Source organism: Limanda limanda, chromosome 10 (assembly GCF_963576545.1).
Source record: "Limanda limanda chromosome 10, fLimLim1.1, whole genome shotgun sequence".
Lineage (NCBI taxonomy): Eukaryota > Metazoa > Chordata > Actinopteri > Pleuronectiformes > Pleuronectidae > Limanda > Limanda limanda.
Window position 1 is genome coordinate 17890541 of NC_083645.1, and position 140680 is coordinate 18031220.

The 140680-nt window shown below is 42.4% G+C and overlaps 13 protein-coding genes and 1 non-coding gene across 16 annotated transcripts in view; 7 read left to right on the top strand and 7 right to left on the bottom strand.

The window, feature by feature from the left end:
- The first annotated feature begins 5240 nt into the window (after positions 1-5240).
- Positions 5241-9043, top strand: prss23 (serine protease 23). The gene is made up of 2 exons (XM_061079665.1): positions 5241-5474; positions 7239-9043. Exon 2 carries the CDS (start codon positions 7256-7258, stop codon positions 8408-8410), a length of 1155 nt encoding a protein of 384 aa, XP_060935648.1. The 5' UTR covers positions 5241-5474; positions 7239-7255; the 3' UTR covers positions 8411-9043.
- Positions 9044-9652: 609 nt separating this feature from the next.
- cfl1 (cofilin 1) lies at positions 9653-15258 on the bottom strand. The gene is made up of 4 exons (XM_061079613.1): positions 15171-15258; positions 11731-12041; positions 11565-11641; positions 9653-10639 (listed from the first exon to the last, which is right to left on the bottom strand). The coding sequence occupies exons 1-4, from the start codon at positions 15171-15173 to the stop codon at positions 10527-10529; spliced, it is 504 nt and encodes a 167-aa protein (XP_060935596.1). The 5' UTR covers positions 15174-15258; the 3' UTR covers positions 9653-10526.
- A 3687-nt stretch (positions 15259-18945) lies between these two features.
- atl3 (atlastin 3) lies at positions 18946-28059 on the bottom strand. Its single transcript, XM_061079110.1, has 14 exons — positions 27903-28059; positions 26268-26491; positions 25404-25538; positions 24810-24914; positions 24675-24725; positions 24459-24515; positions 24254-24346; positions 24011-24149; positions 23778-23905; positions 23629-23685; positions 23455-23526; positions 22628-22819; positions 22203-22442; positions 18946-21447 (listed from the first exon to the last, which is right to left on the bottom strand). The coding sequence occupies exons 2-14, from the start codon at positions 26469-26471 to the stop codon at positions 21385-21387; spliced, it is 1536 nt and encodes a 511-aa protein (XP_060935093.1). The 5' UTR covers positions 26472-26491; positions 27903-28059; the 3' UTR covers positions 18946-21384.
- A 2285-nt stretch (positions 28060-30344) lies between these two features.
- Positions 30345-33387, bottom strand: si:ch211-145o7.3 (forkhead box protein N2). The gene is made up of 4 exons (XM_061079183.1): positions 32752-33387; positions 32332-32453; positions 31640-31695; positions 30345-30697 (listed from the first exon to the last, which is right to left on the bottom strand). The coding sequence occupies exons 1-4, from the start codon at positions 33385-33387 to the stop codon at positions 30345-30347; spliced, it is 1167 nt and encodes a 388-aa protein (XP_060935166.1).
- Positions 33388-35449: 2062 nt separating this feature from the next.
- Positions 35450-42633, bottom strand: yif1a (Yip1 interacting factor homolog A (S. cerevisiae)). Of its 3 annotated transcripts, none has more exons than XM_061079938.1 (9): positions 42547-42633; positions 42087-42138; positions 40500-40720; positions 39378-39482; positions 37908-37986; positions 37746-37803; positions 37491-37646; positions 37215-37308; positions 35450-36163 (listed from the first exon to the last, which is right to left on the bottom strand). In XM_061079938.1, exons 2-9 carry the CDS (start codon positions 42115-42117, stop codon positions 36005-36007), a joined length of 903 nt encoding a protein of 300 aa, XP_060935921.1. In that variant the 5' UTR covers positions 42118-42138; positions 42547-42633; the 3' UTR covers positions 35450-36004. The 3 variants fall into 3 exon arrangements, with proteins under 3 accessions (XP_060935921.1, XP_060935922.1, XP_060935923.1); XM_061079939.1 differs by having other exon boundaries at positions 42525-42621; XM_061079940.1 differs by lacking the exon at positions 42547-42633 and adding an exon at positions 42320-42341.
- A 3572-nt stretch (positions 42634-46205) lies between these two features.
- Positions 46206-49807, top strand: fosl1a (FOS like 1, AP-1 transcription factor subunit a). Its single transcript, XM_061079534.1, has 4 exons — positions 46206-46626; positions 46949-47206; positions 48242-48349; positions 48470-49807. The coding sequence occupies exons 1-4, from the start codon at positions 46522-46524 to the stop codon at positions 49019-49021; spliced, it is 1023 nt and encodes a 340-aa protein (XP_060935517.1). The 5' UTR covers positions 46206-46521; the 3' UTR covers positions 49022-49807.
- An 806-nt stretch (positions 49808-50613) lies between these two features.
- ccdc85b (coiled-coil domain containing 85B) lies at positions 50614-53113 on the bottom strand. Its single transcript, XM_061079870.1, has one exon. The coding sequence runs from the start codon at positions 52410-52412 to the stop codon at positions 51810-51812; it is 603 nt and encodes a 200-aa protein (XP_060935853.1). The 5' UTR covers positions 52413-53113; the 3' UTR covers positions 50614-51809.
- Positions 53114-56230: 3117 nt separating this feature from the next.
- fibpa (fibroblast growth factor (acidic) intracellular binding protein a) lies at positions 56231-61850 on the top strand. Its single transcript, XM_061079816.1, has 11 exons — positions 56231-56567; positions 56684-56768; positions 58336-58534; positions 58656-58782; positions 58950-59050; positions 59685-59818; positions 60342-60450; positions 60542-60605; positions 60691-60777; positions 60940-61037; positions 61566-61850. Exons 2-11 carry the CDS (start codon positions 56684-56686, stop codon positions 61633-61635), a joined length of 1074 nt encoding a protein of 357 aa, XP_060935799.1. The 5' UTR covers positions 56231-56567; the 3' UTR covers positions 61636-61850.
- Positions 61851-63365: 1515 nt separating this feature from the next.
- Positions 63366-72756, top strand: efemp2a (EGF containing fibulin extracellular matrix protein 2a). Its single transcript, XM_061079815.1, has 11 exons — positions 63366-63493; positions 67033-67275; positions 67855-67903; positions 67993-68181; positions 68695-68817; positions 68931-69047; positions 69608-69727; positions 69830-69949; positions 70087-70213; positions 71215-71410; positions 71845-72756. The coding sequence occupies exons 2-11, from the start codon at positions 67174-67176 to the stop codon at positions 72004-72006; spliced, it is 1305 nt and encodes a 434-aa protein (XP_060935798.1). The 5' UTR covers positions 63366-63493; positions 67033-67173; the 3' UTR covers positions 72007-72756.
- trnav-uac (transfer RNA valine (anticodon UAC)) lies at positions 70753-70825 on the top strand. Its single transcript has one exon. It is a non-coding gene; the product is annotated as a tRNA-Val (tRNA).
- A 16274-nt stretch (positions 72757-89030) lies between the features above and the next one.
- npas4a (neuronal PAS domain protein 4a) lies at positions 89031-92956 on the top strand. The gene is made up of 8 exons (XM_061080279.1): positions 89031-89205; positions 89614-89777; positions 89874-89976; positions 90098-90407; positions 90535-90644; positions 90791-90926; positions 91048-92810; positions 92928-92956. Exons 1-8 carry the CDS (start codon positions 89031-89033, stop codon positions 92954-92956), a joined length of 2790 nt encoding a protein of 929 aa, XP_060936262.1.
- Positions 92957-97316: 4360 nt separating this feature from the next.
- mrpl11 (mitochondrial ribosomal protein L11) lies at positions 97317-135160 on the bottom strand. The gene is made up of 6 exons (XM_061079943.1): positions 135091-135160; positions 122188-122348; positions 104116-104211; positions 100310-100403; positions 99749-99908; positions 97317-97564 (listed from the first exon to the last, which is right to left on the bottom strand). The coding sequence occupies exons 2-6, from the start codon at positions 122308-122310 to the stop codon at positions 97453-97455; spliced, it is 585 nt and encodes a 194-aa protein (XP_060935926.1). The 5' UTR covers positions 122311-122348; positions 135091-135160; the 3' UTR covers positions 97317-97452.
- Positions 113457-114527, top strand: tmem265 (transmembrane protein 265). The gene has a single exon (XM_061080261.1). The coding sequence runs from the start codon at positions 113463-113465 to the stop codon at positions 114525-114527; it is 1065 nt and encodes a 354-aa protein (XP_060936244.1). The 5' UTR covers positions 113457-113462.
- A 1703-nt stretch (positions 135161-136863) lies between the features above and the next one.
- si:rp71-46j2.7 (uncharacterized) overlaps positions 136864-140680 on the bottom strand; it is a 13676-nt gene continuing 9859 nt past the window's right edge. The window contains exons 12-16 of the mRNA XM_061079877.1: positions 139293-139935; positions 137931-137994; positions 137654-137835; positions 137480-137568; positions 136864-137385 (exon numbers count right to left, since the gene is read on the bottom strand). Coding sequence (XP_060935860.1) covers positions 137287-137385; positions 137480-137568; positions 137654-137835; positions 137931-137994; positions 139293-139935 — 1077 coding nt within the window. The 3' untranslated portion in view covers positions 136864-137286. The remainder of the gene's footprint in view (positions 137386-137479; positions 137569-137653; positions 137836-137930; positions 137995-139292; positions 139936-140680) is intronic.

Here is a 140680-nt window from a genome sequence, read left to right on the forward strand (position 1 = left end):
AGGAGAAAGGCGACATTCTTTGTGTCCACAGACTCACTCTTTAAAGAACTTCACTCTGAAAAGGCTCCAGCTTCTGCGGTTCCTAAGTGACGAGAGGGTCAAGAGCTACAGGATGGTTCAGAAAGGTTCATTCTACTATTTCAAGGCTCAGAATAAAAGAGTTTGGAGAAAAGCTTGGGATCCAAATAATAGATCCCTGACTTGTCAGCTCAAGTCTCGGTCCATCGGCCCCCCATATTGGGCAGACTCGACAACGTTCTCGCTCACCACCTTCAAATAAAAATGCATTTAACTCAATCTAATATGCACATGAAGAACATTATATAAGGTATGGATTCTGTTTGTACAATATGGGACTTTTACAGGCTTTGACTTGTGCACAGTGGCATAATTTCCATGGAAATTTAAGGTATGTCTGCTCACACATACCCAGCGTGAACTCACTCATCTGGAATCCTCCATACTGCTTTCCTCCAGGCTGCACAGCTCAGACAGCTACCAGTAATGACATAGATTATATAAGGAGTCCTGCTCAAACGCCGCATTAAAAAGTCAAACACAAGTGACACAGATGGCCAATAACCTGATGGTTTTCATTTTCAGCTTCCTTCATCTGTTTTCTTTTCTCGTCCTTCACAGTGACAGACTAATACTTCACTTCCCTGAAAAGTAGTCAGATGTTAATGAACAGGACAGCAGCAGGGGGGAAAGAGGGACTGCGTGGCACTTTTCTAGTTTTCTTAAATGAATCATCTTGGAAAGAATGATGGTGTGAGGATTGGGGGGTTGGGGTCTGAGCAGGAGGGTTACTGACCTTCAGGACCTGAGCGTTCAAGAAACAGAAGCAGGAAAAATACACGTCACTGCCAAACTCCTCCGAGCCGTTCGGTGGATTCCCAAGGTTATCATGTGATTTGGTATTTACTGCTTTTTCCCACCGTTCTTCTTTCCCTAAAATGATTTTTGACATGTGTGCACAACAGTCTTGAGTAGTTCAACTTGAAGAGTTATTTTTTGCTCCTTCGATTATCTTATTTGACCTGTTTCTAGAGGCCTGAAGAGGTCAAAGGTTCCAGTCTATCACAAGAAAAATGCAATTAGTAAATGTTGTGTAAAGAACACTGTTGTTTGTGTTTCATTGGATCCATTGTAGGTTATTCATTGTTGGTTAGTTGGTTGGTTAGTTGGTTGCTCTGTTGGTTAGGTGATTGGTTAATTGGTTGGTCAATACACCCCTTTGATCCAGGCCTGAGTACTGAGTGGATTTGCTATTAAATTTTGTACAGATATTCCTGTTTCCCAGAGGATGACCCGTATTAACTTTAATGATCCTTAAAATTGACTCTAGCACCACAGCAAGTTGATTTTTCCATTAATTTGTTTTATGATTAAATACCTGCAAAATGTACACTGAGATTAGCCTCATCTGACTGTTAGCATTCTTACACACTAAACTGAGATGGCAATATGAAATGACACTCGCTTGGCACTGTCATTGTGAGGATGCTGCCATGCTGGCGGGATCAGAGCACCATTAAAGAATCAATGGCCAAATACACCTTTCGTGCAAAATATTGTATGAATAAATCAGTTCGCAGGGCAAAAACAACTGTTTTTAAAAGCAGTAGCTGTTTCTTTACAGCCTTGACATATTCATGTAATCTAAGTCTTTGTATGCTTTCTAGTTGGCTGATAAATACGTCACTAATAAATCACTGCTGCTGTGCACATGTCCACATCTGGCCTGTTCAACGAGCAGGAGGCCTTCTCCACTGACCAGATGCTAAACAGCCAAAGGGTGGCCAATAAAACCACTGTCCCACCTGGTGTCCGTGTATAAATGAGCACAGTTGGTGACGTGGACCTCAGTTGGCAGTGGAAAAAAAATTACACCATCAAACAGAGGGAGCAATGTAACAGTGTCATGGGGTCAATTTGTGGTACAGGAATTTTGTTTCATCTCGAGTTGACATGTTCTCCCTGCGGTCACTTGCGTGCCCTCTTAAATGCCAAAGACATTCGAGTAAAGTGAATTTAAAGTCGTAAATGTGGACTACCCTGTGATGGACTAGAAAACTGTCTGTGTCTAAGTGTTCATTTACTCTTTTCCACCATGAGAAGCGTGCTGGGAGCTTGTTCCTAGGCTCCAGCACCGTGTGACCCTGGACCTGAACAACTGGACAACATGAAAATGAATGATATACTACCAGCAACTGTTCACAGTTTGAGGGCAGATTAATTTTCTTTTAAAGTGTAACGTTGAAGGGAGCTCTTTTGAAAATACAGCCACAAATAAACCATGAAAGTTTTTTCTTGTTATGACAACTGTTTGCCAAATACAGCCTTTAAGTTAATATTTATGAAACACATTTATAAAATTATACACACACCAATAAAATAGAGGAAGAAATAAACCACAAATGGGGTGTTAAAAAATAATTGATTGATAAGACTTATCTCTTTTGCACCAAGGTAAAACATTTCCTCACATATCTTTGAATAGTTTGTTTATTTGAGATTTTAAGATTTGTGTCTCCCAGGATACACTGCCACGTTAAGGTTTAATCAAAACCTTATTTAACTGTTTTGTGTGTATTGTTGTATTTGGAAAGTGAAGTGATACATTCTTGTTTTCCCCGAGTCATTTACATAACACATACTAGTTTTAAATTAAAGTACAGACCTAACACAACCTTCAGTTTTACCAATCTAGCTTTACCAGGTGAAAAACATCCACATTTAAGTCCACGTAAAATGTTATTATATAATATCTTACATAATATATACACATTTCCCCCTGTTCCAGTTTGCTGGGTCTTGGTCAGTTTACTCTGCAGTAATCCAACTTCATCCAACTCTCGTCAAGAAAGCAAACAAATAAATTTCCCAAAATCTTGAACTAATCCTATCAATTTATTCTGTCCGGCTGGAAAATAACCCGAGCAGACCTTTCTGTGAGGAAGAACAAAAAGAGAACGGAAAGAGATGAGTCCAAAGAGAAACGGGATCCAAGCTGCTGAGTGCCAAACATAAACACAAAGACAGTCTTGTGCTCACTCTCAAAGAGACAGACAGTGATACCATCATCACACACAGCATGTTCACAGACTTATACATTTACACCTCTCTGGCTTTCTGCCTGCTACCTTCATTCCCCTCCACATTTCCTACTATGTTCTGAGAGCATATTCCACACTCAATCCGTCAACACTGCGCAGACAAATCAGCAGGAACAGTAGCAGTGAGTATTCCATGACAGGGATGAGGGGCAGGTAGGGGATAGGTATTTCCTTTGGGGTGACATTTGAGGACATCAGCAGTCACACCGTGCTGACAGCCTGACCTGTGTCCTTGTCGGGAGATTCCTCAGCATTCCTGAAAGCACCGTCGCTGTGACTGGGAGCTCTGTTTCGCCACCCCTGCAACGGCCACAAACCCCATGGGAGCGTCCGAGCACAGCTTCCCAAATTCCACAGGTTCCCAGAGAGATGAAAGACCTCTTGGAGATCAAGGTCAGACAGCAGCAGAGGAGATGAATGCTGCAGCCAACAAGCCCCAACAGTCCTCTGCCTGCCTGCCAGTAGTTGGTCTTTACTTGTATCTTTTATAACTCTTGGCACGCATGATAATTGGCGTGTTTTAATACCAGAGACTAGACTTTTCTTGTCTGGATTATCTTAGGCATCATTGCACACGGGTGCCAAATGCCCAATATGAAATCCTTACGATTTGTAAGTGGGTCAAGAATGGAAAATCTATCATCTATGTTGATTTACTGTACTGGATGTTAAATCTTTATTCCATCACATGGCTTCACTTTGCACAGTAGGACAGTATAATGCCTTAAACATGCATCTGTACCATACATTTCTTTTCAAAACATAATTTTCCCTACAGCCTGGAATTTACAGGTTGAATGAAGCCCAAATTTCTCTGGTGTAATCAAACTCAGTGAAAATATATATATCTAAGAAGATTGTTGGTTAGATTGTTAGACAGAGTTTGATCAATGCAGTGTTTAGGTTTTCAGCCACACTAGTGTCATGGCTCTATGGACGCTGATGTCTTGTCAGTTGCTGAGTTAACCACTCTGGTCCAGACTCAAATATATCAACAAAGTCTGCCATTCAATTTTGTACAGACATTCAGGTTCACCGTAGATTTACCATTGTGGTTTGACTGAAATATCTATTAGCTAATGCAGTGAAATTTGGCTCCAACATTTAAGTTTCACTTGCGATTGAACTGAAATAACTTTGGGAATTGATTTAGATTTTTGACCAAGTAATAATTGACATTTGATGTGTTTAGAACTATTTTAACATTCTAACATGCTAAACTAAGTTTTCTAGTGAACACACAACAGGTAAACATCGATGTGGGAAGAAGTGTTTAAGTCATGACAATAGCAGCAGGTATGTAATGTAAATGAAGTGAAAAGATCTAACATTTATCAATATCTTCCTCAGACACATTTAAGATTCTTGTAAAAAACATGCAGCAAGAATTCTATATATCTACTTACCATCAAGTACAGAGAGGAACTTCTATAGAAAATGTGAGCAGTCACCTCTCAACTCTGGACATTCTCTACAGATGATCAGAGGTGTAGAGTTGTGAACACCACAGGGGACATTCACATGACTTCTTCTCCAGAACACAGAGAACACAACGCTGTTTGAGGGCAGCAGTTGTGTTTAATGCTAACTAGCAAACACTAGCATCCTAACATGCTAACTTGATGTTAGCGTGATAGCATTGGTTGTACAGTGCTTAGTGCTAATTGGCAAATTTTAGCGTACCAACATAAATATATAATGTGAAAATGCTAAGTGTTGCTAAAGATGTTCATTGATGATTCTGACCTAACGATGAAACTAATAACATCCTCGAGAGCCACATCTTTACTTTTTATGTTTCGTTGTAGGCTAATTAGCAAATGTTAGCTTAATTAATGCTATATTTGCTCAGCTTGTTTTTACAGAGGTGTGACTTTCAGAAATAAATCTCAACGTGTTACCACATTAATCTGATTTAGTTTGTTCATTATTAAATGTTATGCAGGTGGAATGCATGTGGAGGAAGCTGTACCTGGGGGTCTGGCTCTGTGGAGCTGGTGGCCGGGCAGGGTAGCCCCTCGGCGGGCAGGGAGGGGCGGAGGCGGGGCCCGGGACGTGGGACCGGGAGGAAACTCTTCTCTGGAGCCGGAGACTTTTATTTGTTGCTCTGTGTCTGAGCTGAGCGGGTCACACGGGACGCGTCCGGACATTCTCCTTCATCTTTGGCTTTTATAAAAGAGCGAGAGAGATTTTTAGTTTCCGGACAAGGAGACGGAGCCGGAGAGAAGGGACAGAGAACCTGCCTGCCACCGGAGAGGATGAGGGAAACCCGGGAAGAGATCCCGACCGAGGCGTCTGATGGGGAGCAGAACCTGATGGGGATGTAAACACGGATCATCAACCTCTGACCAGGAGGTAATGTGCTCGATTCAGTGGTTTAATGGTGAAGTTTAGAGACATGGCTATTGATCCTTGTTACCCTGGTCTGTTTTACTGGGATCTCCCAAATCATGTCTGAGACACACCACCACTGTGACATTAATAACTCTTATACTGACATACAGACAATTATTTCTATAGCCAGATGTACTCTGATCATTCAGTCCAGATGTGTGGATGAAATGATGGACGAGGATTAAATGTTGCATGTCTCTATATGAGGTTTTTCATCTCTGTCTGATTCCCTACAGACTTTAACATCCCCTCAGGCATCTTGTATGATCTGTGACATTATGTCAGAAGGAGCTGACCTTTATTTGACTCGGCTGCATTCATGAGATGATTAAATCACATTAACATGCAGAACAGAGTCCTTTACGTCAGCTGATAACCTGCTTGTATCAGTTCTGCACTAATATAGTTGTCATTTTGTCGCTTCCCTCTTACCTGCTTTAATCATTTTTAAAAAAAGGAAGTTTCCCCTTATATTTCTTTTTCTCAAAGTTGCATCCCAGTGCCGCAAGCCAAAACTCATTGCCCTTCCTCTATCCCTTCTACACGGGGACGTCTCCTGGACCGTTTTCCTGTGGTTTTCATCAGAAGGAGCCTCTTTACCCCTGAGGGAGAGCTGCGGTTTATGATTTAGAGCCTGAAATTTTGATCTAAAAAGTCCAATAATGAGTTTCACTGCTGGAACAGGATCTGAAAACAGTGGTTTCATGGCCCAACATCCTATAATCACTTAGATTACATCTGTCTTGCAATTTTGTCCATAAACACGTCACTTGTATTGTTTTAAATAAGTTGTGCTGCAGGTTGATGTCCCAGTTTGCCACTTCTGCACCAGACAATTTTCCACTTGAGATCCTCTGTAGCTGGAGTTAACTGTGTCAGAGCTGTCATGTGTCTCACACGTCAACACTGAAGGAAGTTTGTTCTTTCCCTTCTCACATGAGATCCTCCTTGTTGCTGACTCCTTTGTACTGTTATATGGAAACATAGGTGTGTGGACAGGCCCCACCTTGTCTTTTGTCAGCAATAATGCTCTGAAGCTCTGTTTTTGCGGCCGTGCCTCAACTTGTTTTCCTTTTTTTCCTCCCCACTTTTTACACACCTGCTCTCTTCGCGCCATGAGTGCCTCCAGGTCCGCAGCATTTAGAAGGGGATCGAGTGTCTCTTTGTTCGGGTGATCTGCCCTGAAAGCCTCACACACACTGTGAAGTAGTTAATGTTTGATGTAAATCAACGTTTTACATCTGAGCTGCGACAAATATTTGATAGGCTTTTGTTGTAACCACTTGTTTACATATTTGGCTTGTTGTGCTGCAGAATTTCTGTCCTGACTTCATTTGTTTTCATTCCAGATTTTCAGCTTTGCCTGTGGCCACGTTGCTTCGTCTTTGATTGGAACTTTCCTGGGACTTTTTGTACCAAACCAACATTAAAATGCTTGTTTGTTTCCGTCTGACTGAAATCCTACTTTCCTGGTAATCTATATTATCGGAACAATAGGTTCATTGTTGCCTCAACGGACCACATGAAACTCAGCGCTGCGTTTCAACATTTTTAGATTTTCAAGCTGACCTCACTTGCATAGTGAGTTCAGCTTCGAGAGAGATTTTGAGTTTGTGTGTTTTATTTGATTTCGTGGGAAAACATACAAGAACCCTTGTAAACTCTTTTATTCATTCATTCATCAGCTGCCCCTCTCATGTGTGTGATTATTTTCTGTCGTTGCAGTGTTTCCCATCGCCGTGATGACGCCACGTGAGAGCTCCCGCCTCACTCCTTTGCTCCTGCTCCTCCATCTCCTCCTCCCTCTCGCCCTGTCCCTCCTGCACCCTCCTCACCCCCCGCCGGTCCACGTCCCCACGCTGGTCCCTCACAGGCCGACGCCGCTCACCCGTTCTCGCTTCAGCTCTCAGGCTCAGCTGGACTTCATCACTCACTGCAACTCCAGCTGCCTCCACAGAGGAGAGCAGGACGAGCAGCTGTCTGACAAGCTGGCGTTTGAGACCCTTTACGCGGACGGCTCCCGCACGCTCACCACTGTGGATGTGGAGGGCGAGGATGATCTTGAGGGGGATGCTCAACTCGTTGCCCACCTCTCACCCAGCAGAGGATCCAGGCTGAAGCCCAGGCACAAGCGTGTGAGGCGGCAGATCTATGGGGCCGATGGTCGCTTTAACATTCAGGGCGACAACTTCCTGTTGGATTACCCTTTCTCCACAGCCGTGCGGATCTCCACAGGCTGCACCGGCGTTCTTGTGTCTCAGCAGCACATACTCACAGCGGCCCACTGTGTGCATGATGGGAAGGATTATGTGAAAGGGGCGAGGAAGCTGAGGGTGGGCTTCCTGATCCCACCGTTTATCAATGGCACAAAAGCCGACCTCACTTCTGGCAAGAAGCCTCTGGTCCGCTGGGTGAGGGTGAAACGCACCCGTGTGCCAAAGGGCTGGATCCAGGGCCCTCAGGAGGTCAGCATGGACTTTGATTACGCCCTGCTGGAGCTGCGCTGGCCACACAGACGTCCCTTCATGCGCCTCTCTGTGGCCCCCTCCTCTGATGACCTGGCAGGGAATCGCATCCACTTCTCTGGCTTCGACAGCGACAGACCCGGGGAGCTGGTGTACAGATTCTGTCCAGTGGAAGAAGAGTCCAGTGACCTGATATACCAGCACTGTGACGCCCGACCTGGAGCCAGCGGCTCCGGAGTGTATGGAAGAGTTTGGGACAACGGCCTAGAGCGCTGGGAAAGGAAGGTGATCGGCATTTTCTCTGGACACCAGTGGCTCGAGATAGACGGGGAGAACCGGGATTACAATGTGGCCGTGCGCATCACTCCTCTGAAGTTTGCTCAAATCTGTTACTGGGTACACGGGAACCGACTAGACTGCGTCCAGGACTAAGAAGTTGGAGGTTTTGAAGGCAAACCATGAAAAACACGAGAAAGCACAAAGTGATTTTAACCTACAAGGTGAACTGTCTTATTTCACAGAAAGAGAACAGGATTAAATCCGTACATCATCCTCCAGTGATCCACTAATGCAGCAGATCGACTGTGACTTCTGAATCTTCTTTCCCTTCATTGAAGTTGTTCTCTCCTGTATTTAATTTACTCCCTGTAATTTCTGGGCCTATTAAACAAATCTGCCTATGAGATCATCCCAGCGGCATCTTTTAACATGTCTTTGCCCAGAGTCAGTGTTTCCACAGTATTGACATAAGTCACTTTTCATAAGAAGGGGGAAAAAACACAACGTGTGCAGTGTGTTTTAGTAAGAGCATGTTATTTTCCAACTGTGGATGGTGAAAATCTACTGAGGACATTTCTTTGTCCTCATCCTTGCTGTACTTTATTGGGGGAATGGTGTAACTTCAGCTTCCATGATCTGCATTCAGCTATAGAACTGACAAGTTTATTAAAACCACTGATGCCTAATATTTCAGCCATTTGCTCTTCTCCATGTGGACCGGAGAGACAGTTAATTTTATTTTTAAGAAAATGCTTGATATATTTTAATAAACAGAGATCTATAGTTGTCTGTGTCTTTGTGTCTTGTTTCATGAGTGGTGTTGGTTTGACCTCTAGTGGTAATAAAAGGTACTGCAGCATCATTAGACCTGGACACCAGCAACATGCTTTTGCTTGGTTTAAATTTATAATATAGAGTTGGATTTGTTTTAAATCAATAGGAAATTATTCTGCAACGGTTTAACTTAAAAAGTTCCAAAAAAGAACCTGGTTAAAAACTTATAATGGGAATAATAACTTGTGAGAGCACTCACGCACCATCTGTGGGTATCAGGTTGGTAGGTGGATAAATGAAATGCACGTTTCAGCTTTGGAAAGTTATTTAGATTTAAAGACGAAACAACTAGTTGATAATGAAATAAACTAATATATAATGTAGCAAAGTAATGCATTGGATGAGCAGCTTCTTTGACATTTAATCTTTTATGCTGTGGGATCTGAGCATAGTTTTTAAATGTAAGACTAAACAATGGAAGTACTGTCCACAGTGGCTATGATGCTACTGTTGGTGAAACTAATATCATGTGTAACAGAGGACAAAAGCCTTGAAACATCACAAGTTTGAGGAAGAACGGTTTTGATAAAAGGTATAAAAAAACAAGAGCAGAACAATTCCGTAGTTTAGTGCTTTTTATTAGAGATAAGGAGACGATACAAAACATCCACCATTCAATAGCCAAGTTAAACTCTGACTGCTGGTCCTTCATATACACATCGCTCCCCATCAAACCTTCATAACACCAAAGTTTTTAAATCAAGGAGATCCTGGTTTGAACACGAACAAGGAATGTTGTATGTTTACTACATCAAATGCCATGGATTTCTGACCCAGAACTGGAAAATAAAAAGGAATTACTCACGTTTTGGAATTTGCATGTTCAAAACAAAACAAAAACAATGGAGTGACGAAAGTAAATAAAACACACACAAGAGAAAATATAATTAACCGTGTTTCCCCCAGAGAAGGTTTTGATACAACTTGTGCAATCAAGGGTGAATTAGTTTATACTATACCTAGTCTCAACTACTCACACTTAACTAGAAGTTTGGCAAAAGAAAATGTAGTTGAATGAATATTTGTCAGGATTCAATGTTTGGAAAACTTAAGTTTGACGCGTGCCCCTTTCTCTGCGATTTTGCTAATGGAACCCAGGAAGAATGAAACCCTGTCCTGAAGCATGAATAATGTGTATTTATCATCAACATCCTTCCTCAGTTGTATCTTAATGTTTTTTCCTTTGTGTGTGTTTTGTTCATATCATTTTGTTTCTTGAACTGGAATGACAGTCTCTTTACTTTTTATTTATTTAACTTTATTTAAACTGTCACTTGACCCCAGACCCACCCTCATTATCCCTCCCGAGAACAGTCCAACAAATGGTGCCAATTCTGCATTTGCCCTTTTCCTAACCCTACTGGAATGAACAGCTAAACTCAACAGATGTCTGAAAGGCCTCGATTGAAGCCAGCAAGGAGGAGGGGTGGTAATATTACATAGGTAATCCTTCCAGACTGACTACTGACGAACCGCCAAGCCTTTCTGCCAGGGTGCGCCGGTCTTTGAGGTCGTCCAAGCCATTCACCTGCCACTCGTGCTTAATACCTGGAGGGGGAGACAGAAGACAGAATTACACATCAATTTTAAAAGGAGACAAATAATGTTTTTTTCCTTTACTCTACTGTGTTATAGGTTGTTTGTGTATGTAAAGGTTCCACAAAGTTAAAAAGTCTAGTCTGGTAAATTTAGCTCCTCTCCCCACGGAAAACAATGCTCCTGAAGCTCCGAGTAGGTTCGGACGAGATATTTCTGCATCATCATGGTGCCATGTGACATCATGATCCCTACATTTGCATAATACAGGCCGAGAGGGAAGCCCGCCTAACAAAGCCAGGTAAAGCGAGAGAGGAGATGCAAATTTCCTACACGAGTGTTTGACTGGGCCAACCATCCCAGACTGGAATTTGTCAGGAGAGCATCTTAAAGAGGAGGAGCTAAAACTAAGCATTTCAGAGGGAGACAAAGACGTCTTTTCTTATCAGAGCATATAAATCTTTAAGTAAGAACCCAATTTATAATTGTGAACCAGAATTATCAGAACTTGTCCTCTTAAGCATAATATCATAATCGTTGATAAAAGTGCCTGTTTGCACATCCAGCAAACACAAAGCAACTGCGATATATTCATAAGTAATCATTTCTCTGACCTGATGGAAAACACAAGTCAAACAATCACTCGGAATTTGGGGGAGAAAATCTCATAATTCCTGAGGGAGAATGAGACTTTTTTTAGCTAGATCTTAACCCGTTTAAACAGAACATGTACACTAGGTTAGCCATAGCTTTTCCTTCCCTATGAGAGCGAATGAGTGTGACTGAACCACTCACTCAGTCACTAAGAGCAATTCCACATTTTACACAGTCCCGAGTGAATTAATGGTAAGTGCAGCTTCAAGTTCAGGTGAAGGTTGGGTGTGTTGTATCTTTCTAACAAATCCCTGTTAATATTACAGTTCATATTGTGACTCACCTTCAAATTTCCTTTTGATAGCATCTTTTGAGCTGGCATAGATCATCTTGCTCTTCAAGGGGGCACTGTCTGGAGCCCTGTGAAAGAGGAGGAATTATTTAAACAACTTATTGTCTTAATGAAGGTCACAAATCCGTGATATCTGCCAATGGTCCCCCTCCCTTACCAGAAGATAAAGACCAGGTCCTCCTTCTTTGTTTCTTTGGTCTCAAAGGACGCATCATACAGGGCGTAGCGGCAGTCGTTTGTGGGCAGCATGTTCACAAAGTGCGAATACGGGTCCTGGATTTTTGTTCCCACGTCCCCCTGCAGGATTTCTTGTTCTTCGTCAATAACAATGCTCTTGAGGTCCTTGCTCAGGCAGAACAAAATGGCCTTCTTCCTCTTCCTCTTCTCCTCCTCATTCGCCTGAGCCTTGCGCACCTTCATATCATTGAAGACTGCAATAACATCATCCGTGACTTTTACACCAGAGGCCTGCGAAGAGAACAAGCGGTTGACTCAGTCTGTGTTTACAGTTTAATGTGGCAGCTTCATTAGTGCAAATAGTACAAGTGTATTAAACCAACTAAACCCCCAAAAAGTAAATGAATATATTTGCAGGGCATAACATATTTAATAAAGTAGAAAATGCATTGCTACGACTTTGAACAGTGTCTTAACTCCTGGTCAATTTATTTATTTAAAGATAGATATCAATACTTGCTGGTCAATTTTCATCCACTTTGACAAGTTGTGGTTATTCTTGGTCATCTATGATAATAAACTAAATATGCAGGTTTAAATTGACCAAATAAGCACTATAAATATATGGCCACTGACTGGCTGCAGGAAGTTACAATGACGATTTACTGGTTATTCTCCGTTTATGGACACACGCATCTAAAAAAAGAAAAGTGAATTAATTATATTTGATGAAGAAAACAACAGTTAGTTGCAGTTCTACTCCACAGTGGTGGTTTTGTGTAAACAAGACAGCAGCTGTCATCGTGTGTAACATGTCAAAGGTGAGGACCCCGGTTCACTGAATACAGATATCATGAAACTGAAAGAAATGTCTGAGAGGACGACATGTGACTGTCACGCATCAGGAACCCATCTTACGAGGATGACCGATAAGGGGGAGTGAAACGCAAAGGTGTGGCCATGACAGGCTGTTAGACAGGGTGGTGGAAGAGCTAAAGTGTTGCAATCTAAACTGCCACCACTATGAATCAGAGACTGGGGCAGGACCAGCAGGTATAAAACATTACATAAGCTCTCTCTGCAAGTCAAGGGAGAGTCCATGAATCACCACCAGCTATATGACCATGTGGGTGAGGGTGTAGCCAGGAACTAAGTGTTTCAGTGCAGTTTTCAGTCACAGACAATGGGGCTTCTGTTGAAATAGAGTCACATCACTGAGTCACAGCTGCTCCATGAACTCTGCCCGATCTTCTGACTCTGTTTAAGGGCCTCTGTCGCACGGAAATGCATGTCTCGGGAAAAGCTGGACGAAAACAACCACGTACCAGGGGATGTGTCAGTGTGATGGAAAGAAAAAGGAAACAATGGGACAGGAAAGATGGCAAAGGATCCTAACTGCAGAGCAGCGTTGGCTGGCACTGCATGTTTGCTCAGGGCGTGAGAAGCCAGAATGAGATAACAGCGAATAATAATTAACCTGAAAACGACCTTACTCACTTCCTTAATCCCTCCATCGATAAGTCAGCGAGATACGTTTCGAAAGCTCTTACAGATAAAGAATTTACCAAAATATTCACGAGTTTAATATCTATACTCTTAGCATACAAGTCATCACATGACACCCTTGTCTCACTACAGTCCTCCACTCTGAAATGAAAAAAACCTTGTTCTCATTTTTATGCAAACATGGTTTACATTTGTTCAATCCATCAAGTGTTTTTTCTTTCCACCTCCTCCTCCTTCCTTCTGCTCGACTTGGCCCGGTTGTTTAGATTTCTGTTTATTTCTTGTTGTAGCACCCGGCTGATATTACCATGGTGACTAACATCTCACTTTATCTAATCTGGGATACTTTTCTTTACACGAGTCAAGGTTCAAGTGACTCAGTACAAATCGTGTGTTGAATTTATTTACACACAGAGGAATATTTAAGATTTTAGGCCTTGAAGGTTATTATATCATGATCTAGTTTCTCTCGCAGACACTGACGTTGAGGCCTCTCTACAGGAAAGAGGAAGCGGCGCAGCAGGAACATTTAGTTGATGTCAGATTATTTAAATAGTGCAGACTCAGCAGAGACGGGACAGACAGTTGGCCCCAAGAAAATCTAATAGAAAATTAATGAATGTGTTTTTTATTGTGTGCGTAGTAACGGTGCCAAACAATACCGCATATTTGATATTTCTCATTTCCGGCATGCATGCGTGTGAATGAATGGCAGCATCCGGTAATTGTTCCATCTTTGTACAGAGTGGTCGTATAATGGCCTGACGGACATGCGGTGTTTATAAACTGCTCAGCGAATTAAATGCGCAATTAATAAAATATTTTTTTTTTTAAATGCGCAGCACGGATCAGGAAGCTCCACAGACAGCGGGCCCGGTAGCTTCAGCTAACAGATCCAACACCGGGAACCCGAGCTCACATAACGGGGACGATTCTGTCAAATATCCCCTCCATCCGAGTGGATCCGAGGGGAAATGATCCCCTCGCCATCGGCAGTGAATGGAAACTCGAGTCCGGATCCGTTAGAATCCGACACCAGACAAAATGGTCTTTGCACCAAATTCAGGGTGGGGCCACGGAGGCAGCTCACGCACATGTGAGCGCTAGCTTTGCTATATAAGGCGAAACTCGGACCATTCGTCATTTCACACTTTAAACTGTCAATACAAAAAACTCGGCTATAAACGCACAAACTGAGGGATACGTCAGAACGTGGGGGGGTGGAGGTGACTCAGCTTGGGGCAGAAAGTCCACCAGGCGCCGGGGGACTGTTAGCAAAGAAGCCGAATACAGACAAAGAACGAGAGAGTCTGAGCTAGCGGCCACAATGGGGAACTCGCTCTGCCTATTCTAACGGAGCTAGCCGAGCTAACAGCAGTGGAGGCTAGGTGTTAGATAGCCCCGAGGCGCCGCTGCACCTGTCGGGGCTGCGCGGCTCTGCGGGAGGAATACCGACGAGCTGAGGGGAGATAACGGGATAGAGCAGTGGATCACCGGGGACGAGGGGCAGTTAACACCGTGTGGATGTCCACGCAGGAAGGCCCTTTGGCAAATCGGCGTTATGAGACACCGGGAAATAAAAAGAAATGGCGCCAGTTGTTTGTTAGCCTCATTAAGTTCAGACTGTCTATTTCCTGAATGGGATGGATGTCATAGGCGGATCTGTCGCGTTCTCTCCGGGCAGAGAGAGTCTCCAGCCTCCCGCACAGCGGAGCTCACAACAACCACCTAGCCCCGGTGCTAACACCCCATTAGCCCCGGTGCTACCCGGAGCCGCGGCGGCACACAGAGACGACCTGCTCGGCTTGACGCCACAGCCGGTCCCGGGACCCCCGGGGTGTCCGGGTGGAGCGAGCCGGACACAGAGACATCAACGAGCGGACATGAATCGGGTGAGAAAGCAGAGGAACCTACCATGGCTGCGGAGAGGCTGGTCAGCTGGACAGAACTGAATGGACTGTGATGCTCGACTGGGGCTCGCGTTTACAAGACGGGACGTGAACGCGCCTTTATGCGCGTGCCTGTCTCCTCCTACGTGCACGAGCGGGAGCGCCCGTCTGCTGAGCATGAGCACGCGACTGATTTCATTTCCTGCTTTATGTTTATTGTTTATTGTTTATCACCGTGAATCTGATCTGATCAACAGTAAGCTGCAGATCCATAAGCACACGTTCAATCAGAATATATCATTAACACTATTAAACATCACCGACTTCCGTGTGAGGGAGATGTTGTGTATCATTTCATTTCTATATTCACTATTCTATTCACTACGTCATTTTATCACATTTAAGTTAAACACTCTTACACACAAGCTGTGAGAGTATTGTGGGAATATGTGTTTGTTTACGATGGAAAAACAAATACTAAATAATATTACGTTTGGGATTTGTTATAATTTACTTGTATCTTTCTTTGTTACACATTTTGAACACAAAGTGTGTGTGTGTGTGTATACATGTTATTTGTGTTGAATACGTGCCATTAATTACTGCACCAATGGCGTGATGGTCGATTAATAAGTAAAGCAGAGCGGGTTTCAATGGGGGGAGGAGAAGCTCCGCCATGTCTCCTCTCTTTCTCCCTCCTCCCTCCCCCCCTCCCTCCTTTCTGCCTCCCTCTCCCTCCCTCCCCTGCGGTTTTTGTTGAACTCACTTCCAAATATGGAAGTGAACGGAGAGCGGCGGCGGCCAGTGAACGCGCCTCGCTCCCAGCGAGAGGAGGGGTCGGGCCGCGACGCGCATCACCATATAAGGAAACAAGGGACACGAAATTCACTATAGCGGATTTTTAGAGAGACTGCGTGTGTGTGTGTGTGTGTGTGAGAGAGCGAGAGAGAGAGAGAGCGAGAGAGAGAGGAAGAGAGTTAGAGAGAGACAAAGAGAGAGAGTGTGTATGTGTGTGTGTGAGAGAGAGAGAGAGACACACACAAAGACAGTGTGTGTTTGAGAGAGAGAGAGAGAGAGAGAGAGAGAGAGAGAGAGAGACAAAGAGAGAGTGTGTGTGGGAGAAAGAGAGAGAGAGAGAGAGACTTCAGGGAGAAGAGGAGGAGGAAGAAGAGGAGAGGAGCTGAATCCACACATTTCTACGCTGGATGCCATGATGCTGGTGGAGCACACGCACACGCACACGCACACGCACACACCCAGCTGATTCACACCGAGGCGGAGCAGAATCTCTGAGGGGGCGGGACATGTGACTGCATCACAGCCATAAAGGTTGTAAACACAAAGCATGAGATCTATGACCTACATTCTTTATGAGCTGGGTTAAGTCACTTCGTATCAAACCAAAATTCTATGCAGTCTAATTCTTAGAATCCCCCCCTCTCTCTCTCTAAACGTGCCTGTCATTCCTCGTCCTTTGTAGTCAGCCCCTCCTCAAACAGGCCCATGTAGCGTCACTCTCCTCACCTGCCTCACACAACACAGACCACATAGATAACAACTCAAATTTTAGAAAGGATTTAGGCCCGTTCTGGACTTGCACCTGAGCACATTTACCAGATTACATTTCAGATCTTTTGACACCACATATGCTCGGTTGCAAAGGCCCTGTACTCACCATCCCAGTCCCCAAGGACCAAAGGTGACGAGGCCTTTTCTCTCAGGGCTCCTCCTCTTTGTCCTCTTTTAAATCTACACATTTTTATAGATGTGCTTTCTCTTAGTTCTGATCTTACTGATTATTTTTTGATCCTTTTATTTATGTTTTTATTTTGTATTGTTTTAACTCTCTTCTCATCTGACTTTTTTTTATTCCTTTATCTGTGCTCCATTGCTGGGATCTTTTATAAGGTGCTGTATAAATGAAGTGTTATTACTTTTTATTGTTCATGTGCAACACTTTGTGTGCAGAGCTTTTTATAAACAGCCTACGGGCCAGAGTGAAGTTAGAAAACTCCTCCTACCTGGTTTATTTGCAGATTATAGTCAATATTTTTCATAAAATCAACCTGAATTGTTTTATTACTGTTCACGTGTGTGGCTCATTTATAGATTTGAATGATTAACCCTTACTGTCGTCATATTTTCATACACTGCATGTTGGCTATAGTTTTGTTGGGCAATCGACACACTGGTCGCCTGTTTATTCAAAGTTTATTAGTATTGAATGTGTCATGTGTCCAAATCGCACCACATTTGGACACTGCACTCACATCTATCTACACTTATTCTTTCTGATCTGATGAACTTCCTATTTCCTGTAGTCAACCATTTTTTTTGTCTGATGGTGCAGATTGAAACAGGAACTATAACATCCACTGTCACAACGAAACCCACTTTAAGTGTGTGGGTGTAAAACGTGTCGTCACATGTCTTTGCCACACAGGAAGTGTTTCTAGTAGTGAACCAGCCGATGGGTCTGGCGGTCTCAGACCTAAAAAGAAGCCCATATCCTCTTTTCACTTTTCCTCAACACAAGAAGTGAAGCTAACAGAGGGTAGAGCCTTATGTGATTGTTTGTGAATTTTACGATAGAACATCAGTCCTCTACACATGCATCCATTTTCCATCAAGAACATTAACTATTCTCTGAGAAATCTACAAAAATTATCCGGAAAATGAAAAAAAAAATGAAAAAGCTCTTCCTTGCCTCCCACAAAGTCTCATGGTAATTTGTCCAGTAGTCCTGCATATTAATAGACAAATCCAGACGAAACATTATCTCCTTGGTGGAGGTAATAAATAGAATTACTGCCTCTCAGTGGCCAGTAAAGTTTATATCCATATCTTTGCTCATGCGGTTTCTTTCATTTTGACCGTTAATGGGAGCCGTCTCTCGTCTGAGCTGAGGCTCTAAGGACGGAGGAATTTTGTTTGCTGTGATTGTGGAACCCCTTGAGGCAAATTTTTCACTTGTGATATAGGGATATATAAATAAAACAGATTTGCCTTGATTCTGTTAAGCTTTGCTGACAGACTCTGTTCTGTCTATTGTATTAGCGTGTAAGTTCATCGAGTGAAAGAAAAACAGTCAAATTCCTAGTACGTGTTCACATGCTTGGCCAATGAAGCTGTTTTCTGACATAACACCAAGTTGAAGCCAGGACAGTAAAATACGCTTCAAACAAGGGTGTTGCTGCAAAGAAGCTAGACATTTTAGTTTAAAGGTCAGCATCAAAGATTATTGTCACCAATTCAGTATCAGACCAAATGTGAAATATGGTCACAATCTATTCTTCGGTTTCTCAGTTACAGCACTGAATTATGACCAGAGAAGGGTTTTACAGAACATTATGATGTCACTGTGAAGTAGATTTTTGGCATTTTTGGAAATAAGATGTCATAATTTCATATTTTTAGATGTTTTGTGAAAATGTTGATACAATTACTGGAAAGATCTCCAAAAATACTTGGTGGAAGGATGGGGAATTGTTCAGGGAAAGACCCATTGGATTTTTGGTGTGGATCCAGACCAAGTGCCATTCTAGTACGTGAATGAACTGTTTAATTACTGCTTTGTGACCTTTGACCACCCAAATCTAATCGTTTAAACATTAGTAGAAATTTGAAGAGATTTCTTCCAGGTGTTCCTGACATGAGCATGAGATCCCGAACCTGTCATTATAATCCCTCCGGTCAAAGCTGCAGTACAATTAATGTTTTTTAAAGATGCATTAACACAACAGCGTTTCTCTCATCAAGGACACAATACTCCTGCAAGAAATGATAACAATAGCAGTTGCTACAATATAGCACGCATTTATTTATTTTGGAAAGAGCAGTGTGCAAAAAGCACCAAAGAGAAAGGTAAGTGCAATAGTATGAGCTTGCAAAACATTGTGAAGTTCCCTCCTCTTGTGGAAAGGGAACAGCCGTGGAATGTGCAAAATGATGGAGGAAAAATTAAGTACTGAGAATTTCAACATTTCTCATCCTCCATGTTTGTAACGGTCACGTTGGCCCTGAACGCTTATGACGTATATCTACAGTAACACGGAATAACAGAGTGTTTGATAAACACCAATCGGCTTTTTGTGCCTCCATACAGGTAGTCTAGGATCACCAAAAAAAAATAATTACAGGATTCTTTCTTTGCACTCAGTTGACACAATATTTAGCATTTAAAATGCCGTTTTACAATACTAAGAGACTTCAATTCCACTTTCCAATCCTGAAATATTCCTCATCCCCTACATTTTAACCTATTTAGAGATGTTGGGCATAATTACAAAGAATCAGTCCTTTAATCAGATGCCTGACTCATTCAGAGTTGGCCTGAGACGCTGTTTGGCCTCATAATGGAAACTAATAAATCCACTGAGAAGTCCACCTTCTTAATTCTCTGCATGACTGCGTTTTGACTGAATAGTTATAAGGCTGCATGTAAACAACTAACTCAGAAACAAAGTCATCCCATACTCATTATTTTTCCTCTCCAGTATGTTTTGAATAGAGGTTGTGTAACATTTCATGTCAGGCATTTGAAGCAGGATTTGACCTGAGCGCGCGATTGCTTCTGCCTGGACTGATCACCTTTTTATATTGCAGTGTTTTTTTTTTCACGCTAGAGCTGACAGCACAGGCCGCCAAGGAGAGATCTTTGAAAAGCAAACATACAAACAGGACTGTGTGTTGAGGCGTTTGGAAAACATATTTGATCATTATCCATCAAAGTGCTGATATTTATTGAAAACTGAGGTGCATGTACAAAAAGCCAAACAGTCCCATTTACTGGAATGTTCCACTGCTTGTTTAGATCTATTTTAATATTCTGCTTGTTATTTTCTTCCATGAATGTTCAACACTTGTAATGTTCGACAAAACGTCACTTGTCACTAAGTGTTTTTTTGAAGTGGGTTCTTGAAATCAGTGCAATTTGTACATGTTTGATCTAATGCAAGTCCCCAGTTCACACCTTAAAGTATTTTTAAGGTCATAAATCCTGATATTTGAGGCCCAAGTATTTTTTATCTAAACATTTAAAGCTCTCCTTTCTTTGGCTGACTGGTTGAATTGGGCGATCAACACCTTTTAGTATTAATGTCCTATTTATTTTGTTTTGCAGAATATAAGCTCCTATAAAGTATCTTACAGTCTAGAATATAGTATCAAAATCAACAAAGTGCATCATGTTTCCGAGGGAACAGCAAACCACTTAACTCAAACTGAATTCCCCAAAACATGCAGCTCTCAAAATCAGCGGTGCTAAATACAAAGTGCGTATCCTCTTTCCTCTCTAAGTAGTGACAGTTCACCACGTCTCTAAACGCTAATTTATATCAAACAAGCTGCAACTCTACAAACTGAATGGAATGTCTTAAGGCGAATAAGAGAAAAAATATATAGCGACCAAAAAAATATATGTATAAATGTAGAAGCTTCAAAGCCAGCATTTTTAAAGATTCTTATTTAAAGATAAACTGCAAAAGCTTTGTTTGAGAAGCACCCTGACGACTACGGTGGCTGAGAGGTCTCACGCTAGCGCTTTAACAGGAAACTAGAATACAAGTGCCACCTGACGGAAACACTAACGACATGTTGACGATGAAACAGAGTAACTTTCTGCATTAAATCTTTATTCTTGTTGTGGTCATTTAAGCTTTCGTGTGTGAAAACCCGGTCAAGCCAGTTACTGCTTAAAATGTGACGCTTCTTATTTGAGTTGTAATTAAGCATCACGTTGTAAGTGGCAACTGACTTGTCTGTGTTTTCACAAACGACAGCTCGCTTGACTCGTACATCCATGACTTGACCAAACTAACTCTGCTTCGTTCACTTTTGTTGTGATTGTGTTTCCATTGTGTGGCTTTTGTAGTTGTGTTGTCACTTTTTCATTCGTGTTTTCTGTTAATGTGCATGTGTGAGACGTCTCGGCCGCTCTGAACAACATATCAGATGTGTTCAGCTGAAATAAGTGTTTTTCTTTAGTTTTTTAAGTAAACATTGACTCGTCTGTTAGGAAACTGGAACAATTGACCCCTCAGTGAATCCAGTCATCTTTCTATGAGCAATTCTGCATAATAGAGATGATTGTGTATTGGCATCATATTTGAAACCTGTGCCAATGTACTTTAGCTGCATGTTTGTTACAGTTGGTGGCGTGATAAGGCTTTACTGCTGAATGTGTGCTTGTGTTGTGTGCTGGTGGCACTGCATCGAGATTATGAGGGTTCAGAGTTCTTCTAACTGGATTTCTTCACGTCGACAGGAATCGCCCCCCTCGACTTGTTCAACACCACGGTCGCCTGAAAACAGAGGGGAAAGAAGGTGAGGACACTTTTTTCAGGCCTCACAGCTCCATTGCACCAATTTTTAACCCCGTAAGCAAGACAGTGGTCGATCCATCCAAACCACTTCTGGTTTGGTGGAAGCTTTGAACCAGCCACTGATAATTGTTGGGATTTTACACTGTTTTTAGGCAAAACAAACAAACAAATGCATCCTTTTTAAGCAGATTAATAATGATTCCAGTAAGACAATCTCCATCACTGGCACAGGTCTGTGGAGATGGTCTGGCTATGTGAGACTGAGCTTTATGTAAATAACACAAATTAATTGAACCTCGTTCCTGGTGATAACCAAACTCCCTCATACTCTCAGCCAATCAAATAAAACCAAAAAAAATCAGTCTTTTAACTGACTTCCTGTGTCACTAATGTGTTTGAACTGGAGTCTGAATATTTAAAAATGTAAATCTACATCTGCTCATATCATATTTTTGAATGTCATTGCGAGATGCTGATAAAACTAGCACCAAAATGGATATTTAATAAACTTGTTTTATTTTATGTGTGGCTTTTCTTTGATTGAGGTGGTTTTTTTTATTCTATAACTGCTGAATGCTGTTTTGTGGTTCTATCAAGCATTAATAGCTCCCTCTAGTGGCATTAATGGGTGCATGCATTGAAACACATTTTCCTACATTGACATGACCTGAAAGCTGTGACACCCGTACAGACAGATGCAAACAGACACTTTACTCCACCCTTATTCTTCTCACCTGCTCCAGAACGACACCTGCAGCCTGGTCGATGGCTCCGCCCACATGCCCGTACCGACCAGAGTAGCGGATGAAGGCCCACGTCAGCATGGACATCATGACCACACCCAGAATACAGTCACACACCAAAGCGAAGGTAGACAGGCCAACAAAGAGAAGCACACCCGACACTATGTAGAGGAGGCACACCAGGACAAACAGCACTGCAGGCGTCCGGAAGGCACTAAAGAGATTTTTGGACTTTTAAAACAAAGAGAAACACAGACGATTAGAAACAAATCTGTCATATCAATGCAAAAAATAACAATGTGTATCAAGTACTTGTGTAAAATTCAGATGTTTGGGTCTAAACTTTTTATAATTCAATAAAAAAAAATTCCAAATAAACCAATGTTAAATGTTATTGTTTTGACCTAGTCCTCTACCTGATTGTGTTTGCCGTAAGACTGCCACATCTCCTCCAGCTCATTTTCCAGCTGTGTCTGGTATTTATCGCAGAACTCCTGTCCGCCCATTTTCTTAGTGGATGAGAAGGAATGAAGAGCCTCTCTGGAGTTAAACACATGCTTTTCCTCCAGAGAATCAGGAGCCACATAGGGCAGGTCTCCCCCACACACCTGGGAAATGACAAACAAAGAGGAAAGGGACTTCATCATGGTTTTTGAGCTCATTATGAATATGATCAGACTCACACGCATAAAACCATTGATGCACTGGTCCTACCTGGAATTAATGAGTCTTAGGTGATTAGAGTGGACAGCTCTGAGTACATCAGTTCACATCTGACATTAGAATGAGTCTCGACATGCATCTCATGTGAGTAACTACATCATTTGTTGGCAAAGAACAAATATGCTGTCATATGAAGCTGAAATCTGAATGATCGGGTCTCGAATGTGCCCTTGACACGTCTGAGGTGCGTTCACACCTGAACTTAGATCACCTGAGACTCATGTTAATGACAGGTCCGAACAGGTGTTTAGATCAGGCTGATGTTAGTGTTGTTCTCATAAAGCAATTTTTAAAACATGTTTCAGTTAGTTGTTGTGGCGCCGGAGAGAGATAAAATGATGAATTAACAAAAGAAGAGGTAGAATGGTGGCCAAATGGACGATCTCACCCAAACTCTGTTTTCTTCGTCTGTTCAGCACAAATCTCATTGAATATAAATAATATAAACATCTGGTTGCATCAATTGTTTTCGTACACTTTAGTGTTTGATGTATTGTTTTTAAAGTCTTAGTGAACTCACCTTCTCCATGCTCTTGTAATACTGCTCTTTGGCTGTGGCTACAGCTGCCAGGTTGTTGGCCTCTGCTGTAGCCTGGTGAGACAAACAGAGAAATGTTTAACAAATTAAGTGGTAAAACAAAACACAGGTAAAAAATCACCCAAGTGCTGGTGAGTATGTTAATCCTGAACATACCATGAGCATCGTCTTTGGCTGTGGTAAATCTTCACCCTGGTAAATCTTGATGTAAGCCTGGTAAGACAAAAAAAAATACATTAAATAAAGTAAATCTGAGGAAAATTGATTAAGGTTGAGCAGGAACACTCGGATGAAGATCATGTCACCTTGAAGAACTCGAGCAGGCCCATGCAGGTGACCTTGTTTCCGTTTATCTCTTTCTCAGCCAGATGATCTGGATTCAGCAGTTTAGGAATCAGACTCTTCAGCTGATCTCGGAACTCTGGCGCCACATCTGACAAAGTATAATCAACAACAGTTGGGACAACACTCAGTATGTCAGGTGGTCTGCTAAACACCAAGTTTAAACAAAGAAGAATCCAAAATAACAGGATCTTACCGCGAAGTTGTCCCTCAAATGAGGGGCTGGTGGCGACCTTCAACCCAGGGTGAGGCAACAGGAAGCAGGAAATTTTGGTGAAGCATGAATGTATGTGATCCCTCACGGTTTGCAGCTCCTCGTGTTGGGCCTCCTTAACCTTTAAAAATCAATGAAAGTGTTAAATCACAAAGGCTGATCCCAATGTAATTAAGATACGCAGCTGTATGTAGATCAAGTCCAAATAAAACAAATCACAGGTACCTGCAAACGTTTATCTAGGAACTCGTTGCCTCCTTTAAACCCGTAGGTGTACTCATAGGGAAAACTCCAGTCCCTGATAAGAAACATCAGTGACTGTGGGAGGAAGGGAAAGATATATATTTTTTTAATGTATGAAATACGATCAAACAAAGCAACAAAAATCATCAGATAAAGCATCAGCAACAATGCATTGTAGGTTTAGCACCTGAAAGGGTTTCTGGAAGATTTCATCCAAAGCAAGACGACCATACTCTGTGAACAGCTGTGAGGAGGGTTAATAAAAATTAATACAGATGCAAAAACATTTAAGATCTTATCCTTTGTTTTCAAAAATGTACACATAATAAACGTTCTTCACTAACAGGTGTTCTGAATCAAAATAGTTCTTGACACCATCAGGTGGACTCCAGTGTAAACAGACCTGTAGCTGCTGCAGGTCGTCCTCTTGAATGTTCTGTGACAGGTTGTAGATCTACAGAATAGAAACAATGTAAGTGTCTGTTACAAGAATACTGAGAAATTATCTGATCAATGGTAATTGGAGTAGATCACTCACCTGTACTGAGCTGGTCATGGTGCTCAGGGCAAAGATGGTGGCACAGTCCTTCACCGTGGACTGATCATCGAATGCTCCCTGAGTGTCCATCAACAGCACAGCCACCTACGGCAGAGACAACGCATTCAACGTGGTGGTTATGAGAGGGAATACTAATACTTCGATTTGTGTCTTAGACCTTTTAATAGGAAACATCCTTTAAATTACATTTATCAAAGCAACATTATATCAGAAAAATACAGTATAAATTACGGTTCATGTTCATGCCCGGCAGTTATACTACATGCTAAGGAAGAAGTGTCAACCTTTAACTTCAGCGTTATGGGTTATTCAAGTTAATTGATTAATTATTGAGAGTGGGAAAGGTCAGAAAAGTAATGAAAAACACGTTCATTCGAAATTCCTGGACCCAAAGGTAAAGTCTGAAGATTATTGGTGTTCATGAGATGTCATACTCCCAAGAATGGGACGGACAGACAACCCCAAAAACATAATGCCTCTTGGCATTTTGTTTGTTGACACGCACAAACACACACGCACACACATATATACACACACACAGTACATAAATAAATAGATGAAATGTCTGTGTACCTCTGTTCCGTCGCTCTTTGGGACGAGGAACACTTCACTCCACAGCTGGATGCCTGTCGTCTCTGGTTCTGATCCGCCTCTCCAGGAGAATCCAGTCAGCGGCTCATCATCCTCACCCAGCCAGTTCTCGTCCCCCTGAACAAAACAAAGTACTTTTTAAAGACATGTCAGGGGCTCGTGCCAAGTCTTTCCACAGAACTCCAGATTCAAACTTTTAAACATGTCTTGTCGTGTAGTTCAAAAAATATGTAAGTAGCATCAGCAGGCATTTTACCCTGAAGTGTAAATAGGAATTTTTCTGTTCTTCATAATTTAAAACCCGATGAAACACACTTAATGCAGCACAGACCTTGGTTTATAGAGCTGGTAAATTTTAATTGCACTGGTTAGATGAGAGAAAGATTCAAACTAATCCAACATTAAGTCTGGTGGTGAATCTACAGGAAATTCCATTTTTTTTCAATATGAATCAGATTTATCAATGAGCACAGATTCCTACACAATTAAAGAAAAACATAGAGAGGCGTCCACTCCCTAAAAAAAGACAATACCTTAAGTCTCAGCTCAACCTGTTCAGTGAACTAGTTAGTTCACATATTCAACCTGGTATTGATGTTCTATGGGCATGTACATTTTGACTTCAACCAGAGACTATTAATAGTTTTCCAGTTTATCACACTTTCAACACAAGAATGGGAAGTTTGTTGGTTTAATCATATAATGTTAGAATTGTATTCTTTAAAAAAACATTTCAGACATTTCATCATTAACATAGTGTATTTTCGGTGAGTGATTTTGACCTCAGTAGACAGATGTGATGTGTGGAGAAGTGAGATGCAGAGATCATGAAACAGCTTCACCCACCTTCCTGTGCATGTAACGGATCATGAAGTCCAGCAGGAAGCTCTTTCCTTTCCTGAAGGCTCCGGCCACCGACAGCACCACCACATGTTTGTCTCGCACCTCTGGAGCCAACAGAATCTCAGCCAGAGCCTTCGTTTCCAACCCAAACGAGTGGTCGTCTTTAGACACTGTGACGATCTGAATGGGACGTGGTTCACCCTTCATCCTTCTGGAGGTAATAGTCCCTGTGGAAAGACAAGACCAGTGTTGGTTTTGGAATGTTTCTGCCTCTGTGTATTTGTATCTGATCCCAGAACATGTTTATGCAATACGGTGATAAAGTGGCCAATCAGCCGAGGGACCAACTAGTTTGACATAATACACAATAAAAGAGAGTGAAGAAAAATCCTGGATCCACTTCAACATTAAATGGGTTCTTCTCAGGCCTGGGCTCCGTGCCACCAACAAATGGTGGGTGAAGTGTTTGAGTCCTCTGGAACTCCAAAAGTGTTTTGTGGACTCACCCACTTCACCCAGCACTCTATCAGACACAGTGGTGAGTAGAGAATGTTCATTTTGGGGAGAACTATATAAACTTTAATACAGGCTCAGGGCCCACAGAGAAAAACAACAACAATACATACAATCAATACATTACATAAAAATATACAGGGAAAGAAAGGCACTCATGCCAGTGTTCCCAGATCTTGGATGTGTATTTGACCGAGCTGCGTCCAGGCTCTGTCATAAGATCAATTATTAGATTTGTCGAGCGGTCCAGCCGACTCATAAACTTAAACGCTAGGTTCCTCAGCAAGGCCATGAAGGTGGTTAGACCCATATTACAAAACAACTCACTGGCTCTAGTACTCCTGGGAACTATCCCTTTAAGTAGATTTAGCACAATCCTGCTGCCAAATAAACCAAAAACAAACACACAAACTTCTCCAGTATTTGTTTGTGTCGGTTTCTACTGAACAATCAGGCATGCAAAAGATCTTTTCCCTGGGACACAGTGCTCAGCTCTGTGTGCAGCTGACTTTGGGATGTCATGCTGCTTTGCCTACAGCTATTTCCACTCCTCACCACACTGCTTCACCATCAGAGCAGCTTCAGTCGACTCTGTTGTGGCTCTGCGGTGTGTGATGAGGACGTCCTCTCCCATGGTGAGTAACACAGGGCGGTGCTTTCACAACAGAACCTCGCTCTCTCTCTCTCTTCTGCCTCTACCGACACTACGCCTCAAAGGTGTGGCTCTCATACCGGGCATTGCTCTGCAGTGAGTGGCACAGACCTGAGCAGCCAACACACACCTAACTCTATATTTGTAACGTGCACTTTCCTAATAAGCACATGAGGTAAAATAATCAGTATAAATCAGATGCACAGCAGGAATCCACACTGTGTGGTTTCCAGTCGGAGGCACTGACTTGGGACCAGCTAAGCTAAACACGTCGCATGTTGTATTCGTGTATTTTAAAATAAGTTCCATAGCAAACTTTGACAACTTAAGCTCATAACCATTAACGGTGCAGCTAGCTAGCTAACTAGCTAACGACTGCGTGTTTTTTTTTTAAACTTACAACAAACGTATTTGTTGTGAGCTGCTAAACAGATTAACTCTAAAGTTGCTGACAGTGAGTTGTGTTTAGATACCTTCTCGTAGCGGTGGAGGCTGTTTCCGTGACGTGTGACGTGTTCTCTGCAGCTTCCTCAAACACAACCTCACGAAAGTCGACTCACAACTGACACACAAGTTTTCTTTTCGAAACTGGCATGAAAACAAGCATGAGAACTTTTTTCCAACGCGAAACTAACAGACTTCCGGTTTCAGACTGCGCAGGGCCTCCCGGGAAATGTAGTCTCTTTGGGCTTTCCTGTTCCTACTTTAATGTATTTAAGAAATACGTTACCCAGGGTGCAAATCAAAGTCCCGTACCTGAGGGAAATGTAGTTTTTTGTGGTCATGTTACGAATGCGGAACTGTGGCAAAGGTAAAACCATCATGACTGAGGTGTTTTCTTAGTGGAAATAAATATGTGAAATATTTCTGTTGGTGAAAAAAGACATGTAAGCTTGGCAACAGGTTTTAGTTTGAGGATATGAAAATATTAAACACACTTTATTTGTTCCTTCGACCTGTGTTATTACGCCCTCTAATGGTGAAACATTTATAAAACAACAATATGCAATGGAGTTTGAAAATTCACAATCTTATCCTGCAACATTTTTTGTGGTGGACCTAAAAGCAAGAAGACCAGTTTGTATCTTTTTCTTTTTCTGATCAAGGTATCTTTATCTACAATGCAAAAATAGAGCAACCCCAAAAGGTAATAGGATAAAGTAATCATGAAGAACAAACAAGAGAAAACAAACAAAATATAGCCAGACTAGTTCATAAGAAACGAAAATGCATTTAATGAAAGTTATAAATAGTTATTTATTTAGTTAACCAGGCAGTCACATTGAGATCAGTTTTTTCCAAGAGAGGCCTGAGAACAAGAAACATGCACAATCAGCCACAAACCATCAAACACACGCAACAACAAAACAACCCAGTTATTAATTAATAAAAACGGTCACAAGATTCATGAAAAAAAATCCAAAAGTCAAGACAGTCCACCCAAAAATGAAAATTCACTCATCTACTCACCACAATGCCGATGAAGGGTTGGTCAAGTTTTTGAGTCCACAAACTACTACTGGAGTCTCAGGTGGAAAACAGCGTTGCAGCCAAATCCAATACAATTAAAGTAACTGGAACACCTTCTGCACAAACACTCTCGCCTCAGTGGAAGGGTTAGAATACGCTGTATCATCGTTACTTCCTGTAGTGGACATTTCGGCATCTCTCTGTGGTTATTTCGTAAATCTTTGTAGTCACTTCTTTTTGTGAGTATTTAAAACACAAAATATAGAAAAACACAGGCTCTGGCCCAAAACCCTCCTCACCTGTGCTTCACCTGAGCCGTTCAGTAATCCATCCATGGTGGTATTCTACTGTTGTGTTACCAAATAGACACTTGTGTTGACTGAACACAGAAACAGGCTGATTTCTTCCACAAGAACAGCATGGCAGTATTTATTTGTTAGATTACAAAATCCTGATCTTTTCAAAAAAATACATAAACAAACAGAAATGCAGTGTATCTTGAAATGTAACGTTGTTCACATGGCAGTGAGTTCATCTTGCATTTTAATTAAAAGGTCCAATCAACTTCCTGATTGAAGACAGGGTAGCTTAGCTTACAAATTAATTTCCAGGTTTTTAAGTTCACATTCACCTAAAAGACATTCTGGGAGTGGGAATTAGTAAAATAACATATTGTACATAAAATCAACATTAGAGAACATGATCGGAGGAAAGACAATGGGTGTAAAGGAATTAATTAGGATCACAATTAAAAGGTAAAGCAGTGTATCTGAATAATGCTTAAAACATTCTTATAAAGAAATGAAGGTTCCCACTTGGAAGAAACTGAGAAGCACCAGTTGGGAAGACATTAAGTGAGTTTGTGTGCTGGTCAGTTTTACATCAAAAGAGCTACTTTAGTACTTTTCTTCTGTATACATCATTTTTGGGACATACCTGAATCAAGATACCCAACTTGTACACTAGTTGGAACTAAAAACTACTTCCACCCCTGAGAATGAACTTTATTTGTTAAAAAATCACAGTGGAAACCGTAAAAAGACATGTTGAAGACCATTCACTATTAATACTTTCCTTTCAGTTTAAAATCTAGTATCATTTTGTCCATACTGTATATTTCATTTAAACATTGAGCTCTCAAGTCTTTAGTTGAGAGTAGTCAATGTATGGCATGTATGATAGTAAAGTCAGCTTCTGCATTGAAAGTGTCTGGATACAAGTGCCATCCACAGTTTTGTTAGTCCATCATTAAAGTTGATCTATGGTGTTATTTAACTACACAAAAATACACATAGGGCAGTGTTGGTGTCTCAGGTAGAAGCAGCCAATTCACAAAACATCATATCTGAACAAACATAAATCCCATTTATGTTGCTCTGCTGGAGTATTTGCTTACAGAGGATTGAAGCATTGCATTGGTTGTGACTGTGACTTGGGATATATAATTAATATACACCACCAGCCAGGTCCAGCAGTGAGCCAGCGGCCTCCTGGGCCTCTGCATCCAGCTGAAGGATCTCCACTGTCTCCAGGTCCAGCTCGGTGTCCCCAGGCAGCACCAGGTACTGGAACTGTTGAGACTGGTAGTAGTGTAACTCGATGTAGCCACTGTCGGACAGGGGGTCCTTTTCCATCTCCTCGCAGATCTCCTCATGCTGGTATTCCATCGACTCCAACATGACAAGCTCCTCGTGATCTGGTGTCAAAGGGCACGATGGGTTTTCACCAAAATTTGGATCATCAGTGGTCAGGGTTGGGGGAGAGGGCATGGAGAGGAGGAGCGTGTGACAAAGAGGATCTGGATTTAAAAAAAAAATTAAAAATGTACAAGAAACATTAGTAATGTCAGATAACTGTTCAGTAATTTGGTCGAACATTCTCAGACATATCCCTGTCCACATCAAACAAGGGGATCATTCTGTCTTAGCACATAAGAAACAGGCTGAGCTACTCATTAGTGTGCTTTATAAGAAATATCATGATGACTAATAAACACTTTATACAAACGACAGACATCATTCATTTACACTGGGTTCTGTTACTTCCGGAGCGTTTAAGGAGTTTAATAAAGAGAAAAGTCAGATATTAAGCGATGGCATGGAAAGAATCACCAATTTTTCAGATATTTCCATCAAACATGTTTTGATAAAAACTAAGATTGTTTTTTGTTTTCAGAGCATTTCTGCTTAATATCTGGTTATGAATCTCTTTAAGATGTGATATGGATATACAGTTATCTGTCGCATAATATGTAGAATTAGCTAAGTATCCAACCAAAGTACACATTGTGTTGTAAATATATTCTCGTGAAGGAGTAAAGCCTGATACGATACAGGAGCTACACAAACAAACAAGCAGAAAATGAATCACAGGATCAGACATTAATATTAATGATGTGTTGAACAACCACTTGTCACATTCTGTCAGCGGCCATGTGATACAATATGGCTCCTATGCTTGGAGATAAAATGAGGGGACCTAAAGGACGGTGAGCTAGGCTATTGCCGGGTTGCCATGGTAATAGAAGGGTGTTTCCATGACAACTGAACACAAACACAGGAACAATGTTGCATGCTGAGAAAGCTGCAGAGACGGAGAAAAGCAGCAGGTAATGAAAGTGTCCCGGAGAGCTGTCACTCTATTGATGAAATATAGAGTGGTCGAAAAGAAACTAATAAAGGGGCAAATATGAATGTTCCTGTGTTGATTAAGTGACATGAGCCAAATGTGAGTCACTAACCTGAGATTTCAATATTGTCACAGACTGCAGGCACCACATAGTCAGCTCCTTCCAACCTACACCCAACACGGCAAGAGGGTTAGACAACTACATCAATATCATTTAATTTTGTATTTAAAATACACCTCAGCAACAAAGCATCATTGAAATGTAAACACATCAAGGAAAGACGTATCTGATCTGAGGTATCTGATCAGAAAAGGCTTTGATTACAAAGTAATGCTATTTGAACACAACATATTAGTAGATGCCTTAGGGAAAGTCTTTGGAATTTAAACTTCGTCTGACCAATATCCCTAAACTTAATATTTTCATTCATTTTAATGTATTTAAAACAATGAAAAGCAGCAAATTGTCAAATTCTAGAAGCTGGTGCCAAATGTGTTAAGCATTTTTCTTTGAATAGTTGATGGATTATCAAACCGTTTTTTGACAAGTAATCAACTGATGTCCCTCACCTTCAGTAATCACTTATTTAAGATATTATGTAAATACAGTAAACCCAGAATTTGCTGGTTCCAACTCACACATTCACTATTGCATGATGCTGCTTGCTTTTATTTATTTATAATGAATGCTGTAAAATTATCATTTGTACACTTGGGAGTTGGAGGCAGCTGCTCAGAATAAATCACCAACACTCAGACAATAGTTTTTGGTTTCACATACATGAACCACGTGACAATACTCACAGTGCAGGCTTGTTTAGCAGATTGCTGTTAGTGCTGTGATAACTGTGGGTCTTCCTAAGCACCTCGAGGAGCGCCGGCCGATACTCTGGACAAACACACCACAGCGATCCCTTTCCCACGGACTGAAACAATAACACAAAGCTACTTAAAATCCCCAAACCAGCTACAACACACACAGAACACTGAAACATAAAAACCCCAACACATGTGTATACAGTATAATAACTTCCCTGCAGTGCAGTTGAGAGACTGACTTTACTAAAGAGCAGCCAATCTGGATTCAGTGTATTGCTAAAGGACATTTTAGCGAGTTTGCTGCTTTCAGATATTTATTCTCGAACATCTTCTGTATCATCATATTCAATCTCTTTTCTCTTGCTACATGACATTGTAACTCTTAATGTGTAAGTGTGTCCCCACCTGGTTCTTGTCCCTCTGAATGCGACAGAAGCTCTTGCTCAGCGACAGGTTGTGTCTAACGGAGTTCCTCCAGCCTCCAGTGGCTGTCCTGTAGTAGGGGAAATTGTTTACAATCCATTCGTAGATGTCCTTTACTGGAAGTCTCTTGTCTGGCGAGTCTTCTATTGCCATGAAAATCAGACTACTGAAGGAGTATGGTGGCTTGGATGAGGCAGGAGGAGGGTGGGTAGGTGTGGAGGCTTCTAGCTGAGGCAGTGGTGTCATTTTGGGAAGAGGCTGCAGTGGCAGCAGGTTGCCTCTCTGATGCAGCCAGTTCAGGCAGGTCAGGTCATCCTGGTCACATATGTTTGTAGGGCTGAGGCCCTCTGTGTTTTGTAGTTCAAGGCACTGAGAGGCTGTGCACTGTGAGAAAGGGGAGGAGGAGAAGATGGACTCCGCTGTCGCTGGAGAAAGTGAGATGGGGGACGGGGGGAAAGAAATGGGTGAAAGTGGGAGCGAAATACGGTCGCTGCAGGTGGTCTGCAGCGGCGAGGAGGAGAAAGTCAGGGACTCTCCAAAGGTGGTGGGACACAGGGACCCTCCAAAGGTGGTGGGACACAGGGATGAGGGTGAAAGGGTTTGAAAGCTATTCTCCATCTCTCTCCCAGGAGGAAACGTCCAGGGTCATTCAGCTGAACCAACCCTAAAACATGAAAAAAATGAATTCAAGTTTCTGTTCCAAGGACTACATGCAGTCAGATATGTATTTACAAAGTCTAAAACCCCTTTAATCAAGAATCTGCCTCAGAGGGATTAACATTATGAACAGAACAATCACAAATAGATTACAAAACATAAACTGAATTGATCCTGTGCCAGGGACATTTACTTTTTTAAAACAGTCAGATATCAGAATGATATAGTCAAGGGAAAGTATTTCTACAGACAGAAATATATTTTTAGAGAAATGTACTTTAGAAAAGTGAAGTGGCACAAGGTGAAAGCATGAGGATCTTTATCCTGTATTTGTGCATTATGTATAAGGAGATATCAATATAGATATACCCACCTACACACGCATATGCATTTATATCTATACATACATGTATAGATATATACTGTTAGCAGGTATGGTATACATATGCATATAAAAATGATATGTGCTATATATAAATGGGTATCATTTCACTGTAGTTTACTGAATAGCAGTATATGATTTATAGTATAACTATTTGAAGGTATATGTGTATATATAGGCAGATTCACAATAGCAAACAATATGATCTGAATATAAAAATGGTATGTCCATATATGTGTGAATTTCACAATAAGAGGCAGACATATGGAAGAATATAATTTGTATTTGTATTGTTTAACATTAATCTAAACTTTACAAACTGCAATTCACAACAAACAAACAATAACTCGACACTCCAGATTAATGGAAATTTGTTAGGCCACAATATTACAGAGGTGGAGAGAAGAGACTTTAGTTAAATGTTATCCATCGGTTCCCCTCAGGTGAGCATCCTCTACAAAAGGTTCAGAGTCCAGTAGCAGTTCACTTTCCCAGGCGCTAAACATGCTCGGGTCACTTATATCTCTGCTATCGAGTAAAGGCTTTAAAACCCTACAACGACAGGCTCGTTAAAAGTTACATTAAGTTTATCCAACGTTCAGAGGGTTTGTTCGTGACACCACATGGCTCCACAGGGCGGTTCAGGAGGCAAATGGCGGAACAATATAAAGTTTCATTTAGTGGAGAAAGCCGCCCTTTCTCTCCTCACAGGTGAGGGACACGGGGAGTCTGCTGGTGAGAAAAAGGGCAAATACCAACGACTTACTCACCGGGTTATCAGGAGGAGGATCCAGGGTTTGTGAGAGGTCCAGAAACGCGTCTTTTTGGGAGTGAAAGGACAGATGGACGAGTTAAAACTGGAGTCCAGGTCAAACAGCGCTGTCTCCGTGCTCTGTTGCCGTCTGGGGTTCCCATGGAAACGAAAAGGACGCTTTGCGGGGTGCGCGCTCCCAGGCAGGCAGGCGCGCTCCCGCTCCTGGTGCACAGGGGATTCACAGCCCCCTGGGTGGTGGTGAAATACGGTCAGTGTAAAGAAGTAATCAGAGTACTAAGAGGATGAGTAGTACCAGAGAATAGAGTATTTTACTAATAAAGAATTTTGGCTGGTTTGAGGTATATTGTGTTTCACATAAAACTCCTGCAGTTAAAAAGGAAACATTCCTGAGCAGTGATGCAGAGTAAATCAATATACTTACTCATATGCTGTACTTTGTTTTTTTTACTAAACTTATGGTATTATAGTAGTTCCAGGCGCAAATAATTTACTTTTTATTGCACTACATACAGTATATTTGACAGCTATGGTAACTAGTGATTCAGATTATTGATATAAAATATGACATTTAAATGATATTGACACAAATGTATCAATAATTATAATCCAAAATGTAGTATATATATTATATTTGCAAAGTGTGTAATGCTTTTATTCTTGGTATTTGACAGTGTAACTAAGCAACATATATCCGTTTCAGATTCAAGGTAATTTACTGATCTCTTGCAACATCTTTAGAATTTAATCTTATTCTTTGAACCACATCCATATTTATCAGAAAGGAAATAAATCAGATACAACAAACACAGGATTACATTCCCTGCAGATGTAGCCACGGAAAATAAGTCTCAAACGATTCAAACTGATTAAGCAACGCTAAATATATTTATTTTTTTCCTACAAAAAATCCAAACATTGTCATGCTTTGTCAAATGTAGATAAATAAAATCCAGGATTCACAAGAGTGGAGTTATGGCAGCAACATTACCGTACCAGAAAAACTGTACTGGAATCACACAACGCATGTCTGTGTCTTTGGTGGGGGGTGTAAATACTGGAAAGTTTGTCCAAAGACATTGTATAAAATCAAGCCTAATTGATTCCATGTTATGATCAAAGAAATGTCAGTGAAAGCCCTTGTGTTTAAAGTTAAGTGGCCAAAAAAAAGCATTTGTGGGTGTTACTATGTAATCACAAAAGAAAACAACTGTCTTCCATTGAAACATTTTGTCGAACTTCCCTACTGAATCAATGAAAGGATTTATGGGCATGTCCATCTGACGAGCTGTTCACACGCCGCAGCTCAACACTGTACATACATGTTTTGACAAAAAGAGTGTATAAATGCTGACGTACAAACACTCAACAACCAATTTCTGGGTCCAGTACACATGGACTTCAGGTTATTAAATACCTCATGGTCACCTGACCAAGTGAGAGGTTAACCAGTAAATAATGATTGGCTGAAAGACTGCGGTGGCCACAGTGATATAAAGGCGGAACTGGGGTTTGGTGCTTGATCCAGTTCCCATGGTGTCGTGGGAGATAGAGGGAAGTATCTTCATTTTCAGAGATCGAACCTGCGGAGATAGTAGAGGAAGATCAGAGAATCAGACTAATATAAATAACACAGAAGTCAGAAAGCTAACTGGTTTACTGTAAAGTCTTCAATTCACTTATATTTCAGGAATTACATGAAAAGACTGATAACACTCTCATGTCCCATGCTTAGCTCAGCATTAAGACTGAAAGCAAGGGTGAACATCTAAAACTGGTTCTGCCTAAAGGAAACAAAGTCTGTCTACCATCCTCTCTGAAGTTCCATTTCTCACATAAGACACCTCCAATGTAATCTGTGCAACAACTAGTAAATGCTCATAAAGCCCCTCACCTGGCACCATTACCTTTAGGATTCATAGAACTTGTTTTCAACAGTCTTTGTGCTAAGCTAAGCAGCAGCTGCCTGCAGCTTCATGTTTACTATGAAATGAGTGGTGCTTGAAGAAAATGCAATAACTAATCCAATAATACATATTATCAATTATCAGTGTAACAAAAATAGCTAATAACCACAAGGATTAATTTATATAAAACATTATGACCAGAACAGGTCAAAAAGTTAAAAAATATTTTTTGTCCTTTCCTTGGCATTAGATTTGATTTCTTACTGAGTCTGTTTTATCAGCTTGAAATTGTGGCATTTATGAAGTTGTTCACTGCTGCAGTGTTTTTAGCAACTGATCAAATTTGGTGTAATAATAAAAATCATAACACTAGAGACTAATGGTGAAAGCTGATGTATTTTGGTGTTGAAGTGTTTATATCTCACTTAGTTTACACTTGACACAAATATATTGATTTAAGTTTTGTGTGTCTTTTCTTAGTGTGTATTAAATGGAAAAGAAAATAAGTAAATATATGACCTACATAATATTTCATGCAATTCTGTTTATGTAGACAACGAGCACATTTTCTAAACCTTGACATCCAACAGAACATTCAGAACATAATATGGGGACAATTTAAGGTTCATACTAATGTTCACTTCAAAGTAGCATAATAATCACATATTCTGAGTCAGTTTGGGTTGTGATGAGGATGATGACATCAATCCGAACTCATAATACTTACTATGAAGAACATAAGGGCACATGAGGACCAGGCAAGGGCCACATAATATCCATCACTCCCAAACAGTAAGCCACACAACACTGTGAAGATCATCCTGGAGGGGGGGAGGGGGGGACACAAACAACATTCACATTGTTTACATGGCTCTAGTTTGAAATGTCCATAGTTTAAAAACAAATCAAGTTGTGTAACTCTTTTCTTTCAGCCTTTATCTGTTCTTTGTCAATAAAGAGTTATATATTAATTCGAAAATATTTGCATTTGCGTTCTATTTACCCGACATATTTGTATCCACTGTAGGCGATGAGGTCGAAGGTGGACAGGTCGCTGTGCACCGTCAGCAGGTACAAACTGAGCAGCATCACCAGCACCTCGATGATGATCCACACGAGGGCAGTGCTGGCACACAGCCCAAGAACCTCTGGACTGAACCTTCACACCAGGACAACACACACGGCTTGTTTAACTTCTTTGACACAAACATACTTGTTTTGAGTCACAAAATAAATGAGATGAGGAGGAATTACTCACCTTTGCTGAATGCCGAGGGCCATTCCAGTAAGTAAAATGTAGGTAATGAAAGCCATTGCTAAAAGACAAAAAAGGGGAAAAGGGCAATTCATACAAAAATATTCAGCCAGCTAAAAATAAAATTACTGCGTGTTAAAAAATGTGTTTTTACAGAAAACTTACTTGGGATGTAAAGATCAGGAGCATTAACATCTTGTCTCGGAGTCAGTGGAGTGTCCCGATGGTATCGAACTTCCCAGTCCTACAACAACCACACAAACACAGTATGAGACAGCCAGCAGACTCAAACACAGTTACATGCTTGTTGCTTTTTTTTGTGTACGTTTTTGTGTACGTGGGATCGGCTAAAATAACTACATAGTTTTTAAAGGACCACGTTACCTGCTGTGACAATATGGCTTACGGATGTGTTTAATCATTATAAGGACAGAAGGTCATTGTCGCACAGGATTAAGATTCTGTATATCAGGGTTTGACTACACAGCTGATAATCTGTTATCAGGGTTGGGCAACGCAGTTTTTGTCCATGTTACAGATCCATGCACCAGTGCTGTTCTTGAACACAACCTGGTTATTATGTTCTGCAAATCAGCGCACAGTATTTCAGTCGAGCCATTCAACATGTGAATGGATTGAGCTGGATTTGTGATGTTTGAAAGGGAATTTTTAAGTCATTGTTAAAGCAAGGTCATTTTGATGAAACTGAAGAAGTCATGGTATCACCTCCGTCAGGATATAAAAACAAGAGGAAACCTGAAATGTATTTACACAACACAGCAATAAAGGAAATAAAACTAATACTACAGCAGATTTGTCAGGTGTTAACTCATCAGTGGACGGCACTTTGTATTATTCCACAATGGTTTAAGTAAAACAGGAGGCCACTCCGTTGGGCTACATGGGAATAATGCCAGTTAAGCGGATCTGATCTGAGATCTCACTTACAAAGAATTTATTCTGAATGACAGTGGAAATGTACCTGCGTGTCATAATTAAGCATGTTGCGCAAGTACTCAGTAATACTAGATGTTCCAAAAATGCCACTGTATGTTACATCATCAAATACCAGTTCAGTAGACATCGCCCAACCCTTATCATTAGGATCAATTGATCATTGGTTTTGGTTATTACTTAGGACTTGTTGAAAACAACAAGAATACAGAATATCACCTGACTTAATCCTTTAGGTAAACACAGCCATGACATACTCTGTGCATATAAAGTAGCAAATAAGTATTAAGTATAAGTATTAGGGTAAATACAGTTTGGAGTATTAAGGGTCAAACAGTCAAATCTATGTGACCCTGTTCTTAAGTAAGGAGTTTACACTCTGTGTGGTTTCTACATTATCAGGGCACAGAATGTTTGGAGTGTTGACTTCATTTACAATCTGAAACTGAGTGTGGGAATTAATTGTGCTTTATTCTCTCACTGGCAATCACAGCATCACTTTGTTCACACGTGAAGCTGAAACTTTGATTAAGTGGTTGGTTATCGAGTTTGATTTGTCTAAATTGTGATAAGTGGGTAAAAATATGACACACGATAAAATGATCAGTCAGTATTTAACTGTTTTAAATGTTTTGTCCCATCTTGGGACAACGTCTGACAGAAGGAGTCGTGTTAGATTACCTGGTGTGTGTACGGGAACAGGAGGATCATAAGCTTCTTCAGTACGTATCTGGTATCAACGGCAAAGAAGTATTTCAGCTTGTTCACAGACACGAATCTGCTGAACTGAAACGGAAGAGCAAACATCGACTTAACAAGTGAGGAGCCGCAGTCTGCCAAAGTTATTAAAACAATTGAGTCATAGTCATATCTGAAGAAGGCTGTGCGCTTAGGATTATGTATCACTTTGGCTTGACACCCAGTCTTTGTATCCTGAACCACCTGCATATCAAAACTGCCAAACAAGTAGAACAGCATCCCTATTGTTTTCATCTGCCACCCACGAGTGATGAATTCATTTGAAATGAAAGAGAGTCTGAATTGTGTCCTCTAAAAAGTGACAAACATTATACAGTAAAGTCTTAGCTTTCAAAGAGGCCCTGGATGTAAATAACACCAGGAACAGGATCATTAAAGACAAGCTGAACAACAAAAAGTATTACGTTTCTCCTGAGTAGAGACTAGGGACGGGAATCGGCAGGGACCTCCCGATACGATCACGATACTTAGGTGGCGATACGATATGTATTGCGATTTCTGTGGGTATTGCGATTCTGTAAGTATTGCGATTCGATATTACGATTTCCTGGGATTTATTTTTTTTTTAATTTTTTTTTTAAATACTGGACCATGGAAAAATGTTGAATCATTCCTTCAAATACAACACAGTCAAATTGCTATAGCAGAGTGCTATAGGTAAGTGCTACTAAATTTTTTGTTTAAACTTTTATTTGTTTAGTTTTTATTATTTTTAAACAAACTATGTTTAAACAAACAAAAAAAGGCATAAAAAATTACACCTGCATGCACTGCTGTATTTCAGAGGCCTAAACTCCTGTTTGGACCTAATATGTAATCACACTTTGAGGTGAAAAGACTTGAGCGGGTCTTGATCTTCACAACCGTGGTGAAAATTCCTCCGAATGCAGTTATGGGTGTATTTAAACCCGTATATACTACAATTAACTTATTAAGATAATTGGTGCAAATAATCCAATAAAAGGATCAAAAAGGTTAATTGTTTAACACCTTTCAACTGCATACAGTACAGAACATCTTATGAATATCGTGCCTGTCCCTCACCTCTTTGTTTACCATATCCTTTCCCGTGTTGGCTAAGGAGGAACCGTACATCATTGCAGCGTTGGCCATTGGGTCGGCAAACAGGTTGTTCCCTGCAGCATCTCCTTGCATCTCATTTGCAGGTCCTGCCATATTGTACCCCGGAGTTCTCATGGCTGGGGCTCCAGAGCTGGTGTCCTCAAACAGGACTGTAGGGGGAACTGCCCGACCTCTCTGTTTAGCTGCAGAAAAAATGGACACAAAAGGAGCAAAGATAAGATGAGAATTCCTTTATTTGTCCCACAATGGGGAAATTTGCAGAATTACAGCAGCAAGAGTAAAACAACATCAGCAAGTAATAAGTAACCTAGTGTAAAATATATGGAAAATGATGAATGTAATTAAACTACTGGAGGAGGATGAAGTTACTATTTTGCTATCCACAATCTCAAATACAAACATTTACTTAAATCTACCCTAACTGGTTATTAAACTAATCCTAGCAGTTAACATACATCATGTGATAGTGTGATGACTAAACTCACATACGAAGAATCCTCACTGCTGTTCAGCAACATTGTAAAGAATCAGGAATGTGATGCCGCTTCGGGTGCAATTGATCATAGGTCAGCAACAACTCAAAAAGCAAAGATTAAACTTCTGTACTTCTTGATAACATTTGAAGCTAACTTTGGTGAAAACTTCACAATTAACCTATTTAACTATTATAATCACTCATCTTGCTGTTATTTTTCATATTGAGGACAATATACTGTCTGTGTTCAAATAGAGCTGGAAAGATGATATGAAACACCCATTCTGTGACCCACATTTAGGTAGTTCCCCCAAAAAGTCCAAACTTTGTTCGACCATATCTTCCTCAACTGTGGGTTCTATGCTTTCTTGTATGATGACATCAGCATCAAAATGTGATGATTTGACACTGACTTACCCCAATGAAGCTCGTGCAGCTCACAAAGATTATACATTTTCAAATGTTGGTCAAAAGGGATATTTTGGAGGATGTAGTTTTGTAACACTTTTGGATTGCATTGCATCACACTAGACAGGTTTTTTCTCTTCTTTGGAATATCTCATCCCTCACATGTGCACTTCTGTGTAAGTGCATTAGGCATGTCAGTTGTTTTGATTCTTATCCATCACACAGGAGCCTCATGAAGGCGTGTGATTGGTCCCATTTTCAATCTGTAGCCTGACTCTGACCCAAAACATCCAACCAGTCATGGAGGACTTAAGTATCTTCAGAGACAAGGACAAGGAGTCCCCCTCAGGCATGTTGGACTGGACATACAGAGCCCTGATCTCAACATGAACCATTACTCCTGCACAGTTCTGCAGATCAGACGTGTTAAGACTCATGGGTGTAAGATTTGCTGAATCACTGGTGTATGAGTCGGTTGTATTAGTTTGTGTCTGATTAACTGGGATGTTTTGATGAAACATCACCAGTCCGATGACAGGACTGGTGCTCTGGGTGACTCCAGCTCCAGGGAGGAAATAGGAAGTCGCTACTTTCAGCGGATAGTTTGCAAAAACTTTTCAGAAACCGTAACAGATGATTCACCGGTGACTCATCTGGACACTTACGTGCTTGGTAAACATGATGTGGCAAGTCCATTGTAACCTTCGCTGACGATAGCTGAAAGCAACAACACAAAAAAAGAAGGCATTGACACGTTAGCAACAGTTCAGCTTATTATTGTTAAGCTAAGCTAACTAAATGTAGCTCCGTGCTGCTACATCCCAGCTAACACTGACTCGACCCCAGCTCACATCACCCTTATGTCAAGTCTTGGTAGCTAACAAGCTAACAAGCTAACCTGCACATAAACTTATCCGACGGGAACCACAGCTGCTGCCAGTCAACGCGAGCTAACAAGCCGATACAGCTAACTTATCAACCGGATTATTTTAGCTGAAGCTCCGCTTGTAACGACAGACGAGATCCGAGCGTCAGAGAGAAGTGTTGTAAATGTAAACACGGCTCGTTTCAAGACAAATACGTGACAATAGTGCAGAAAGTACCGAGGATAAAAGGAGCTCTTACCTACGCAGCTAACGGTGGTAGCTAGCTACGTGGCTATCAGACTGCTGGGGCTGATCCCACCCATTCGCTGCAGTGGGTTGACTCCACTGTGCCTGCGTGGCACAAAGCATGTAGGTGTTAAAACACAGAGAGAGATCAGATCCACCAAGAAACATCAGTGCTTCAGTGTGTCACTTCTCTGTTTAATAGATGTTTAATAGGGCACAACTTTAATACATCTGTGGGCAGACATTTAAAAGATCTACTGAAGTTAATATATACAATTATTGCAGTATTCAAATACAGTAGATCATACACTATGATGCATTGCTGGAGTTGAAATAAATGAACCCCTTAGTTTGTGTTTTGTCTTTCCTCAATATAATTATCTTAAATGTTACCCAGATAGGCTACAGATCTGGGCCATTTGAGGCAGGGATGAGGCACTTCTGGCCTTATTGTGCATGTGGGCCTAAGGTGGCATAGAGAGCAAAACTGGTAATGAAGAAAACACATGCAAATAGAAAAACCAGGAGCAAATTAAGAGAACAACTTCACCAATTTGACCACACATGCCCTGCAAAATTCCCCAAAAAGTGATGAGCCTGGCTGAAGTTTAATGCTTTGTCAAGGTATTGAAGTCTGCTTCTCGTCAGTGGCGATAGTTCATCACTTTTGGGTCCCCTGGAAACACTTCTGTTCTGAGTTTGCTTGTTATGTGACTTTTTGCAGCGTGTGTCTGTTTTAGTATTTGTATTCGGTGCATGTGTCGTCAAATTGATGAAGTTGTTATCTTGATTGGCACATGATTTTTCTATTTGCATCTGTTTTCTTAAGTTGCAGTGCGTTGGGCTCTCTCGGCCACCGTGGGATGCTACGTTATACTTAAACTTCAGCACAATTCTGAGAAAAATACTGTACTTTTAAATAATTAAAATTGTTTGACAGTTATAGCCTCTAGTCACTCAAATGTTGAGATTATAAAATACAATAAAAAATAACTTGATAGTGTATGTGGATTATAAATATGTTTGCTATATAATGTAATTATATTTAGCTACATTTGGTCCAGCTTCAATGCTGCAACTTTTACTTCTGTTCCTTGAAATATTGTGCTGCTAATACTTCCAAAACAATTTTACAGGACAATTTGAATCAAGATTTCTACTTTTACTAATAAATTGATATATTCACAATGTAAAGGCGATGTACAGTTCCTTAGAATGAGTTTGTATTATATTAAATTTTATTTAATTATATTTACCACACCATTTATAGTAAGAATACTGTACATGGATTATCATAGTAATTATATAAATCCAATGTTATTTACTTGTAAAAAATACATGCACCTAGTATGTCAGTATTACCTCAATAAGTCACGACTAAGACAACCAGTTCAGTCTTGGTGCGGTGATGTTGAAATTTCTCCTCAATCACACTAAGATAATTTGCCTAATGTACTTAACAGTGAATTGCCAAGGTATGAACTGCAACACCCACTCAACCAATACAATTCTATTGTGTGTGGCATCAGGATGCAGTTAGAAAAATGTGTGTGTGGGATGAGTGTGTGGGTGTTGTGGGTGTGGACGAGGATTTTTAGGGTGAGTAAACTGTAATGGAATCCAACCTATTAAGCTCAAGCTATAAAAAGTGGGGAAAATTTGTAGTAAGACATAAAATAGATGGAGTAACCAGCAAAAAAAGTGAAGTAAACACAAAAAAATAACCCACACTATAAGAAGTAAATATACATAAATTGGATAACAATTTCATTCAGCAAAATGGGAATACGTGTAGAGCAGACTTTTTCCTGATAAATGATAAAAGACAGAATAGGTGTATCATTTAGGTATCATCTGAGAGAGGAAAAAAATGGTGGTCAACATGTTGTAGCATATCACCATCAGAGACATAGCGAGAGTGTCATCATTGAATTCCTGAAGCATGAGTCATCTCAGACTCACCTTTATCCCAGATTCCTTTTAAACCATCCGGCATGTGTGTCCTGATGGTTACAGGGTGTGATATTTGAGACTCAGCACTTCAATGGCTCAATGAGCAGCAGGTATAGCCTTTGTAAAGTGACAAACTCGTGACAGTTTCGGTTTTCGTTCACTGTGTCTATTTTCATTCATAGATTACCTAGTAACCCAAAGTACAGCGTTTCAAATAGGTCATTGATCTGCAGGGGTTTTATCACGTTTAACTCCCAAATGGAGACTTTCTTTGGTTGACTTTTCAATTAACTTGGGGCTTATTGACGATCCATATTCCCCGGAGTAGCCTTCACAGTAACATGAGACATTGGTGCAACAGTCAGCAGCCAGGAGAAACCAGCCTTTGCCGGGAACTGTGTCCCCAGGGAGTGCAAGGTCAGCAGCCGTCGACGGACTAAGCTCGCCAAATCTACGGCATGCAGTTTTTTGAATCTTTACTAGGAGCTATATTGTGCTTGCAAGTAAAAAATAGTCGTTGGAACGGATAGAGAATTAAATGAGCAGCTTGTTGGAAATTGCCTGACTCATCTCCACAGGCATGCATGCACATTGATGTGGTTTGCAAAGTGAGAGTGGCTGCCAAAACCCTAAACACAATTAGGCACATGCACCCAACTTTGGCTAAACTTTATGATCCATTGGGTAACTGTAGTGTAAACTTCATACAACCTTGAAAGTGATTCATATTGAAGACATAAGAGTATTCCAGTAATATTTTTATGTCCCTTCTGTTTTTCAAATAATAATAGATTTAACTGTCATCAGACTTTACAGCTATAATGAATGAAATAGTAGTTTAATGTTAGAAGGGTATTGGAGAAAATGTTTCTTAAACATAGTCAACTTAATATAATATAATATTTAATATCACTTTCACTAATTTCACATTAATATAACTATTAGAAGTGTACTATATACAAACAGTACAATATACATGTTTTCATTATAGTAAGATAAGATCCAACAATATGAAAATGAAAAATGAGCAATTGTAAGTTGACTTAACTTAAAAGTAATAAATAGTCTTAATTTACATATATTTCATTATAAAAGATTAGTTGATTTCACTTAATTCTCCTACAATATTTTACAGTGTAAATTTAAAGTTATTTAATTCATTTTAGCAGCAGCACATGACTTAACTGAGTGATATATTGAAGTTAAATGACATTTAAATGATGAATAGAAAAGTTGATAATCCCCAATAAGCAGGACTGGGAAAATGTCTATTTGAAACCATAAAGAGAAAATTAATCTTCATAAAAAAATGTTTAATAAGAATGTGTCATTTTCAACAGTAAGAAACCCTATTAACACTAGTCTAGTGTGATCCACTTCCTATTAGCTGGTTGGAATTATAACAATAATGAGAAGTATTGTTTTCAAACGAAATTTAGTGTAGACACAATATATCATCTGTGACATCACTTCCAGTGGGGTAGGAAGCAGCGGTAACATTTCCATGGGTGAAAACAGAAGTACAAACCTGTGTGGGGCCTTGAGGTGAGGCTGTGCGAGGAATCCCTTGTGTTACTCTCAGGAGGAAACTCTCACCAAATATGGTCAACGACGTCACCAGGCACGTGGTCATATTCGTGAGAGATTCCAGACAGCACTATTTCCAGTAATGGCAGAGGGGCGTGGAAAAACTACGGTCCCGCTTTAAGAGTTTACAACTTCTCGATCGTCTCCAGACTTTGTCTTCAGGACGCGTGACTCACAAGCAGGAGAAGTTCCCAGAGGAGTTTGAGGAGTTTGACGCACGATTGGAAAGGAGGACGAGGACATTTCTCCTTCCTTGTCCCCCCGTCAGGACGAAGCCGTTTGGACTCTACCGATTTACCGCAAGAAGGTGGGCTTGCCCGGAGTTTGAATTGACACACGAGACTCAACTCGAAAGTAGTATTTTTTTGGTGTGAGGCTTGAAGGGTCGAACATCCACAGCCGGGATCGATCTGAGCCTCATTCCACAGGAGAGGATCTAACTGAGAGGATGTATCGAAACTTTGGGAACGAGGGACGAGGCAACCCGCCGTACACATCAGAGTCCAACACCGGATCCCCGGGAGGCAGCAGCACGTCCACCACACAGGAGCAGGTACCTCATCCAGCCAGGAGACACTTCACATCAACATGTCATGAATGAAAACTGTTCAACTTTTTAAAAATATGTGAACTTTAAGTTAGAATAACACAGTAAACAATGTAATACTGTTACCACTGGCCACTTCTGTGTTGTGTGTAGTTGATAGATAGATGTACTTTACCCACCCAAATTGGAAAATTATTTAAGTTATTAAACATAGCAATATACTGTTCATGTGTAATAACAAGTGTAACTCATTATATATATGTATATGAACATTATAATGATCATCTTCAATCATCTTCATAACCTTTGATTTGTGCATTTTTTCCAGAAGTATGTCATGGCAGGCAGCGGTCAGTTCGTCCCAAGCCTCAATGCCATCACAACCAGCCAGGACCTCCAGTGGCTGGTCCAGCCCGCCCTCATGCATCCACCGGGCCCTTCAAGATCACCAGTGCCCCCTTACCCAACCCTGTCGGGGGCACGGCCCCTGGGTCCACTACACTCCCTGTCCCACCAGTTCAGGCCGGGCGTGATCAGAGCTGCTGCCAACCCCATGGCTTCAACCAGGCGCAGGAACGATGAACATGTGAGGAAGTAGTTAGATAATATAAACTGAAACTTAATGAGTAATATGAGAAACCAATGACACATTCTGAAGAGCCACAGGTGATTAGGGGTTTTTGTTTCTTCTGTTTAAAACATTATTGTCAATGACAGAATACTAAAGGGCGCTTTCACTTGAGGGGGACACAGATATCAAGGTGTGGAGAGAAGCTCAGTCATTTCTGTGTAAGTGGTGTGTAATATCTTGGTCATGAGGTGTGAAACTAGTATTACATTTTGTATAGACTTGTACATTAGATTAATAGCTTTTGGAATAAGAAGATTATAGTTATTTAATACCTAATTTAAATTACTAATTTTGACTCCAGGGGCGAATGCACTTTGTTTGTGTTCTTTTTTGTGTTTACTTTGAGTCGATATTGACTCAGTACAATTATCACCTGTGACACACTGTTTGCAACGATCTGCTTTGTGTTAGCAGCGCAGTGTAACTTGTCAGAGGAGGTTAACAGGGTTGTTAAAGCATGACCCAATACAACACCTGTAGCAATATAATTTTTGGGTTTCATCAGACACACGTTGGCACACATCCCTCTTGCAATCTCGTTTCTGGAGCGGTAATTTCATGGTACAGGAAGTGGACTGTCACGTGACTCACAGGGGCAAGTCATTTTCGATGACTCACAGCCGAGTCATAGCTGAAGTGTGAGGGTGACTCATCATCTCAGAAGGGCGGGAAATATGGGATGAGCGGTAATTATTCAGTAGGCTGCTGGATGGAGTCAGAGCGAGGGTGTTACATGGGCACAAAGGCTCAGACATTTCAAAACCTTTCAGCCGCCATGACTGTGGTGACTCACAGCACACACATGGTGGTAGTATTTCTCCTTTGTCATGTGGCTGGCGGTGGACTCTCAGCACGTCCCACTGTACATTTGATATTCTGAGTTTCGGCTACACAATCTAACTTAAAACATTATATTGGGCCTTGAGTTTATCTTTCATTTCACTGTGTCAGAACAACCTGCTAAATGTGTTTTTCTCTTTCTCATCAAAGTTGTCCCAGGAAGAGGTGGAGAGACGCAGAATAAGAAGGGAGCGGAATAAACAGGCTGCGGCAAAATGTCGCAATCGCCGACGGGAGCTCACGGACACGCTGCAAAGTGTGAGTGAACATTGTACAAATTGTCGTAACATTAAAACGTAAGAGAGAAGCTTTTGGTGTCTGTAAGGCATGAGTATAAATTTTAATGTGTCTGTCTTTCTCTCTTTTCCTCTGCTGCAGGAGACTGACCAGCTGGAAGATGAAAAGTCTGTTTTACAGAAGGAAATTGCTGAATTAGAAAAGCAGAAAGAAAAGCTTGAGCTGGTACTAGAAGCTCACCGTCCCATCTGTAAAATAGAGTCCTCTGATTCCGATTCTGAACCGGGTCCATCAGTTTCCTCTTTGTTAGGCATCAAAATAGAGCCAAAAGACTTCAGCAGACCTGTATCTCAATTTTCAATGAAGATGGACAGACCCAAACCAAAGATAACCATCCCGACCAGGCCGGCCACATCCTCTGCCTCTGCTGTCGTCACTGAATCCGAATCCCTCCACACCCCGGTTCTCACATCTACTCCCTCACTTACACCATTCACAGCAGCGATGGTCTTCACCTATCCCTCTGCCTCCATAGACCCCAACGCCTCCACCACCTCCCATGCTGCATCACTTCAAGGAAATGTCCGTCCCTCTCATGCCCCGCAGACCTGTGGGGTAGCTCATCGTCGTAGCAGCAGCAGCGGCGACCAATCGGATCACTCCCTGCACTCGCCGACCATCATCACACTGTGATTGGCAACACCATGATCCTGACGAAACACTAATGTTTGTGTGTGTGTTTGTGTGTCTGTCACAAAAAAGGATCTCTGGGAAACCTGACGGCAATGAAAATGATGATTATGATTTCAAAATGAGCTTATTACATCTGCTTCATTTCATCTCTTTAGAAAGTTGATTCTGTACATAGATAACATGCAATTCAGCGGCATTATCAGGAGATGAATGTTACACTCTGTTTTAGATTTGATATAAATATACAGACTTTATATTTCTAACTTTTAGAGCTTTAGAATGACTATGTTTGAAAGAGTTTTTTATGATGAAAGAATTGCATACAGAATATATATATTGACATGAGGTTTGTAAAGGCCTTCTATTAATAACTGTGATAACACCATCAAATAATATATTAAACTAATAATCCATATAAACTTATTATACGCATGTATAATGTTGCGTTTAATGATTTGTGACATAGTTACGTCATGTTGTGTAACACTTTATTAATGTCCTCTAAGGAAAATAGAGAACTGACAAATAAATGGGTCTTATTTTTATATGAACCTTTTTAAGAATGCTAAGATAGTCTATGCAAACTATTGACCACTAAGGCTGGCCCATAGGAGTTAATACAGATTTCATAATCATGTATTTATTTTTGAGAGTGTAATATATATATTTTTGGTCATGTTTCTGTTTTCTCTGGCAGATGAGCTGTTTGGATGGGCAGTGCCTTACTTTTTATGTCTTGTCAAAGCTACTGCTTCACAGAAAATAAATAAAGAACAAGTGTTCATAGCTGTGTGGAGATTGTGATGATATATAATTGAAATGCAACACAATTAAATTGATTCAGAACGGATCAGTGTTAAATACCAGTGATCACTGAAACAATTGATGAACCCAAACTTAAGTATGAATAATGTAGATATGAAATGCATCAATTAACCCATTTGTTTTTATAACTGATTGTTTCATGCATGTTATCCAGCATTGATTGAAATTGAAATCATCAATTAATGAAAACAGAAAAAACAAGACATGTTAAAGACAAAACCTTTGGCTTTAACTCTGAGAAATTAAATTTTAGCTTATATTTTGTGACAATTGACAAACTGTGGCCTCTTCACTGAATCAGAGCGTTTGTCAGCAATGTAGCCACCAAACGCTTGAATTCACTGTTACGCAGTTTTTCCCAAAAATGAAGCTGATTCCGTGCTGAAACATACATGGTTGTGAGGGCAACGGATCACTCAGCTAAAAGGGAGTTAGAGAGTGAGATGGCAAGAGTCGGATTGAGAGCTAGAGAGCATGTGAGAGGGGGGAAAAAATCTGTGTATGCTGCTGTCACAGGCCGTCTGTGCATCACTAAGTGGGTAAAAGCATTACTGCCTTCTTCAGCTCCACAGACTAAAAATAAAACTGATGAACATCCATAAAGTCAGTCTGTGTGACATAAAGGGAGCATCAATCACGCATAGATGGTTCAGACATGAAGGTCAGAACAACAAGTGCAAAAATCAATCCTTTCGCTCTGTGTCATATGAATTTCAACGCTTGTTTCGGCAAAGTCAAGCACGCAAAGAAAAGGCCAGAACAGCACAGAGTGTCATACCCACTGTATTTAAAGCTCTCCAATGCACTACGAGTACGAGCATAGCCCACCAATAAAAACAGCTAACGACAAAATAAAACCTTTTCTAATCCATGTGCAGTAGCTATGATTTAAACTGAGATCGGTTAGTAATGCTAGTTCATACAGATAAATCAAGATAAAGATTTGCTCAAAGTTAGGAAAGTTAAGATCCCTATATAATGATACAGGGTAAATACAAAGCATGAGATACAGAGGAGAAATCAGACTAATGCAAAACTTAAACAAACTGTGATATGCTAATTAAAACATCAACAACAACAAGGTAATAAAAACATGTCCAACGAGTGACTTTAAAGAGCTGGGCTTGCAGAGAATAGAATAGAAATCATCAAAACTTGTAGACCTTCCAGTTTGATAAAAAGAGTTCCCGGTTGGATTTTTATAAAAGTGTCAGCACTTACTCGGTTCAGCTCCGAGCGAGGTCCAAGGACATTTATCGTGTCTTAACAAGTGTGCTGGCTCTCTAGCACGTTACATTACCAGCAGCGGCCCCGCCTGCAGTAAACCTGAAGGGCCTTCAACATCAGACTGCTTCACAGGCCTGTACAAAGTGTCACAATCATCATGCACATATGGCACTCCAATCCTGTCCTGAGGAAGAGAGTGCATAAAATATTACACATTATTGGGCATCTAGCAAAAAGCAAATATCAAATAGTTTTCTTTTTTTCTTTATCACAACTCGTCAATGTCAGTGCTATTGGAATTAGGACTAAATATGGCTCAAAACTGGATTGAAATGAATCTTTGATTGAAAGATCCATGGTAACGCTGTCCAGTGCAATAGAAAAAAGGCTTCTACCAGTGTAGGCTAGTCCAGTGCATGAGATAAATTTATATTTGTGACCCACTTTTTTGGTCCCATTTCTTTTTTCTTCCAACAACAGACCACTGAAAAGGGAATTCCCAACCCCCCACAAACAGACATGTCTTTAGAAAAACACTGTAAAATGTAGATACATTATCATCTGGCAAACATCTATTAAATGTCTTTGTAAAGTCCTAAAAATGTCTCTAGTGAAGAATCTTTGTCCAGTGGCACACATATCACTTTTCTGCAGCATCCAGGAGGCCCTTATGCTTTTTGCACCAATTTGCTTTGTACTGTCTGGCAGAGCTTCTGTCTGTGTGACACCTCCGTCGTCAGTCGTCCGGGGAGCACACCAGGTGGAGCTGGTCCGGGCTCCCCACGCTGCCCGTGCTGGAGCTCCCGTCCCCCAGGTCCCGGGCCACCATGCACGGCAGGTTGAGCTCCGTGGAGCCGCCGGGGCTGGAGTCGCTCCTGCTGACACACTCCTCCTCCAGCACCAGGCACAGCTCCTTCAGGTCCAGGTTCTCCTTCACCAGGCCGTCCTGCATGCGCTCCAGGTCGGCCAGCTTCTTCAAGTAGCCGCCCAGGTCCTCCCGCATCACCTTGGCGGCGTGGTGCCCGAACAGCTGCCACTCCCGGGCCAGCTTCTTCACCTTCAGCCGGTCGTCGTCCAGGAAGCAGCACAGGTCCCGCAGCTCCACGTTCTCCTCCTGCAGCCGCTGGTTGATGGTTTTGAGTTCCCTGATCTCCAGGAGGTGTCCCTGCAGCTGTTTATTTACCTCCTTGATCAGCCGGCCTCGCTGGATGAGCGCGGAGATCTTCTCGGACTCCTCTTTACGCAGCCGGCTCACCAGCTCCTCTTTGGAGCAAGCCAGCAAATCCTCGTCAGACATCTTTGACAGCTCTCTGTTTATGATCTCCCCCTCGCTGCCCATTTTCCTTATGAATAAAAAAACCTATACCTACAGATGGTACCTGAGAATCTATAAAAAGCGATGAGATGGCGCTGCCTCACTGCTCAGTCTTCATCACCACATCCTCCTCTTCATCTCCAGGCGGTGTTTGGTGGATGGCATGTAGCCTATATGCGGTCCCTCACAGCACCGGAGGCCGAACCCGGGCAGAAACATGTGATTTCTCTATGTAGATGCTTCTCCTCCCTCTCTCCGTGCTGTTCTTACGCAGAAGCCAGTGTCTGCTCTTAATGAGGTCGCGGATGAAAACGCACCACGAACCCTCATTAATGTCAATCTGTCATCCTCTCAGCAGCAGGCTGCGTTCTCCAGCAGGCCTCCAGGAATACTACTGTCCTTGTTTTACCTCCTCGAACGGGATCCAGTCGCCTTGTGGGGGGGTTGTGGTGCTACAAAGGCCCCTCGTCGATCCACGGAGGCTTAAATCCAGCTGTGCCTCGGACGCACACCCTGCAGATGTTGTGGTGGTTTTTTTTTCTACGTCGCTGGCATCGCTCGGCTCTTCGGCTGAATGAACACACTCCCCCGGCGGCTGCAGGGACGAGTCCGTGTGCTGCAGCAGCTTCTCCACTTCGGCCCTTCTCAATCGTGTTGTTGTTTTAAAATCAAAAAGAAACAAAACAAATCACAATCCAACGCAGCCCTTCAAAATAGACGCACCGCCTCTGCTCATCCTCTGGGGCTGGACTGTTACCACAACAATGTCCGACTCCAACACTTTCACGGCTGTGATTCCAAGTCAAGCTGCAAAAGGACCGGATATCTATTTGTATGGCATTCAAAGTAAAAGCACCGCCTTATTAAAGTTTAACATTGGAAAGGAGGACGTGCTGTAAAATGTATTTTGAGAACGTTTTTAAGGGGAAAACAGATATATAATATATCTTAGCTTCTATTTGAATCGATGTTAAGATGCTGTTTTGTCATATTCAGCAACAGTTTAGCTTTTATTTTGTGGGATCTTACCGGAAGCTGCAGTTTTAACGACGATCCCTGCCTTGACGCGTTTCGCTGACAGCAATCAGAGATATTTGTGGTTTCCTCTGAGGTTTCCAGTGGCTCTTCCACACACCCAGCTGATGGCATGGCGGTGACAAGACGTAAATTGTTGTGGGCAGCTCTGCGATCGGGCTGAGCTGCCTCCATCCATCTGAGTCACACTGTGGAAACACAAAGATGTGAGGCTGGAGATCTGCTCCATGTGCGTCCTCAGTTAGGAGCTTGGGCGCCCCCATTTGGATTTAAAAACACACATTTAACCCCAATATACAAATATATCACAACAACACGGATAAGCTCAGCTTATAAAGGAAATGAGCAGGAGAGGTCAAATTGAAGCCACTTCCTCTGGGGTGCTCCCATCCTTTAAATATAACTAGTTCTTTGTAAACATGAGACAAACAAGCATCCTCTGTGTATAGAAATGTGTGGGATACGGTTGGCTACAGTGATACAGGAGTGACTCCTGGATGTGCTGCTTTCTATTAAAAGCGTGAAAAGTGTGACTGAAAACCTTTTTCCTATGGTTTTATTCTAAAGGATTTGAAGATCTGCTCCATGTGCCTCCACTGACAAACTTGTGGGACCCCAGTTGGATTCAAAACATGGATTAACCCCCATATATCATACAGTAAAAGCACAAAGCATAGGAAATAGGAAAGGCCTACTTCCTCTGAGGTGTCCTCAAATACTATAATACTACTATTAGTTCTCTGTCCCAACATGTTTGCAAACACATAACCATCCTGTATGTCTTTCTTTAAACAGAAAGGTGTGGGATACAGTAGGCTTCAACATTCCATGAGTAACTCCTGGATGAGCGGCCTTCTTTTCAAACACCACAGGCGGAAAGTGTGACTGCAGCCTTTTTTCTTTTTTTTTTCCACGGGTTTATGCTGAGGCATTCAGCCACATCCTTCCGCCCTCTGTCCCACCTCCATTGTTTCACTGAGGCCACAACAATGCAGGGTGTTAACCGCGCAAGGGGGGAGCCGGGGCTGGAATCAGGGTGTCATGTGAGGTTATAGACGTGGATGTGAGGGATCCGACAAAAAGACATGTTGACGAGGTCGTTTTCTCCCATGTTTTGGGTTTTGAAGGACACATGCAGAAGCACAGAAAGGGAGGGTGCGCAGGGGGATTTACTGGGGATTTATTCAGATTAATCGCCAGAGGAAAGGAGAGCAGATTGTGTAAACGCAGGCAAAGCACATGTATGCTGGAGGGGCCTGGTGCTCACACAGAGGAGCCTATCTCTGATCTGACACAGTGTACATGCTCAAATGAAAGGCCAGAGATCAACAAAGAGTCCAGTCAAATGTGCCGGTGTAACTTGAGTCCTAAAATAATCACCTATTGTTATTTGATTTGTGTGTGGCTGGTGATGCCTCACTCACTTTGAACTTACCGACAGGAATTGGGTCTGTTGTAAATCGATAGGTCCCAATTATGTACTCTTTTAAAGTTAATGTATACTTAGATAGTCATTATACACAACCAACTTTGTGTAAAGCACCAGGTTTGGTTTCAGGGGTGTGTGTGTGTGTGTGTGTGTGGGGGGGGGGGGTACAATTAAGACAAATGAGGAAACATAAAACTCAATATAAATGAAAATAAACATCAACAAATCAAAACTAACTACACAATAACAACATAAAATCTATAGATTATGAATAATAAATAGCATTATAAAGTATTCTTTATTCATGGACTTACCCTAATGTATGTCAGATGCTGTTCATCGATCGTTTTACTTTTGATTATGCCATTCACTGCTGATGATAAACAATAGTACATGACATTCGAATATAAAACTCATGATAGCCTTTTGTTAAACATTAAGGAACATAACAAATAAAAAATGCTATAACATAAGTTCATTGCAGCCCGGAGGACAATAAACAAAGTAAATATCCAAAATATCAATAAGGAATAATTTAATTCTAAAGGCGATATTGTTGGTACACACATTATGGAAAAATAACAGACAAAAGGAATAGTAAAATGAAATAATTCACAGTCATATTTTTTCTGTGTGATCAAGAGGTTATATAAGAGCAGTATTGGAGGAATTAATCAGATCTTAGCAATACGCAGAAATACTCTTACACAAGTAATGGTGCAGCCAATGTTTTATTTTAATGTAAAAATGTATTAAAATCTACTTGATTTTGTTTTTGTTTTATTTATAATTTATTTTCTTGTTTTTAATTTAATTTAAAATGTAGAACAACCACTCTACCCACTAAGCCAAACGACCACTCACCATCCTTGCCCACATCGCCCGTATCTTAACATTAAGGATTGGATAAGCTGCTCATTCCCATGAGAAACTAAGCACATGAAGAAGATGGACACATTATTTTGTGTGTGTGGGTGTATGTGTCAATGTCATTCTATGCTGCTTTGATACACATTTCAGAGAAAACCATTGAATTTTCTACTTTACTACATATATTTAGCTGCCTTACTTAGAAGTTACTTTTATATTTTTGGATTTTAGACACTGGATGATTAAACATGCTTTAAAAACCTATTGTTAGAGAATAACCAAGTAGTTTCCAACCTTGGCTTCTTACGCCTTAAAGAATCACAGTGTGTGACACATTTAATTTAATATAATTCTGAAAATTCATTCAAAACCTTCTAGTTTATATTTATCTTTGGATTCTAATGAAGTAAAAGTCAACTGAAAACAGAGAAGTACTAGCACTAAAGTAGTTGAGTAAATGTACTGCGGCGAGGGCTGTGACGTCACCAAACCGGAAGTAGCTGCTGGACGCCTCCTGCTGTTGACACCGCGGAGCCTCGATGCTACAATGACAGTAGCGTGTAGCCGCGTGTTCGTGTTTTGAATAGAAACCTCAAACACCCGAGTTCTCTCCTCTTCACACCGCCATGTGTGTTTGTTCCTGACCGGTCGTGTTATTGTGTGGTTGTCACTTCAGCCTGAGCCGTTCACGTTGCTCTGCAGCTAGCACAGCAGGCTAATTTCCTGTGGAGGAAGTTAGCTCCTTACAGAGTCATGGAGAGTCAATCTAAACCCAGCTAATAGAATTAAACGACAAACGCCGTGGTGTTAGTTTCAACTCTAGTTAGGACAACGCCAAGGACAAGGTAATATATCAGTTTGGTGTTTGTGTGAGTGTCAGATGATTGATGATGGCTGCTGGAGCTAAACCACTTGATATGAATCCCCACCTGACCTCTCTTCTTTCTCTGTGTCCTGGCAGATGGCAGTTGAGCTGGATGTGTTCGTGGGTAACACCACCATCATGGATGAGGAGGTCTATCAGCTCTGGTTGGATGGACACACAGGTAGGGGTCTCAGTGTGGACCTGTAGGGTCTCAACGTGCTCACCGGGGGTGTGGATGCAATGATGAATATGCAAGTACCTGTACTGAGTGCTGTTCAAGATTCAAGAATTCTTTCATTCATTCAAAAATATGAATGTACTCGAGAGGGAACGAAACCTAGTATTGAGGTCCCAGTAAACAGAAATGACCTAGAACACCAGGATCTAAAAACTTAAGCGGAAGCAGTAAATAAATACAGTGAAATGAAAACAATAGAATCTCAAACTACAGGATAAAGACAATGCAAATTAGTATTTCTAAATATGAGTATGGATATTCAAGTCATGTCCATAAGAGTCTCTGGTGTGATGGTGTTGAACTTGAGCCGTTTTTCTGAGATATTGTGAGCAATCCAAGATTATAAACAGCATAGAAAAAAAAGAAGCAATGATGCTGCCACACATGAGGTAGCATCAAAAACAGTTAGAATGAATCAATCTGATTGGACATCATACTTTGAACTGGTGGTACCATATTCATTGATGAATTATCAAAAGGGATTCACAAGCCGATTGTTAGAAACCAGTAATCTAATGCATCAAATTTAGGAAAGTAAAATGCTCTCCCTAACCCTAAAGCCTCAGGCCCTATCCCGCCATCTGGATCTGCCCCAACACTGAATGGGTTCTTTCTCAGGTCATGTCCCACTCGTCCAGTTTCATGGAAATTATTTCAGTAGTTTTTGATTAATCCCACTGACCGACAGACAAACAGAGGGAACAGACAAACAGAGGGAACAGACAAAAAGACAAACAGAGGGAACAGACAAACAGAGGGAACAGACAAACAGAGGGAACAGACAAACAGAGGGAACAGACAAACAGACAAACATAGGGAACAGACGAAAGACAAACAGAGGGAACAGATAAACAGAGGGAACAGACAAACAGAGGGAACAGACAAACAGAGGGAACAGACAAAAAGACAAACAGAGGGAACAGACAAAAAGACAAACAGAGGGAACAGACAAACAGAGGGAACAGACGAACAGACAAACAGAGGGAACAGATAAACAGAGGGAACAGACGAACAGACAAACAGAGGGAACAGACAAACAGACAAACAGAGGGAACAGATAAACAGAGGGAACAGACAAACAGAGGGAACAGAGGGAACAGAGGGAACAGACAAACAGAGGGAACAGACAAAAAGACAAACAGAGGGAACAGACAAACAGACAAACAGAGGGAACAGATAAACAGAGGGAACAGACAAACAGACAAACAGAGGGAACAGACAAACAGAGGGAACAGATAAACAGAGGGAACAGACAAACAGGGAACAGACAGGGATAACAGTGAAACATAAACTCCTTGATGGAGGAAACAAATTAGCAAGCAAATAATGCAGCTGCAGCATCTACCTCCTTCCCATTCTACATCCTTCACATTAGTAGCAGCAAATGTTAAATGTGAATTTGCAGTCGTAATTTATTCCATCATAATATTCATCCAACACCAATAGCTACAATAGTTCAAGTCATTAAATATAACTTTTGAACTTTGCTTGTTTTATTTTTTTCCAACAGTGAATGATGCAGTCAAGGTACGGATGGAGGGAGGAGTGCTGGAGGAGTGTGAGGCGAGCGCAGATGTTCTGATGAGCGACACCATGGACCAGTACAGGACTTTCCAGATGTGCGAGCGTCTGCTGCACAGTCCAACCAAACTAGCCAATCAGCTCCTGTTCCAGATCCCTCCGCATCGACAGGCCATCCTCATAGAGAGGTGCAGTAACGGTGCTCTCATTTATCATGTGATATGTGACTGTATTATATCTGTTTCCTTACATTGTAGATAAGAGTATATTTCTACATATTTTGACGTTACCTTGTGTTTCTTTGTTTAGATACTACACTTTTGATGATGTGTTTGTCCGTGAGGTTCTGGGAAAGAAACTCTCTAAAGGAACCAAAAAAGACTTAGACGACGTCAGTGCCAAGACAGGTGTGACACTGAAGAGCTGCAGACGACAGGTAAATGCATTCTCAGTTCTCCTTTTAGCAGGTTTAAAGATTGGCAGTGCTCAATATTGCAGCTATGTGGATACATTTCAGTCCCAAAACAACTCACCTTATTGTAGTTGTTTTAGATTTGGCTTCTGTGAATATAAAATGAGCCGATTTTCTATTTTTTCTTTCAGTTTGACAACTTCAAACGTGTTTTCAAAGTAGTGGAAGAGCTGAAGGGGCGCCTGGTGGAGAACATACGTCAGCATTTTCTTCTCTCTGACAAGCTTTCAAGGTAATGAGTGAGAAGAACAGAGTACAAGACTGGCCTCAGGTTTCGCTTTCCTAAATATTGGTATTTCTTCCGATCTGGCGCCTGCACTACGAGGCAGGATTTGTGGTTAGCGAGGTAACTTCAGGTTAAACCCTGAGCGTCAGTCTTCAATGAAGCTGGTTCACTTCTTACCGTGGTAAATCACCATGGTAACATTTGCTGCAGTTCTAACCTGTGGATATAGCTGTAACTGACCTAATCTCCAGGTATCAGTGTGTTTCTTCGCTTATAATAATAGGAACCTTATTCATGGTTGTTATAATGTTTGTACTATACGAGTCTGCCTCTTCTATGTGAACCCTCTGGTAGCTGCATAGAGAAAACCCAAGATTATCTGAGGCAGTTAATAACCAGCTCTGTTCTATGGGACGGCTGATGTGAGGATCAGTGAGGCCACTTAACAAAAACACATCTTGAATATGTTAAAGTTGCTTTGTAGTGCAGCCTCCTGGTTTGTTGTAGTTTCATGATGAATCTCTACATGATTTTGACAAAATAGCTCACCAAGGCTCATGTTCAGTTTTATCTCAAATCCACAAAGTTCTACCTGATATTCTTGTTTACTTTCCTATGATGCCTCTCATTCTTGTTTCAGGGATTACGCCGCCATCGTTTTCTTTGCCAACAATCGCTTTGAGACGGGGAAAAGAAAGCTAATGTTCCTCACTTTCCAGGATTTTGCTTTCTGCGGTGGGCAGCTTATCAACAACTGGACCGTCGGGGCCGTGGGTGAGCGATTACTGTTGTTTCTTTTGGCCATAGCCGACCTACTCTGTGTGTGGCACGTAGACCATTTTATAAACATTCATTAAATTGACCTGTATTGGGTTGTCTTAGTTTGAGGGCTACAGAGTGATCAAATGTCAGTGATAAAAATACGATTTTTTTTTTTAAAGATAAACCTTTATAACTATGTGACAAAATTTAAAGTGAATGTCCCACTTGAGAGCAACAGGTACGCTTCTCTGTGTTGGTCATGCATGTTGAAAAAGGAACAGTTACAGCACTGCCTCTGTCAGTGAGGCCCACTGACCACCAGAGGTCCTCCAGGTTTAACTCGTCCACATTAGACTGAGGAGGAATTTCAAATTTGTAAGTTACATATTGAGAAAGTGAAAAAGGTGAACTGGAATTAGCAGCATCAGAATAATGACATAATAATTTAATAACTGCAAACTTACGATAATAGTAATAAGTTAAAATACCCATTGGGCTGATTTAAACTGTGTCCTGACTTGAATTTTCTTTGTAGATAACATGGTGGAAGACATGGACGTCGATCTTGATAAAGAGTTTTTACAGGAGCTGAAGGAACTGAAGATTTTAATCGCAGACAAAGATCTGCTTGATCAACACAAAAGGTGACAGAAACCGAAACTTCTAGATCATTAATGCTGAGTGCTGAAAAACCGAACTGGTTTTATTTCTCATTTCTCTGTTGTCTCTCTTCAGTCTGGTGTGTACAGCTCTCAGAGGAAAGACTAAAGCTTTTAATGAGATGGAGGCTAATTTCAAGGTGAGAAAGATAATAATATAATTGCTCATTAGCTTCCACAGTAAAACCAGAAACAGTTTTCAAACTTAATTCGGTCTTTTTCTAGAATCTTTCCAGAGGCCTTGTAAACATCGCGGCCAAGTTAACGAACACGAAAGACGTCAGAGATTTCTTCATTGATCTTGTGGAGAAGGTTTGTGCGTTTTCAAAAATGTAGTTTCACATGTGTTGTAAGCAAAGGCCGGCCATCCAGCCCAAGTTTTCGGAGGCCCGGGCCAACTTTAAAGTCTGCCTTTTGAGACTGTGTGATGTAACGTTCCCCCCCCCCCCCCCCCCCCCTCCTCTCCTCCTCCAGTTTATTGAGCCGTGCCGTTCGGACCGATGGACAGCTGCGGATATGAGACTCTACCTCACTCACTACACAAACTCTGCGCACATACTCGACACATTCAAGTGAGTCAATGTGCTTCTATTCTGCAGAAACGTATCAGCCAGAACATGGCACCGACCCTGCCAATGTAATCAACTCCCCAGGGGGCGACATAAGCTAAAAATACAGCCATGATTTTGTAGAGAGTTTTGGGATAATTAACCAGTAACTGAAAAAGGTCATACACCTTGGCAGTCGGTGAACGTTGCTCCAACATAAAGTCGGTGTTTTCAAAAATCCTCTCAAATATTGACGTCTGAATTCTACCAGTGGGTGCCTCCCTATCATGCCCCCGATTTCTTAAACTGTAGTTACCTTGTTTCTCATGCAAACACTCAGGAATGTAGTTTAGGGTTTACACAGCTCTGCACCACTACACGCTCAACAAAGACATATTCATAGAAAGAAGTGTCGACCCCCCTCATTACTCAGAGTGGACAAAGATTGCCTCATTTAGCCTCACCGAGATTTCACAATTACAGTTTGTCTTAAGACTCGGTACCTCGTTGGCTGACATTCTGATCTCTTTCTTTTTGTTTTCTGCTCCTCAGACACCAGCTCGTGTGGGACAGATACATGGGCGTCATCAAAAGCTGTATCTTCAAAATGTATCACGACTGAAACGTATTCGTTACCGCTCTTCTCTCTGCTATTCGTCTGGTTCGTCTGGTTTTATCTTGGCCCTCAGGTTTCTGCTTTCTCTGTTCGCTGATGAATTGTTTTCCTTGAGCTCTGTTATCGCTTTTGGCCTCCGAGCTTGCTTTCCTACTTTCCCCCCCGAAGTGTCTGTAAATTTGGTCTCTAAATAAAATGGACGTATTGACGTCACAATGTCATTCTGTTTTATGTTATCGTTTAAAAGGTCTTTCTGTTTTATGTCATAATATAGATAAAATACCTGTTATGTCATATGGGAGAGATGTTAACCATTAACCTGTATGTCTGGATTTACTAGGTAGAGAAAGAGAGAGAAACACGCAGTGATAAATTCTAAATGTAGAGATGTAAGATTTGTCGCTGAGTGTTTTAGATTTTAAATTGGACCTTCCAGTGTGTGGGAGGTTTGTGTGTGGCCGTAGGCATAAGGGACCAACCAGGGGGGCACAGTTGGTCCAGCCAGGGGGGTTGTAAGTGTGACTTTTAACAACAGCCCCTGTAATGACAGCTGCCATCTCCATCACCACCCAGAAACACAGGACAGATAAACAATCGGTGGCTAAGTAAAGGTTTTAAAACCCACACACGGGAGGTTTACTTTAAAAAAAAAAAAAAAAAGCACCATAAACATTCAGGAGTTGCCCCCATGATTTGAAAAAAGCCTGATTGCTCTTTCTTAAAATACAACGACCGATATGTCTCTTTCATTTGTTCAATTATAAGATTTGAACATAAAAAATATTTTGTAATGTTATACTTCGTTTCATGATCATTTCATCTTGAAGAGGATTTTGTTGTTCGTGGAAAGCATGAGAGTAACCTTGAGCTTTGACTTTCAATTGAGTCAGACTTAAAATCAATGGGTTAAGCAACATCTTCAGTAGTTTACAAAACAACTCGTTGCAAATTGATTCCAAGTGCCGTAAAGGGTTAGTCATGTACAAACACAGAGCGAGCAGCGACTCTAAGACTGTCTAAGGATAATAACAGCAGTTTGTTTTCAATATTTTTCCCCTAGAACCTCCATCGGTTTATTCTGCGAAATAAGATGACAAATTTTCCGAGTAGGTCTCTCACTCACACACACACACACACACACACACACACACACACTCTTCTCCACTCTCTAATTTTTTGTCCACATTCCATTAACTTCTCTCTGCTCGGCTATAAATATCCTGCATGTCAGATTGGACGAGAGCAAGGGCTTTAGTCGCTTTATGGAGAGGAAAAAAGATGGGGGGGAGGTATAAGTATAGATAGATGGGGGGTAAATGGGAAAATGGAGGAAAGGGTGGGAGTGCTTGGGGCTTTTGCAGGGATTTAGTTTAAATGAAACCAGGTGTGTTGTGGTACCAGCACGAGGGGCATTGGGTAAGAAGATGGGGGGGCATGTGTGTGTGAATCTGTGAGTTGTTCTGCCTGCGATTTGGACAGATTTGGAATTTTGGAATTTGGGCCGCAGACCAGGAATTTGCATCCTGGGGGGTCAGGGAGAGGGGGTTTGGAGAGCGGAGGATGGCAGTGCAGGGGGCCAAGTGAGGAGGGGGGAGGAATGGGCTGTCCCTCTCTCTCTCTCTCTCTCTCTCGCTCTCTCTGTCTGTCTCTGTCTCTTGCTCTCTCTCTCTCTCCCTCCCTCTGCATGTGTTCAGCTGCTCCAGCTGTCGGTCTCCCCACTCACTCTCTCAGGGTCATACAGGCAGGAGTTTAAGGAACCACTTCTGGACGCCAACTCAGCCGGGACGACCGCAGCTCAGCAGAAGGACACACCGGCCAGAGGGAGACTCAGCGTCGGAGGACCCAGCGGAAAAAAGATTCACCCGTGAGTTTTCCTGTGTTTCTGTAATGTCTTATACGGATGTAAGAGGAGATTTGTGTGAAACAGAGAACTATTGCTGGACTTTGCTTGAGTTTCCTCCCCAAGTTTTTAAGATGAGATGGACCTCTCACCCATTTCTCTGGTACGACCATACACGTCCACTGCTCTGGTCTCCCAGCTGCACTCGGTTCCTCACGAGAGCCAAGATAATGTGGCCCACAGTCTCTCTGCTCGCTCCTTGGCTCCGTGCTCCAGAGACTGTAATAGGGGGGTAGACAGGAAGAGAGGCGATGAGTCACAGTGCACGTATTATTATAAAGTTTGTTGCAAAATCCTTCCACCTCATCCTTCTTGAACAACACTTCAAGTCGGTGTCCCAATCTCAGTTGTGTTAGTCACTCAGGGGAAACTACATTCAAACCAAGGTGAAGCTGTAAGTTACATTTCTGACCCAGGAACAGGTGCCAGCTTCCAACAAACACAAACAATCATGAAACCGGGATGACATCGGTGTCGAATGCTGTTTTATCACTTTTAATACATTAAATGTCTAATAGCTAACATGTGACACCTCCACCACCACTTAAGACTCAAAATTAACAGGCAAGGCAACAGGAAGGAGGGCTGCTCCCCTAAAGAGCGGCCCGTCATGGTCTGCATGTACCGACACATCACTGTAACAGCCTTTACAGTGATTTCAGAAGGAGACGGCGCCGTGTGTCTATAGATAAACTATGTCTCAGAACATGGACGATGGAGAGTCTCACAACAGGAGTCCAGTTGTGTGCAGACCCCCAGATTGCGGATTTGCAGGTTCACTGCCACAATGGTAACAGGGCGCAGATGGGCCACCATGTTCTCAGGCTGCTCCATGCACGGCGGAGCAGAACAACACAAAGCATAGCTACGTATACTCTACAAGACATCACCGTTCTGCTGTTTACACAATGTGTGTGTGTGGTCCGACCGTGTGTTTCCCTCGTCCCCATGTGGTCACTTTTATGAGCAGCCTGACATTTTGCCTGTTAAATTGAGCTGACTGTGTACATTTAGAAGTGGGTCATTCCGCTGTTACCGAGGCCAAGGCGAGCTCTGACGGGTGATTACATTAGATTATAATTATTTTTCCAAGAGATGTGGCGTGACTGGAACACACAACACATGGTTTTCAGGTATAAACTGCATCTGCTTCAAATAAGTCATTTTCTTTATTGATTCATTAATTATTTCTCATGTGGTACCAAAGCTCAGGATAAAGTGAAAAGTGTTCTTTAATATCTTAAAATCCAAGGTTTGATTTTGTCGAACCACTATCCAGAACTATACATACAATTTATCATCATCATTAACATTTCAGAAGCTAGAATGAATGAATTTATTAATTTAAAGCATTTTTTACTTAACCAGGTAATTTTCTATCAATCAGCTGATCTATTAATTGACTTCTTTCTTTCTAGTAGTTACATTAGTTTAAAATCCCTCAGTCCAGTTAATGTTAACATGAAACACAGCAGGTGTCAGAGCAGCAGCACTGGTGAGGGGGGGGGTGCTACAGTGAACCTGTGTCTCCGTCAGTGGTCATCAGGACCCAGACGATGAACTCTTGCAGCGGCCACATTCTCCGACATCCTCCCACACAATGAGGAGAGATGTGAGGTTGGAGAGCAGCGCCCGGAGGTTTGGCACCAGCTGTCCTCTTATGTGAACCATGGGGGGTTTCCCAGAACCTGATACCCTGGGAACCACTGCCGTTGCAGGGCATCCCAGCTGAGAACTGGCGCCCACATCCTTGCCACGGGCATTCCAGAGGTCCACCGCCACTTGATCTCCAGCGGCAGCAGGGCAACACCCATGCATCCCTGCTGCCCACACTGAGTAGCCAGTGAGTGACTGGACCCCGGGCCGATGGTCAGTTTGTTTTTTTGGGTGGTTTTGGGCCACACTCTTCCTGGTTGTAAGTTCAGTTCATACAGGTCACGTACTGTGGTCGTCTGATTGCACGCTGGTATGTGTAACTGTCTGTGTTTTGCTGCTTTTGACCACACAAAGGTCACAAATCGCCTGTGATGTCATCCACGTCACCCTGCGGATTTCGGTTTGTCTTGAGACGAAATACAACAACAAGCAGTGACTGTAAATGAGGCCTCCGCAGAGCGTGTGACCATACACGTAGGCAGGCAGTGAATCTAACTCGTGTCATTTCATGGTTTTTTATTCCTTCAACTCGCCTGTTTTATATATTTCTTTCTCCAGGAGCTGGAATAGGTGATGTGTTTATGTTTAGTCAGCAGAATAGCTTATAGCCTCTCTCCAGGAACATTAACTGAGGGATGGTTGTGTCTGTGCTGGGAGAAAAGCCAAGTCCATCAGAGCACTCAGCAAACATAATACACTATAAATACAGCTAAAAAAAAACACGCCACGCTCTACAGAACACTGTGCTGGTGGAAGTACTGAGGCCTGTGAGTAAAAGACACAGTGTCTCAATGTTAAAATACTGTTATAATTAAATGCTGTGACTTCATTCTCAATTCCACTTGATTCAAAGTAGCACTTAGAGTATCCAGAGTAGAAAGTGACTTTATGCCTAGTGGATCCTTTCATCCTCTTAAATTATGTAGATCCCAAGATCTTGAAAGATTAAGATATTTTAATCTTATGCATACAAGATAATATTTTATGTATACAGGTAAGTCATGAATCTGTAAAAGTTCAAATTTACTCTTTTTATTGTGTTAGTTTGGCCACATGTTTGTAAATACCAGCAAATACCTGAGCAGCTGTAATCCGCCTCCTACCTGGAAGGACCTCTGTGGGCAAGCAGGGCCTTCAACATAATCACATGTTGAATGAATAATTAAACTTTTAAAAAGTACCTGAAAATGGCAAAACCCAAGCGAAAACACCTAAAATTGTACTTCAGCACAATACCTGAGTGTACTTGGTTACTCCACTGACACAGACTGATGTCCTCTGACATTACAGACAACACAGCATCCAGAAAGAACGAGATTCCTCATCTCACAAATTGAGGCGAATGAAAAGAGATGCTGTTTTCAAATATGGAAGTAATAGCCAGGATTCTGCCTGATACACAGGGAAGCAAACCTCTGGGGGCAGCGCTCAGCGAGACTATCATTCCACTGAGTTGTAGTCTGCCAGTCCGCAGACACAGAGGGCTTTCTGTGAGCAGCGAATATGAAAGTATTTCTGTGATGTTGACTTTGTTATTTTCAGCTGAAGGATGGAGGACGTCACAGTGTTTATGTTTTTACCTGGCAGGCCGATTTATTCCATTTATTCTCCCTGCGATCAAGGGGGAACTGTGTGGTTGACAAACACTGAACAAAGTCCACTGTGAGTGGACGACTACTTAAAAATTGGCTCCATGCAGCGTATTTAGCTTGGAGTTGATTTATCCACCTCAGCTGTGGGAGCGGCTCACAGGCACCAGTGAGTTTTGAGATCGAATCGAAGTGTTTTGTGATTTCTAATGTTGTCCTTTTTGTCTTTTTCTCCACTTCTCCTTCTCTGAAATACAGATCCCACATCTCGGCCGCCCAGTACATCACAGAGTCTCACCTCCAAGGCCCTGCCTCCTGTCTGATAGCTGTGTGTGTGTGTTTGTGTGCATGTTGTACGTGTGTTCATGTCCTTGTTCTCCTGCCAATTAGTGCATTAGTATGCAGGGTGTTTGTGTGTCAAACTTGTGGGTGTGCATATGTGTGTCTGTGCTCCTCCACGTTGCTATTTCACAGCCCTCGACAGAAAGTGACACCTACACGGTAAGGACGGCTGAGTCTCTCTCCCTCCCTCTGCTCTCCTCTCTTATTCCCTCGGCATCTTCTCTTTTATTACACACCACACCTGCCAGTTATTCTTTCGGCTTTGTTCCTCGTTGAACCGTTGGCCTCTGCTCTCCCTTTTTATTAGCTCCTCTTCTTCTCCATGCTTAATATTGCACAGCAGCTTTTTCCACGTCCAACGTTTTATAGTTTTACTTTCTGGAGGTAATTATAGTTTTAATTCCATGTTGTTTTAAGCCTCAATTGTCTTCCCATGCAACTCACAGCGAAATTGTTTTCCTCCCAAAATGATAATCACCCCTCTTCCAAACAGTGGCCTGACTTTCTTTGAGTTTCAAGCGACACTCGGCCTCAGAAAAGCAAATTAAAATGTCATACTCTGCTCACCAGCAGCAGACTTCTTGTCTTTTTGGCCCAGCGCTCCCACATGAGTACACGTTTAACTATCCTCTGCTTCTTTATTTCATGTAATATACAACTTCATGGCTCAGAGGGACTGTTCCCATCTTTCTTTCCTCCATTTTCTCACAGTCTGTTGCTCTCTGTTGCTCTTTGTAGGAATGCACAGATGGGTATCACTGGGACCCTCAGACCGAGCACTGCAAAGGTAAGAGCTCACTATTACCTGAGGTTTCTCCAACTCAACATTCAGTTCTAATGCACAGTCATTAAATATGTCTCTGCATCCCCCGTCAGACATAAACGAATGTGAGACCATTCTGGATGCCTGCAAAGGGGAGATGAAGTGCTTCAACCACTACGGAGGGTACCTGTGCCTTCCCCGCTCTGCGTCAGTCATCCCGGCTCCAGAGCCCCCCATCACGCCCACCGAGCCCTTTAACCCCTGCCCTCTGGGCTACGAGCCACAGGGAGACAGCTGTGTGGGTGAGTGTCTGGTTAGTTGGTCTGGGGGGTCAGAGGTGGACAGGTGGCCACAGGATGAGTGGTCATTAATCACATTTGTGTGTGTGTGATTGTGTACATTTACTGTCGGCGGACACAGGCTGTGGGGGACAGGTGGCCGCAGCAGGTGTTGGAACTGGAGGCAGCGTGTTGGTGCAATCTGTGTGGGTGTGAGTGAGCATGAGTCCACACGGGGCCGGCAGACAGTGGAGGAATGTGGAAGATTTCACGCGAGGACAGCTGCTCTGTTTTAAGAGCCGAGAATACTGCCTGTGCTGGAGGACGGAGACGTGTTCATCGGGGTCTGCATGAGGCAGCAAACATGATTCAACACTATGTGATGTTCTCAGCTGCTGGGTGGAAACCAGGGGAGCTGAGTCGCCAGTGCCAGCTTGAACAATCCCAGTGTGTCGGTCAGTCGGGCTGAGTGACGCTGTGTTTGCTCACCATGACCACAGCTCTGACATGTGTGTTCCTGATTCTCTTCGCCCACAGATATCGATGAGTGTGAGCGGGATGAAGATGACTGTCAGCCCAGCCAGCAGTGCATCAACACCCTGGGTGCCTTCACCTGCCAGTGTCCGGACGGTTACCGCAAGGTTGGCACAGAGTGTATCGGTGAGTTGATCCAACTTCAATTAAACATATGGCAACTTAGAGGAAGAAAAGGTTTTACTGCACGGCCTGTTGGAGCTGCAGGCGTGAACTTAATAGCCTCTTTTAATTCTCAGACATCGACGAGTGCAGGTACAGGTACTGCCAACATCGCTGCGTCAACGTCCCCGGGTCCTTTTCTTGTCAATGTGAACCTGGTTTCCAGCTGGCAGGAAACAACCGCTCTTGTATTGGTGAGTGATGTAACCGGTAATGAAAGAAGTATTAATCAATTTGAGCTACCAGGTATAAAAACTGTACAATTAAAAACTTTTAAGACTCCATTATAAATAAAAACCCTGCTTTCAAAGCTACAAAAGTAAAGATTTTGAACTATATTATGTACTCTTTGGTAGTTTTATCTGTACTTTTTTATATAAGCTATAAAAAACAAGCATTTTTTTTTCATTATTGATTATAGTTTTTAGTTTATATTTTGAAAAACAGCACAGATAGAAATTTCTCACTTCAAAGAAACCAGAGGAGTTTCACCTCTGGCTGAAAACACTTCTCGTTGGACTCCATCACTCACAGTAATACGCCGTCTTGGGAAATGTGTTTTCAGGAACTTTGAATTTACTTGGAGCTTTTATTCTGATTTGTGCTTTTTAGTTTTGGATCCAAGACCTATTAAAGTTTTTTGGATATGCAAGCTTTCCAGTCTGTTGTCCCACAAAAACAACGAAACCCATTTTATAGCGTTTAGAGTTTACGTCCACACGGCTCTATAAAAATCTGCCTTCCCGCGTTTCAGATGTGAATGAATGTGACATGGGTGCCCCCTGCTCTCAGAGGTGTTACAACACATATGGCACCTTCCTCTGTCGCTGTGACCAGGGCTACGAGCTGGGGCCTGATGGCTTCGCTTGTAATGGTAAGACCTTCTCCCTGTCTCTCTCTGTGACACCTCTCTGTTTATCTGTATTCTGTCGCTGATGGTGGACTGTAAATTAAACATGAGCTTGCACCCTGACAGACATTGACGAGTGCAGCTACTCCAGTTACCTGTGCCAGCACCAGTGTGTCAATGAACCAGGGAAGTTCTCCTGCGTGTGCCCTGAGGGATACCAGCTGCTGGGGACCAGACTATGTCAGGGTGAGCACACACACACCTGCTTCCTCTTTTCCTCTCATAACGTCCCTCTCTGTGCGAGTCCTTTGACAGCAGCTCTCTTCCTGCTGTCTTTCCGCTTCCTGTTCAGACAAACATCACAAGCCCTTTTTCCTCCGCAGATATAAACGAGTGTGAAACAGGTGAACACCAGTGTACCGAGTCACAGACGTGTGTGAACATCCACGGGCGATACCAGTGCGTGGACAGCAACCGATGCCTAGAGCCGTATATCCAGGTGTCTGAGAAGTGAGTGACACCTCATGAAAGCTGGAGTGTGTTCACACTCAGAACACACACTTCCACACACATTTTCCCAATTACTCAAGTATGTGCTGGCTCTGGGCTCAGCATATAATCAACCCCTGTATTGAGTATGGCTCACGCTTCAAGATTATCCCAATTACTTTTTCCACACACGGGTCCAACTCTGCGACCTTCTCTTTTGAACACGATCCAGTGCAATAAGAAAGCTATTACAGTTGTGAACAAGTGTTGGATTGGTAACAGGTGTGGGTCACTATTAACAAATCCCACATGATTTGCTCGTATAAAAGGTGTTTTAGAAAAACAATGGCTACTGGTCAATATCTGTTTAGATTCAAGAGTTCTTTTCCTCTTAGTCATATTACTCCCTCTGCTGGCTAATTTGTGAATTTCTGTTTTCTATTCCTATCACGGATGGATTACTGTAAGAACCCAAAGGACTTAAAAGCACCTGAATTCTAAAAGATGTTGCACAATAATGATAAAGAGATGCAAAACTACATGCATAGATCCCATCGTCTGGTTCCATAGTGTAGCGGTTATCACGTCTGCTTTACACGCAGAAGGTCCTGGGTTCGAGCCCCAGTGGAACCAGTATTTTGGAGAGGCGGTGGACTAGTGGCAGAAACTTGGACTATGGGCAGAAAAGGCCTCTGGTTCGTCTCTGGTTCGACTCCACGGAGAAACAACAAAAAGACGAACCTGGATTGATCTGTCTAAAAATCCAAGAGGATTCTCCCTACCCTGTCTAGTGCCCCTGAGCAAGGCACCTTACTCCCCCAACATCTGCTCCCCGGGCGCCGTACATGGCTGCCCACTGCTCTGTGTGTCCTGCACCAGATGGGTTAAAAGCAGAGGTTATGTCATGTCTGCATGTGTTTGGGACAAATAAATGTATCTTAATCTTAATCAAAGCGACCACAAATGACTGCACGTGGATTCAATCATAACTCACTGCATTTCCTTCCATTGTGTGTGTGCAGCCGCTGCGTGTGTCCCGTCAGCAAGCCCGCCTGCCGAGAGCTTCCTTTCTCCATCGTCCACCGCTACATGACCATCACCTCGGAGCGCTCCGTCCCCTCCGACATCTTCCAGATTCAAGCCACCAGCGTCTCTCCAGGGGCTTACAACACCTTCCGCATCCGCTCCGGGGACGAGAACGGAGACTTTTACATCAGGGTGAGAGCTGTGACAGAGCAGAGCATGAAGAGGAGCGTGGTGTCGCACTGACCTGATGGTTAATGAGACCGAATCTGCTGTGCTGACCGAAATAATCTGTTCTGGATCTTGTTCAAGACATAGACTTGGATGAATAAGATACAGATTAATATTGGATGAGATGTTTCTAGGTTGAAATATGTTTTGTCAGTCAAATCTGGTAAAACAGAATAGGATTCAATGTAGGGCTGGTAGATCAGTTTTAGTTTGGTGTACATTATAAACTTGCAGTGTAAAAATCCTATTCTTTATTATAAAACAATATTGTTGATAAGCACCTTCCCTGGAGGCTCAAACATGCTTTACGTGTGGAAATCTAAAACTCATCCACACGCTGATGACAGTTTCCCTTCCTGTAGACATGTACTCAGTCATATTCGTTTTGTCTCTTCCAGCAAATCAATAATATCAGCGCCATGCTGGTGCTGGCCCGCGCTGTGTCCGGGCCCAGAGAGTACACGTTGGACCTGGAGATGGTGTCCGTCAACCCTCTGCTCAGCTACCACGGCAGTTCCGCCCTCAGACTCTCCATCTACGTTGGGCCTTACACCTTTTAAAGAGGAGGAGGAAGCGGAGGAAGAAGACGACTGGAGGGGACACAGAGAAGAGATGGAGAGAAAGAGCTGAGGAGAAGCACAGATGCAAAAGAAGCTGTAAAAAGAAGTGGTCGATGCAGTTCAACCAGTCACTGTGATGTCACACTTGTAGCTTTTTGTACTTGTACAAAGAAAGCCACACATTTGTGTCAGTCCACCTTATTACGTGTAAGAATATACATGCAGTGCAGTATACAGTATACAGTATTCATGTAGCAGTAATGTATGAAATACAGAGCAGCCTCAAAATGATAAGTCCAGTCCAATTGTTCCCTCCGGTTTTTCAGTTTCCCTGGATTTCCCTTTTCATGTTATTTTTCACTGCTCACTCGTCTGACAGCATCATTCTGACGTCCGAGTGTAAAAAGGGGATTTATTTTCTTCACACCTGCTCAGCGTGATAACAAATCTGTGCCGTGCTGCTGTCAGGTGGAGTGATTCACTCCGGGCGTCACCACATTAATCCGTCTCGTCCGGTTTACATCCTTATCTTTGGTTCCACTCTGTCACTTCATTCCCGTTTTCCTTTTCACAGACGCGATTCAGTAACCACTCATATCAGACCTCAGCATCCAGGCTCCTCCTTCACCCTCCACTGTTCATCCTCTACCATCGAGCTCTCCCTTAACTGCCGTTTGTCGGATTGCCACGTGTTGTACTTTGTATTTTCTTTGTCTAAGATTTGAACCCAAATAAAACAATGTACCTTAACATCTCCGTGTCGCGGTTAAATAAATCACAGATTCATATTTTTAAGTCTTTTCACTCTACAGAATTCTGAAACTTTATTGATTAGTCGATCAACAGAAAACTATTTTTCAAGCTGCAGCTTCTTCTGTAGAATGGAAATTGAATGAAACGTCTTTAAGAACCTTGTGTTGTGAGAAATTGAAATGTTAGATTCCAGTTTCAATTGATAAATCAGAACTTAATTTGTATTTTCAGTTCAATTGATAATGGAAACAGTTGTGAGTTAACCCCTCAATGATTGTTATTGTCTATGATGTTTTTCTGTTCTGTCTGTTTAAAGAATTAAAGGTTGACGACTTCACCGGTTAGTTTAGCAAATATAAGCAAAAGTTGCTTTCAGACATGCACTGAACTTAAAGTAGCAGTGTGTAAAAAGCCTAAGGCCTTCTAAGGCTCTTTTCCTTTTCTTGGACTCGGCCAGCCCCCCTTGTAAAATGTCAGGAGTATGTCGGATTGAGCCCAAGTGAGAATACAGCATGAAAATGTTTGGAAAATTTGTCTTACTCAGACAATCTGCTGTGTTCTTCGTACGTGAAAAAGGAAAACTACCTATTTTCCGGAGTTCTAGTCTGAAAATGGCTAATAGCTGGTTCACTGCCCCACGTTGCCAACACAGCCACTAATGTACTAAGTTGCATTTTCTAATGTTTCTCTGAGCTTCCTTTAAATTCGACTTTGACCCAAACATGGAGCAGAAAGTCTGTGGTGTGACCTGGCCTTAAATCTACACTGCATCTATTTAGGCCCCCAGCCAGCCGCTGGCTTTATGAACGCCTCAGTAGTTGCTCTGCTTATTCGGCTCCACTGGTTATAAATAGCCAACACTTTGGACACAGTTCCACAACCGGCTCTGGTATAATGCACCTTAAAACTGTGCTTGAAACCTTCTCTCACACAGGCAAAGAGATTTAGTCCCACTAGCATCACTGTTTATCTAGTTTCACTGGAAAGGTCACAGCCACAACAGTTCCTGATTCCTTTCTGACCAAAAGAGAAACTTATGACCCTATGGTTTCATTACGAAGTTAAGAGCGGAGTCCACATCTGGGGGGGTTCCTGTCAGTGCCATGACACAGAAAAGGATCCCGATTGTGTTCAAATATAAGAACCATCTCATCATACTGCACCCACACCCTCCAACACAGGTTCCCCTCAGTCTGCAGCATCAGTGAACACCACCATCAGTCCTGTCATCTTCAAAACAAGATCTAGGCTAAAATATCCCAAAATCTTGTATCTACCTCCCGGCATCGTGAAATTAGGGCAGTGAAAGGCTGCATCTTATATGAAACAGTGAATCTATGCAGCCTTCTGTTTCACTTTTCACTGTAACAGCATTTCTCTTTGTGTGCAACGGATTCTGTCAACCCCCCAAAAAACAAAAAAAAGATAAAGGGAGAGAGTGGGAGAAGGAGAGAGGGGAAAGCCCTTATTTTACAGTCCAGTGCTGTAAGCTCCACCCAGGCCTACACGCACACACACACCTCCCATCTGTCCTCACTGGAGGGGGTGATGACTCACACACAGCCCTGTTTTATGTAACAGGAGCAGACACGGTTCAGCCACCAGGGGGCAGCAGACCACACAGATCTCCTCCATCCAGGAATAGCAACAACCTGAAGAGAGTGTGTTGGTTTTATAACCTAATTGACTGGTGAACCTACATTTTCTCCCATTTTCCATGAACTCACGCACCTGTGGGAGGAAAAAGTGACGGCACCTTTGTCCTCTTCTCACAAATAATATTCAACTCAGCGAGAACTGTAGAATAGATTTATATTTCTTACATAACTTCATCTTGTAATGATGGAGAACAAGGAGGACAGACCCTGGTGATGTGGTTAGGGAGTGCAGGAGGGGAGGAGGTGTGTGTGTGTGTGTGTGAGTGTGTGAGTGTGTGTGTGTGTGTGTGTGTGTGTGTGTGTGTGTGTGTGTGTGTGTGTGTGTGTGTGTGTGTGTGCATGTGTGTGTGTGAGTGTTCACATTAGGGGCACAGTGGCCTAGTGTTATACTGTAAGTCTCCTGGCATTTCCTGTTGGTCCAAAGACAGAAAGAAAACCTAAATGAAACTGAGGGATTCTGTCGTGGACGGCCTCCGAACTGGCTCACCAGGCACAGGGGCCAAAACCATCAGGGGGCTCCTTGGGCTTCTCCTGAAAAATTTCATTGACAAAAAAAGACACAAAATGGCCACAGGATGCAAAATAACCAAGATATGACAGACAAAAAACACAAAACACCACAGAGAGATGCCAAATTACCCAAAGAAGAATGAAAAAGGCAAAGCAACCACTAAGAGACCCAACAACGGCAAAGATATAAAGTTACTTAACATAGACACACAAAAAAAATCACCCAAGACACAAAATTACCAAAGTGATCACAACACAATCACAATGAGATGCAAAATAGCAAAAAAAAGAGAAGAAGACGCAAACAGAAGAGAAATAGATACAGAAATGATCACAGACACAAAATGACCAGCGTAACATAACGTGACCACAAAGCAAGACAAATCACTAAAACTAGCTGCAAAACGACTAAAATTAGACGCAGAACTATCACAAAATGATGCAAAACTGCTAAAAATGATGCAAAACAATCAGAAAGATGGAAAACAAGTAAAAATAGATGCAAAAACAACAACCAGAGTGAGTTACACTGCGACGACAATGAGATGAAGACAAACACTGTATTGGCAGAGTGGGCACAGAGGAGTGTGGGTGTGAATGTGTGTGAAGTGATGTAATTGGAGGAATCAGATTTTGGAATGCGTGTGGTCATGCTGCAGGTCTGTGTGTGTGTGTGTATCTGTGTTTACGTGTTTGTTGGTGTCTCTGTGTTAGTGTGTCTTTAGGCTGCTGTGTCTGTTTGCAGGGTGTGGGTGTTTACAGAGGGGAGCGTGTGTTTGAGAGGTGCCCACATAGACGGGTGGGAGGAGTGATCTGGGCGGCAGAGGGGGGGAGCTGGAACGGCCTGGGCCTCGTTTTTCTTGGCGCCTTCGCCTGAGTGTGATCTCATTTCTGGGCAAGCCGAGCCCTATAGGCCGCAGTGGGGGGGGGGGGTTGATGGCGTGGGACTGGAAGTGGGAAACGGAGGTGCACCACGGTACGGTGGGACAAACACGTTGGACAGGAAAGAGGAACCTGTCCTCGTGACAGAGTCCAGTTGTGTCTCTTCAGCTCAACACACGCTGCCATGACAGAGGAGCAGCTCCCTTTTGAACTCCTCCTGCTGCTGCATCACAAAAAAAGCTCTCAACGCCTCCCCCCCCCCGCCCTCCACCACAGGACAATGCAGGTATTATAGTTATGAATGGGAGAGCGAGGTGGAGTGTCATTTCCCTCCACCCACAACCCCGTCGAGCAACCGGGATTAGTTCATTAAGGAAAAGAGCAGCCGCTGGAATCCGTGGGACTTCAAACGTTGGCTGCACAATGCAAAGAGGACCCAGGGATGAGAGAGGGCAAATTAGTGAGAGTATCAGGGATCTCTCTCTCCTCCTTTACATACTGTATATAAATAAGGGGAGAGAGAGAGAGAGAGAGAGAGAGAGAGGGAGGGAGCGAGAGAGAGAGAGAGAGAGAGAGATTTTTTAGTGTCACATTAGTGTCCCTCATACACTAAATAAACTGTATTTAGATTATAGATCGATTAGAATTACACACACAGCTACAACATGGTTTGCAGCATCTTAAAGTTTTATAGCGATGTGCCGAGGGAGGTCATGTTCTCATCGGTGCTTGTTTGTCTGTTATTTAGTGGCAGTACACAAATTCTACAAGACATATCAACCATGAAGCTGGTGGAAGGATGCAGGATGTGTAAGGGGAGAAGAGAAACCATCAGATTTTGGTGCAGGTCCAGGAATTTCTTTTTCCCCCTTTGTGAGTTAGTGCATCGTTTGACATTTTCACGAGGTTTCCTGGCTAATAATTCATGGATCTAGATGAAAACGTCAGGCACATTTTGGGAACTGATATTGATGAGTGGGTGAAGTTTGGTGCAGTTTGATTTCCTTTTTGGGGAGGGTTGGGTCTTGGTGGAGGTTTGTGCTCTAATGATTGACACCTTCTTCACAGTAGGTCCTCTTGTGCAGTAATTCCCAACCAGTTTGTTCTATACTGAGGGATGAATGGAAAAACAGTAGATTACAGCAGCTAATTGGAATACATGCATGTAGCCTTCATATTTATATCTTATATCATATGTAGTTTGGTTGTACTTGATGGTCATCTTTTGATGCATTTGAACTCATTTGAGTGTGTATAAAAATAATAGGAACACTTGCAAACTGCAGCCAAAATGATCATAAAGTTGAAATGACGTCTCTTTTTTGAGTTAAAACTGCATTAAATTGCATTATAAATAATAATAATATAAATAAATTTAACAAGGAAGGGTTGATTTCATGACTATTGAAGTTCATTGAATATATATTCACACTGAACACATTTTGGTTGGATGTTCTATTATTCATTATTAAATCCTGTGACATTTTCTTCTTCTTCTTTTGAATACAAACATTTGTCTCCTGGAGCTCACATATGGAAAGTCTTTAGAAACCGCCCGTCCTGTGACACCGCAATTTCGCGTTATCTCTGAAAATAATTAGCTTATCAGTCTGGTCCAATTACAGGTTCAGTTGCTGGGTATGTTCATTACCTCGGGTCAGCGTCCTCTCCTACCAACACGCCGGCAGTTAGCGCGGGGGGGGGGGCAGCGAACAGGATAACGTGTCACATGTCAGTAATTAACAGCACTGCAATTAGAAATATGACTGCACACACACATGTACTGTGACTGGAGCAGGGTTCAGATACAGAAACACAGAGAAAACGAGCTGAACTTGCTCATCTATTTGTCATTCACACAAACAAAACTAATTACATGAGAGCTGATGTTGAGAGTTCAGGTCCAGATGTTGAGAGAGACTCCCCCCCTCTCCCCTCTCTCCTCTCCCCTCTCCCCCTCCCCTCTCTGTAGTCTCGGATAGATTTATATAAGACTCAGAGTTAGACCTTACCCAAGCTTACTCTACCTTCCATTTCTTTTACACGTTGCGTAAATGTGGTAACCAAGAAACGACGACGTGTTGCTATGGATGAGTGGGTGGCAGCAAAAGGGACCTATGCTGAAAAGACATTCAGCCAAGAGAAAAATAACAGAAAAGAAAAGCAAAACACTGAAAGGTATGTGAACTCCAGGGAGCAGGAGCTGGGGAGGAATTCTGTGAATCAGAACAAAAACTGATTGTGAAACATGTTCCGGCTTTGAGGTTTAGTTGCTCAGGCATTTTTTCCAACTTCAGATGAAGAACAACTGGAGGATGTGGATTCACCAGCAGTGGAATGTTTTAGTTTAGAGGCACCTGGAACTTGTTATGTACAGAAGTCATTTATTTCACTACTTTGTTGATTCAGATAATTAAAACAACTAAAAACATAACAAAATATAACTTCTGACTAATGATGAATTACATTATGTACTTTATTGGAAAATTGGAATTCTGTATAAGTAAGTTTGGTAGATTAAATATTTTTGATATCACGGTTTATGCACTTTTATTCAAGGAGAATTTTGAATACAGGATTTTTCCTGGGGTTTGGCCTAACATAGGTTAACATAGGTTTGGCCTAGGGGTTAGAGTGATCGTTCTCCAACAAGAAGGTTGTCGGTTTCGACCCCAACTCTTCCCCATCTGAACGCTGAAGTGTCCTTGGCAAGACACTGAACCCCTAAAATCGGCAGGACTGCAACCACCTATTATTTGCACAATATCTTACACTATGTAAATTTAAAAACTAAAGAAAAAACAAAAAATTATTTAAAAATTAAATTAAATTAAACTAATCCTGCGCAGATTGCTACTGCGCAGGATTAATTTAATTTAACTTAATAACTAATGTAACATAATGTGTACCATAGTATTGTTAAAAGCTAGGTTGGAATTTGTGTGCATTATAAGTAGAATAAAGCTGCCTTAAAACATTTTAAAACATCTCTTTTAATGATTTACCTCCTTTGTTTTGCTTTTTTAAGATTATTTATAACATGCTGATAAACAGTTCTGAGGGCCCCAGTAGATTCTAGAATCTCCGCTGGTTTTACTTATTGTATGTCCTACTGGAAGTTGTTCCCAACCTGAAGATCTGACGCCTGTTCATGAAATTCTTATATATAATTGATTATTTTGACATAAAGTTTAGGGACAGTTTGGGGCCTCAAACACATATTTAAATGAATAAAGACCTCAACTCTTAGATTCTGTGTTTTGTAAGCTTTCAAAATGCAAAAAGGTTGATTTAAACTTAAAAAATGTGCTGTATTCAAATAGCTGATACTTTGTTTTATGTGATAAATCTTAATCTCAAGTGAAGATGATACCCTCAGGTGATAATTAACTGCAATGGAGGGGAAGTATAGGGAGCTATTAAAGAAATAAAGTACTAACATATTTGAGTGAATGTATATTCCATCACTGGACTCCTCATATCTGCCCATAAGCTTGTAACCATCATCTAAAATACACTCAACCTGACAATAATTTATTTACAAACCTGCTTTTATAAGTGTTTCCAATTCAGAGTTTCATTAATGAGCCAACACAATGAAAATATTGAATAACAGGTCTTTTTCCTGGAAATAGGGCTTGTCTATAACCTGTTACGTGTTTTCCAGCTGACACGCTGCAGGCCTTGTTTGTGCGTTAATGTATTTTTGGAGCGCTCTGGGTGGAAAATTCTCAATTGGAAGAAATGAACAAGCCACAGCTGACAGGTAATTGACCCCGTCCAGTCATGAATCAGCCCAGAATGAATGAATCAGAATATTGCTAGAGACAATAGACGGTGCAGGAGGGAAGGGGAGAACAAAATGGAGCAAACTGCGATGGTTATGTGAGGTGGGACGTGTGGCCGCTATCAAAATGTCGTGTCAATAGGGAAGTATTCTGAGACACGTTGCACGAGGATGGCGACAGAAAGAGGACGAGTGGATGAAAAAGAGAACAAACGATCTCTGAAAAGAACAAGGTACCAACAGGATTTACAGGCCGTTATGAAGTCCATACAGAACATATGTTACTCCCTCACTCTCATCAACCCACTCTCTGGGTTTCGTTATGCAACGCCTCCGTCTATCTGCTCTTATTCAACATATATGTCCAGAAATTTAAATCAACGCTTATCCGTATGCAAAACCATCCGCACGTCATCTCTTTGTCTTTTTGCTGATTTGCTTCCTGTGGTTGAAATCTGGTCTGAAAACGAGAGGTAATCGAGGGGAGTGAGGTACACGGAGCCAGTAAAAGGGAGAGAAAAAGGTAGAGAGGGTGTCTCAATGAAGGATCTGCTGCTAGGAGGTCTCTCATGATGTAACACATCTACATCACGTCACCATGGCAACCCCGCATCAGCACCAACTTACTGTGGGGAAAGAGAGGCAGTGTCTGTGCTGGTATGTTACAGTACACAGATGAGAACGGCATATGTGCGCCACAAAAAAGCCATATGGTTCAAAATAAAAATGTTAAATATAAATGGAAATGTCGTGTTTTGATCATTTCCAATTGGAATTAGCTTTTTGTCATAAAATCAGTAGCGAGATGCTTGAAAACAACTTCTAACTCTCTGGTGCAGATCTCATCCTTGAGCACACAATGACATACATTCAATCTCACACATTTTAATAAAGCCTCTTGAGGCAGACTCCATCCTCAATAGAAACATGTCAGCTATTTACAGGCTTATTGTCCCCATGTTCTCCAGTGAGTCTAAGTATAAACTGAGGGACCTTGAGGAGAGAACTTGAACACAACTGAAGAGCTCTGGTGAAAAACTTCTGGCCCCTGTTCTGTGGCCCGGCTGCTAAAAATACTCTGGACATTGAAAAGCGAAGAGAAAAGGCACAAGGCTACTGGCTCACAAAGCCAAGCGGAGAGAGAGGGAGGCAGCGAGTGATGGATAAAGGCGGGAGGTGAGGAGCCGGAGTGTGGGTGGAGCTGCGTGCGTGGGTGTTTGTATGGTTGATATTCACAAGTTGTCCGTCGATGGATCCGTCAGGCTACAGATACGACACAGTGACATGCAGTGAAGCATGTCTGTGCCTGCACTGAGGTATTATTACTATTCATATTGATATTATTATTACAAGTTTAAACATTAACAACATCTCATCACACCACATATAGGTGAAAATGAGTGAAATGAAAATAATTCCTTTTTTCTGATGTTTGTGTTGTTATTTTCTGAGACTTTGTGCTGCTGCTAACACATTTAGAGACACAATTCGAAGCTAATGATTCATATTTCCCAACCTGAAGGGTCGTGATCAATTTGAGGGATCACAAGGGGATTGAAAGGAGCAACACACTCCTGACGTACAAAGTTAAACTTATTTTTGTCAAGTGATTGCATTTGTTCATCAACATGTCCTCCTTCAGGTGAGAGAGGATTTGAGTTACGTGCAGAGTTTCTGAATAAGGCAGAGAAGCTGTATCTGAGAGAAGTACCATGCACACAACAGAAACACACTCTTTTTCTTTGATTCAAGACCAGGACCTTTCTCATTAGAGCCTGTCTGTTTCTCAAATGTTCTATCTGGTACCGTCTTCAAAAAACTGACGGAGTCTTCCTAAATTATTTTAAGATAGATGAGGTGAAGTAATGTGACATTCAACATACAGAATGGGGGGGTCAGGATCCCCCCGGATCTCCCCCGTAGAGTAATATCTCATGGTGTAATGTGACTGAATCAACATGATACATGTAAAAGTACATATTTACTCTATGTACTCTATGTACTCTTACATGTATTCTATGTAGAAAACATATGCAGAAAACTGGTCCCCTGTAAATCAATCTTCACCTACATGGACTCACACTGTACTTGATGTTTTATTAATACTGAGATTTAGTTTCTTGTGGATATTCATATTATCCTCTTGCTAGAAGCCATTTGACAAAAAGATGTAAATGAATGTAAAACTAAATTCCCCAGAAAGAATCTAAATATACAAATATAAGATGTGAGAGTGAGTGTATACATATACAGTATGTGTATTGTAAATGTACATTATTGACTTATTAAAGTAGCAGTAAGAATGAAGTTGTCATGAGATCATGTAAAAGTAAAAAATAGAACACAAATAGTCGATAAAATTACGAGTAAAGCGATGAAAGGATGTTTGCGTGATGATGTTTACTGCATTTGTGGATCATGTATAAACTGTATGACGCACAACAACATGTATGTAGCATAAAGTTGTACCTGCATGATAATAAATCTACTTCCAGCTCTCAGGACATTTTGATTCAGATCTTAAACACATATGTCCATCCTCCAGCTCCTCAGTCACTTCAACATGTTCCCAGCCAGTCTTCTCTTCTTCTCTGTCCCTAAATCTTTCCATATTTCCCCTCAACTTTCCTCTTTACTTGCATCCCCTCATTCTCTCTCTCCCTCTCTCTCTCCCTCTCTCTCTCCCTCTCTCCTGCTTCGATGCAGGAGTGGGAGGTGTTGCTAGGCGACAGATTAGCTCCTTCCTTTCAAGAAGCAGAGTGCAGACCTTGACTCTCTGGATGTAAAAATAAACGGAAAAGAGAAAAGATGGTCTTGGTCTCAGGACAAGTGTTTTTCACCTCTGGGATGAGAACCACGCTGTTTGTTTACCTTGGCATTATTTTCCACACAACTCGACCCCTCCTCCGCCTCGTTCAGCCCCTCGTCTCCGGCACTTCTCGGCCTCAAGTGCTCCAGAAATAACCCCCGGTTATTTATGGGCCGCATTTACATTTGAGATAAACAGAATCTATCTGCCATCATCGGTGAAGTCGTTGACATTTTAACTGTGATGGACTTTCATAACTCACACCACAGGGTGATGGAGCTGTTGCGGAGACTGACGATCTATCCACTGTGTTCCCTGTGATGTGATGACTAAGGTTGTGGAGGAACAGGCTGCTCGTCCCTCATCCACAGTTTTAGTCTACCAACGGCTGAAGCTGTGAAAGTCACACCTGTTGGCAACTGCAAATCCCTTTCTCCTCCATTGTATGAGCGTGTGTGTGTGTGTGAGCGTGTGTGTGTGTGTGTGTGAAGAACCAGAATACCCCTGCCCTTTGAACATCTGGTAAGTGTGTGTGTGGAGGACAGTGACAGGGACTCAGTGTTTGTTAATGACAGTGTGATTTAGCTACTCAGCGACGACAAGTGAGTAAAATGTGCTTCAATGAGCAAATTTGGGAAAGTATGTGAAGGAACATGTGGGCGTACGAGGGAGTGAACGTGAATGAACGAGTTAGAACATGACAGTTTGGCTTAATTAGCACATTTTTGGAAGCACTGCTGCGATACTGGAATCAGGGCTGGGCGATAAAAGAATATCAGTTATCATCATTGCAAAGTAAATTTCATAAATAGCAATCAAAATATGTCTTAGGTATTGTGCACAGTGGGGAGGTATAAGATGTAACTGAGGAGGTACAAGTGTTCTACTCAATATTTGTAAAATGTTTTGCTTTTTATCATGTGTTTGTGATTCTCTGCTTATGAAGAAAAGTTTAAAACCACAAACTTCACAGAGGAGCAAAAAGCTGTCTTTGTTTATACAAAAGAAAATAGAGATGAAGAGAACAAGTAATAGTAACTAGGAGAGACCCTCAGCAGAGCACAAACCTGATGCACCTATCAGTTCCCTAAATATGTATTTTCCCTCAAATCAATATTCATGGATTTCATCTTGGTAGCCCAAGTTCAGAGGTAAAGGTCACGGTGGCCTCACAAAGTTTGTTTATACTTTTCTTGAACATGATATCTTCAGCTAAAATTTGGTACAAACTTTTACTCTGACTCAAAGATGAATTGATTAGACTTTGGTGCCCGGAGGTCAAAGGTCAAAATTACAGTGACTTCATGTTACTGGAAATAGGATTTATAAGGACTGCCCATTTCATCACATCTGGCACAATTCACTTGTACTGGCCTCTTGAATGTGGTTTCTTAAGACTGCTGGAGGGAATTTCTTCAACTTTTGATAAGTTGTCACTTGGGCTGAAAGATAAAGTGATTATGTTTCAGTGGTCAAAGGTCAAAGATCACAATGACCTTTATATGAATCTGGTAGTATGTAGAAATAAATACACAGAAACTGCACTGGTTGGCGGAGGCAAACAAACGCAGTGCTGTAATTCTAGTTTCTATTAGCATGGGTTTTCTTAATTTGCAGTGTTTTGAGCTCTCTCAGTATAATTGCGCTTAAGAGGGTTATAAGATTAAATGAGTCTCCACATGAATATTGGCACAAACAGGAGTTTTTGGCACAAAGACGATCCGCTAATTGGATTCATTTGAGTCCATTTGTTGTCAGGGGGACGAAGCACTCGTCCCCGCGACCCCTCGCTCTTCAGCCATCCGCCTCTCCACTGCCACGTTCGTCTCCGCCACCCACCTACGATACACAACCGCAGAGATGATCATGACAACCCCAAACAATGGCAGCACTCAAGACAACAGAGTGTGTGGGACACCGGGACAGCTTAAGTACCTGCAAGACTGCCTGGTGAAACAAAACAAACACACAAACAACTTTGAGGGGTTTTGTTTTGGGAGCTCCTGCTTGAAGACGAGAGCTATTTCCGTCCAGAGAAACTCGAGCAGTACAGATTATTATTATTTTTTTTTAAAAGCTCTGAAAACATTGCAGTTTGAAGACAGTGATGTGTGCCTGGTGACAAATTCAGTGAAAATGAGATTCACATGGAGCCGCCCACTCGAAAAACAACAGGGAATCAATGACTACCTCTTTATTCTGGTAATCAACGATTTGCTTGAAAATACTCACATTGAGGTTAGAGAGAGTGGAGCAGGGGATTCACTGTGCATAGACTGGGATTTATAACGTACAAATACTTTTCATTTTTGGTCTAAGACTTTCACAACTACAGCATAAATGCCCCCCAAAACTCAGCAAGTAAGGAAAATCACCACAAGACGGTGAGAAACACTCATTGAGGAAAAACAACGGATCATGACAGTAAACAGGTGTAAACTATATGAAATATCCAGCAGACTATGACAGTGATTCACTTCAAAAGTAATTGAAGAAAAAGGCAAAATTTCAAACAGCTGTGGGTCAAAATAATACCCTTTTTCTTATAGCAGCAATTCGAAACCAAAAGAAAATCAGTTTACAACCACATAAGAGCACCGGAACCTCTGAAAACGTGGAGCCAGAGAATGTTTGGTATTGTTTTTAACGTGTTTTATGTTAATTTAAAGAATTAATCAACAGTTTCCTAACTGAGAATTTGAATATAGATAACTGGATAAAATTTGACCTGGTTTGTGGTCTAATTAAACTAAACAAAACAATTCTGAGTTCATAATTTCTAATTAAAATAACAGTTTAAATGTCAGTACGGCTAAAATGGCTCCGACCACAGACTCTAAACTCATCACAAATATCAAACCTGACGCAGTTTCCGTTTTGCCCCTTGGACGTCTTGAAGAAACCCGCCTGAGGCAGCTCATCGTCTTCCGTCACTCCTCTGAGACGGGACTATTAACTGGATGACCTTTGACACTGCACTGATTCACCGGGGCTCGCTTCGAACCAAACAAAGGGGTTATTTATGCAGCTGAGACAAAGAGCATGACTCAAATTCAGTCTTTTCATGGTCACCTGAAAATAAAGAACACCTTGCACCTCCTCTGCTCCGTAGCCTACAATTACGTCTTCTCTGAGTGGACTGCGCTAATGAATGAGTGTGACGCTGTGTCCAGAATAGCCAGAAGGAAAACTGATGTCATTATCCTGACACATTATGATCCTCGCTTCAATGTGATTTATTTCCCTCTGCTCCGGGGGAAAAGCTCGTCCATGCGGTGTGCAGCGGAGATGACAAAACACATATGACTTATTTCTGTGGCGTCAATGACCTCTGGTAAAACACTATTAATTGAAAATGAGGACCAGAGGTTGTTTGTATTGGGAACGCTCCATTTAAAAGTATCTTTAGGTGGAAGGAGACACAATTTTTCTCCAAACATCTCATCACAATTTAGCAGCTTTAGGTCATAAACAGGAACCAGTGATGGGAATAAAACTACAAAGAATGCAGACATGGCTGAGTTTGGGTTTCTAAAAAGAAATATGAGACAAAAACAAACCTCAAAGAAAAAGAAATAGACCCACAAGCACTGGGACAGGAAAGACACACACACGCACACACACACACACACACACACACAAACACACACACAGAGGAACTGAGGCACGTAAAGCTGAAGGTCCCAAACAACGAACAGGATGATTCATATGTGTTATCTCCTGCATACTGAGAAGTGTCCTCGTAGGTAAACAGTGGATGAAAGTGATCAGTATTTTCTTCATCAAATAGACTCCGGGGACGGTCCAGCTAAGGTAGTTAATAGATCAGGTTCTGAAACATTTCCTGCCACCCTGAAGGTTTTAACATTGACATTTTATTAGAGCTGTTTGAGAGTTGAGACGTGTTGATTCACCTCTCTGTCATTATGGAGGCTGTTGGACGAGAGGCGTTTCTGGTAGTTAGCCTTCACTCATTATTAAAAACAGGACAGAAATGAAATAAGAAACACCTACGAGAACGATACAGGACCACACAGCACAAACTGCAGCTGCCTCCTCTCAGGGCTTTAAAGGACTGTCGTATTTGACTTAATTTAGCTGGGTTGCACCTAAAAAAACTGCATCTGAGTGTTTTCCACTGCTGCCATTTCTCACCAGGTTTAAAATCAAGTCCTGCTGAAACAGTCCAGGGAAAAATGTGCCAGAACATTCTCTACATTCAGTTTTCGCCGAAACACATTTGCCTCCATCCCGAACCCCTCCCAGCTCTTCACACAGAAATGGAAACACTGTGAGTAACAAATGTGATCCTGAATCGTCCAAGTGTGTGTGTGTGAGTGTGTGTGTGTGTGTGAGTGTGTGTGTGTGTGTGTGTGTGTGTGTGTGTGTGTGTGTGTGTGTGTGTGTGTGTGTGTGTGTGTGTGTGTGTGTGTGTGTGTGTGTGTGTGTCAGGGCGTATATACTCGTAGTTTTGATTCTTTAGAACCGTTTTTTCCAGCATATGCACAGATATTCTCAGGACCAGCAGACCTCAGGGGACTAGAGCTCAGTCCGAATGAAACAAATGTAATATCTAGGTATGAATGGTTAAGATTAGGGAGGAGGTTTTGGTGAAACTGTGAATAATGAATGGAGTTCAGTGCAAAATCCTAATAACAAAAGACACCCATACATCTCTCTCTCTCTTTCTCTCTTTCTGTGTGTGTGTGTGTGTGTGTGTGTGTGTGTGTGTGTGTGTGTGTGTGTGTGTGTGTGTGTGTGTTCACATGTGGAGCACATGTACTACACATCTATTTCTGATGCTAAATGTGAGATCTCCATCCTATAAATAGGAGGAGTGGAGCTGGACGCGGGGGCGCGCCTCACGGTCCTTGTGTCGGTCATCGGTGAAATCTATTTTTAGAAGCATCACGTCGGCGCGCCACCTGCACGTGCGGTGACAGGTTCGGCTGCCACGTGCACGCGCGTATTATAAATGAATGGCATCGACTAAAATAAATGTGAGAATATTGATTGTAAACAGAGAAAAGGAGCCTGACTCACAAATGCACGTCATTAAGTCAAAGTCAAGATGAAAATGACTGTGAAACTATTTCATGATGGTTGATGGAGTCAGGCTGTTAATACTGTTTATTATATGAAAAGGTGATTCTGATGATACATATGTTATACGTTATATTTTATCTTATGTTATCTCATGTGATGTTATATTGTGTGTCATCCTATTCTATATATCATGTTATATGTTACGTTATGTTATGTTATCTTACTCCAATAAGAAGATCATCATTTCAAAAATATCTTGTTCATAATTGTTCAAAATATGACGTCAGAATAGTGATTTACATGCAATAGGCTGCATATAGAGTTAAACCTCATGTATAGCACAAGTATAGCATTTCAGAGTGTGTCGCAAGGACAATATTAAAAAACAATGTTTTGCACAAAGATTCATTCCTAACAAGACAATATGAAATTGCTGTGAAACCACCGGATACGATTCGAAACTTAAAAAATGAAGGCTGACGTAAAATTCATATGTAGATTTGTGCGTTCACAGCTGCTCAGGCAGGATTTCCATTCACAAAAGACGCGGCGATGATGTGACACAGCCTCAGCTTCAGCATCAGCATGTCCGCCTCCCAGCAGCTCGGTGGCTGACTGTGTCGGTGCAGCTCTGCGGTAAATCTGAGCTTCCTCACATTCCTCACACGAACAGTATAAGAACACATGTGGTGGAGTGAAGCGCTCAATGGCGCCTCTGTACATGTAACGCGCACCTGCCGCGTTTCTCACCGACCGCACCGGTGCGCACAGAGCCTGCCTCAGGTGCCAGACTCATAAACACACAGACCTCTTTCGTATGCAACCCAGCCTCCCTCACCCCCTCCTCCCTCTGCATCCCGCTCCCTCCTCACCCTCCTCTTCCTCCTCCAATACACCGGAGTCCGGTGACTCCGTTTACGTTTTACGCTCGCCCCGCCCCTTATTCGGTTTTGTCCAAATCGGGCTTTATGCGTCGCCGGAGCTCCCGATTTCAGGCCCGACGTCATCAGCGAGTAGAGGGAAGCGCTGACGTAGGTGGAAGAGTCACCGAGAGGAGAGGGCACGGGTGAGGGAGGGGGGGGGAGAGAGAGTTTCACCACTGCCAGCACTGATATTTCCTCCCCCCTCCCCCCTCCCTTCCTTTTACGTCGGTGTTGGTGCGTCGGGTGCCCCCCTGCTCAGGAGGAGTCCCAGGCTATATAAGTGACCCGCGAGCAGAGTCTCCCATCCAGTTTTACGGGCTCCGGACTTCTGTGCAAGAGACGGCGAACACAGCCTGCACTCCGAGAGGGGGGACCGACATCCAGCAGCCGGCCAGCACCCGAGCTGGACGCTGTGGCGGAGCTCAGGCAGACTCAGAGCTGACGAGAGAGGAGGTTTTCAAACCTTGCTCTGGAAAACAACACCAGCTGAGATGAAAGTCTTATAACTCAGAGCTTCTCTCTCTCACGCACCTCAGAGACCAGGGAGCTTCAGCCGAGACACGCAGCGGGAGCAGCACTCACGCAACTCTACAACTCCCACAACTCCTCGCGTCTGCGGGAATTTCGGTCGCAGCTCACCGCAGCCACCGGCCACGATGTACCGCTCAACCAAAGGAGCATCCAAGGCTCGGCGGGACCAGATCAACAGCGAGATCCGGTTCCTGAAGGACTTGTTGCCCCTCTCCGAGGCAGATAAAGCACGGCTCTCGTACCTGCACATCATGTCGCTGGCCTGCATGTACACGAGGAAATCCGTCTTCTTCACTCAAGGTAAGGATGAATTCACTCTGAATGAAAAACGACCTGTTGATGATTCTAACTGCAAAAATCTCTCACAGGAGGGAATCAACAAGTGTGTTAGAGGCAGCAGGGGCAGGGGGTGACGTTCAGATGGTTTTCAGATAAGCTGCAGAGCTGTGGATCATCGATCGATCGTTAGTTATCGATGTAGAAGCTGATATAAAAAACGCTCGATTGATAATCCGTCGCTGTCCGTGGTGCTGAAACGCTCTTACGCTACAAATACAGCCGCACCGCTGTCCATGGTGCTGAAACCCACTGCAGCCACTGCTGTTTCCTATATTGCGGGGATCAGATGTGCTTTGTTCATTATTATTATCACTATTTTTGATTTATTAAGAGATCTGACACCTCTCTCCACCTTTTTCTTTCCTCCAGAAGCGGGAGCTGCTGCTAGTCTTGAGGAGAGCTCGCAGTATCTGCTGTTCCACGAGCTGTCGGAGTTGATGCAGGCGCTGCCGGGTTTTCTGATGCTGCTGACTGGGGAAGGGAAGCTCCTGTACATGTCAGACAGCGTCTCCGAGCACCTCGGACACTCCATGGTGAGTCTACGCAGAAAAAAAATGATTTGCTGTGCGATGACGGGATATTCAAGCTCCGGTTTGGGCTTAATAAATAACATACGTGTCATTTTACAGGTGGATCTTGTGGCACAGGGAGACAGTGTGTATGATATCATCGACGCCTCAGATCATCTTATCATGAGGACCAACCTGTCAACGTCTACATCACTTGAGATAGGTAAGAAAAACGAAAAAAAAATGTAATTCTAGAACGAACGTTTGTTTCTCTCCACCTCTTAACTAAATAATACATGTAAAAAATGTGAATTTCAATAACCCCCCTCTCTTCTCCTCTACAGACCGTCTCTTCCGCTGTCATTTCAACACCTCTAAGTCTGTGCGGAGGCAGAGTGCTGGGAACAAGCTGGTTCTGATCCGAGCTCACTGCCTGCCACCCCCCACCACCTCTCCTGCTGCCGGGTCCTACTGGACATCCAACCCTGTGTGGGTGTGTTTCTGCTCCCCTCTGGAGCCCCACCCATCCCGCTCTGGCCCCGGGACAGAGAGGGACACGACTTCCAGCCCTTCTCAGGCCGAGGCCAACTTGTTTCTGTCCTGCTTCTACTCCCAACATGGCCGGGACATGAGGCTGGAGACAGCACAGGACAGGTGAGTTCGCAGAAAGCATCCTATCCCTTCACCTGTTGCTTCAATATGAAATGTCATGTGGTATATGTTTACTGAAGTAGTAAGGCATTATCGTCCTAACGCATCACCGCCCACTCTCCCCCTGCAGTGTAAGCACCTATCTTGGCTTTGATGTGACAGCTTTACGCGCCCGCTCCTGGTACAGCCTCCTCCACCCACAGGATCTGTCACATGCCTCCGCTCAGCACCGCAGCCTATGTAAGTGTACTCTTCACATATACCTACCAATTACAAACATCCGTGCCCACACAATTACACACAGTGTGCCCACTGGCACGCTGAAATACGATGATTAATAGGATTACAAACCGATGCCAACTTTTGCTGTGACTGTTGTTCCACAGTGAGAGAAGGAGGAGAGGGCAGAGCTGAGATGGTGGTTCGTGTGGAAGCTCAGGACCAGTCGTGGGTTTGGCTTTACATGGTTCTACAGCTGCAGCCTGGAGAAATTCCTATCAGCAGCAACAACTACATCATCAGGTAATTACTCACCTCTTTAAACCACACACAACTCATCACATTGGAAACAGAAGACTGGTAGAAGAATTCAAAAATACCATCCTAACTTCCTGTTTCCTCTCTCTCTCTCTCTGTCTCTCAGTGAGTCTGAGGCCTGGTCAGTGCGTCAGCAGCTCAGCTCGGAGCAGACCCAGCTGACCCTGGTCCTGACCACTGGCACCTCTCAGCCAGAGGGTCTGAGCCTGCAGTCCCCAGAGACCCTGTCCAGCCCAGACCAGGTCTTCACCCCCGGCAGCAGCGGCCTGTCGGCCCAGTCCTTTGACTTCAGCACCACCGGCTGCAGCGTGGGCTCCTCTGACGACCCTGGGAGCTCCGCGGCCGAGGCCATGCAGGTGGAGGGAGACCCCCGCTCCAGTATCTCCTCTATGGAGGAAGACAGCTTCTTCCAGCAGCATCCCGCTGAAAACCCCTCCGCTGCTTCCTCCCCCACTCCGGTCACCGTTGAAACAGTGGCAGACTTAGACTTTTTAACCCAGAACATTCTCCTGCCGCCGTCCTTCCAGCTCGACCCCCCGCTGCCAGTCCTGCCCCTCCCACCCGTCCCCACCTCACAAGCTCAACAGACCAAAGAGTTTGTGTGCACCCCACCCTACACCCCCCTTATTAGTGGGGCTAACTTCCCATTCAATGAACCCCTCTTCAGCTTCGACCCCAGCGGCACTACCACACCTCCCCCCGCTGACACAACGGCCTCTGCCACCACTTCCTTGGCCCCCTCAGGTTCCTCCACCACCCAACCAACGACCGCCTCCAGCCCCGCTCCCCCCACAACCCTCTCTTCCAAGCTCTCCCTCACTCTACCAACCCTCCCCACTGATCTCCTCTTCCCGACCGAGCCCTATGGCGGCTCCCTCTATGAGAAACTGCCCCCCACACCCGACAGCCCCGGAGATGACGACTGCACAGTGATGACCCTGCCCGAGGTCCGGGGTCCACTGTATGTAGATGTACCAATGGGGCCCCTCCAGTGCCCCCCCGAGGGCCTTCTCACACCAGAGGCATCCCCTGGCAAACAGCCCTGCCTCTCCTTCTTCTCCCTGGAGAGAGAGAGGGAGAAGGAGAGGGCAGAGATCTCTCTCTTAGCTCAGCACATCAGCTCATTGGCAGAGGGATTCTACCTGGATCCACTCTTGTCCAAACTCTCACCCTCGTCCTCCCCTCCCTCCCCCTTCCTGTCCCCCAACATAGAAACCCCTGATGTTGAATCAGTCCACATGCAGAGGGAGTTTTATCCCATCAAAGCGTGGAGAGGTCTGGACATTCCCCTCTTCCTCGATGAAGATGACTCTCTGTTTGAAGAGAGCATCCTACAAACCCTGCTCCAAGACGACTTCGCTCCTCCTCAGACACACGTCCCCTCCTTCCCCTCCCCGTGCACCTCTCCTATGCTCAACCCCTCCAGCCCAGGTTCTCCTCAAATCCCAGTGTGCTGGCACCAACCCTCCCAGTTTGAGGGAGTGGGCCACTTCTGTAGCGTCCAATCGGCGCAATGTAACTCCATGGACGTGTGCGGGGCGACAGAGGCTTCTGGGACTGGGATGATGGCGGAAGGGGAGGGGCTAGAGGAGGAAGCAATGGAGATCGAGGTGGTGTCATCTCCTGTGTCCTGTTGCTCCTCCATCCCAGCTTCCCCTCCCCTCATTCTCACCGCCTCCCCCAGCCCCTCCACCTCGATGCCCATCGGCTCGCCAACGCCCGCCGTGTCTTGCACTCAGTCCCTCATGGAGGAACTGGCCGTCCTGGAACCCATGTTTGGGGCAGGTGCCTCGATCGCCCCTGGCTTAGGGCAACAACCTGAGTTGTATCAACTCCAATGTCATCCATCGCCACAGTGCTTCCACAAAGGTAAGAATCGGAGTCATTTTCTCAATTTTAAATGAAGTTCAAATAAGATGAAAAAACATTCTCTGAAATTTCACCACTAACAATTTTTCTCTCTCTCTTTTCTTCTTTGTCTTCCAGATGGGAGTGGAAGTGTTCCTCCGTTCTAAAATAAGTCTGTGACTTACTTCATTAAGTATGGCATATTGTCATATTTTGTGGAGCCCCTTTTACTGAAAAGTAAAAAATTATTAAGTGTATAAATATACATAATGTATATACAACTTAAGGACTTTAACTCCTACATGTCTCCTAAGAACAAAGATTGGCTTTATATTTTTGTTCGGTCATAGTCTGTATACTACTACAAAACGGGCGCAACATTTACATGGTGGTGTAACCACATGGACGCATAACTGACTGGGTTCTGAGTCCATGTGGTGTCTTTCAGCTTCTCTGTAACACGAGTTCCAGATATAACCTGACAGAGAAACCTCTCTGAACTTGTTAGCGCTGTTTAACTTCCAGATGCGCATTTGTATTCACTCGTAGTGAAAACTCTGTTGTGAAAAAAAACAAAAAAACATTTCTTGCTAAGTTTCAATAGGGAGATGAATTATAGCGGTTTTGCCTGACATGCAGCAACGCAAACCCAAACCTCAAATGTATCACAAGTCAAATGTTTACAAATTTTTTACATCCTTAAGATGACGCCTATCAGTACATCAAAAGAAGACAGATTTCTTCTGTCCCGTCTTTAGAGCTGGTGCAGCTCTGGTTTGACCGCACTCCTCACGGCCTTAAAGGCTCCATCAAAACTCTAATATTCAACTGAAGACTGAGATACTTTGAGCTTTGGGGCTGTGCTTGAAACCTTTAACATTTCATATTTATCTCTCCATCTAAAATCTTGTGTATCGATGTGATGTGCAAACTAAAAAAGAAAACATGTGAAGAGATCTGGCATGTGAAGATCTCAAGAATGTTATCGGTGTCCATTGGTTTTCGAGATGTTACACCGAGCAAGAGATTTTCTGAAGGTTTTGCTGGAGATCCGATCATGCCACAAATCCACTGCTACGTTGTACTGTACATTAGACTCTGAATGTGCGCTCTTCAGGTCCCTCTTGGCCTGAGGGCAGTCGGCTGGATATTCTTGCAGCATCAATATTTGCAATGCTGGCAGCTTATAGCGGCTCCTGTGTGCCTGAAACGGCTCTGACCTGCTGAACTCTTTATCATGTCCATTCCACATGGACAGTGGCATCGTTGCTCCACTGGAGCGCGGTGTGGTGAGGCACAATTGACTATGTGAATGAGTGATTCTTCTTTTTTGAGAGGGGTTAGAATACTAAAGTTTTGTTTTAAAAAATGAATATAGGGATTGGGTGCTATTTCTATTCAGTTACAAAGCGACACGGGTTGAGAATGGTACTATTCCCATGGTGTCGACATGCTCACGTAGAGTTGTCTACGGTCAAGTAAAGGATTGATTCCTACGTTCTAGCTATTAAAGGCTAAGTTAATATAAATGTGTAAAATTATATTATTGTACGAGTGATATTTGAAAACGATGTTAATGCATATGCTTTATGTCTGAGGATGTAGGCATATGTTCTTTTCAGAAAGGTTGTACACATTTGTACATTTGTACGAAACTGTTATTGGTCTGTATATATATGAGAAAGAGATTTTTATTGCCTAAGATTGAATATATTCTAAACATCTTATTTACTGCAGAATGGACATTGTGGACCAGTGTTCTATTGTGATGCTTATGAGTGTATTTGGTTGTCATACAAATGCATTTATAATAAAGTGCACTTAATGCGGCTGATGCGTTTGTGTCGTCAGAGTCAAGCCCCCAGTTCCACCCCCCTGCCTCATCATCATCATCATCATCATCCCACCATTCCTGCCTCTTTCCCTCCCTCCCGTACACGCTCTCCTCCATTTCTTCCCCTGGAGCGAGTTTCGCTCAGCAACAGCACTGACGCACACACATGACGAGACAGAATGAGACACTTTCTGACTCAGACTGACGCACACACTTGGCATCGAGGTTTTTGCGTGCGAGGACATGCACACAGGCACACGCATCACACACACACACACACACAATAGTAGGCATATGACCCCCCCACCACCCTCTCTACAAACCAGAGCGGCCCACATTGGCTTGATGTACCTGCAACTCCATCCGCGCTCGGCGTGGCGTAAGACTCCATATATAGGCATTCCTGCTCCTGTGACCGAAGCAGCCTCCCATCTATTCTCAGCCTCCATTCAGAAGGATCAGGGCGGGGAGGGCTGGAGAGAGGGGAGACAAAGAAAGAGTGAGGGGAGGCTAAAATTAGAGGTACAGTAAAGAGGGATGTGGGCCAAACGGATTCTCTGTCGCCTCAGGATGAGAAGGTGAACATGATCGAACTCACAGACAATAAATAACACACATAGGTTCCACGTTTACAGTAAATCATGAAAGAAGATGTGGCAAAATAAGATGGGTTTTATAGATGGAGGTGTACATTCATCTTTTCTGCCAGATCTCACCATCTCTTGTAATACACCATACTGATTTTAATATATATATAGAGAAAAAATCCCTGAACATGGTATTTTTCTCTCTAAGTGAACATTGTGTTCCATTGGTAGCTGCTGCAGCATCAGTGATGGAGTGAAGAAGAGATGCAGAGGAGGAGATGCTGCACAGCTCACTGCTGACATCCTCTGGAAAACACAAGTACTGCACAGGAGAGCAGCATTTAGTCTAAGAAGCCATGTTAAAACACTAAATGAAGAGGAGACAGTTTTAATGTTTCTGGATCAATTGACATAAGTGATAAGTGATAAGTTATAAGTGATATAAAACCACAGGACTTGACGGAAGGATAAAGGTTTAGTTCATATATGACTGAGGGATACAGATAAGTTCCTTATAAGGATATTAAAGTTTTACATTTTTAATATCTGATTTAAACAATACTCACATGCTCATATGTATAATGTTAGCTTCAAAAATCGTTGCTCCTGCAAGAGGAATGAAAACTCATTACCTCTTTGTGAGTCTCTGTGCTGAGCTGTGCTGGAGGGACAGTAACACAAAGGTGGACAAACACGTGGCTGCATCTATCAGGCGTTTAGATTCAAAGTGCTTTCACACTTTCTACCTGTGCACACAGTTTTGTACTTCTATCTTAGTGAGGACACTCACTGGCCTAATGCATTCCCCAGACCCTCACCCTAACCTGATGATTAATGATCACCCTAAAACAGGCCTGACATGGAAATTACTGAAAGTTCACCCATTGAAAAACAAACACATAAACACACACACTTATCTTTCTGAAGCTGTGAGGACACTCATTGGTGTATTGCATTTCCTTGCCCCTAAACCCCCAAAGCTAAATGTCTAACACTAACCAAACCATATAGGGTTTACCAACATGTCATCTCTTAACCAGGACCTGTTCGCCTCATTAGTTCTTTGGTCTCCATGAGGTCTAATGGTCTTAATACTGGAAACGGTCCTAAGGAGGCAACAAACACGAGGAAACACACACAGTGAGGGACAAACGTTGACAAATAAACTGTATAATGGACCATGTGGCTGCAGTTTTATTACAGATTTGGAAAAAACCAACCTCATTTAATAAGAATGATCCTGTATGTCGATGTTGTGATGTGGTAAATGCAGAATAATTCACATATAAAATGGTCGAACCGATGTTCCAGACAGTGAACTTGTGTAACATTTGGAGCTGAAATCAACAACCACACTCATAAATGTCACAGGTGTGAAAATGACCCAATAAAAGAGCCCAGAGTCCAATGTGAAATTTTTAAATTGCTTGTTTTGTCAGACCTATAATCCAAATCCCTGAATTTACAATCTGTAACCAATCACTTTCCTGAAGAAAAACTGAGTGATGAATTATTTCAGCATAATTTTTCAATGCATTATACACTATAAAAAGATTAATTAATACTTATTAAACAAACATGTGGAATCATCACAGAATAAGGACAATAGAAATTTGTGGAATGAGAAGATGGAAATATCGTGTGAGTTCTTCAACAAATCCGATCCTGTCATTCCATTATAATTCCAGATAAAATCAAGGAACAAGAATACTGCTATAGTCCCTGCTATTGTGATTTCTACAATAATTCATGTCACGGATCCTTTAGGTCCCGTATCAATGAGACGTGTGTGAAACGAGCAGGAGACCATCTGCACCATCTGACAAAAAGCCAAATCTCTTCCAGCCCTGTTAATAATAGATAACAACATCAAAGAGACTGAATGTACAATTACAGAACAGCGCAATTACACTTTCATTAGCTCGGCGCGCAGGAAGTGAAACGCTCAGGGGCAGGAATATTTCCAGAAATGGGAGTGGGTGTTTTTGTCAAAACGTCTGTGATGAACTTTAACTGTAACTTTCACGCTAAAATATTAAAACAAACACTATTTGCTGCGAAGAAACATCTTAATATCAGCTGTGAATAAGGACACAGGAGAAAATCACATAACAGATGACTCTTTATTGAGATCTGACACACATGATACTAACATTGTTCTCGTACGAATGCAGTACATTTATATAAAGATAAATAAAAACAGGAATGGGTGCTGGGCGTCAGTATTGGATGTTGCAGCTCTTCACTTCTTTTTACTCATCAGGGCTTCGGCTGCGGCTGCGGCTTCGGCTGCATCGGTTTTCATTTTCTCCTCCCTCTGCTCCAAGAAGAGTTTGTATTCATCAGCTGAGAGACTGGGGAGGGGGACGGGGGGGGACGGGAGAGAAACATACAACATAGTTACTTACAGTTACTACAGGATTCTGACCCACAGTAAGACAGCTACACTGTTAAAAGGTTTAAGAGGCAAAACGGGATGTGGCCTGGGACGCATGTGGCCACACAAAGCAAATGGAGGATGCCATATGAAGGACGGCCTACTCAGCTGACTTCCTCTGACCTGCTAAAGTTTCACAATAACCCACAGTTAATGAATAAACAAAATATATAGAGCATATAGAGCTGGGAAGTGAGATCGGATCAACGGAGACACATTCAGGACACATAATTACCTCAGCCAACAAGTAAAGTTGCAGTTTACATCCATGTCTGTCGGGACTTGTATAATATATTTAGTGGCAGAATATTAATTAAGGCATTAAGTGTTTTCATCATATTTACTATATCAATTCTTGAATTGTGGCCAAAAACATGTTTTGTGCACTAACAGCGACCTTGAGTTTAGACCTTAATCTAATCAATTTAGTCCACGTGAATTTTTTTTTTTAAAGAAATTCCCAGTACTCTCCCTGACAAACTGTGTTACCTGAGACTGGTGCGGACAGAAAGCCCCAATAAAATAAAGCCCCCAGAGTCAAAGAGGAACAACTGCATTCTGGAGTCAGTGTGTTGTACTGCTGTCCAGGGAGAAATCCATCTTACAAAAAAAAGTTTCTCAACCGACAGTTCTCTCAATAAATCATAATGCAGGGCAGCCACAAGACACGTTATGTTTTAAGTGACGGGGAGCAAGGGATTGTGGGAGAAGTACAAAATCATTAGCTGAAGTAGAAAGTGAAGCCTCGGTGTGATTCTGCCTGAACGTCGAACTAAAAGAGTTCACGACCATATGAATACAAATCTGTGGAAAGTCATAAATAATAAATACGTGGTGTCAGAGCAAACTCAGGAGGATGTTGAGACACTGGTGAGCGAGGACTGGATGTCACACCTTTCAAATCTAAAGAATCACTGTGTCCAGCTCAATATTACATACTGACTCTGTACAGGACATTTATTATGTACAGGTTCAACAAATTATTATTTCCATTACGATTAATCTGATTATTTATAAGTAATAGTTCGGTCTTTATAATAGTTCAACATTTTTCAGTCTCAAATGCCTTGTTTTGTTTAATCAATGATCATAAAGATATCATGATTAAAGGGATGTGGAATTTATGCTGAATAAATGACTTAAACTAGGTATCGATTATTATAATAATTGCACTTTATACATTTTACATTGATCCACTGATCTATCAGCTGACAACCCACTGAATTACAGCTCTTATAACTAACAAATGGACTCTATTGATATGGTGCTTTTTCAGGTTTATCCACGTTTCAAAGAGCTTCTATATGGAGCACTTCTTCTGTCACACTTCATTCACACACTGTGGACAGTCAGGGGTCACAGGGGTCAGCAGCCTGCCTCAGGACACTTCACTACTATGTCCATGTTGTTTTTACAGGGAGAATAAAGAGAATAATCTCATACTAACATGAAATTGGTTTCCCGTATGCAATTTTTTTGACCAACATCTACACTGACCACGATATATTGATTTTCTATTCTTTTACTTTAACATATGAGCTAAATGTTATTTCATTGTAGAGCTGTGTGCAGGGTCAATCTTGCATCGGGAACACTGGGAGAAATCTTGTCATATTGATGGGCCAGAGGTTTTTTACTGGTCTTCTCTCTGTGCCAATCACAGCTGTACAGTTCAGCTATTACTTGGTCACAAAGTACTTTTTACAGTGGAGCCTCTTATATGTCATTATATATATAATGAATAGTAATTATTCTATTAAAGCCCCTTTCCCACAATCTCCCCTTTTCACTGGACTTTTATTATTTCTTTACTGTCATTTTATCTGACCTCTTGTGGCCATTATTATGAATAGCAGCATTTATGGAAAGCAGGGCTCATAAACTTATTTCTTTGCAGGTCTGAAATATATGTGAATCGATATGTGACAGTGTGTCCTCGCTCATTTAAAGAACTTTATACAAAGAGGATCTACTCCGACCAACTAACTAACTGAGGAGAGGACCTGTAGTCGTTGTGTGTGTGTGTGAGTGTGCCCAATGGTCAGGTTTATTGTGTTTTTTCCAGTCGATAAACTGATCCATGAGCAGAATCGGGACTTACTCTTTGACAATCTTGATGCCGAGTGATCGAGCTGAGCCGATGATACATTTGACGACGTGTTCCAGGGACGAGTTCCTGACTTTGAAGCACTCATCCTCGGCTTTCACCTGAGCGATCTCATACACTGCCCTTAGTGACACCATCCCGGCTGTTTCATGACCTACACACACACACGCACAAAAGAGACAGAAAGGTGTGAATAAATACAGAGCAAAAAAATCTATAAATCTACAATGGAACGCTTAATACAAAAGAGGACAAAGTGGAGGAATGTGTTTGTGTGGAGGTGGTGACTGGGTGATGTCAGGAGTCAACAGCTGAAATGAGTCTGGAGATAGCAGAGAGCATAAAAGCTGGAAAATTCATAATTCTCTTTTCTGAACACAGCACCTTTGCCACTTCCTTCCTCTGCAGCAGTTCCACCGCACGTCATGAATATAACATCAATCACAGCCCAGCTCAAAACCGAGCCCATGGAGAGACGCGTGTCCATTTCTGGATGGGCTCAGCAGGTGATTATTTGAGCGAGAGCAGAAACATAAGTGCAGCAGCACATCTCACCTGTCTTGCCGGCTCCTTTCGCGATGCCCGCTGCCTGCTTGAGGAAGTAAGACACCGTGGGTTGGCCGATCTTCAGGTCGTACGTTCTGTCAGGCTGAGCAGAGGGAGAGGAGAGGAGGGCAAGTGAGCATTTGAGGTTTTCAAGGAGCAATAATCTCACTGTGGCCAGGATATTAAAAACAGAGGTCAACCCAACTCCTCCCTTAAGAAATGCATCCTTCTCCTTAGATTTCAGTCTATAAGATTTCTCTTTTTTCATAGTTTTTGCTGCAGTTGCTATAACAAAGTATTTGTTCTTGCAGTGTACAGAGAAAACAGTCACAGATCTATCATTTGAAAACATAGTAATTGTTTGAAACAACCTTGATTTCAGACAAAGAAAAACAAAGACAAGCTAAACTACTGAGACTTTGCCTGAAAAAACAAATTGTTGCAACATGATTTCATCAGTTTGGTGACTTTAAAAAATGCAGTTTCTTTCTAGTGTTTCAAATGACTAGTTTTGAAATGGGAGTCTTGTAAAATATGCAGTCGACTTCATGCTCAAAGACTTAAGCTGCAGTTTCTTCTCTCCACTGCTGTAAAAGACTGAACATTGAATACATTGTTATTTTGCACTGGAGATCTAATTAAACGAATTTCATGAATGAACAGGGTTTCATTTAAACAAATATAACTAAATTTCACATTTAGTTCTTTCTTTAAAGGCTTTGTTTTTCATTGTCTCCATCATTGGATGTTCAGTGGTGTGATGGAGGAGGAGGGGTCATCGTGCAACACAGGTCGTTAGTCGCAATCAACCTGTGGGTGTTTCAGTTATGTGTCGTGATCATTCATCAATCGGGGCGTTCTTTTAGAAATCGTTTGAGTCCTCTGCTGGCGATGGGGACTAACATCAAACATGACACTGCTCAGGTCGGCTGTGTTCGCTTTGAAGCCGATGAAATTATTGTGAAATTAAATTCTCCACGGCCGTGGAAGTGAAGCTGACTCAGCTGGTTGGCCAGTTGGCCTCGCATGCTAATGACTGCAGCCAACGCTAGAGCGAATGTAAACACTGGTTTATGATTTTCACAGACTTTTCACTGCACTTTTGTTACAGAAAGACCACAGAAAAAAAATGAGACACCAACTTCCAGACTCTGTCAATGTGAAACATTATTCTGCTGCAGCCTCTTGCACACTGCTTCATCATGCAGAGAAATCCACAGACTGACAGGCCTGTCGTATGTGGTAAACGTTATTATGTTTGAGCACGGCTGTTTGAGGCCGTCCCCATGCTGCCAGGAATATACTGTTACTCTGGTGGAGAAATACTAGGTTAATCTATATGGTTTTAATCTAATAAATGGACTTGCATACAGCTGCTTATTTACACATCCAGAGACACTAAGAAAAATTACAATTCATCCAATGTCAAATTTGTAATTTCCATTTCAGTTCCTGAATGATGTTAGCAGATTAATGCTCCCCCTATTTTTTAGTGTGTGCTGTTTGGTGCTGGTCAGGCAGAACACAGTGGTTTATAAGTGCTTTTTTATGCTGAATTAGAAACAATACTAGACAGTGCATTGACAGGGAAACTCAACGGTGATATTCTGAGGTTTAGACTCAAACGATGAGCTGAAAGACGCTAAAACTTAAAAGTCACTTCATAAATCTCTGTGGGTTTGTCACCAAAAATGACTACAGTCACATTACACACATAAAATACAGGCCATTTAAAAGATGATGGACAAAATAATGTGAAGACATAAAAAATGACTTTAACTTTGAAGTAACCTCGGCCATTTGCATGCCGTGTTTAGGTTATTTTGTCGACCCCCTGTGGGTTCAGCTGCTGCGCATCTGTTCTCCTGCCTGATTCGTTCGCCATTTTCATCCTCCCCTCAGGACCAAAATAAAAATAATCTCTTCAGCCTCACTGAGTTATTCTGACCCTTTTCTTTACAGTCAGATTTGTTCCCTCGGTGGACTTCCCCTTTAAAAAACCCTCAAATCAGACATATAGATCCTATCAATAAATCATCAGAGGAAAGTTTACTGTGGATCGTTTGTTATCTGTCACAAAACAACAAAAACAACAAACAGAGAAGAACAAACAGTAGCTGAGCAGAGAAGATACCACCGAGCAGGTGATTTGTCATCAGAGTTGTGTTATCTAACCGCACTGACCTTTGGACAGAGGCAACAGAATTTTTCTCTATCTATGGAAAAGCTAAAGGTCTAGTGGGTTGCTACTGTTTCCTCCACTTTTTTTTACAAGATGAAACAAACAGAATATATTGCACCAGACTTTTTCCTGCAGGCAAAAACAAGACTGAGCTAAACTGAAAGAGTGAAAGCCCCTGCTCCCCAAAACATTTAAACACTAGTTCAGCGTTTTGAGGAATATGCTTATCTGCTTTCAAGACTTACTGTACTGATGAGAGGCTTTTAGCTCAGTGCCATGGAATTCAAAACGCATATTCTTGTTTCCCCCCGAGATGAACTGTAATATCTTCCTCCAGCTCCACTATCAGATAAAAAACTTTGGTGCATTTGATTTTGTACTTTTCGTACATAATGTACGATGCTAAATAAATTAGCATTTAGCTGAGAGTCCCACTGTGACTGAGTACAGTCCACACACTGTATAAAAAGATGGATAACGGGCATTTGGGGCCAGAGTCTGCACAGTAGCGATTGGGGAATCAAGCCGTTGTAGCGTTGAACAGTCGATACACACATCTGGCCAATCACAAGTCAGTCAGCTGTCAATCATGATGTTTTTTTTTCATAGTATCAAATAACCAATAAAAACAAACCTACTGGGAAAATTACCACAGCATAAACATCCGTGTTACAAGAAGCACCTAAAATGACAGAAACCATTCTGTTGATGTGTTCTTGGACTTTTCAGTGTGGTCCATGTCCCAGCCTCTATCTTAGGGAAGGTGGGACGTATGCAGGTGGCAACCGTGATGCATTAGCTTCACTTTTGGCAAGCAGTCATCTTTATATACAGTCTATGGTACGGCCGGACAGAGCCACAGGCTCTTCACTCCTGTTACATGTCTATTTGTGTGTGGATTCAATTTATGAGGAACGTAATGTGAGTCCCATGTTAGTAGTTTTTATAGTTATCTTATTGAACTTTCTGCTCTGGATCCTTAACACACAGGTATGAGAGTGGATTGATCTCAAACTCAGTGCAAAAAAGTAAAAGGTAGACTTTCAGAAAAAGTTAAACGTTTCCTTTAAACACGATGAAAGGTGTCGGATGTGCCCAAGGCTACAAACAAGCCTGAGGTGAAAGAGAAACATTTCAAGTCTAACATTAAACTTCATATACAGCGAATACACAGCACTGCTGTGTGCAGCCCTGAAAGGCACCAGCAGATGGCCCTGATAGGCAGCAGCGAGCAGGAAATTTATGTCAAAATAAATTCAAGCCTTTTAACGGATTAGGCTTCCCCCCACAAACCTCATTACAACACACATGTATTTCACTTCTGACATAAAGAGGTGAGTTGGTGTGTCGAAAAAAAAACAACTACAAGCTACCAACACCTCTTTTCTGAGTAATTCACATCTCTTGCATGCACTTAATGCTTCTTGACTCCAAGTTCCTCTGGGTATTGCTTCATTAATGAATTCAAATGGAAAAGGCTTACTTCTGTGGTAGAGTATGAATAATGGAAGTGTTCTGGTAATGTTATGCAGCAAGTGGAATTAACCACAGTCGTGGGAGGGAGGGGTGTAAAGTGAAAAGGGTAAGGGTGGGGTTAGTGAGACCCATACCGAGCCGAGCCGCACAGACCCACCTTCACATGGATCTTGACAGGGAGAGGGATGCCCTCCTTCAGCTCCTTGGTTTTCTCATTGAAGTCCTTGCAGAACTGTCCGATGGGGATTCCTTTCTGGAAAGGAGGACGGGGGAAAACGTGAGAATATAGGCAAATAAACATGGAAGCTGTGAGAGCTGCTTTAAAATATATCTGGGCTCACAAACATTCAGTCAAACGTCCCTCATGTCACACCGCTGGAATACAGATGCCTGAGCTGCTGTCAGTCCGTCACAGCTTCAGAGGCGTCTAACTATTCACACATGAGTGGCTCAGGGAGCGGGAATGGGATGGTATATACTACATAACTTATATAGAAGAGAGGGTGTGTGAAAAAGTCATTTTTGCACTACATATTGTTGTTTTGCCCACACCGCATCTGTGTGTGTGTGCAGTGCTTTGTTGTTCCAGACAATGTGTGTGTTTGTGCGCGTGTTTGTGTGTGTGTGTCACTCGAGCTATGACTGAACGCATGTTGGTGCCCAGAGCCAGAGAAACCCAGTGATGAATGAGGCTCCCATTTTCAAGCTCCTGCGAGGCCAACCCGAGCGAGAGCAAAATGGATGGGTGACATTAAGTCAACACTCGGCCAGCGCTGCTCCTTTGCACCATTCCTCTTTGCAGCTGAATTCAGAGGCAAAAAACTAATACAGAATCTAATTATTGCTGTTGAAATTTAAGCTGACCTTCACCCGTCATCATTCCCAACGGCAGCAGACTGATTGAAATGTTCATTTCAGAAATGAGGGGAAGAAAAAAAGAATTTTTATACACAGTTTAATGGACTCGTGAGCTTCCATAGCTCCAAGTCAGTGCCTAGCTGAGCCCTCAGATTCGAATAATGGATCTGATGAAAAGTCAGTCATCCTGAGACCTTCGCCAATGACGGAGCCGGGAAGACATTTATTTGAACTTAACGGAGCAGAAAGTTCTCTGAACATCATCTCCGCTAAAGGCTTCAAAAGCACCTGATGAATGCTAATCAGCCGCTCAATCTGCAGAACCCCCTCACTTCATTAGTGTCTAAAATGCGGCTCAATACTCTTCGGAATTTCCGAGCATCTCGCGAACAAAATAATAAACTGATTGAAATTTCAACATACCACATGCGTCGAGGCAGGTTATTGTTTCAGAGCTGATGGGTGCTATTTGAATTACAATGCCGCACTAATGAAATGGAATGCAGTTACATCCCCAGAGCCCCTGCTAGGCTCTACCTTCCCTCCCCTCCGGTGCTTATTAATAGTAATCCTATGCCAACCGCACTACCCTCTACCCGTGCCTTTCCCTCCCTCCACCTCCCATAAAACAACATAGCAATGGTAAACATGCGAGGAGGGAGCACTGAAGGAAAGTCTAATTAAATTTGGATTAATGTAAAGGCTATGATGTTGGGTATGAGTCAAAGCAAAGCCTCAGGCTCTGCCTCACACATTCGGCTCCCATTCCTTTCCTTCTCTTCAGCGAATGGTGGATAATGATTTCTCCCACTGCCTCAGACGGCCCTTTCATGCCACACAATGTGAAAGGGCCTTGCTGACCAGGGACCAGCCAACATAATGCCTGATGCTTCTAAAATGTGCTTAAGGACAAAAAGCCAGACATTATACAGACAAAGGATTGACTGTGTAAAGATAGAGAAAGGGACCTCACATGGCCTTTCCTTACACAACACTGCTTTATTGCAAAAAGGATTTGCGAAAACATGATGGAAGAATAAAGAGTGATAACAGAGAAAAGACCAGAGATACAACCCACTTGGGACGGCAGCAGATTCTTCGCCAGAAGCTCTGCAAACAATTAAGTGTTCACCAGAGACAGGTAATCATATTTTAATTAAGCTTTTCCACAAGATTCCGGGCGTCGCATCCTCTGTACATGACAGCATGAGCAAGTTTTCTTTTGGCCTCTGGCTATTTGATAGTTTAACTACAAGTAATTGGGGCGATGGGGCAATGTTGGAAATTGCAATCACAGTCTGTAAATGTGGCAGAGAGGCTGGCATGCCATGAAAGCAATGTTCGAGGTTTGTTCCTCCAACCTCCCATGACATTTATCAGAGAGAGAGAGAGAGAGAACTAGAACAGTAACAATCATGGCTCGGCCAAATCGCTAACCCCGCTCACACTGCATCTGAGCATCTAATCATCCTCGAGTCCGAGCTGCTGGATAAATCCTCTGTCTCCCACCATGACTGATTAGAGCCGGGCGCTCTCCAGTATAAAATGGCTGCAGCCCATCACCCGGAGCCGGGCCTTCGACGTCGGCCGTGAACGAGGAGATTCAGCCTCACATCTTTAAAGACTTGGTCGATCCTGGGCATTGGGATTAAATGCTAATCTACCAAGATATTTCTCTGCGTCAAATCCAGCAGCGACGGTGGTGAGTAATTGCTATATGATCCATGGGAGATCAGCATGGCAGAGTCTTATTACTCATAATTATGAGAGCAATTAGGCATTCGCAATTAAAATCAGGAGAAATGTCCATTTGATTCAACCCTGCCGCCATATTCTCTGCAGTCTTTTTTGACACTGCCTCTGTGCTAATGTGATTGGCCTTTCAGCTTCACTAACTCTTTTTAACAAGATGTAGCACTGGTGTGGCGAGATGGGTGTGTGTGTATGTAAGAGAGATAGATAGAGAGAGTGACTTGGGGAAGAGAGGCAGGGATGGGAAAGACGGAGACGACCGAGGTGTATTAAAGTTGTCAGAATGTGGCCAGTGGTCGTGGTCAGTATCTGAACAATGACAGCAGGTTTGTTTGACCGAGGTGAATGACGTGCGCGAAGACCAGAGGAGGCCGCAGGGGGTCCTCATGAATACGGGTGAGTGCGTGCAGATGTTTATGTATGACCACTCCGGCCTCATTTCAATCTGACACGACCATCAGTTGAGGAGAGGATATCGGTGCATATTAAGCTGCGAGAGACTGCTGACAGCGAGGAAGTGTTCACCGCCTGTGGTCGCAGGTGTTTTTGCAACGGAGCGAGAACATTGGAGAGAGAGAGGGGGGGGTGTAAATAAATAAGGGAGTGAGTGGGGGAAGAGGGATGGAAGGAGATGAGAAAGAGAGGGAGAGTAGGTCAAGAGAAGTGCTGTGCTTATGGAAGTGTGGAAAACATGGAGATAAAGGACACAGACAAAGGATAAGGCCCTGGGGGCAGGAGTCAGAATTAATTGCCCCTGGCACGCACACGAGGCCAGTGGATGAATTGCCCTGGGTGGTCGACACGCAAGAGGGCTGCGATACGGGGACAAAGGTGTACGGCGGAGAGAGGCTGGTGGGGCGCAAGGTTAATTAAACTCTTTAGTGTGAAATACTCCCATTCATTACCTTCATTACCTTGTTCATTTAATCTGCGCCGGTGTTGACATTCTATCACATTCAGCCCATTGTAGCGTCATGGAGCAGATTAGGTTAAACGTTGAACTCCTCGGTGGCAGAGGGAGTCCGAGGAGAGCGAGACGCAGGTCAGGTGAGGTCTGACAGACACAGCAGACCGCACCAAGTACATTGAGTACATGCTGGACATGCGTTTTTTTTGATTTTCCACCGAAGAATCAGTGGATTAGTCTTAAAAGTGGAAAAGGAAAACGATTTTCACCCCTGCTCTCCAGTGAATTGTGCCGGAGCCAATATGTAGCCCTGAATAAAATAAAACAAGGAGCCGTGCTTAAACCAGCATGAGCGCACAACTGACCCCAAATTCAGGGGAGTCATCTTTGAAACAACCGAAACAAGCCAAGATCTTTGCTTAAAATAAATCTTCAATTTTTTGCAGCTGGGCACGAGAAGAGGAATTGGCTGTTTGAGGGCACGGTGAGAGCAAAGCGCTGGTGGAACAAAATGGATAGCACTGCGACAAAGCATCCCATTTCCAACTCCATTACGTCCCCCTCATAGTCCTGATAGTGTTGTGCTTTTTGGCACTTCACATGATTAATCACACGTGGAGCAGGCAGCAGCAACACAGGAGCCTGAACAGCAGGAAGCTGGAGCTCCTCACTGGAAAGATTCACTGACACGTGAAGAGGCCTGGTGCGGAAATAAAGTCAGAAACCGACAACAGGTGTAACAAAGCCTGTGTTGTGTTTGTGCAGGATTCAGAAACGTAGCCGTGAATTTTGCAGGCAAAAGGTTTCATTTAAATGGGAACTCCACCGATTTCACACATGAAAGTCTGCTTACAGGTGTCGGGGAGCACGACTGCATATGTAGGGGAAAAAATAGCTTCATGTGGCTCCTGAGGGAGCTGCACAAAATCTGATAAACTACCTTGCGTGATGCCACTCGAGGCATCGCTTTGGTTTAAGAGTACATGTTTGTAAATGAAAATAGAAAAAGAAAACTCCTGGGATGTGAAGCTACAAATAAGCAGACCTCTGCTGCCGGCTCCTCTTCTCTGCTCGAGCAGACTGATTCGAGGCAACATTAACCGCTAATAGCATAAATAACGCCCGAGTCAAAGACCCGACTGCTCGCAGCTGAATGTGCGCGAGATAAAAAAAGACAATATCTCTGGTTCTGCTGCATTAATTTGAATTTCTATTGGTCCACGAGACAATATTAAAATAATTCAATGCATAATCAGAAGAATTAATTCATGTCGTGCAGTGAGATGAGCCAGGAGGAAGAGGGTGAAGGTTCTGAGTCCTGCATTTATGAGGAGCCTCAGGAATGATATAGAGCATGGCTCACTGTTTACGCCTTCAGCTTTCTTGGACAGACTGTAACCCCATGTGTTCTTCCAAACTTCCCCAATCACGTCTGAAGCGAAAAGTGATGACTGCACAGAACTGTGGACAGCCGGCCCGCCTGGCTGCCCCTCGCCTTCCTCTGCTATTGTCCCTGTTCCCCTTCTGTCCTTTTCCCTGCATCGCTCCACTCTGAAAGTGAGCCAGTGTGCAGAGTGACCTTCAACCACACCCACGGGGAACAGAAAAAAGAGAATGAAGAATATAGAAGGGGGAGATAGTAACAGGACTGGTGAGAGAACGGGATAATCATGAGGACATGGGTGAAAGAAATGCAGCAAAAAGAAGAGGGGTGAAGAAGAAGAAGAGAAAAAAAAACATGCTGAAGTGAGGAAAATGGAAAATCTTTCTTCTCTTGGAAGCCAGCGGAGCGCAGAGCTGAATCTGACAAGAAAGATGACTCTCCATCCCCTCTCTCACCACTCTGATTAAACCTCTTACTTTAAAATGAACCCGGCTACACGGAGCCACAGAAACCAGGGAGTTGAGCACTTTGAGCCTCTCAAAGGTGCAGGAATGCCGACAGATTCACTTGAAGAAGCAGGACCTTGGGGACAAGGTGATGCTGTGAAATCCCCCCTACCCCACCCCCCCAAAAAAACCTGCATCTGTAACCGACAAAGTGACAGAAATTGAATTCTCTGATGAGGCGAGCAGCCGGCTCCTTTTAAAAAACGGTTTCCAAAAAGATGTGTTTTCAGACAGATCTGTCTTGAGGAGATTCCCACTGCTTCTGTGCATTCAGCCAAATGTAATGAGTTAATCTCACACAGAGGGACGGCCTCCTTGTGTGAGTAAGACAGTAAGTAGACAGAAGGAGGACTAATTAAAGTTGTAACATCTGCCTTCAGAGCACTAAATGTGTCGACAGGCTCCGAGCATCTTTCGCTCCACTTCCCCCGCTCTTGTAGCAGAGGGAGGGGGGGTAAATAAGGTATCTGCCTCACGCCCAAACAATGCCATTAATCTTCTGCAAGTGGCATCATCATGATTACCATAACTAATGAGTATACTGTAGCTGGGTGCTCTGAAATATTCATAGCATCTTCTTCTTCCAGCTTAACTTCCACAGCTGATGGTGGAGGAGAGGAGGAGGAGGAGGAGGATGAGGAAGAAGGGAGGAACAGAGGAGGGTGGGAGGTCTGGAGTGGAGCACGTAGCCTGCTTACAAATTAACACCACAAGCCAACTCGGACAGCATGAGTGAGTTGCTGCTCCTCCTCGTCCCTCTCCCGCTCCTCCTGCGCCGTCTCTCCGGTCCGCGGGCTCCGCTTTAACGAGTCCGCGACGCCGCTCCTGCTCCACTTTGGACGGACTTCCGCGACCGAGGAGCATCGGCATCAGCATCAGTACCACCCCCACCCCCCTTCGTCACTGCGGGAGGCGACAGATCCAGATCCGGATCCACCTCGGGCCACCGCCGCATTACGCACGGATCCCGATCTGCAGATCTTATCGAGTCTGAGTCGTTTTTGGTTGTTTCCTCCAAACTCGCGTCTTCTCTCCTCCTGCAGCGGCGATGACTTTCTCCTCCTGCAGCCGCACGACGAGCCTCCTCCTCCTCCTGGAGCCCGGATCCCTACGAGCCCCCGGACTGTAAGGAGCCAGACTTTTATCACCGGGCTCCGGCTCATCAGCGGCCGTAAAGCGGACACTCCACTGGTCAGGGACGGCGCTTAAAAACACTGCTGGCGCTGTAAATCAAGTCAGGAGCATCAAGCCCAAGTGCAAGACGAATGGTTCGGGTAACTAAAAGCTTCACTTTACTACCGGCTGCATGCACGGATAACACCCTCCATGTATACCTGCTGCTCTGGTCTGATGGGGCCGGTTATGAAACAGGTGTTGCAGGGAGAGAGATTGTTAAATTGTCAAGGGGGGGGGACGTCGCAGCACAGCGCTGCATGCTGGGCCAGCTCATGATAACCACATTTCAAGTAAACAAACAAAAGCAATAACTCTGCAAAAAACAACACCAACACCCTGATAAATCAACAGATGTTTCAGTCATGAGGCTTTTACTCTGGAGAGGGGGTTTTATATCCAGCAGCACACACACTGCCTGCTTGCTCTCCACCTCCATTAATGAATGAGTTGATGGCAGGGATGTTGTCCTGATGCCCTTGGGTGATATCAGTGTGCCACCACCTGTGAACACTCTAGAGAGGTGGTGTCTGATGGGCTGTGCAGCTCATGTGAGGTGTGTTTATGGAGATGAAGTGGGTTGTAGATGGATTAATTCCTGCGCTGCATGGAATTCTGTCCGCCTGGAAATCACCAACTATTAATAGAAAACAAAAGCAAGTGCCGAAAAAAACCCCTCCAGGCTTGGCTCCATCCTCATTTCTGCACAGAGCTTGTTTTTATTTTCTGGATGAATGTATGGAGGCCATGTGCACAAGTGACACACATGAAAGAGAAGAGGTGATTTTTCTTTCTTTTTTTTTATGGGAAAATTCATTTCATGGCAAAGCTGAACAAAGGCCGTGAAAACGAGGGCAAATCTTCCACCTGCGGACGCCATCACATGTCATTACTCACGCTCTTGGTGAAATAGGTTGTCTCACCTTGTCAACGGCCGTGTCACTTCCCAGAAAGGGGAGTGATGAATCTGGTCATTATTGGGCGAGCGGAGTGGACGGACAGGCTGTCATCCCCGGTCCCTCACTCAGAGCGGAATACATTACACGGCGCTGACAGGGGCGTCACAACAAGAACACACGGTGACAGGGAGATTTCCTCCAGCAAAATTCAAGGCGCAGGTGGAAAGACTCGAGAAGCCAGACGTCTGTGAGAAAAACACCAGCTGCAACAGGGGCTGAAAACTTATCCACCCCCTCCCTCTCTTCATCCCATCAGAGCGTGCTTTTTTCTTGTTTAATAGACAGGAAAAAAAACCTAATTTTGATTCCAATATCCCTCTAAATCTGCTGAAATTCACTCAGTTTTTCAGGCAATGATAATCAAGTTGCAGTGTGCGGGTATAAGACAAAGAGCTTCACAGGCGTCGGATATTACGAAAGCTGGCGAGATCCACGCCTGTCCTCCCACCATGCCTCCGAGCAGATTAATCAGTGGAGATCATTCCTTTCTTCATCTCTTTTAATCATCTGTTTCAGAACAAACTCTAATGTCGGTGATATTTCAATACTCAGGGCGATGACTGCGCCGGGGTTCATCCAGGCCACGCTGGCTTATGAGATGCATGTCTTTTCTATAAGTGGGTGGAAGTCACATTCCATCTGCATCTCAGCCTTTTCGTCTTCATCACTCCCCCCCCCCGCCCCCTTCTCCCTCAGAGCTTATTTACGAACTATAACCATCATACAGTAACACTTTATCAGGCATGTAGACAGCCAAAAGGCCTATTAATCTTTCACACGCTGTCTTATGCTCCTTCTCCTCCTCCACACACACATGCACAATCTCAAAACCTCTCCTTTTTTGTACCCACTGGAGTCCCTAGGCCCTCTTCAGTGATTCAGTCAGCAGCGAGGAGATGGCAGGGCTCCTGTTAGTCTTACAGTGAGGGGAGCGATGTGTCTTCCATCGGCGAGGCATCAATACACATTTTTCAATGGCGGACTTCTCTCAGAGGCCGCAATCATGCTCACAATCCGCCGCTCGATCATGCTCAACTGTTGCCGTTACGACACATCTGAAGCGGTAATGATTTTATATTATAAAGCCATTGATCCTGTTGAGAGGTTGACACCCTGAGTGTTGCCGAGCAGATAAACAGACAAGTCCACGGGCTCGGAGCTGTGATTTTCAGTTAAATACAACAAACAGGTGTTGGCTCGATTACGCTGTCAAGTCAATGATAGTTTTCCATGCTGAGATCAATACTGAGGTTTTACTGTCCAGGGCCTGGATATGAGCCGCCACATTAGGAATAGGAAAACGGGGGGGGGGGGTCCAGAACTGAGGCACATTAGCATTGCCTGCATGCCGTCAACCACAGCGTGCACACAGACCCACAAGGCAAACGCATTTCTATACAAATAGCAAGTTATCAATATTCATCTGAAATGAGGGATGATTAAATGCTGCAGCACAGTATGAGAATAAACAGGGCGGACTGTGGAGGCAAAGAGAAGGCTTTGACAGGGCACCTTGCTGCGTCTGAACACAATTAATTAATAATGGATGAGCCGAGCACAAAAAAAAAGAGCGGAGACAACAACAGTGAACAGAGAAGAGTAACAGGGGAGAAGTTTGGAAAGCCTCCGAATCAAAGAGGAGTAATGTTGGGAGGTTTGAAGAGAAAATACGACTATTTAATTCAAAGAGCTGCAGAGAAGAAAAAAAACAAAAAACAATTTGACAGGATTTTCAGCTTAAGCTTTGGTCAAGGACGAGGGGGGGGGGGGCTTACTCTGCAGCCGGTGCCTCCGACCACAGCAGCAAGCAAACTGTTTTACATCTACATGTTCTTATCTTGCAAATGTGTCAGTTTACAGACACATTGAGGCAGATGGGCGCGTGTGCAGCGATGAGAGCAGAGTTTGAATCCTGTTGATGTAACAGCTTTCCCACTGTGCGTCTGTGCGTGTCTCTTTACAGGCATGGTGCCCACGCCCCAGGTGTGCGTATCAACCCTGGTCACGGTGAGCACGATGGCGGTGGTCGACCTCTACCTACTGGAGCAGAGCATGCTGGGCACTCACGGCCATCCAGGACCAAGTGTCTGGCAGTGTGCGGTGGTGTTGCTAGGAGATGTGGGCTTCCTGCTGGCGCTGCGCTTCGTGTCGGCCGGCGTGGTGTCAGAGGTGCGCTCGCCACGGCGGGGTTTTGCCAATGCCCTTTGGTTCCTCTTCCTCTCCATGCTCCAGCTCAAGCTCTTCTTCGTCTGCCACAACTACAGACAGGAGCGTCGGCCGCCCGACCCGCTGGCCAGGAAGACCCTCACACTGCTGCTGTCCATCTGCCTGCCCTCCTTGTTCCTCATCCTGACCGGAGCCGACCACATGACCCCTCAGCGCAGGAAGCAGGAGGTGCGGGGTCGGCTGCTGTGGGTGATCGTGGACCTGCTGGACATACTGGACCTGCAGGCAGGGCTGTGGGAAGTCCAAGGAGGGGTCTCAGCGGGGACTGGAGGGGTTGTTGAACAGCAGCTTCCAATCTGGGCCGAGGGTCTGGTCTTCTTTTACTGCTACGCCCTCCTCCTGCTGCTGCCGTGCGTGGCCCTCACAGAGCTTGGGGCCACCGGTCTGCCAGCACAGAGGGGGCCCCGTAAGGAGGCTTTGTACCCTTGGCTCAGCTTGGTCACCGTCAACATCTTCACCCTGGCTCTGAGGGGCACGGGCATGCTATGGTACCGGGACCCCCGTGTGTCCACTGTGTTCCTGGGGAAGAACCTGCTGGCTCTGGCTGTGAAGCTGAGCTCGGCCTGGGAGAGACACAAGCAGGAGCGAGCTTCTGCGGGAGCTGGGACCGTGGCTGGAGCGGAACCAGGAGAGTCAACTCTGCCAAGCCAGAGCTTGGAGCAGGGAGAGGGAGAGGCTCAGGGGAAAGCTCCTCCTTCTCATTACCACTCACTGTCTCGCTCCCAAAGCCACACGCTCTCCCACGTCAGCCTGGAGCCTGCAGAGACGCCCTTAGGACCCTCTTTCATCTCCCACGAACTCTAGAGAGTCTCCAGCTCTCTGAACATGCACGCATGCAAAAATGCATGTACTCACACCCACACTCAACACTCAGACCAGCCAGTATCACGTCCAAACAGATAACTTGTATTGAATTTCAGTACAACAGTGATGGGTTTAATGCCGAGCTGTGGAAATGCATTTGGCAAGCTCAGCCTTCTGCACATTTTGTTGTGCTAAGAAAAACTCAAAATGCATTGCTGTGATTTGTGGGTGTGTATTTTTAAATTGAACACTGTGAACACATCTATGCGAGTGTAAAGAATATTCCAGAAACCTAAACTGGAGTCTGGCAGTGTTTATTCTTGTTTATTCTGGGCACAGCTGCCTCAACTCAACTGCCACCATTTTTATGAACTCTGTCCTTCACACACACCAACTTAGGTAAAAGTTGGACTTGTTTTGAGTTGTGCGTGTATATACACACAAGTTAAATTTCATGCAAAGAAATCTGATATCACTGTAAATTCCGACTGTGTAGGGGTGTGGAACACTCCTCTGTGGTTCACTCATTAGTTTCTGTTAATGTGGTCTGAGGGAAAAATTAGATCAGCACTTCTGCCATAAGATGCCAAAAAAACGCCTGTGACCTTTTAGTGTAGATTTTCGTTGACACTTTACAAGAAACTTTCACAGGAGACGAAAAAAGACTACGGAGGAGGGATGATTTTTTTCTTCCTTCAGGACCACAGAGTCATGATTTAAAAGCCATCCAAGCAGTAAAAGTCGCTCTTCACGGTGATCCAATATTTCAACGCAACTCAATGGTTTCAAACCTCTTTGGTGACCCTTTAAATCAAAGTCTTTGTGACCGTGATTGATGTTCATTCTTATATTTAGTTTTTAATTTGAATACATTTTAGAGGGTGGATGATGTTTAATTCTATACTTTTTCCACAACATTAAAATGCAAAGGAGAATCAGGGGACAGACGAGAAACATACAGTTTTTTTCCATACGCTCATGACCTCCATGATTTATCTTGCAACACCTTTAAGGGCCCCTGCTTCAAGGTTGTGCACCGCATCTGCAGTGGTGTCCGATTTTTCTTTCAAACCCAAGGTAACACACGGATTCCACTGTTAGTTCATCCTGTGTGGCTGAGAATGTTAATCAGAGGAATCAGTCACCGTGGTGTTTGGTTGGAGTGAAAACCTGCAGACTCATGAGCCTCATGTTCGACCGTCCCTGCTGAACTGTGGTTCTGGTCTCCTGACATTATTTTCAGCTGATTTAAATGCAGAGTTTGAAAATCAGTTAATTGGCTAAGTTATTTTAGATTACAGATGCGTTCGCCGTCCTTGCATACATCATTTCCGAGCTGTTAAAACCATCTAATAGACATTTTAACACAACTCAATGTGCATAGGTCAAGATTACATTATAAAACACAGTGTTTTCATAAATGACATGTTACTGGTAGGGCTGGAGAATTTGCAATAAGCATTTTTGCATCATATGTGACAAACTCCAGGTCTATTTTACTGCACTGTTTGCAAAAACACAACACCAGTGTAAGTAATCCCTTTACTGTTTGACAACACATTCTGAATTCATGTTTTGCCGTCTTTTGTCGTCTGCACCTTTCAGAGACGTCTCTTTGGGAAAGCGGCCTGTCCTTCCATCAACTCTGTTTTTCACTTTAGATGAAATAATTCACTTTTTAATCCCACATGAATAACGGAGGGAGCCTTTCATTCACAAATGTGTTATTCTGGTGTGGAAGTATTTGGCCGTTTTGGGATTATGGGTTAGAGCAGCAGGTGTAGTGGATGTTCAGTTCAGTCAAGTGCCTTGTTTCCTCATGGAGCTACGAGCCTCGCGGTTGTCAAAGAGGCGCACGTATTATACGTGTACCATGCGGAACTTGGACATATGCCATGTGTATACTGTGAAGTTATTCCACAGCTGTTGTCAGCTACACCTCCAGGACAGAGTGCAAACTAATAAAGTGTTTCATTCTCGCCGAGTGTTGACAGTTCATTGGCTATTATGTAGGAGCGTTATTGGCAGCCTGTCGCCCACACGCACGGGGGAAAAGCATGAGGAGTCAGTTCATATTATTCACGGCCCAGAGACAAATAACTGCATGTTACTTGCAGAACCTTCTTCATATTAAAGTCAATCAGCTTCCCGTCTGCAGCCACAGACAATTGCACGTTTCTCCTTACACTCAACTGGTGGAGAGAATGGAAGCTACACACACATTAAGCAGAGAAGTAGCTCTTTGCTTCACAGAGTGGCACGCTGACGAAAGGCCTTCATTCGTCACAATTATGCCAGATGCCCCGTCAGCCCAGATCCTCTCGTAGTAATCCTTGAGTTTGCCATCGTGCTGTCTATCTTTAATGCAGAGAGAGAGAGCAAGAGAGAGAGAGAGAGAGAAAGAAGTCTTGATGTGATGGAGTGTGCATGTCAAGAGTTTTAGTAAGCATGTGAGATGCTTTTCAGAGGGAACTGGCTCTTTGCTCACAGCGGCAGCGAAAATGCACCCGTCGGCCTCTCCTCTGAGATTTAATGGTTCTATTAATTGAAATTGAGGCTATTTGTCAACATGAAAGAACTTATTCTCACTGCTTTATGCTTGATTTACAAACTGTATTTACCAGATGTATTAAGACTAATGGACACACTCAGCCCCAAGAACAAGTTTATTTAAAGTTTCAGTGGGGAATTTCTCTCTGGTTCACTTCAGAGAGACTTTTAAGGAAAAAACCCACAGAGGGATAACCAGCATAGAAGACAGCTTCCAAGCCTTGGCTTCCCTCTTTCTTTCATCTCCTCCTCCGTCGCTCACTCTACATTTCAAACACATACATTCTGGATGCACTCTCTGTTGGGCAACATCTCATATTTCTATAAAACTAAAAGCAGTGTCTGCATAGGCAGCAGCCTCCGTAAATGACTACCTGCTAGAATGTGCTACACCTGTTAAACTCTAGGTACAATGCTCAGCATTTTCCTTCAGCTCCCACCAACTGTCATAACCTCGTGAAGCAAAGTGCAGAAGCCACTTTTCTCCATTTTCTTCTTCTTCTTTTGCCGCCCTCGCTGGTGCTCTCTATTCCTCCCCTTTGTTCGCAGGTGCTGATTTCACTCTTATTCTCGAGTACCAAGATGTCGGTTTTTCTTTTTTGTTTCTCGTTCCTCCTTTTATTCCTCTCGTTTGTTTAAATTTGCCCTGCAGCCGACAGGCAGCCTACCTCTCTGCACTTCCTCTGTCAAGGGTGGTTAGTCAGAAACGAGAAAAAAAAAACTGAGGAGAGGTTGGCTAAGATTAAAGGGCCGGGCCATTGCCTAAAGCAGAGCGGCTGCCGTGCCGACTCCCATTTATTTAACGTTTGTGACACAACGCGTGTGCTCGATGGTGCACGAGAGTCTAGGGAGACAAAACGCACATGACACGCTGGCCTGACAACAATGACATCCTAAACAGTCCAAAAACCTTTAGACAAACATATGGCTTTGCTTCGCTTGGTTGATCTCTTGGTTACGACCCATCTCAACTCATTACACACGATGCTGCGACAGCCACGGTACGAGCTCACACCCACCTAGTCTGGCAGCAGGAGCCACATTTAGCAGACAGATGTCTAAATCATTCATCATAGCACACACCATCAGTACCACAGCTTTCGGAGAGAACTTCAAAGTATATTCGATGAGAAAGAAATGATGCAAAGGAATGTGGGGCTCTTATGATATGCAATGCACCACTGGAGGAAAATGCAAACTAGTAATGGTCTCACGTGTCAGGGCTGTACCTGCTGCTGAAATTGAATGAAATAGAACAGAACCAGGGTTTGAATCGTTTTAGTTAATTAACAGACACAAAGGCTGCTGCTGATTCCGGATCATCATACTGTATCTGAGGATGTGTGCTGCCTTTCTCCGTTATATTTCCATTGTGAAGACAAAAGAGGTGAGAAGTATTTAAGTATCAATCTTACCAAGTAAAAATATAATACCCCAGTGCAGAATCAAGAGTAGCTCATTATAGAATAACAAACATTACATTATATGCATTGATGCATTAATAATTAAAGACTCTTGTTGCAGCAGGTAAAAGCTATTTGGATGTTGCTGGTAGATTAAACCTGATTTGTTGATATACAATATGGTACATAGTGTTATTAATCACAATATGCAAAATAACTTTAGCTGTCAAATAGAAATTGGGGAATATAAACACTAAATATCCCTCTGAAGGTGGTGAAAAAGAAATAAATGAAACATAAAAAGGATTTACTCAAATAAAGCACACATACCTCAAAAATACACTAAGAGTACTCATGAGTGCAAAGTGAATTAATTTATATATGCACTCTCCAAGTCAGCCAACCACTCAAAGCTCTTTACATTGTATGTCTCGTTCAACCATTCAATTACACATAATTGTGCACACACTGGAAACACAGCAGCACCACAGTGTCTTGCTGCTGAGGGAGCCAGGATATATTCAATGAATGTTCTGATCATTCAACAACTTCCACCCGAGTGTGAGTGGGTTGACAATTGTTATCTGCAGCCTGTGACCAGTGTACATTTCTCTCTATATTTTACTTTCGTAGCAGTTGATGCATTTAAAAACAGTTAAGAAGATAAAATATGGCAACTGAAAGGACAAACTGCAAGAAAACAGTTCCTAAGGACGGAAACATAAAACCGACAGGGATGTTGAAAGTGAGAAAAATCTAAACCAATGACATTAAAAGTAATTTCAATAGGAGCCCTGCATTCACAAATTTAACAGAAACAGAATATCTGGGCAGGACAGAGCCAGGAACATATGTTGCAAGGGGAATTGGACCATATGAAGAAAGACAGACAGGAACGAACACACTGCACTTGTTGAAGTTGGTGAAGAAACCACTATTCTTAGTTTGCATGTCTAGAGCTGTCACACATTTCACATTCTTCAGAAATGATCAGATTCTAACCATAGCCTCTTTGGGAAGGAGGCAGAATGGTGAATTTCAGAATATCGCAACAGCAGCATTTTTTTGGGGGGGGGTGAGAGAACACTGCAAAAATACCACATACCGTCTAACATACCAGCCCTCATGTCACTCCGACTTCTTTCACATGATATGAGAGACACGGAGGATTGATTCAAAATTCATGATTGCCATTGTTTGGAGTTTTTAAGTATGAATATTGATAGCTGTGATCAAAATGTGTGTCTTCTGTTTGTCAAGATTAAAAATGTTTCTATAAAAGATGTTTTTGCATATGAAGTAACAGGTGTGCAGTGTCTTCTGTCATGTAAAATTAAGTCCAAAAGTTCCTGTGGCACGAAAGGCTACAGACTTGCCAATGAGAAAAACTCAACGACCTCCAGAGTCCAGGGCAGAGTGACAGAGCGAGTTTCTTTCTGCTTCGGTGGCCTTCAGTGTAGCAGAAGGAAGGCAGATTTAGCTGAGCCTTAAATGTGATCAGTAAAAATCAAAAAATCAATTATACATCTAACTGGTAAACAGTGCGGAGACGGTAAAATTGGGTTATTATGGCCTCTTCGCTTGGCAGCAGTTACAATCCTGCCGGCTGTATTTCTGAGCAGAAATAAAAAATGCTGCAATAGGCTGAGATTAAATCCTGCTCTTTATTATCGGATAGAAAATGTCTGGGTGTATTTTCCCCTCAGAAGTGAAGCCACTGTCACAGATCAACCTGACGCATTTGACTCCAGAAAGACTCTGGAGAAAACAATTTCAGCCCCACACATCATCACTAGTTGATGAAATAAACTTTTTAGCAAACAGCTCCATATTTACAAATCCAGCAGAACAGAACATATATCCTCGTCGAAATGACATAACCATGTGTGATAAATGCACCGAAAAAAAGAAATACGCCCTATAAATAATTTACATTCCCCATGCATTTACACAGAGTATTAAATACCATTTAAAAAAAACTATGTGCATACACAAATACGTGTCATCCGGATAGAAAACGAATGCAGTGGGTAGACCGAGAAAACAACAGAGTCCAGAGCCAAGTGGTAGAACTGAGAGGTTGACTTCATTATTAAAACTATGTGGGAGGAAGCTTTTGGACAAAAAGAAAAAGGGACAGAGGGAGAGTTATTGACAATATCAGAGAAGAAGATGTAAAGATCTCTCAAATAACCAAACAGCCAATTGAGAAATATTGAATGGTAATTGATTAATGGTTCGTAAGCAACAACGCCATGGGAGTGAAACTTTCACTTTTTCATTTTTGCTTATGTTTCTTTCTTCATCTTCTGACAGTTTCCAGATCAAAAGACTATTTGAGAAAATTTTCGTAAGATAAAGTAAATACTATGTCGACCAAATATGTGAATATAACAGGTATTCAAAAAATGCAAAAAAATATGAGCTATTTATTTCAAATGACTTTAAATTAATATGAATTTTGAGCACTAAATCACAGTCACAGTCTGCCAGGGTGATCGGGTTCATGAAATTATTTTATTTTACAGTGCAGCTGGTGACAGCAGAGACTGTAATTTTGTACAGCAAGCAACATTAAGTAATGGGTCTGTTCCTGTCAGACAAGAGAAATGGGATATTTTCACATAACTCCTTTCTGACACCTACACACTTTTTATTTTCTGATTTTACGGATAGGGTGTGTCTCCTTTCCTGCCAGCTGTATTCACTTTTACATTCTCCTCTCTGTCATTAAGTCACAAAGATGGATTAACTGTGAGAATTGATCTGGTTTCCAAGTGTGCAAAAGCATCCAAGGCTGATGAGCACTGTCCATTAAAGAGGCTAACTGGATCATTTGTATGTACAGAGTGAGCCACAGGCGTTTTTCATTCAATCTTGTAAAGACAATCACATTTTAATAACTGAATGACCATTAGAGCAGATTGTGACTTTATGGTATGACATAAAGTATACATTTACAGGAACATTTTTAAGGGAATATGTTTCTGAGAACCGAAACTAAATTTGGTTCATGAGTTGAAAAGGTATTTAAGTTTTAAATCACAAAAATAATATGTATTTACTGCAAAAGATAATTGGTTATTTTCATCCCCTAAATCCAAACTTTTTTTTGTTCACTGCCACATTGTGACTGCACACTTACTTTATTATTGTACAAGCCAATACATAAATTACTCTAGTTAGAATTGGCACAGGTGGTGGTGCATCCCTGAGCAATAAAACACAAAACAACCTCAGCTGTCTCTCCGGAACAATTGAAGCGGAGACACTGATACAGAAATTTAAGACAAGACCTTCACATGTTCAATCCCATTTAATCAGCTGGCTTGTAAAGAGTGAGGCTCATGTGTATGGACAGCTTCTGTCGATGGAGGTGTCTCTGGAAACTGTGAGAAAATAGTTGCAGACTGCGGCCGAGTGTGGCAACCACCTGCACAATGGAGCTGTGCGACTAGAATAAGAATATAAAGAGGGCTATGAGGGGAGATGGAGGTGGTGGTTGCGGATGTACGATGAGGTGACTGAGCAACTGTGTGATTGGCAAAATGAAAATGGGGAAGGATCAGGTTGTCTCAGAATTAATGAGAGAGGGTACGCAGAAGGTCAGATGATGAAATGAAGCCTTGCTCCTGCAATTTGGGTAATACTCCCGATTACTCGGCGGGAGCAAATAGAACATGAAGTGAAATAGTAAGTAATTTTACCTGTCCCAGAATGGGGCCGAGGGGGGGTCCAGGGGAAGCTTGTCCTGACCTCACAATAGCTCGGATCACACCGCCTGTGTCCAATCTCTTCACAGCCTTGGCTGCCTTGGAGATCTTTGACATCTTTAAATCTGCCTCTGAGTGAACTGAGAATCCATTCACTGAAAACACAGAAGAAAAACAAATTAGCATTGCGAACGTACGCAACAAATCCTTTATACACCGGGCTCATTAAAACATCATACCGTCGAGTCAATACTGATGCCCACAAGCTAAACCCGTGCCTTTCCATTCTGCAGCAGGCAGGTAATTAAAAAAAAATCTTTCCCTTCGATTTGCTTAGTGAGAGCAACTATCCTGGAGGTGTTTGTATTGAGGATCAGCCGCTGATTGAGATGTTAGCTATGATGAAGAACCTCGAACTGGTAGGATTTAAACTTCTCACTGGAAAATCATGGAGTGCATGCCAAAACGCTTCCATCGCCTCACCTCTGTTCCTGATGCATGGCGGCAAACCTCCCAGTGCTGCAGCAGAGCTTCCTCTGCACCAGTAGAGGTTAAGAGTCAAGGGCGGAAGAAGGATAAGTACCAATACTAATACACAGAGGAGGTGTCATCGCCATGTACCAACACAAACAGGGGTTGGCTTTTTCATTCCACCTTAAAATGCATTCGCCAAATCAGGAGTCAATTAGTGGAGTGCAGGGGAATGGCCTGAACCCCTGGCCTTTCTCTAGGGAGGCAGAACACATAAAAGCAGGCCTGTAATCCTCTTCTGGAATAAAACTGATACTGACACAGCTCCAAAGGAGAAAAAAGGGGAGAAGAAAAAAGATCAATGACTGGAGCCAAGGGACAAATACAAGTTTTAAGGTTGAGCCTTGTGATTCAGGGGAACCCTGCATTCAATAAAAATAAGTACTTGAGGGGAGAGAAGACGTCCAGCAATGATTCATTGTAGTCAACAGAGGGTATCCAATTAGATCAACAGAAGAGACAGTACAGAAAAGATATATGGGACCTCACGCTGCTTTGGAGCAACAAAGGGGGGAAAACTACTCCAAAGAAAAGTTGTTATTATATCTGGGCTGCTGATTATCCAGCATCCGTTAAAGTGCAGCCACCGTGAGGGGATATTTGTAGAGGCTTTACGCTGATTTGCATACCACAAGAAGAGTCCTAAATAGAATCCATTTAGATTGAATTCCCTCAAGATCTGTCTTTACAATGCGACTCGCATACAATACTACTACCACTCACCTAATGTGTTCTGCTATTTCATTGTAGAAAACTTGTATTGCACTAGTGCCAGTGAGAAAATACAGACCAGTATATGAATTCAATCTGGAGTGAGAGACTCCACTTCTGTTCTCAAACAATGACAGAGATACTTAGGAATACTGGATGGGAAGTCTGCAGTAGCTGCTTTCAGACATGCACTGATCTCCTGAAATTGTCTAAAGGGGCTTTATGTGAGAGGCTCAGCAGCACAGCAGGAGATCATTCGGAGAATTTGCCGCGAGCAAGTGGACGTGTTGATGACAATTCCAACATGCAACAGATGCAAAACTTTTTAAGATCTCAGGATTAAAATGAGGCATCATACACGTAGAAGACACAGACGAAGATGTGAGCTCGGAAAGACAAGATTCCAAAGATTGGAAAGAGTTCAGACATTCTGTCGGAGCGGGATCATATTTTTAAAAGAGCTGCTAAAAGTTTAAGACTTGCTTTAGGTTTAGGATAGGGTTAAGTATATAGTTGTAATGGCTAAGGTTGAGGCCCTAGGCCTAGGGAATGCAAAATGTCAATGAGTGTCCTCGCTAAGATAGAAGTACAAGAATGTTTGTGTGTCTCAGGGAAGAAGTGCGAAACTAATATCCATAAACAAACAACACACTGCACTGTACATCCAGAGAGAGATGAGGTTTAACTGGAGTTTTGTGAAAGTGAGAGAAAAAAAAAACAATTACATCCAGCATCAAATGTTGGGTTTAATTCCAATTTGGGGCAAAGGGAATAACAGTTCTGAGAGAGGGGAAATGACAACGTCATGCTTTAATGCACCGCAACTCCAATCTCAGTCGGAGTATGAATAATAAAACCGCAGTTCGCTCACAAAATGAAATCACTCATCACAAGGCCATGCAGTGAGCGCTGAAGAAGAATTGACCTACATAAGGCATCACAACTGCACTGACAGTACGTTTCACACGGCTGAATTTACATTAGATTCAAGGAATGAAGCAGCATCAGCTGTGCAGGGGTGGAAACACGGTGCAGACCTGTACAATCAGAGCTGGGTTAATGTTTTGCTGTGAATAATCAAATCAAAGCTGCAGTAATTTGGAAGGAACAGAGACAATTTTCAGCGGCTCTTTAGGCAGAATATTACATTGCTTCGGCAATTACCGGCAACAGCGTCGTTGATAACTAGGAGTACACAGAAAGAGCAATTTGTCAGGGCCATGCAGAGTTTAAGTGTAAGAGCACTTTGTTAAAACATGCTTGATAAATGACACGTAACAAAGCCAGCATTTAAATTACTGCTTAATAAAGATACGTCAAGTGAGCAACAAGAGAGAGAAAAAACAGCGCAATGTCCTGCAAATTGCTGTTCCAGCAAACACTGTCGTTCATTCTCCCCACACTTCAACTTAAATGTCTTTACAATTATTCCCTTAGGATTTGGCACCAGGTTTCGGGTGATCAGCTCCTGCTGTTTTGGTTAATAAATCGTCTTTTACCACCAACATCCACAAGATAAAGTTTCTTGGCCTGCCTAAGAAATCTGGAAGTTTTCAAGCGTTTGTGCTGGCTGTCAAACAAACTACCAGGGACGGAAACACAACACCTTTGACTGAGGTAAACATGTCAATAAAAACTGAGCACACGGGAGAAAAGCTGGAGGAAAAAAAATCCCACCTGTCAGGGTAATGTGCAGGTCTGCATAAACTGTTGTGAGAAGATAATATGAAATTACACTCCTTGTGTAAAATCTCATTACATTTTTATCATGATCATTAGAGTGTGTCTGAACATTTCTGAGGGGTTTTCATACAACAGCAACAGCAGCAGCTTCGATGGTGGGTTTCAACCTAATCAACACTGACTGTGCTTCAAGGATAAAGCTGACTTTGATTAAAGAAATTAATCAGTTTGCTGTTTAAAAAACTGGCTTAATTGCACTGGTGGAGCCCACTGCTGTTTGTTGTTTAGGCTAATAGGCTCTCTTTAGTCTTCATTAAGGAGCCAAGCAGTAGCCAACATGAGCGGAGATTCTGAATCCGTTATTTACTTAAAAAACAAGGTTACTACGGATGTCCTATAAAATATCACTTTGATTCCCAGAAGTCCCAGAACATTGTCTCAATGTAAAACAGGGGTTCCTCTCTTTATTTCTTTCATGTCTTGGTTTTACTACAGAGTGATGAAAAACAAAAGCTGAATAATAATATAATTCTCAGTGCTTTACAGCTGCAACAACAGAAAATTAAAGTCTGATCAAATAACCTTCAAAGCTCTGCTAAATCAAAAATTAAGGAGAAAATCCAATATTTTCTCATAAAAAAAGATTCTGTGTTGTCGCATGAAATGAAGAATCAAACATTATAATCTTATGAAGGAAACGATCAGACAAAAGGTTTATTTGAGTGTGAATGCAGGTCTATTTTAGAGCAGCTGTCTGTGGTTGGTTTGTTTCTCTTCAGCTACCATGTTCCCTCTTTTCATCCTAACCGTCTTTGCAAGGTTGGGAAACTCAAGCCCCCCGGACTACAGCTAGTATTGCTGACACAAATACCTGTTTCTACCTCTGCAGAGGAGGTTCTGTTTTCACCAGCGATTTTCTGGGTTATTTATCGGTTTGATTTTAAGCAGGATTACACAAGAACTACCAAACCAATTTCAACCAAACTTAGTATAGGGATGGGAAATGGACCTGGGAACAACCCATTACATTTTGGTGAATATAGACATTTTATTTCCCATTTCTTTAACTATGTTTTATGACCATTAAAAGATTTAGGTTATCAGACCCCTTACTTTTTTCTTTTAGAACAAGACAATAATTTATGTTATTGTTTGGCCTTGGTGGAGATGTGTGCCGGCCTGTCTATTTACCTACCAATGGGATTCAAGTTGTTTACACAGGATGGTTCACCAAACAACTTGGTGGAATCTTGTATGGTCTTGGGAGAACCCATTACATTTTGGTTTGGATTCACATCAGGGTACGGATTGAGGCATTTAAAAAAAAAAAATCTCATCGAATGATTCATGGACAGGGGGGGCTGCTGGGGCTTGGTGAAGATGTACACTCTCTGACTGCCCTTCTAGTTATAGATGTCAGGAACTGGAAAAGAAAGACACTTGAGCACCTTATAAAACCCAAACCACCAAAGTCAAAATTTTGGCAGAGACTTGGACATTAAATAAGTTGAAACTAATTTGTATAAATCATTTTAAATTTTGAAAGCTAAGCTGGCAGCGTGGTTGCAGTGACCACAATATTGATCGCCATTGGGTTCCAGGCTTAGATATTAATGATGCCCAGAAAATGAATCCTATTGACGGACAAATCTCTTCCACTCTACTTCTATAGATGCTGACATTGTGGTTTGAGTGAAATGTCTCAACAACTATTGGATGAATTGTAATTTGCAGGACATGGAGCCGAGAGAATAGTCATTACACCCACAGAATGAATACTAATGACATTGGCGAGTCCCTGACTTTTCATCCAGAGCCATGTGCAGGTCAAACTTGTACTTCACATCCATACAGATCTGATGGGCTGGCACAAAAACCTTGTTCCCAGACAGTGAATCCTAATGACTGTGATCCCCTGACTTTCATCTGGGGTTTCAATCTCAATTTCCCTAAGAGCCAAACTCTGGGAAAAGAGAATCATGTCGTCGGCCAGACCTTTATTGTTTATTGATATGCTTTTATTCAATTTATATATCTTTGATGATATAAATGCATTTCTTGATGACGATGGTGCTCTACATAAAGCCCTTAACAGATGAACAGAAACCACACAGGCTCGGATAGGAAAACTATGGGGCATTTAATAAAACTAAATGCATTCTGATGAAATAGATGATAAATATTTAATTTTGTTTTGTCTACAAGTCTCACATAGCTCGTTTGAACTGCCTGAACACAAAACAAGTCATGAGGATCAAAGCAAAAGATCTTTGATCATGTAATCGACAAACAGCGCAACACTTTGATAGGCAATCGACTGCACAAACATCCGAAACACTGCAGCTAATCTCACATGCAGCCAACAGACGTAAACAAGGCGGATTCAAGTTGGCAGACACCTGACATTTTTTCTTTGATGCAAGTTCATCAGTTCTTGGCTTTAAGTCTAGAGCTGTAGCCACTTTTAGAATGAAGGCAGGTTGTGAGGCAGATCTGGGAGAAGATTTGTTGATCTTCATCACAGATAACATTTGCTGCAGACACACAAAGCCTGAAGGTTGAGCTGTGTTTGTTAGCTTTCAGCATCTCCAGCACTGTCCTTTCATGTGTCACTGTGTGTTAAGAACATTGCCAACTTGGTGCAGTGGTGGCACGCCCGTTTGGTTGGGTTTGGCAAACAGCAGGTAGGTGCTCCGAAATTTGTTGAGAATCTAAATTGATGATTAATGAATCAAACTTTGCAAGGGGACGGATTTTGCTTACGTGTTTGTCATGTGATCCAGCGCCACCATTAGGTTGACATTTGTAGTTTTGAGTGAAATGTCATACAACTAGTGAATGTTTTGTCATCATTAATTGAAAATCTGATCAAATCTGATCATTTAGCAATTCTAATATTTTGGTTTGTGATCAAATATGCAAACATTTTATCATTCTCGTCTGCCTCACCTTTATTTGTGTTTAGTGTTAGTATTATTATATCTGCTGAACATCAGCGTGTTAACATGGCAAATATGGTTTACATGCTGATGTTAATATTTAACACTGTTGTGCCTATCTTAAGTACAGTATTACAGAGTTGTTATCATGGCTGCACTCATTGCCAGTCATTTTAAAAGACTTAGATTCTGCAGAGACGATATAAATTGGTCAAACATTCAAGACCATTTAACGTGGTAGTTATCCCTTTATTTCCAGATTTATTAGGCCACTTTTTAGGAAATGTTGTAAATTAAATCAAATATATGGGACAGGATTTTTAAAGATTCAGAAATGAGGGGAGAGAGTGGGAATAACATTCAAGCAAGGTTCCCTGCTTGAATGTCTTTGACGGGATTATATACATGTTACTCATCCCTGTCTGTGCACACATGAAGCATTCCTTTCACTAACTGGCCTAATCTTCTGTGTTGTGATATAAAAATAGTATTTACAGCTCAGCTGATAAATCCCGGCACCCATTTGCAGGGTTTTAGTTAGTATAAATTTACCCCCATAAGCTTCTATCCGAGGTTAGGATTGAAATGTGTGATCCATCACTTGATACACATTTCTGGTCCTTGGGGTTTAATTCTCTGATAATGTGATAAGAACTGACATATTCTTATTCCAGTCTCATCACTCAGTCTTAACAGAGAAACCCGCTGAGTTCCCATCTCTTTAAACAGATAAAACCTGTCATAATCCATTTCCAAGCAGAAACTGTGATTAGTATTCTTTGAAATTACAGGAAAGACGAGAGCATTCCCTCTTATCTTCCCCTGACACTTAAACCAGCTATGACAACTGGTTTTGTTCAACTCTTAGTTTGGCAGTCCATCTAGTGGTAGCATTCACCTTTACATTTAATATTAGACATTAAGATACGGTAGTGGCACAATTCACATGTGAACATCACTTCTAAGATCTCCTTGACCACAACAAGATGCTGCCACCAAACAAATTCAAGATGAACAGGAGGAAAATACCTTGGAGACAAGCTAAAGTCCCTGGATACTATAGAAAAAGAGAACAGGCATAGTAAAACTATAATATCAATATCATTTTTCTGCTCATCTTTGCAGAAAAAGGTTTGAATGCCATTAGAGCCACAATAAATCACTGGTGCCCTTGAACAGATAACCCAAATCTCTGTTAACAGCCCAATAAACAGGACGGCACAGGAAGGACCTTCGCTTGCAGCAGGAAACTCTGCGATGAAGTATTTGTTTAGACGCCACCGTGTTATGAATTAGGAGCTGCAGATTAACTGTAATCGATGAGCTTAATGCAGCAACCAAACAGAACAAATGTACCGGGCTGTGATCATTCACTGAGCCACACCAGAGACACCCAGGATGAGATTAAGAGATAACGTCAGATATACAGTTATAGTGAGCCAGTTATATGCCAATGCTGTTCCACTACATTAGTATTCATCCCATCAAACTCTGGCCCGGGAGCTATTGATTGCCGAATGCCAAGCGCAAAAGGCCAGTCGAATAAAACGAAAAACTCAGGAAGAGTCCGAGAGATCCCACAAGAACAAAAAAGGGGACTTTAGCGACCAGGTTTAACCTAGATGTGAACCTGTGAAAAATCCATAAGTGATAATTTCCACACTTTAAAGGAATAAAGCCATTCTACATCACATAGCCTGAAGTTAACCCCAGATCTCATTCGATTAAAACTACAAATCAAGCACAAAGCAGCAATAAATGCTTCACATTCAACATTCAGAGTGCAGTTATTCTGACAAATATATTCTGATGAAGCCATTTGCACTTTTCATTCATCTTACATTTAGCTTATATTCTTAGAATGAGGACAGACAGGGCCAAAAGTATTAATCACGGACTAGAGGGCGGCTGTTTTCGGCATATGGTTTTCGGTATTCAGCATATTTAAAAGTAAAATCCATCGCAAGGTATCTTCACAAATCAATGACTCTATTGACCATCCACAATTTAGCCAAGTTTGTACTTAACATAGATCCTGAGGAAAAATGCTTTAGAAGAATCTGTTAAATGCATTTTATTTGGGTATAGATTAGTTCTGAAAAGTAGGGCTTCAATTGTATTTGATTCGGCTGCAGCGTTGTTTACCCCTGAGACTCCAAAAGTGTTCTGTGGACTCAAACCCCTCCAATGGCAAAGTGGTGAGTAGATAAAGAGTGAATTTTAATTTATGAATCTATTAACTATGCCTTTAATGATTGACAATTACAGCAAAACAGACAGGGCTGAAGAGTGTTCTAAGAATTACTTAATAGTCACAATCTGAATTGTCCAGCCACAGTGTCATAATGGCATTAGGTCTCTAAAGTTGTGTTTTGCACTGTGTGGATTCACTGTGGAATCGAGTGCACCACTCTCTGCCTCACCCGCTCTCTCCCTCTCGCCCACGACAGCATCGGGAGAAATCAAAACATCCATTAAGTTTTTATCATCCTTGCAAGAAGCCACATTTCGTCATGGATTCTGTTGTAGGTGTCTGCTCTCCCGTGAGGATCACGCAGATCGCCGCAGGCAGGGAGACATGGGTCTGCACTCTTACTGTCACTCATGCTCTTGTGTACTCGGGGGCCAGAGTGCACACAAGAGTCCCAGTGACAACCACCACGATATAATGTAGGATAACAAGCTGCAGCAAATCCTCACCTTTGAAAAGCTGCAAGCATAAAATGTTTGGCTTTTGGCTCCTTATCTGCCAATTGACTATTCAATCAATAAACTAAACATCTCTTCTCAGCATGTTTTACAGCTGGGAAGCTTGTCATCCTGTAAGGTCTTATTTCATTCTTCACGTACAGAACACTATCCATTCTATTTTTCCAGTAGAGGGATATGTCAATGCAGCAGCATACAATGATATACTAAGCTGTGATGTACTCCCAACACTTTAGTTTGCACACAGTCTTGACCTCAGCTCGACATCACCACTTTTGTTATGAACTCGAGTGCCAACTGTGAGCTTGGCTTCAACGCCAGACTCCTGAATAGGAATAAATCTCTGCAGCCACATTCAAGATCTTGTAGGAAGTCTTCACAGAGGAGTGGAGGCTGTTTATATCCATATTCATGTCTGGTTTTAGATTGCGAGGTTCACCAATAACACAATGTACGGATGAAATGGGTAGTACTATTGGCCACATGTGTTATTTCAGTTCACTTGCCTCCCTGTTGTTAAGCAGACTCCACCGGAATAAGACACTTAAGAGCAGCAGCCGTCCTCTGCACTGTTTTATTACTGTTGTATGAAAAAGGAATTTGACTACTGAAGCAGCACATGCCAATCACCGCAGCTCTGGTTCAGTCCAGGACCTTGTACTTGAATAGTGATGACTCCCAGTCAAAAAACCCTGCATGTATTATCTCCGTTTGCCTGTGATCAAATCCCAGGGAGGCCGTTTTCTTTACCGGCTAGCCTGAATTACATTTCGCTCACTCAATCATGTTTGAATGGCAAGACAGAAAGTGTTACAAACTGCCTACGCTTGGAATAAATCTGAAAAAGCAACAAACAGCAATAACGAGGCGTCGCCAGGAGAGAAGGTACTTGAGAAATGCAGGGAGGAGAAAACAGCGCACAGTTCAGATCGTACTCTGACATATTTTGCAGACAGGCAGTGTTATATATGTTGTGGCTTGATTGCTGTCATCTTTTCTTGTGTCAGAGCACAAAGCACATCAACACCACTGCCGGGGGATGTCATGAAACAAAGGCTATAGTTGCTGCAACTTTTGATTCACAACAGGACATGTTGAATTTTACATCTGGATTCATGATTTATACGACCTAGATTTGGAAAAAGGAGCAAAAAGATATTTCCACAGATGTTAACATCAAACGTCTTGATGTTTTTGGGGATAATGGGCCACAAGGCACAAACAAGCAATGGGAGGAGACGAAGAGAACGATAAACACGATGCAGTCAAAGTCAATGGCAGGAGAAGCTTCGCAGCCATCCCACCGAGGAGACACGTGGGCGCACTTTGCTCTGACATTACAAAAATCCAGTCTTCAGAATTACAGCTCGGAAACAGCAAGCCAAGTGTGACGGCAGCCAAAATGTGACAGTAAACACTGTGAACTCTGCCATCTGCCCTTCCCCTGCTGCAGCTAGACCTCATATTCAGAATAATGGCAAAGTATCAATATATAACAGCATGGATGAGGGCGCATGAACTTTGGAGATGGCACCAGAATTAACAGGGGGCAAACCTGAATCTCTCCAGCTATGAGAAATCTGCAAACCAGATCTTTATTTAGCAGGAAAGGATGTGCAGTTAGGGGATGACTCAGCGATTTTCCAATAGTCTGAGCTGTAAAGATCAAGGAGGCACAGAATCACAGAGGAGAGTTAGGGCATAATAACAAAAATGAGGTGAGGAGTTCTTTCTTCCATTTTGCATTTCGAGAATAAAGTCGGAATGTCAGGAAGGAAGTCAAATATAACCAGAATGTGTCTTTAATTTGTTTGCACCTCAAGAACAAAGTCCAAAGGTGTCAGAATTTCATTATTAAAGTCAAACATTTCAGCATTTAAAGTTTCTTAGTTCACCAAATACAAAAGAAAACTAACATCTGGCCCTCATCTGTACAGACGTGTTCTACTGTCATCACCCGCTCATAAACCGCCCACATGAGGTACAGCAAAATATAGTTTCTTCATCAGTGTCCTTACAAAACTGAGCTATGTTCATTTTCCAAAGACATCAAATCAGTTTTTACATATCCAGTAATCCCTGGCCTCATGTTAGCTTACATAAAAACACATGCACCATGTAATGAGGGGTTCCAACCTTTTTCAATACGGCTTTATGGCCTCAATACGAGTTAAATATGGGAGTGATGATGAGTCATCAAACAGGCCCGCTTCACTGCAGCCTTTTAAAAATGTTCCTCTCTTTCCTCCTACAACTGCTTTGGACGTCAAAACATCAAACATATTTGAAATGAAACCTCTGTGATTCTGACTGAGAAGCATTTTAATCTAATCTTAGGTCATTGGAGGTGGTTACACAAATATCCTCATAGTGGCACGCTCTTTAGCAGAGAGTCACTATTGCTGCTTATAACAGTTTAATCAATTTAATTAAGCTCATTAATTCAGAGCCACACACTCCAGCTCTGCAGGTCTGGTTATATGAGGTCAATGAAAGTTGCCGTCCAACCAATAAGAATCCTTTTCCGTGGTATAAATTATTTTAGGTGACCTTTAGCACATGCTTCATATTAACAGGACTTATTGTAGGTCCTCTGATGATTTTATTATGTAGCTTAAGGAAAATCTACTCTGATCATTAACAGAAAAGCATTCCCTCATTTATCTTCGAGGATATAAAAATCAATTAGGTACAAACTGACCAATTAGGATTTGATTTAAATTAGCAGTTTCCAAGTTTTACAGACTGGGAGATAAACGTGACTGGGTGCTGAGTAAAGAGAGTGGAAATAAAAAATTAACAGTTTTCACAGCTGAAATCCTGAAATGTCAAACACGGGATGAACTGAGATGAACAGTTGATTAAAATAAATTGACCTTAAGAAATCAGTCATTGTAAGCTGAAAACGTTGTAGCTAAGACATAACAAGATTCAGCTTTTTATTGTGGGAATTATTCAAGTAATTTGCACAACAGGATTAATCCAAAAATTTGGAAAGTAATAGTTTCAGTTATACACTGGTATAACTAATAATCTAGTCATTGCTGCATTAAACTGCTTGAATACAGGAATTATGAGTGTAATCAGTTCAAGCTTTGCTTTTCCAGCTATGAAAAGTTAAAATGTCTGATGAGAAAAATGTAAGTGAATCTGGTGCTGGTGAGAATATTAAGCTTCAGGTTAGTAAATAAAACAGGCAGATGCAGATCAAGACGGACAGCCCTGAGGCCTGCTGCCAGTCACAAGCTAAACATGTCAACCAAGATGCGATGAAGCTTATTTTGCTCTAATGTTCATGGTTTCATGACTGTTGCTTTGGTGCATGAAAATATGGGTTTGTACGAAGTGTACAGTTCCTAAATGACCTCTTTATGAAATAAATATTTGCACCAAAATAAGAAAACAAACAAACAGCCAATACGTCAACAATTACTCACTCATCAGTGTTTGCCTTTCAGAGAGTAAGTCAGAAAATTATTAAAATTTAAAAAAGTAGATTTTTTAAATAAGTAAATGTCAGGTCACTATTTTCTTAATGTGAATATTTGCTGGTTTCAATAGTTTAAATGATATTGAACAAAAAATCGTTGTGGTAAGTGAATCAAACTTAATATGTCTACTTGGGCTTTAGGCAATAAACAGTTTCATGACTTTTAACAGACTTTTTTCTATCTTTGCAAAATTCTAGTTTTGGATTGCCTAGTTGACAGATCACATGTTTTTACAACTGAACTTTGCAGCCTTCAAACACAAAAATGCTCAAGGCAACAACACAAATGCATAAATCTCCAAAAACAACTGTGGCACTTGGTTTGCAAAACCTCTTTACTATTAACAAGATATATTGTTATTATAATATATATATATATTGCTATACTCATACTACCTTTTGTTACTTGGACACACACACACACACACACACACACACACACACACACACACACACACACACACACACACACACACACACACACACACACACACACACACACACACACACACACACACACACACACACACACACACACACAGTGAAGCTTTGACTTTGTCTCCAGTTTGTTTTCAGAGATGTTCTGGTTTTGTTGTTATTTCCTTCCAGTCACACACACATGTGAACACCACCAGATCATTAATACAACACCAACACTTCATTATTTAAACTGGACGTGACGCACGGAAGCAGCACTTTGTATTCACGACACATTCACTCACACGTATCTGCGGGAGGCGGTGGATACGTGAAGTCCGTGAACACAACACTGACAACATGTGAGAGAGAAGCGAGTTACACCACAAGCAACGAGAGAAGCATCGTGTCTCCTACCTGCGGGTTGTCCGGCACCTTCACGCTGTCAGCGGCTCCTGCAGGGCGCAGACATGTTGGATCACTGAGCTCTGCCCACTGTCCGCTGCGGGAAATCCCTGGCCTGCCACCTGCTGGACTGGAGGAGCAACGGCAACACCAGCCAGGAGACAGTGAGCTGAGGTGTTGCTGCAGCAACTGGGATGTAGTCCTTTACTTAACCCTTCTTAAACTGATTTCCTTTTAGATGTAACACTCATATCATTTCATCATGTCCCATACCTTAAGGCTACATAATTGCAGCATGCAGGCATTATTACATTCATATGTAAATGTAATAATGGAACCATATTTTATATAACCATCGGAACATGCTTCTTTTTTCTTCCACATGTGGTCAGTTGCTAAAGGTCAAGAATAGTGAATGTAGTGTTCTTTATTTAGATTTATTTGAATTAAACTATTACTCAAAAAGGAGCTGGAGCTTTCTTTCATGCAAGCGCAACATAAAGTGGTGGAAATATAACTGCTTTGATTTCACACAAGACAACATTTCGTGAAAAAATTTGTGATGACATGACACGGTCGTTGGTCATGTGCACACTGATGTGGAAGAAAACAACACACAGGAACTTGGAGTAGCAACTGGGCAGGAACTGGACAGTATAATAATCTTCTTGACTTTATTGTATTTGTACATTTATGGGTCATCACCTCAGACTGACAATGTGATCAAATCAGATTGGACAGTGTTGTTCTATTAATTTAAGTGTCTGCTTCAGTGTCATTTTGTCACCTGGCTCTGGGTAGTGCAGAAAAAACAAATTCATGCTCTTGTGCTGCGAGATAATCTCCCTCCTGTGACCTAGACCAGAATAATCCTGTAATTAATTCTGTTACATAATGAAATGGGCATTAGAGACAGAAATTATATTAAAAGGTCATAGAAGCATGGACAGAGCTTTTGACTGAATTATTTTTTGGGGATAAAAAAAATGTTAAATTGCTCACACTTAATCTGAAAACATAATTTTGATAAGCAGAACAAACATTTGTCGGACATGGTTCAGGACTGACAAATGTTTGTTTTCTCCTGCGAGTTGAATTAATTGCAGGGAACCAAGAGCAAATTCAATCAAGCTTTACCAGGGCTCACATTCACAGATATTAGTCCCTTATGTACGTCTGGTATTTTTCATTGAGATCCATTGATTATTGTCTCGAAAAATCTTTGACAATGTTGAATAACATCTCAATACATGAAAGATAGTAAAGAAAAAAAGACTTGGATCTGCACCCAAATTTAATGGATTCTTCCCTGAACCATACCGCATCCTTCTGCCAAGTTGCAGGGAAATCGATCCAGTAGGTTTTTTGTAATATTGTTTGCAAGTGAACAAACAAACAAACAAACAAATGGACAGGGGTGAAAACAAAACCTCCTTGGTGGAGATAAATATGAAGGTGGCTGCATGATACCAAAGCTTTTTAATCTAGTGCTTTTATTAATTATTTGAATACATCTAGCACGTACAAGATCTCTTCAGGTGGATTAATTGTTTTACTCATCTGTAATATTGTCTGCTCAAATTTTACTTAAGAGCAAATAAACTGGTATCAACAGCAAATGATCTAATTTCACAGTATAGTTATGTATTTATTAAAACAAATCCTGCACAGGGTCTAAACCCTAAAAAAAAGCCCACAAAGCCAAAAATCAAACCGAAAAGGTTGAATTTATTCTAATATTTTATTTGGAATACATTCAAGTTTTTGACATAAACATTACTTCCCTTGATAGTTATACCATCCATGTTTTGAGAGATTTATGTGAACTGTAATGATAAGATTTTTCTATTTTAAAAACAACTTTAGGTCAAATCATCCAGTATACAAACACTCACCATAAAGCCGTGCTCAAAGTGACAAAATATGTTAGAAACACTCAAATTCTTTGTCATTAAAACGTGAGGGGGTGAAATTCAAACTTAATGTGACATGTACTTTGTTTTCTCCTGAGTTTAACACCTAAAGTTCAATATGCAAAGTTAGGATAGCAAAATAAAAAAAATAGAACAAAAATTCACAGTATGTTTGAGGTAAAGTTCAGAAAAAAAGGTCTGCAATATTTTATGTCATGTTAAATATTTAATAAATTATTTGCGATTATAAAATGCCTTAAAAGTACCATTAAAAATGTTATGAAAGATCCACAGATCAGTTGATAGCGTTGGTCACTTTCAGTAAGGCAGCAGCGCTCACATTTAGGGAATGTTCACTGGGGAAAAATTCGGTGAATAGGAATGATAGAAGCATCTGTTTAAAAAAAGAGAGAGGGTGACAAATTAAAAATTAAAAAAATTATGTTATATTAAAAACAATGTTAAAGTGAGATATTATCAATACTCACATAGACCAGTTTTTTGTTTTCTTCCCTGTCCTGGAAAATATTAAAGACTGACTCCATGTCCGTTTTCTTCAGAATGAGATAGTTTGAATCTACAGAGGAGGACACAAACATTTAATATCAAATTAACAATAACAGGACTCTAACTTTTTTAAGAGCTGTGAAGTGTCGCCCTACATTTGGCATTGATGAGGTCACTAGCTCGCTCCCTGCTCTTGGTTTTCTCCTCCTCCGTGCGACGGGGGGGAGGAGGCGCTGCTGGTTGAGAATCCGGCCACTGTTTGTCTCGCAGAGCGTCGATGTAAGCGGCCATCTGCTCCTCGGTTGGGTTCATCTTGTTTAAGAAAGAGTTCACTTTCCTGAGGGGGAAAAAACATACAGCTCAGAATCATAAGTCACGCTCATAAACACACAAACGTGTCAAGTGTGGAAAGGTGTTTGGCAATGGACTCACTTTTTCAGGATGGGCATGACAGGTTTCAGAATAGCATCAAATATGTTAATGAGGATGGAGTTTCCTGTAAAGACACAAGAGGTATTAGAGAAATAAATAAATTTGGTTCCACTTTGGAACTTGAAAGAGAACTGAAACCTCCAGCGCTGAGCGGACTTGTCAGAACAGAGGACGATAGTTTGCATTGGCTCAACCACAGACCTATATTTTGCTGCTTTGTTGACGTGCACTCAGACTGCTGCAGACACCACAGAAGAGTTGTTATTCTCTTTATACTTCCTTTTACTGCGCTTGGAAGAGCACATGTGAAATTACTGCCCCAGCGCGAAGCGAATGCACTAACCAACACAACCATGTTTGCAGTGACAGTATGTACACACAAAACAGACACAAATTCATATTCAAAATAAAGTATCATAAGTGTATAAACCTAGCTGTAATTGCCTTCTTACTCTTAAGTCTTAAGTATTGCCTTCATGGAGTCCATGAATGTGGTATTAAATTTAATAATAAAATTAATTTATCTATCCAATGACTTCAAAACATAGAAAACATTTTTTATCATGAAGCTGAATATTTAAAAAAGCTGTCATTATTCCCTCTCATGTTTTTTCCTCGTCTCTTTTCAGAACCAGGAGTCTGGTTAGTTTATCTTCCCCGCCTTCAGATCCTCACTGATCTCACACAGCGCCTCGCTGGAATCTGACAGAATGACAGACAACTTAAATCCCTGTCTACGTGTATTTGACTTGATTTGTTAATTCTTTGTGTGACTGGCAATGATTTAATTCCCTAAATCTTACTGCAGCTGCTTGGATTATCATGTTTGAAGCCTCCTGATGTTAATTCACCACAGTGAACGCTTATCTGTGTTTGTCGACACAGTGTTGTTTTTAAATTCTAACACAGTTCAAACATGATCTGAAAATACAAATACAAACCTTAAAATGAACTAAATTAAAAAGACTAAGCATTTAAATAATATTTGCTCATTGTCTATCAGTCTATCTAATCTTTTATTTAGCTGAATGTAGCGTTGTTTGGCCGCCAGGTTTCAATTATGGATTATCTTAGCTCCTCACAAGCCCCTGCAAGCATCGACCTAGAGAAAAATCTAAACAAAACAAACTTTCACCTTGCGAAATACCAGATGATGATAAATAGAGACAGATTCACGATCACTGTAAAGGATTAGCCGTCTCAGACAAGCATCGTGTTTCTACAGGTTAGTTTTCTTTTGATAGTGCGAAGTAGTAAGGGACACGGTAAATTACTAAAGTGTAAAAAAAGGAAAAAAACACAGATATGAACTCAGAGCTCTTACTGCTGATAACAGAACCCCCCAAAAAAAGATAAACAAACCAGATATTTCCTTCAGCAGGTCAAACATGGCTTTGGTCGCCTCCAGCTGCTCCCAGTGGACTTGACTCCTCTGAACCTCCGAGTCCTCCCCTCTTGGAAACGTGCCCTGCTCCTTCCCTTTGGCTTTGCTCGCTCCGTTTAAAGTCCTGAAACATATTTTGTCCTTTTTAGTTGACCTTGCGCTGAAATTGAGCCAGGACGGACCCTCTGCGCTGTCCCCCTGCGAGCTTCGATCCTGGCTGCAGGTTGGCGAGCAGGCTAAATCAGGCGGCTCGTCCTCACTGCTGATTCTCGTTGAGGCCAGAGACTCCTGTGACCTGGATCGGGACAGTCCTCTGATGATGGTTTTAAAGCGGAAGGTGAGGAGATTTTCAGAGTCCTCCGTTTTGTCCTGGAAACCATTGTCATTACTCGAAGGCTCTGAGTTAACAGCAGAGGGTGTTTGTGTTTCTGCTTCAGCCTCCTGTTGTGGTTCTGCAGGAGGATCCCAGTCAGAGATAAGGATAGAAGGGAAAGTAGCACTGGGAACATCGGTGTCACCCTGTGTAGAGGCAACAGGGTTCTCTGATGGCGGGGATGAGGATTCTGGGAGCGGCGATGGCATCATGATTTCCTTTGTGGTTTCTGTCTGAGGGCTGGAGGTCTGCCGAGAAAGACATAGTCAGTGACTGCTGACCCTGTGGCCTCTGTGTTGCAGACACCAGCAAAAAACAAATCCATACATCAGTTTATTGTCACATTTTTAAAAAGGTAGATAAGGTAGATATGGTATATAAAGCATCTATAAGAGTCTTTGAGGTGTCAGTTATCACAGTATCAGCTCTAGACAACATTTATAGCAGAGAGACTCGTTTTATTCACAGGGGGTGAAGAGTTATGAACATTTATCATGCAGTGAGGGTGTAATAATATCAAGTAGTCTTGTGATAAATATAGGATCCAATGTTTTAGTAGTTTGACTCATAGCAGAGGTTAAGAGCAACGGTATCTCCACTTCGGCAGTTTCAGTTTTAACCAAACTTCCAAAGTTTATGGACGAGCTTTTCTCTATCGTTTGAGATGCCGAATTTTGATGAGCTCATATTGACTGTGTCTGTTCCACCTTCAATTGCTGCTGCCAAAATATATTTCCTGTTGATAAATGGCTGTTCCTCCTGTATAAGCATTAAGTAGCCTGTGAGATTAAATTTTTTTTTATGTGTATAATGTGTGCGTTTTTAATAACAGGTTGTTTAACCAATGACAAAGCTGACACATCCCATGAGCAATGACTAAAATGTGAGGAATAAAAGTAAAAAATGTCCTCACTACTTGGACATATTCTATAAAGCTTGGGCCCTTGCTTATTGATAAGTGATGGCATCAATCGTAAGTTATTGTGGAGCTCA

What these genes read in the sequence shown, in the direction of transcription:
- ccdc85b (XM_061079870.1), bottom strand. Translation starts at nt 52,412, where the DNA reads ATGGGCAGCGAGGGGGAGATCATAAACAGAGAGCTGTCAAAGATGTCT.
- cfl1 (XM_061079613.1), bottom strand. An exon ending in GACCTGGTCTTTATCTTCTG is followed by an intron (nt 11,642 to 11,730) that starts GTAAGGGAGGGG and finishes CCTCTTTCACAG; the next exon opens with GGCTCCAGACAGTGCCCCCT. An exon ending in TATCAAAAGGAAATTTGAAG is followed by an intron (nt 10,640 to 11,564) that starts GTGAGTCACAAT and finishes CTCCCCCTCCAG; the next exon opens with GTATTAAGCACGAGTGGCAG.
- npas4a (XM_061080279.1), top strand. Translation starts at nt 89,031, where the DNA reads ATGTACCGCTCAACCAAAGGAGCATCCAAGGCTCGGCGGGACCAGATC. An exon ending in AGCAACAACTACATCATCAG is followed by an intron (nt 90,927 to 91,047) that starts GTAATTACTCAC and finishes TCTGTCTCTCAG; the next exon opens with TGAGTCTGAGGCCTGGTCAG. An exon ending in GCCACAGTGCTTCCACAAAG is followed by an intron (nt 92,811 to 92,927) that starts GTAAGAATCGGA and finishes TTTGTCTTCCAG; the next exon opens with ATGGGAGTGGAAGTGTTCCT.
- fibpa (XM_061079816.1), top strand. Translation starts at nt 56,684, where the DNA reads ATGGCAGTTGAGCTGGATGTGTTCGTGGGTAACACCACCATCATGGAT. An exon ending in CTGGTTGGATGGACACACAG is followed by an intron (nt 56,769 to 58,335) that starts GTAGGGGTCTCA and finishes TTTTTCCAACAG; the next exon opens with TGAATGATGCAGTCAAGGTA. An exon ending in TCATTGATCTTGTGGAGAAG is followed by an intron (nt 60,778 to 60,939) that starts GTTTGTGCGTTT and finishes CTCCTCCTCCAG; the next exon opens with TTTATTGAGCCGTGCCGTTC.
- fosl1a (XM_061079534.1), top strand. Translation starts at nt 46,522, where the DNA reads ATGTATCGAAACTTTGGGAACGAGGGACGAGGCAACCCGCCGTACACA. An exon ending in CGTCCACCACACAGGAGCAG is followed by an intron (nt 46,627 to 46,948) that starts GTACCTCATCCA and finishes CATTTTTTCCAG; the next exon opens with AAGTATGTCATGGCAGGCAG. An exon ending in TCACGGACACGCTGCAAAGT is followed by an intron (nt 48,350 to 48,469) that starts GTGAGTGAACAT and finishes CCTCTGCTGCAG; the next exon opens with GAGACTGACCAGCTGGAAGA.
- efemp2a (XM_061079815.1), top strand. Translation starts at nt 67,174, where the DNA reads ATGCAGGGTGTTTGTGTGTCAAACTTGTGGGTGTGCATATGTGTGTCT. An exon ending in AAACAACCGCTCTTGTATTG is followed by an intron (nt 69,048 to 69,607) that starts GTGAGTGATGTA and finishes CCCGCGTTTCAG; the next exon opens with ATGTGAATGAATGTGACATG. An exon ending in GGGGACCAGACTATGTCAGG is followed by an intron (nt 69,950 to 70,086) that starts GTGAGCACACAC and finishes TTTCCTCCGCAG; the next exon opens with ATATAAACGAGTGTGAAACA.
- tmem265 (XM_061080261.1), top strand. Translation starts at nt 113,463, where the DNA reads ATGGTGCCCACGCCCCAGGTGTGCGTATCAACCCTGGTCACGGTGAGC.
- atl3 (XM_061079110.1), bottom strand. Translation starts at nt 26,471, where the DNA reads ATGAAGGGTGAACCACGTCCCATTCAGATCGTCACAGTGTCTAAAGAC. An exon ending in TCCGTTACATGCACAGGAAG is followed by an intron (nt 25,539 to 26,267) that starts GTGGGTGAAGCT and finishes TGTTTTGTTCAG; the next exon opens with GGGGACGAGAACTGGCTGGG. An exon ending in CCATGACCAGCTCAGTACAG is followed by an intron (nt 24,726 to 24,809) that starts GTGAGTGATCTA and finishes TCTATTCTGTAG; the next exon opens with ATCTACAACCTGTCACAGAA.
- mrpl11 (XM_061079943.1), bottom strand. Translation starts at nt 122,310, where the DNA reads ATGTCAAAGATCTCCAAGGCAGCCAAGGCTGTGAAGAGATTGGACACA. An exon ending in TCGGCCCCATTCTGGGACAG is followed by an intron (nt 104,212 to 122,187) that starts GTAAAATTACTT and finishes CCTCCTTTCCAG; the next exon opens with AAAGGAATCCCCATCGGACA. An exon ending in GAAAGGAGCCGGCAAGACAG is followed by an intron (nt 99,909 to 100,309) that starts GTGAGATGTGCT and finishes GTGTGTGTGTAG; the next exon opens with GTCATGAAACAGCCGGGATG.
- prss23 (XM_061079665.1), top strand. Translation starts at nt 7,256, where the DNA reads ATGACGCCACGTGAGAGCTCCCGCCTCACTCCTTTGCTCCTGCTCCTC.
- si:ch211-145o7.3 (XM_061079183.1), bottom strand. Translation starts at nt 33,387, where the DNA reads ATGGAGAATAGCTTTCAAACCCTTTCACCCTCATCCCTGTGTCCCACC. An exon ending in CTGCTAAACAAGCCTGCACT is followed by an intron (nt 31,696 to 32,331) that starts GTGAGTATTGTC and finishes TGTTGGGTGTAG; the next exon opens with GTTGGAAGGAGCTGACTATG. An exon ending in TGACAATATTGAAATCTCAG is followed by an intron (nt 30,698 to 31,639) that starts GTTAGTGACTCA and finishes TTTTAAATCCAG; the next exon opens with ATCCTCTTTGTCACACGCTC.
- yif1a (XM_061079938.1), bottom strand. Translation starts at nt 42,117, where the DNA reads ATGGACTTGCCACATCATGTTTACCAAGCAC. An exon ending in AGGATATGGTAAACAAAGAG is followed by an intron (nt 39,483 to 40,499) that starts GTGAGGGACAGG and finishes CTTCCGTTTCAG; the next exon opens with TTCAGCAGATTCGTGTCTGT. An exon ending in GTGCCCTTATGTTCTTCATA is followed by an intron (nt 36,164 to 37,214) that starts GTAAGTATTATG and finishes CTATCTCCGCAG; the next exon opens with GTTCGATCTCTGAAAATGAA.